Source organism: Pezoporus occidentalis, unplaced genomic scaffold (assembly GCF_034315485.1).
Source record: "Pezoporus occidentalis ecotype Australia unplaced genomic scaffold, CSIRO_AGI_Poc_V1 ctg229, whole genome shotgun sequence".
Taxonomy (NCBI): domain Eukaryota; kingdom Metazoa; phylum Chordata; class Aves; order Psittaciformes; family Psittacidae; genus Pezoporus; species Pezoporus occidentalis.
This window is the reverse complement of record NW_026914169.1, coordinates 1087095-1200929: the sequence shown is the minus strand read 5'-3', so window position 1 is coordinate 1200929 and position 113835 is coordinate 1087095. Positions and strand designations below refer to the sequence as shown.

Below are 113835 nucleotides of genomic sequence, written 5' to 3'. Positions count from 1 at the left end.
TGGTCCCCGCCCTGCTGCGCTGTTTGCGTCCGGAGTTGAGATGTGAACGGCCTCAGGTACCCGCAGGGCACTCACGGCCACTGACCTGCCCAGCGGCTGCCACAGCCTCATCCAGGCAAGTGGCCCAGGACAGCCTGCCTGCTGCAACAGTCAATGAACAAGGACATTTGACAAGGGCCTGTAGGGACAGGACAAGGGGGAATGGCTTTAACCTGACAGAGGGGAGACTGAGATGAGATCTTAGGCAAAAGTTCTTCCCTGTGAGGGTGGTGAGGCCCTGGCACAGGGTGCCCAGAGAAGCTGTGGCTGCCCCATCCCTGGCAGTGTTCAAGGCCAGGTTGGACACAGGGGCTTGGAGTGACCTGGTCTAGTGGAAGGTGTCCCTGCCCATGGCAGAGGGTTGGAACCAGGATGGGATTTCTATGATAACTTAGTATTTGGAAGCATGGATAAAGGTAGCAGGTGCCTGACCAGCAGAGCCTCTGCGTGGCAGCCCAGTGCTATCACTTCAGCTACTGTGGCATCCTCACAGCCCTTGCTAAGAGGCCACTTTTCAGGGAAACTGCAAAGGCAGACCTCGTAAAAAATACTGCAATTCAAGAGGCTTTAACCTTGTAACAATTCTAGCTTCTGCTCTTCTTCAGCTGAAGCCTCACACATGCCCAGCCCTCCCCACAGATCACAGTTTAAGTGATGTGCAGTGGCCAAGAGCTGGGGTCACAGTAGGAGTGGGTGCCACCAGCACTGAGCCAGTGAATCACTTAAGCTGGCAGAGAGAGGGTTCTGCTGGGTGTCACACAAGCACATCTGCCAGCATCATTAGCACCAGTGATGGTGATACAAACTCAGGTGTGCTGCGAAGTTTTGAGTTTTATTGGAATAGATCCAGAGGAGACACTGCATCAGGGAAGTAGCCCCACCAAGGCTGGTCTCAGTCACTGTAAAGGAAAGCAGAGCAGGACCCAGGAAGACACAGCCACCCCCTTGCCCAGAGCAGCAATTCATACCAGCATGAAAGAAAGCGAGAACCAGAGCAGTCTGGTACAGGGGTGTTTGTCACTGGCATCACAGAGTAGATACAGGCAGAAAGCCTGAGAACCCAGACCCAGTGTGCTGGTCCTGATAGATCTAGTGCATTGGCAGCCCCTTACAGGCCAGCTTCCCTGCCCCATCACCACTTGAGAAGCTGCTGCTGGGATGACCTGAGGTGAGAGCAAGGGAGGACAGGGGACTGCAGGGTATTGACCTCCAGGGGGAAAAGGAAGGGTGGAAACTTCCTGCCTACAATAACAAAAGCATGTGAAATATGGAGGTGCTACAAGAACCCCTGCCCTGGAGTAACCAGGCAGAGGCAAGAGCAGTAGGGCCACAGCAGCCTCCTCCTCCCAGTGCAAGGTCAGGCCAGCAGGAGACAGGTCAGATTTAAAAGCCCTATAGAATGGTTAAATTCAGCTAGCAGGAAGCAGGGTAGACTTGAAATGCCAGAGAAAGGTAAAATGCCCAAGTTGGTGCATAGTGCTTGCAAAGGGGACACTGGAAGATGTTTTGATAAGTACTTGCTGTGTAAGGCGTTATCTGAAGGCCATACACGCACACCATGTGCTCACCCTCTTGCTGGGGATCGTCCTGTAACTGGGGTTGTTTTTCCCCACACTATCCAGAGCAGAGGTACATCACAGCACCATTAATCTTCATGCTGCACTGACCCCAAACACTCAGTGTTACCCTGCAGCTGCTTCCTGCGATAGCCTCCAGGTACCACACTGCTTTCTGCTCCATCAGCAGGATGGGCCCAGCACCACGCCAGGCTAAGGCAGCAGCTCAGCCCTGGGTGGCAGGAGGGCAAGGCCAAAGCTCTCATCTCACCCCTGAATCCAGTGCTCACAAGGCCCTGGTCAGTCCCATGGAGACCACAGCCACGCGCCCTGCGTTGTCCTTGCCAAAACCCAGCAGCGGGGATCTTGAGTTGAAGAGTCTCAACTTTGAGGAGAGCTTATTTCTCACAGTTAAAAAATACAGCTGTGACAGCTTGGATGGTCAACAGCAAATAAATTCAAACTCCTATTTGTGAATGGTGAGATTTTAACAGGCTCTCACCTGGGAAGTAAACCACCCATGAGGCTTTTGTGAACAATGAAGTCTCACATGGTTTTCTACAGAATTCTCCTGAAACCAACCCCATTTCTTCTCTTCCCTGCCAGTATTACCCATAACAACCTCCAAAACCTGTAAAACTAAACTAGCAGGCACAGGCCAGCTCAGGCTTTTCACCTCTGAAACTGGCCAGGGCAGCAGAGTTAGAGCCTGGAAGAGCAGCGGCTGTTTCTGCACTGCCAAACCCAGACTGGAACAGCAACAAACACAATTTTCAGTGCTAATACAGGAAAACTGGGAGGTCCTTCTGCAGCACAGGCCACCAAGCGGACACAAGACACAGGCCTAGGAGCAGCACATCCCAGCATTTCCCAACCCTCCTGGGCAGGCAGCTGAGCATTAACTGACTTCTAGCCCCTCACTGCAGGTTTGTGACCCTGACTGAGCACCAGGTCTGGGTTACCTCTATGGTATCACTCAATTTGATATTCAAGCAACATAAATACGAGCAGACATTTCAAGAGCTATTCTTAGGAAGCACAGGCTGGGATGCAGTGCTGGAGGTGCAGTTGGCATGTTTGGCAACTTGACTGATGAAAAGGTGCAGACAGACACCTTCCCCCAGACAGACACATTCCCCCTTCACATCCCCCCTCCCCATTTTATCTGCTCAGCAGCAATCTCATTCTCATGAGATTTATGTTTCACAAGTTGAGGACAGGAACATGCCTTTGGTGACAAACAGGACTTCAGTGACTCCTTAAGTAGGAAGTCTGTTAGAAGTTTCTGCAGAGAAGAAATATGCCTGAGAAGACAAACTAGACTGTACATTTCTCCTTTGGCTCTTCCAGGACAGATATCTGCTCTCAGCAGGAAGAACCACAGCAGCAGAATCACACAGCTTGAAGTGTGGCCAAAACAAACCCAGCTTCCTAAACCCATAGTCTTGAGGCCCTTTCCCTTCTTCACAATTTGTGTCACAGCACAAGGTCATGTTATTCCCAGAAAATCTCTCTGGGATTCCTATGCTCTTTCAGCAGCCTTGCTCTGGAAGTTTCAAGGCTCAAATCACTGGCACAGGTTGCCCAGAGAAGCTGTGGCTGCCCCATCCCTGGCAGTGTTCAGGGCCAGGTTGGACAGGGCTTGGAGCAACCTGGTCTAGTGGAAGGTGTCCCTGCCTGTGGAAGTGAGTTGGAACTGGGTGAGATTTAAGGTCCCTTCCAACCCAAACCATTCTATGATTCTATGATACAATTCTAGTGTCTTACCTAAATTCAATCAACTAACTCAAGGCCCATGCTCCTGTCTCACCCCAGCAGGCATGCAGGCCATCTCCCCTTCCTCACTCACCATCACTATTTACATACCTCACTGTTCCTACTGCCCTTCACCTAGGCTGAGCTGCCTCCATCTCCCTTCACCACTCCCACACCTCAGCCATCCCCACTTGCTCCCAGGCTGTCTCAGGCAAAGCCAAGGGATCCCTGGTGAGGGATTAGCAGCAATTAGGATCACACCACACTCACAGCTCCACATACCATCAGGCTAGCCCAGTCACTGGTACCCAGTGCCCTCAGCCTCTCATTCCCAGTGCTCCTGCCAGGATGCAGCAGAATTACACACCAGTTACTCACATGATCCACCCAGTGCCCCCTGATGTACTTCCTTCCACCCCACAGATGAATTTCACTAAGCCATCCAAGAAATGCTCTCCAAGGGCCAGGAACCTTGCCACATGCCTCCAGCAGGATTAGCTATGCTTAATTAGTTTTCCAGCTAATTTTAAACCAATCTGCCTACATGTGGGAGCAGCAAAAGCCTCAAGACAACAAGAGATGTTTTGCTGTCTCTGATAAAGCTCACAAGTAATCCAGCACTTGGTGCTTGTTGCCTAAACCACACCGAACCCATTCAGCTCTGTCTGCCAAGAAACTGGCAGATTTCCTCCAGGCCCACGCACATCTCAGTTGATTTAGGCACTTTGAGACACCTGAGTAATTAGATACACCCTGAAGAAAAAATATCCTGAACACAAGTAGGCTTACCACTAGCAAGAGAAAGAGGGAACACTGCTTGTGCAAACATACTCAAAGGCTTATGCAGAATATATCCTAAGTAACAAGTCATCTCCTCTCAATTTACTTCAAAGCATTTAAATCCTTCATTGCTAAACTCTGCCTATCCCTCCCAAACCTGCAGCAAACTGAAGCTGTGGCAGAAAAATAACTAACTGGTAAGAGGCTGAGAAAGAAGACTTGTTCAAAGCCAAAAATAACATCACCAAGGTTAAACCTGGTACTGCAGGTGAACACCACATCTCTAGCATCAGTGTAATCTGAAATAGCAAGATCAAGTGCTGCCAGCTGGGCTGTTACAACCACTGGCTTAACTCCTGTGTGTCAGCCCTGATGAGACACTCCTTGGCAAACAGTTTTGCCAACTGCAGGTAGCACAGAGGAAAAGCACTACAATTCTCATGAGTAGCTGCTGTTCCTGGGCAGCACATTTCAAGCCAAGGTAATGCACTTCAGCATCACTAGTCACACACAGGACTCAAGGGGTGAAACTTCAGACTTCCCAGATCCCTGCAGAATTACCTGCTTCAGGGTGTATACGGCCTTTGTGCCAGCAGCCTTCAGTAAGCAAACACAAACTGCAAGCTATCCCAGCCAGTTTAAATGCTGAAGCTTGCTTCATGTAGAATACAGTTCAGCGAGGAGCTGAGTTTAAGGCACTGTGAGCATTTTTTCCCTTCACATCTGTCCTGGGTTCAGCAGTAGCAGTCATGTTTCTCCTTCGTGTTAGCTGGTGCAGTGCTGTGTTTTGACTTCCAGTCTGGGAACAGTGTTGGTGATACCAATGTTTTCAGTTGTTGCTAAGAGATGTTTACCCTGACCAAGGACTTTGTGAGCCTCATGCTCTGCCACGGAGGAGGGGAAGCCATGGGGAAGCAGACGGGGTGCCTGCCCCAGGCTAGTCAAGGAGGTATTCCATGCCACAGCACGTCATGCCCGGCGTGGGGGGTAACTGGGAGTTACCTGGAAGGACACGGGCTTCCGGGTGGGACTCGTTTCTTGGCCAGTGGTATCGTATTCTCTTCCCTTGTTGTTTTCTCTTATCATTGTTGTCGTTGGTGGTAGCAGTAGTGATTTGTGTTGTACATTGGTTGCTGGACTGTTCTTGTCTCAACCCGTAGGAGTTGCACTCTTTCGGTCCTCCTCCCAGTTCCTTCGGGAGCGGGGAAGGGGAGAGCCCCGGGGGGGGGGGGGGTGGCCTCGACTGCTGTCAGCCCGGCACCACTCAGTGGGAGTGAGTGAATAAGCTGTCTGGCTAGTGTTTAAACGACGACAGTTCTTCTTGGTGCCCAACATGGGGCACGAGCGGTTGAGATAACGACAGATCTGACCGGATTAATAGTCACTCGTCACAATGCTGATTACTGGCTCTCAAGGTTGTTCCTCTTGATCTCACAGTTTCAGTATATCCTATCTTACTTCCATCCGGTATTTGCTGTATTAGTGTTTTTCAAGTGTGGGGCTTGGGCTAAGGTTTTTGTCCCATTGTACTTTATGGTACTGACTTGCAATACAATAGAATCATTGATCATGAAACTGATCTGGCTTATGTTCCCAGTGTGGTCACCACCTTTATACTTTGGGAGGTATATAGTAGAAGTGCTCAGCAATTACACATCTTTTTTCTCCTTCTCAGGTGCTCAACCTGTGAAGGAGACATCCTTTTACCCTCCCAGTCGTCCCCCCAGACCATTTACATTTGAGAGTTTTGGAGTTTTTGAATGGCCTTTTAATGCTGTTGAGACTTGCTTGCTGATCGTGATGGGAATCACCGTGCTAGCATGCATACAGGGTGTGTTTTGCCCACGACTGATTTCAAGAGTTAAGTAGAGTCAGATTTGGGTCTTGTCTGGGGTCAAACGACGATGTAGGAGGACCAAGAGATTTTCCCTGAGGCTGGACAGCCATGAGTGGCAGGGTGTGTGGGACAGTATGGGCAAGTATCTAGGTCAGTGGGCCCCTCCAGTGCTTTGGAATTTCACTACCGAACAACTGCAAAATCCAGAAGAATCAGTAAAACACTTAAATGAGGTGTGTGGTCATTCTGGCCATACCAGAGATGGACAAATCATGGCAACATGCTGGGGCTTGGCCTATGCTTACAGGGCCTTGTTCAACACTATCCAGCACCTTCAAAAGGAAAAGAATGTCGGCAGATCTGAGGGCAAAGCAACAGTCAGCGCAGCTACTCGAGCTCCAGGCACAGCAGCTACTGCTGAACCCAGGACAACATCCCAGTTCATTTATCAGGATTTTACAATAAAATCAAGGTGACAGCACACAATCATAGAATATTTAGGGTTGGAAAGGACCTTAAGATCTTCTAGTTCCAACCCCCCTGCCATGGGCAGGGACACCTCACACTAAAAACATGCCACCCAAGGCTTCATCCAACTTGGCCTTGAACACCACCAGGGATGGAGCATTCACAACATCCCTGGTCAACCAATTCCAGTGCCTCAGAACCCACAAAGAACTTTTTCCTTATATCCAATCTAAACTTCCCCTGTTTAAGTTTTAACCCATTACCCCCTGTCCTACCACTACAGTCCCTAATGAACAGTCCCTCCCCGGCATCCTTATAGGCCCCTTTCAGATACTGGAAGGCTGCTATGAGGTCTCCACGCAGCCTTCTCTTCTCCAGGCTGAACAGCCCCAACTTCCTCAGCCTGTCTTCATACAGGAGCTGCTCCAGTCCCCTGATCATCCTCATGACCCTCCTCTGGACTTGTTCCAAGAGTTCCATGTCCTTTTTATGTTGAGGACACCAGAACTGCACACAATGCTCCAAGTGAGGTCTCATGAGAGCGGAGCAGAGGGGCAGGATCACCTCCTTCGACCTGCTGGTCACGCTCCTTTTGATGCGGCCCAGGATACGGTTGGCTTTCTGGGCTGTGAGTGCACACAGAAGCGGGCTGATGCTCAGTTTCTCATCAGCCAACACCCCCAAGTCCTTCTCCACAGGGCTGCTCTGAATCTCTTCTCTGCCCAACCTGTAGCTGTGCCTGGGGTTGCTCCAACCCAGGTGTAGGACCTTGCACTTGGCATGGTTAAATTTCATGAGGTTGGCATCAGCCCACCTCACAAGCATGTCAAGGTCCCTCTGGATGGCATTCCTTCCCTCCAGCCTGAACCACACTTCACTCAACTGAACCACACAGCTTGCTGTCATCAGCAAACTTGCTGAGGGCACACTCAATCCCACTGTCCATATCACCAATAAAGATGTTGAACAAGATCTGTCCCAACAACGATCCCTGAGGGACACCACTTGTTACTGGTCTCCAGCTTGGCACGGAGCTGTTGACCACAACTCTGTGTGTGGCCATGCAGCCAGTTCTTTATCCACCGAGTGGTCCGCCTATCAAACTGATGTCTCTCCAATTTAGAGACAAGGATGTCGTGTGGCACCACATCACACGCTTTGCACAAGTCCAGGTAGATGACGTCAACTGCTCTACCCCTGTCCATCAGTTCCGTAGCCCCATCATAGAAAGCCACCAAATTGGTCAGGCAGGATTTCCCCTTAGTGAAGCCATGCTGGCTGTCACCAAGCACCTTGTTGATTTTCATGTGCCTTAGCATGCCTTCCAGGAGAATCTGCTCCAAGATTTTGCCAGGCACAGAGGTGAGACTGACTGGTCTGTAATTCCCTGCGTCATCCATTTTCCCCTTCTTGACAATGGGGGTGATATTTACCTTTTTCCAGTGGTCGGGAACTTCACCTGACTGCCATGTTTTTTCAAATATGATAGACAGTGGCTTAGCAGCTTCATTTGCCAGCTCCTTCAGGACCCACGGATGGATTTCATCAGGTCTCATGGACTTGTGTACATTCAGGTTTTTAAGATGGTCTCGAACCAGATCCTCTCCTACGGTGGGCCTAGGGTCTTCATTCTCACTGTGCTTTGCACAGGTGGTCTTCTGACTGCTGTATAAGTGTGGATATGAATGCCTGCAAAGTTTTATTGGAATCAATGCCCTTGACAGTATCAGAAACTAAAGGGAACAAAATGAAGTAACACAAGGGGGTTGCTATGCAGTAAGAATGCATCAAAACTGAATACAGGCATTAGACTGCTTTAACTTTGCATCCAAAAGCACTGAAGTTTACATCTTGCATAAATTCCTGTTAGAGCTGGACATACTCTTCTCTCATGATCTGCCAGGGGAAAATTAAGCCTCAAGTTTAAGCTGTCTGAATTTAGCAACATGAAGTTTAGCCTACAACTCCAATAAGGTAATTGCTTTAAGAAGTCACTGTAAGAGTCCTCCACTTCCAACCAGCAAGGGAATTGCATCATGCATCATACATCCTTCATAGGAAAATATTTACAAAAATTTTAAACTATTGAAGCAATTTAACAATAGACCTAAAATCTGCAATCTGCTAATGCTTATCTAGCAATTTTTTTTTTTTGAGATCCTACACTCAGTGTAATTTAAATAGCATTTGAGACATTCCAACAGGAATCACATTGCACAGAAGCAGCAATTTGCTTCTCTCACATTCTTGCACACCTGCTTAGAGCCTGTGCATTTAGTGCACAAGTTCACAATGCCAAGCCTCAACACAGGCAACTAATAAATGCTTCAGGACAAAATTCTTTTGACTAAGGGCAAGCATCTCAGTCTCTAGGCTGCAATGACTTAAGTCTTCTTGCAGTTTTATTTGCTTGGTCAGTGAAAGCCAGAATTGTCATCTACTTTCCCTCCTGTTTTGCAGTGTCAGACAAGCAGACTGGTGACAGGTCAGTTGTGGGTCACTCCGAGCCCTTCTGGAAGGAGGGATGCAAAGAAAGTCTTGAAGAAAACCCACACTGTGCCCATCAGTGAAGGGTTTGTCTGCTGCAGCTCTTGTAAGCCTTGTCCATCATCAGGAGATGTCTCAGATTCATCTGCTCCACCTGCATTCTCCCCCTGCCAAAACAAAGGGTATTTGGTGAATAAGGTCATTTCAGAAATGCATTAGAAGTATCAGGTATCAAACAGCATTTTGTTACCCAAGTATCACTGTCATAATATAAAAATCTTGCAAGTATCCCAGACAGCCACCACCAAGTCAAAAACCCAAGCTGCACACTGGTGTTACTGGTGAACTCTCACAGCATGTCCGGGAACACTGCTTAGGACAGACACAAAGCACCAGGCTCAGGTGAACTGTGGATGAATTCACAACTTTCCTGGACATCAGACAGAAGCATCAGCTTGAAATGCATGACTGATTGCTTACCAACTCAAATCCTGCCACCAAGGTACCACTCTAAACCCTGCCTTCAGCTACAGAACCTGGGACAAACCACTCTCCATACAACATCCTGAAGGACAGAAGCAACTAAGTGACAACATTCAGCCTGAAATACTTCGTAGAACAGGGGAATTAGCAAAGAAGGACTCAGGCTGGCAGTTCTGCCCCCATGAAAGATAGCTTCTGAATAAAGTTCAAAGAAAAGTTGCTGCTACAACATGTCATTAGTAAACTGAAAGTAGGACTCCACAGGTTTTCATGCTCATGGTTTAAAAACAAAATAAAAAGACAGTACCTGTAAGTTATTGTTCTGGTCCTGGTTTACAGCTGCTTGAGGAGGAGCATTGCCTGGGAAGGGATGAACTGGTCTTCGTCTAAATGGAAACCATCCAACACGGTGCCTGGGGAAGGCAACAGATTCATATTACTACTACTTAAACATTACTCCTTCCTGTTACACCAATACAGCTCAGAGCTGCAGACAGCAACGTTAGCATATTAAGGTCTCTTTCTGCCCTAACCCAGCAAGCACTTTCAAAGCTTCCTGTTCACAGCAAGCCATGGGGTAAGAGTGGAAGGCTGACCATCATCTTGCACTCAGAATAAGCAGCACTACATCCAGGTGTGTATCCAGCATGATGCCAGAGGGCCTGCTTGGTCACCATGCTCTGTGCACCCCAGCGTAACTTCCCTGTACTCACCCTAAGAAAAGGGGCACAAGGAATATATGAAATGCAGCACTCTGACCAAAACATAGGCCATGTAGACCTTCTTAAAAGGTCTGCATCTCTACAGCACAGATGTATAACCCACAAAGCAAGTTGTTCACATTATGCTTTAGAATTACCAACAGCAATTAATATTCACTCTCCTAAGACTGCATAGAGGTTGGCAGAACTGATCATTTGAGCTGCTCCAGCTTTAACTCTTAGACCTGCTGGCAGGAATTCAGAGGCTTATATCACTTGTTTCACAGGTGATCAAGGAATTTGAGAGGAGAGATTATCTTTCTCAGGCAAGACATCCCAAAGCACATCAGCTGAGGACCCATTATCTTTATTGTGCTTCTAAGATTTATCCCAACCTTTCTAATACAACAATAAATAGTAACACCATACGCTTACAGGTACATCAGGATACCGCCACCCATAACCAGGAGGAATCTGCTGACACTGGAGTAGAAATAAATCATGTTGACAAATACATAGAACAACGTTGCTGAGTAGAGCCAGTCCAACCAATCTCGATGGCCACCCTCCTCCTCTTCCTCCATGAGGTGACCCCCTTGTGCATTCATTTGCAAGTTATGGTTGGCCACTGCGTTAACCTGGGCAGCAGCATTCTGGTTTCCAGGCTGATTTCGTGCAGGAAATGCATCTGGGAGAGGAGCTGGTGTTGTCACTGGTGCCACTGGAATCTCTTGAGAATGTTGTGCATGGGATGGGTCAGCAGGTGTAGCAGTAGAAGCCAAGCTGAAATCAGAGAACACAAAAGTAGAGAATAATGCTTAGTCAAACAATTTTACACTTAACACAGGCACTGAAAGTTCATGCATCTTTAAACAAGAGTCAGATTACATGCAAGTAGAAAGCATCAAGCTTAGAGGATACAGAACCCCCAGTTTCAGTTCTATCCGTGACAATGGTTACACAGAAGTGACTTCAGGAAGTCAAACCAGGAACCCTCGACTTTATGAACAACTTCAATACTTCGCAAAAAAACTCTTCAGCAATCCACAAATAGTCTGGAAGGCTCCTGCCAGTCTCAGCTTTACCTCTACTACCTATTTTTAGTCAGTGCCCCTCTGTACTACTTTAAGCAGTCAAAAATATGGTGAAGAGCTAAGGTTTATCATCAGGATTACACTTACTCTACAGACACATGCCCTCCCAAAAGAATCAGAGCTGCAGATTGCAAGATTCAAAACCACTGGCCTAAACCAGAAGCCATACACCACATGATAGATAGAGGAACATTCCCACACCATTCAGTGTGACGTTACAATACCAACTACCATCAAAAGAAGAACTGCCAGCAGCTCTCTATTTCCTTGTGTTACAGTTCTACTTCCTACTGGTAGCTTTGGACAGAAAACTTACTATTGCAAGTAGTACTGTCTTGCATAGATCTGCTGAAACCAAGACATCTGAAGCATGTTGTAGGTTGTATACACAGAGAAGCCAGGAGCCACACTTTGGAAGGGACGTTGAGTTGTTTCCAGCCTTGGTTAAAATTTAAACACATTCATTAGCAAATACTGGACAAACTGCACAAGTCATTTATTACAGGCCAATGTAAACAGTTTCTGCCATTTTGCAAACCCTAACGCAAAATCAGGGTTTCCTTCCAGAGCATTAACGACATCTCTTTACCAACATGAATAAAGGGATGATTTCTTTCAATTACCAGAGCAGCGCATTTTTTCTTCAGCTTCTTACATGTCCACTGAAGCTTTTATATATAATTTAATCATCTTTGACCCATATTCTGCGGGCTTAAGCCAATATATGTGGCATAAGAAGCTGATATCCAACACAAAGCCAGTGTTTTGAAAGTCATATTTACCCATTACTGATTTCTGCTGAAGACTGGCCACCAGAAGAACATCTTGGTCTTTCACCATCTGAGGAAGATACAGCTGGTTCTTGACTAGCTTCTGATGGTAACTTTGGCTGATCAGCTTTAACCTAGGGACAGCAATGCAGCGAGTGAGGTTTATTCAGGACAGCACATGAGCACACTCTTACAACTGCTACAGACTTGATGCACTTTGGCCTGCACAGTAGCTCCAGCACTGCCTCACCACTGACACTGCTCTTGGGCTCCATGCCACAAGCACCTAATCAGCATTTTAAAGCTCCTTAAAAAGTGACTGGCACATAAACCTGATTTACTGTTTACCAGATCTACACCTGTGTTTGTTACCTTTCATGCATGCAGTCAGGTCCCATTGGGTTATAAAAACTGGAAGAAACAGAGGGAACTGTACTCAAGACAGTCTGACTTTTAGCTCTGGTAAGCCTGTACTTGCATACATAAACCACCACACACAGAATTCAAGAGCTGTTCTATGGCAAACCATCCATGTAATATCCATATCAAAACTGGCTCACATCTAGCAACCATCAGACAAGGACATGATAAGCTCAGATTGCCTATAAGGGGCAAAACAAACACAACTCTAGACACACCAGCACACCTGCTTGAGAGTAAAAACTGGGTTTGGCCATTTGCACTGGAGAGTGGCGACTATTCAGCTCAAGCACTGAGGTTCAGCTTCGGCTTCTCCACGGGCTGAGTCATTAATGAGAGCCGCTACAGTGTCCTCAGCTAAAAGCCTTCTTCCTCCCCCACACCCTGAGGGGAACCCACTTCCACTTTAATACCCTGCCCTCTACCCACCAGCACAGCCTCTGTCCCAAAGAGCCTCAGATATGGTAAGTCATACTCTGCTTAAAAATTAACTTGCCAGAAAGCACTTGTACTCTGAGCAGTGGGTTGCTACGAGATGAGTTTCAATATTTCTTAACAGATGCCATAAAAGCCTTTACTGATGAACTGTACAGTCAATTTTTCTAACTTTGCTTAATCCAAATACATTCTCACATTCCTTATCAAATTATCACAAAGTAATACTGCCATTACAGAGACTGCAGCACCAGTGAACTTTAGAATAGCTGTTCAGCACTTTCCTTTTTTTAATCAAAAGCCCAAGATTCGGAGTAGTAGATTCACTTAGTTTAAGTACCTCTACACTGGATTCTTGCACATGTGCAGGAGTCCTGAATTTGTATACCAGATGAAGAGCATGCAACGCCCCGTGCTAAAAATGAAAGGGGGGACATGTTCAAAAAACAATCACTTTTCTTGATTTGTTTCAGCACATAAAAGTTTTATATATATATATTTTATATATATATATATATATATATACACACACCTTTGGCAGCAATTCTCCCAGATAATGATGATCCAGCAGTAGTTTACCAGAATAAATCAGGTTTTGGTCCTCTTCAGGCTTTGAAGAGAGAGAAAACAAGAACAGAATGATTTGCTCTGCCAAGCACATGCCAGCATTAACTGACAACTTGCAGCCAGATGGACAGAAGGACACAGCTGGAAGCACCCTATATACTAAGGTACATCGTGCACATGGAAATTCAGCTGATGGAAACAAGTCAACACTGAAGTGCAAGATTTACCAACAATGAAGTTTATGTCAGTAGGAGGCTATAAAGTACTCTTTTAGCAAAGAACTTGGTTACATGCGACCTCCTTTAGAATGCCAAAAACATCTGTGCTGCTTAAAAGAGAGGTCTGAAACACAATCTAATCTGACCAGCACTGGAAGTGGTGGTATCAAGTCAACGCGTTACACCCCACGAGATGAATCCCGGCGGATGAAGATAAAACCCCGTGTCCTTTCCACTGCAGCCCAGCAGTGGGCGAAAGCACAACGATCCTAGCTCCCGGGAAACCTCCTCAGGAAAGCAAGGCAAAAAGCGCGTCCTCCTGCCGAGACAGCGATTGCGGGGCACCGCGAAGTTCGGCTCCTATTGTGCCGGCCCAGAAGGAACTCAAGCTTCTGCATTCTCAGTCTAGAATCCCAGCTGAGCAGTGACCGGGCCGCCTGCCCTTGGAGGAGTCAAGAGCTTGCGAAGGAAGACGCCAAGGCAGCAGGTGCCACCCGCACACTGCTCCCCAGCCCACAGCCCGGGGAAAGCCGTTAACGCATAACAGCGGCCGAATCGGAACCTGAGTTCAGCCCCCAGCATCCCCCGCGCAGGAGGGCTGCTGGGTGCGAGACACTTCGGAGGGTGGGGGGTGGAAACGGTCAGGGCTCGGCCGGGTGAGGGGAAGGCCCCGGAAGCGCACCCCGGGGACGCGGCTCTGCTCCCCACAGCTCCCGTGCGACGGGAAGCGGCGTCGCGAACTCACCGGTGCACCGGGAACGAGGCGGCGCAGCTCGGCCTTGAGGCGCCGCACAGTCCAGGCGGGCTTGGCGCTCAGACGCAGGTCCGGGTGCCGCTGCGTGGGGCTGCGGACGAGCAGCAGCAAAGACTCCCGCATGGCGGTCGGGCAGCCTTGAACCCGCACTAGTCACCGGCAGAGCCTTTTATAGACCGGCTGCGCGCCCCGCCCTGCCGCAGGGCTGCGGTGGCTGCAGCTGATTGGCAGCGGCGAGAGAGGTAGAGGGACTACGACGTGGACCAATGGGACGGAGGGCTGCGGGAGAGGGCGGTGGCGGGAGAGGTAGGAGCTGATTGGGGGCCTACCGGTGATGGGCGGGGACTCCAAGGTCTACGCGGCGTCACCACGACAACCGCGATCCCCGCCCAGGGCCTCGCTGGGCCAGGGGGAGCCGAGGCTGACCCGGCCCGCAACAGAGGGCCCGGCCTCGGCTCCGAGGGGGGCCGGAACCGCCTCCGGGTGCGTCTAATCCTTCAGACACCCACCCCGCAGGCCTGCCAAAACCTGCGTCCATCGCTGGCAGCCCAGGAACGTTACCCCAAGTCCCTACAGCCCGTGAGGCTCCGCGCCGGGCTCCTTCGCTCAGGGAAGAGCTCCAAAGTGCCGGGTCCTGACTTGGGTCCCCACAGCCCCATACAAAGCTCCAGGCTTGGGGAAGAGCAGCTGGAAAGCTGATCGGTGGAAAAGAACCTGGGGATGCTGAGAGAGCTGAACATGAGCCAGCTTGTGCCCAGGCAGACAAGAAGGCCAACAGCATCCTGGCCCCTGTCAGCGCCAGTGTGACCAGCAGGGTCAGGGCAGTGATGATCCCCCTGTACTGGGCACTGGTGAGGCCGCACCTTGAATCCTGAGCTTAGTTCTGGGCCCCTCCCTACAAGAGAGACTTTGAGGTGCTGGAGCAGATCCAGAGAAGGGCAACAGAGCTGGTGAAGGTCCTGAATTACAGGTGTGATGGGGAATGGCTGAGGGACCTGGGGGGTTTAGTCTGGAGAAGTCTCAGGGGGGATCTTATCACTCTCTACAACTGCCTGACAGGCGGTGGCTGGTCTCTTCTCCCAAGGAGCAAGGGGTAGGACAAGAGGAAATGGCCTCAAACTGCACCAGGGGTGGTTTAGACTGGAGATTAGGAACAATTTTTTCCCCAAGGGGTGTTCAGGCATTGGAACAAGCTGCTCAGGGCAGTGGTGGAGCCACTGTCCCTGGAAGTGTTCACAAAAGATGTAGACAGGGCCGTTCATGACATGGTTCAGTGGTGGCCTTGACAGTGCTGGGAACAGTTGGACTTGATGATCTTGAATGTGTTTTCCAACCTGGGTGATTCTGTGATTCCACCACACATCAACTTTGACAGCAGCACCAGTTTTAGGGATCCCTGGCCCTGCTCTTCCCTCTCCCCTTCTCCTGCAGCTCCCTGTGGGGTGCTGTGCAAGCCAGATCCACAGCCTGGCCCTGGTGAAACATCACTTTTCTGATGGTTGTTTTACCAGATCTGTGTAGTTAGCTCAACAGGTTTGTTGCTGACTTTGTGGGACAGAACACACCATGCTTCTGAGTGGTGCAAAAGGAGCGTGCAGGGGGGTTAGAGAAAGGTGGCAATTCAAGAACTTATCACTATTAAAAAAAAAAGACACCAAATGAAACATAAAAATGTACAACAGCAGCTTCTGAGCCCTCCTCCTTCCTTTGAGATGTGATCCAGCACCGGGAAAAACAGCGGTAATGATACTGATGCACCAGGAGGGGGTTTTAGCGTACTTTAAGACAGTATCATAGGAATGTGAGATATCAGTTTTATCTGCCAGCGCCATGTATTTACTCTGCGTGTTGATCAGCTGCTCAGTATTCCTTGGCAGCCAGACCTGTTGCCCAGGGGCATGGATGAGTTTACAGCCAGGACCAGATTTTGCAACCAGAAAAGACACTGCACCATGGGGATGCATCACCTCACTGCTTCCTGGGGAAGAGCTGCAAAGACATGAGCTGAGACAACATCTGCTCCACAAACCCTCCACAGCTGCCAGGGTACATCCTTGCTGGGCTGGAGATCCTGTGCAGCATCCCTCCCCAGAGCAAGCACTGCAGCTGGCCTCAATCCCCATTCAGCTCTGTGGCCCCACCACACCAAGGAGACACTGTGTCAAAGACCCTGATCCGTGTCCTGCAGCTCCTGATGGCAGTGGAAGAGGGAAAGAACAATGCAGTGTCCAAGCCTGCCTGTGCAAATACACCCCCTAAGGTCAAGGTGACTTTGCTGCTGGCTCAGGTGCAGCCTTTACTTGGAGTGCCCAGAGGGAGGCAGCTGCAATGCAAAGCTGTGCAGAGGCTAGTGTCAATCAAGATGCTCCAGCTCCAAGTGTGTGTTTTGCTGGGACTCTTTGTGCCTGTGGACCGGTGTGCAGCTGTAGTTGCAGCACTGATCCTGCCTCCAACTCCAGCTCCTCTACTTCTCCCTGCCATGGTCAAGAGGGACAGAGCTCACCCAGGCTGCCCACTGCATTGCTCAGAAAAACACTGGGAAAAGCACTTGCTGATGGGAACATGCTAGACAGCACCAGCATTGACCCAGCTTTGAGCAGGTGGTGGAGAAGAGACCTCCTGAAGTGCCCACCAACCTGAGCGCCAGACCTTAGCACATCCCCTCCAAGCTGGGATACTGAGCCCTGCCAAGAGCCCACAGCAGCCTAGAGCTGGTGGACCTGGAATTGTTGGACATGTCTGGACGTTTGGTAGCACATACTCCCATCCCAGAGGCTGATTCACAGCTCCAGGTACTAAGACAAAACAAATAACTGCCCCAATAACATCTGCTTAGTTTAGGTCTCAATTCAGGTTCACGGTGCAAAATGGAATGTGTGACCAGCAAGTCACCCCAGTGGCCTGCCGGACAATTAACTCCCACTTACCAAAACTGGAGATGAAGGGCTGCAAGCTCCTTTTGTCACTGGTGCCTGTGCAAATATTAACTCTGGTCTAAATCAGTGTTATCTCTGACCTCAAAATGAAAAGAAAGCAAAACCCCAGCAGGTGGGAAGGATTGCTGATGAGTTCACAGCGCTGTGTGTGCCAGGCTTGCTGTCACTGCAGGAGGCCAGTGGGGGATATGGGGGTATGTGAGAGGGTGTCCCGTGGCCTCACAGCCTGCTGGGCTCCCTCTCTCCCCTGTAGTATAGGGGAAGAGCTTGTGGGACCCACAGCCTGGCCCCGTGGGACCAGAGCACTGGTGGTGCCACGGCTGATGCAGTTTTGTGCTGGACAAAGGTTGCTCCACAGGCCGAGATGGGGCAAGGATCGGAGAACTGTGTGATCCAGAGAAGCCAGGCTGGTTTTCAGGGTTTGGATCAGTGTGTTTGTTCAGCAGGAAGCACTGCCCTTTGTAGCTTCATGATAGGTTTCATGGTGCTGCTGTCACGCCCCAGCAGCCGCCATGGTAGCTGCCTCAGAGCCTGTGAGCAGGACTTCAGCCTTGGTTGGTGACCCTGGTGCTGGCGGCACACTCCAGCATTGCGCAGCCAGAGGTGCACCATGGGGGGGTTGCCTGTGTATCCCAGAGCACTGCTGTGCCTCCACAGATCCGGTCCCACCAGAGACACATCCTTAGGGCATCACCCATGGGTGCACAGGCAATACTAGGAGATGAGCATGTCCCAGCCCTGCAATGGTACAGTGAGATGAGCACTTTGCTGTACACCCAGTAAATTCCTTGCACACAGATGCCATAAAATCAGTCAGGTTGGAAAAGACCTTCAAGATCATCAAGTCCAACCATTACCCCAGCACTGCAAGGCCACCATTGGACCATGTCACAAAGGGCCTATCTGCACAGTTTGTGAACTCTTCCGGGGATGGTGACTCTACCACTGCTCTCGACAGCCTGTTCCAATGCCTGAGCACCCTCTCAGGGAAGAAATTGTCCCTGATCTCTAGTCTAAACCTCCCCTGGTGCAGCTTAAAGCTGTTTCCTCTTGTCCTATCCCTTGGGGGAAGAGACCAGCCACCTCTGGCTGGACCAGCTCCAGCACCTCAATGTCTCCCTTGTGGTGAGGAGCCCAGAACTGAGCATAGGATTCAAGGTGCAGCCTCGCCAGTGCCAGTACAGGGGGATCATCACTGCCCTGGCCCTGCTGGTCACACTGGTGCTGACAGAGGCCAGGATGCTGCTGGCCTTCTTGTCTGCCTGGGCACAAGCTGGCTCATGTTCAGCTCCGTCACTCAGTACCCCCAGGTTCTTTTCCACCGATCAGCTTTCCAGCTGCTCTTCCCCAAGCCTGGAGCATTGCACGGGGTTGTGGGGACACAAGTGCAAGACCCGCCATTTAGCCTTGTTGAACCTAATCTCATTGGCCTTGGCCCATCGATCCAGCCAGTCCAAATACCTCTGCAGATTCTCCGTCAGATCTCTCCCACCCAACCACTCAGTAAAGCAGCTCTTCCCAAAATGATAAATGCCGCCAGACAGGTAACGCATCCTTCCGAATTGCAGGGAGTGAATCCAGCAAGAACGTGGAGCCCGGGGCTGGAAACCTCGTACCACTAGCCCTCAGCACCACGCCCATGGCTCGGGTTGCACAGAGCTCCGCCGGTAACCTCCTGCTGCCGGGACCGGCCAAGTCGGGGCTCCAGCCGGTGACACCCGCGGGACTCACCGGGGACGCTGCTGCGTGTCGGACCTTAGGGGCTCCGGAGCGGGGCGGGTGCCTCCACGGTGGGTTTAATTGTCCCGCTAATGAGGGTCCCGGGAGCAGGGCGGGGGGGGGGAAGCCGGGGAGAGGTGGGGGCGCAGCTGCCCTACGGCCCCGCCCCCGTTGCCACGGCGACGTTGTCAGCAACCCTCCGGCCACGCCCCCCGCCTCGCCTGGCCAATGACGCGGCGCGCCCGACCTGCTGCCCGGTGACGTCATGGCCTGTGAAAATCCCCGGTGGCCGCTGGAGCGGCGCTGGCGGCGGCGTGGGGCCCGGCCCGCAGCATGGCCAAGCACCACCGCACACCGGCGCGCTCCGCAGAGTCCGTCATCGAGGTCAAGAGCAAGGTAAGGACCTCTGGGTCGGAGCCGCGCAAAGGCAGGAGCCACACAGTCACGACCGGCCGCGCCTTCTCCGCGCCGGTCAGCACACGTGGGGCGGCACTGCACACCGGGGAGCGGCGCGGGAGCCGAGCCGTACGGGCGCTCCGTTCCGCTCCGCTCCCCCGCGCTGCGGCAGCGCTACCCGGGGCCTCCCCGAGCCTTGCACAGCGCGGCGGCCGCAGCGTCCCACACCGCGGGCTCGGGCCCGCTTGGCGCAGTCGGTACCGGCCGTGTAAGCGCCGCCGGCGAGCGCTCGGCAGATGTTCACCCGCGCCGGTGTGCGGTGCCGGCAGCATTGATGTGTACGGGTGTCCCCCCGGTGCGGGAGTGCTGTGCTTATGCCTAGCCCAGATGTGCTCTCACCCAGCTGCCTGTGCTGTTCCAGCACCCAGATGTACACCCCAAGCACGGGGTAACCCCCATGCTGTGCGCATGTTCGCCCAGGTGTGCACCCCCAAGGTGTGCCTGCATATTCAGATGTGTGGTCACCTGGCCCATTCTTGCCCAGATGTGCTCCTTTGCCCACTTGTGCCCACCCACCCAGTTCTGTGCTCACCCAGATGTGTGCATCCCCCTTGTGCACCCTCGTCCAGCTGTGCCTGGGGTGCTCTGCCTGCAGAGCTGGGACCCACCTCGAGCAGCGGGAGCCTCGCAGCACTCCTCAGCCTCTTCTTAATTGGCTTCTCTTTCGTCGTGACTGAGGGAGGCAATAATTAACGCTGTTGCTCACCAGGTGCTGCAGCAGTGCCTGTGTCGCAGGGAAGGGCCTTCTGGCAGGTCTGTGGCTGGTGGCACGGCCGGAGGGTCCTTCCTTTGCTACCCGGGCAGCTCTCCATGCTGTCACTTGGCTGTTCCGCTCCTTTTATCTTGCTTCTGGGACAGGCTCTGGCTGATGGATGCACTGCATTGGTACTGCTGGGGCTCTGGAGCCACCCATGCCTGGCTCTGCCTGTGCTGGGGCAGCTCTGCTCTGTACCCTGCCTGCATAGGTCCTGCTGGTTGGAGCCAGCCTGGCCAGCCTCACCCTCTTTCTCCTTCTCATCTGCAGTTCGATGCTGAGTTTCGCCGTTTCGCCATGAAGCGCTCTGGCATGGGCAGCTTCCAGGACTTCTACCGCCTGCTACAGACAGTGCACCAGATCCCACGGGTGGATGTGCTCCTGGGCTACACGGACATCCACGGCGACCTTTTGCCCATCAACAACGATGACAACTACCACAAAGCCCTGTCCTCTGCCAACCCCCTCCTCAGGATCATCATCCAGAAGAAGGGTAAGAAGGACTGGGAGACAGGCAACAGATCCGTCCTCCCCATCAAGAGACCTGAGCCACACTATCACTGCTTCCACATTTGGGCTGCAGCAGAGGTGGTGGATCACACACCCTCCAGCCACCACTGTGGCACCAGGAGGTGGTGGCACAAGGAGGCCCCCGGAACACCTGGAAAACACTGTGTTGCTCCCGTGAGTGCCACACCAGGAGCCCCATGCGGCTCCCTGCCCCAAGGCAACAGCAGCTATCACTTCAGCAGAGTTCTCGGGTGCTGGTTGCTGATGAGGTTTTGGAGTGGGAGGAGGCTCGTCTCCTCCCTGGCAGCCCAGGGGCTCACCCTGACCTTAGTGGTGTGTTCCCAGAGAGCAGCTTCCTTGCACAGGAGCCTGAAATCACTGTGATAGCAGGGTGAAAATCTCCCAGTGACAAACACCCTGGCTGCATCTCCCCTTCACTAGGGAGACAAGCCTGTCCCCTTACACTTGTTTTAGTAGCACAGAGGTTTTCCCGTGAGTAGCACCATCAAGCAACAGTGCACAGAGCCAGAGCCTGATCTCAAAGCCCCTGTTTTCCCAGCATGGTGTCCAGAATGACTCCATGTTTCCAGCTGCTGTTAGTGAGCTGTGTTACAAAGGCCCTGGGTAAGGGATAATGCTGGTGGCTGGACCCAGCTGCTGTGCCAGGGTTCCTGGGCTCTTGCACAAGGGTGGTGCCGGATGCCCTGGACACATTTCCTCTGGGGACACACACTACTGGGCTGGCAGCAGCCATCCAGGCACTGAACCATGGCCTGTTCCTGGACCCAGGCTGCAGCACAGGGAGCTACTACAGTGCTGCATGTGCCAGAGGTGCCGTGGGAGCATTGCTCCTGCTCCCAGAGCCACCTAATCTGCTGTTGGGAAAGCATGTGGGGCCTGTGAGTGACAGTGCCGAAGTGGCTTTCTGTGTCCAGTGGACAGCCACAGCCCTGGCACCATGCACAATGTGATCAGGAAGCAGCACCGGCACAACCCAGCACTGGCTGTGCCTGTGGGACAGCTGCCACAGGGCTGGCAGCACCAGGGGAGGTGTGTGGAGAGGCTGGGAGCAAGCCCTGGGTGAGTCACAGATGATTTAAAATGGATCCAGGTCATCCCGAGGCTGGGCTGTCGTTGAACCAGCTCAGGTTGGTGAGGAATGTGGCTGTGGAGCTGCTCTCACAGCCATGCACATGTGTGTGCATGTAGGTGTGCACCCACCAGTGGGCTCTGGGCAGCCAGGACTGCCTCAGGGAGGTAAAAAACAGAGGCTGCAGCTTGGTTCCTCTCTGCACTGTCACTCTACTGGGTACCTGGGGGGCAGCCTGGCTGGGGACACGGTGCTGGCCCACCTCGGCTGGGCTGGGCCCATTGGAAAGGCAGGGGAAAGCCTGGCACTTCACCAGAGCTGCCGAAAGACTCATCCCTGGGGTGCTGGCCCTACCTGGCCCAGCCACCCTGCGCATCGCAGAGAGGAACTGTGTGCTGGAATAGCTGTGGGAAAGCCTCCACCGCCCTTCCCCATGCTAAAAATATGCCGGTTTGTGTGTGCAGGGAGATATTTATAACCCAGGAGCCCTGGAAGGCTGCTTGGCTCAGGAGAAACCCCACATCACCTGGGCTTAGGAGCATCCCCAGCTCCCTGCCGCTGGAGCAGGGTCTCCGTGCTACTGGGGGGCATCATGGGGGACTTGCCAGCAATGAAACATCCAGATCAGAGCTCCCACATGGAAAGGGATGTGGAGAAACCAGAGAGGGCTCAGGGGATGCTCCCCAGCACCTGCTGAATGTGGCTGAGGAGGCAGTATGTGAAGCTAGGCTCCACAGAAGAACCCCAGGAGGGATGGAGTCAAACCCTGTGTGGTGGTGCCAGATGGTGGAGTAAGATGCAGTGGCACACATCTTAGTTTAGGATGTTCCTGGATCCCTGGGATGAGTCTCCAGGAGCATGGGAGTCTCCATCCTTGGGGATGACAGGGCTCTGCAGGATGCAGCTGTGGCCACCCCCATCCCATGCCAATGATGGCCTTGCTCCAGAGAGGACAAGGAACTCTGGTGCTGTTTCAGGGACTAGACTTCTCCCCAGGGAGCTGCCATCACAGCAGCCCCTCGTGCAGGGGTCTTCCCTCTCCCCAAACCCAAAGTGGGACATGACCACGGGACCTGAGCAATCAGGGCTGGCAGCTCTAGTGTTAAACTACAGAGTTTGGCTTAAAGTGTGATTAAGGCTGAATCACCATTTAGATCCCTCTAATCCTGACCTTGTGTGTGCTGGGTAATCCCAGGAGATGGGCCCAGCAGAGACAGGCTGTGGGGAAAGCCAGGGTGATGCTCTGGGGAGGAAAAGCCAGTGAGACCCGTGAGCAGGGAGTTTCTCCTGCTGGCTTCCCCAACACATGGGGCATGTGGCTGCATCCACAGGCAGCTGTGGTGCCTGACCCTTGTCCTCTTTGCTCCCTACAGCAGAGTCGGATGCCAGTGTCTTTGCCTCAAACTCCTTGCAGCGAAAGAAGAAGGGGCTGCTGCGCCCTGTACACTATCGGACCAAGACCCACCTCCTCATTGGCATGCCCCAGGACTTCCGACAGATCTCCTCCATCATCGACGTGGACATCCTGCCTGAGACTCACCGCCGCGTGAGGCTCCACAAGCATGGCTCTGACAAACCGCTGGGCTTTTACATCCGTGATGGTGTCAGTGTGCGTGTGGCCCCACACGGTGTCGAGAAGGTGCCTGGGATCTTCATCTCCCGCCTGGTGAAGGGTGGCTTGGCCGAAAGCACAGGGCTACTGGCCGTGAGCGACGAGATCCTGGAGGTCAATGGCATCGATGTGGCTGGCAAGTCCCTGGACCAGGTGACGGACATGATGGTGGCCAACAGCCACAACCTCATCATCACTGTCAAGCCAGCCAACCAGCGCAACAACGTCATCCGCAGCAGCAAGGCCTCAGGCAGCTCAGGCATGTCCACAGACAGCACCCCCAGCCAGCAGACCCCCAGCCCGGCCTCACAGTACCTGAGCAACTATAGCACGGCCGAGAGCGATGAGGAGGGTGACCTGGTCATTGAAAGTGACAGCGCACCCCACTATATCCCCAGGGGCTGCCCCAACGGGGGCCCCACAGACCAGCCCCTTCAGCAGAGCCCATCACCACACAGCTCCCAGGGCTCCCTCCAGTCCCTTGGCAGCCACGACGGCAGCCCTGGCCGGGGCAGCAGTCAGGAGGATGGCACCCTCCTCACCCTATAGCCACAGGGTCCCGTGCCACCCTCAGCAGCCAACACAGGGTCCTGTGCCACTCTTGGTGACAGCCACACAGCCAGGCTGGTCGTGGGCCCTGCAGCAATGATGGGGCCAGTGAGCAGGGGTGGAGGAGGGCTGCCCACTGTCTGTGTCCCTGGGAGCCCTGCTGCCCTCTGAGACCCCCGGCCTCCCACCCCCTGCATCCAAGCAAGTGGGGGTTTTTAAAGTGTTTTATCAAAATATGGATCATCAATTAATATATTGCAATGGACAGTAAAACCTTTTCTAGAAAGCACCTTGCTGGTCCCTGGTTCATGTCACCACAGGGGCTGGACCCCAGCAGCCCAATAAGGCACAGCCATCTCCAGGACAGCAAACAGCCCCAATGCCAGGGGATGGGGTAGGCGCGTGCACCACCAGCCCTATCACCCCATCCCATGCTGTGGCCCATCCCATTATGGACCAGCATGAACCTCTCACGATTAGCTCCACAGGTCCCTCGGGAGGACAGTGGTTGTGGAACCCCAGCCCTGCGGTTGTGGCTTTGCTGCTGAGCCAGGTGGACCAGTGAGGTCCACCGTGGAAAACGTGGACGGATGCTGGAGCACATCCTCCACCTGCACATCCCTGTCCCACGGCACGTGTCCAGGCTGTTCTGGGCAGTGAGCTTCACGTGCCTCCCCTCAGTTCCCACCTTGTCTCCACTGCAGGGCTTTCACCACACAGGAGACACCCTGATCACATCCACAGGAGCTGGGTGGCACTTGGGCTGGCAGCAGCACCATGGCTGACACTCAGCCCCAGCAAATGCTGGATGGCACAGCTCCATTCTCCTCCAGTCCCAAGCCCAGGAGGCTCCCAGCGCCTTCCATTCCTCTCCCAGCACCGAAGTGCTAAGCTGATGGTGGCTTTCACCTTTGCTTTCCTGCTGGCCTGGCCCAGCCTCAGACGAGCACCTACCTGCTCAGGGGAAGGGATGGAGCAACACCCCAGCAGAGAGATGCTGCTGAGTCCCCACGGACCCAAGGGGTTGACAGGTCCTACTTCTCCTGTCCTGGTGGGAACAGGCCTGGCCATATGGCTGGCCACCATCTGTGGTGACCATCTTAACCCCGTCACCACACCTCCTGCAGCATTGTCCTTCAGCACCAGCACTAAGTGCCCTAGCCTTGCTCTGGAGGCAATGCTAGGCACAGGCATGAGTGTGCCCCCTGGCTGGTCCCCTCCGCAGGGAAGTGGGACTGTGTCCTGTTGCTTTCGCTGACCCCTGAGAACCAAGCCCCAAACCCCATGCAGCTCCTGTCCCGAGGCCCTGGCTTAGCCAAAACTTTGCAAGGCTGATTTAGTGCCAAGGGCCTGCACAAGCTCCCCCAGGCCTATAAACAGCATCCCCTCATCAGCGCTGCTGCCAAGGGCACGCAGTGGGGCTGGGTGAGAAGGACCCACAGCTCTCAGGGTCTGAGGACACAGTGCCAAATGTTCAGGTTTTGACTACCCATCAAAGCCACAGCCCTGCCTGGGGCAAGCAGGGATTGCAGCTCCAGGGCTCCTGAGCCAAGTGACACTCTGGGTGGGCAGCAGAGCAGTGGCAGAGCAGCAAAGCAGGCAGCAGGGCTGGTTAGTCCAGACTTGCTACAGGGAGGGAGGTGCCATGCAGCTGGTGTCCACAGCCCCCAGCACTACTCTCATCCAGTCAGCTCAGCCTGGCTGCAGCATTTGCTCCGAGAGCAGCCCCATTGGTCAGTGGCTGATTTTCAGGTTGGCATCTTCACCTCCTCCAGCACTAAAAGTTTCTTCATCCATTGGCAGCAGCGTCAGCCCCTGATGTCCCAGGACACTGCAGTATCTCCCAGGGTGCTGTAGGCAGGGCTGGACCCTGCTCCACAACACCCCTACCCCAAAAACCCTCCCCACGTTGGAGAAAACCCCTGGTTGGGGCAGTCATCTCAGCGAAGGAAATGGGGCAACAGGCACAAGCTGCAATGAGGGACATTCTGATGGGGCTTCAGAGGTTTTCCCTGAGGATGGCACTGCCTGGAAACAGCCCCAGTGAGGTGGTGGTGGCAGCCCTGTCCTTGGAGATGTTAACTCAGATGGAGAAGGCCCCCCAGCTGTGGATCTGTCCCTCTGCTGAGCAGGACATAGACCAAGCCCTCCAGAGATCCCTTTTAGGTCAAGTCTGTCTACATTTCACTCAGCAGGATCCCTGCAAAGGTCTCCACAGGTCCCTGTGTGGCATCTGAAGCTAAGGAGGCCATGAGCTCACCTCCACAATGGCATCTACCCACTCTTGTCCTGTCAGGCTGCAGACTGAGATCTACCAGGACTTTGCTCATCCTCCACTCAAGTCTGCCACGACATCCCAGCACCCCAGCCCTGTGAAACCTGACTTCCCTGGCCACCTTGGACCTCTGCGGGTAGTGGGACCAGGACCCATGGCTCTCCCCCTGCCTGTGCAACATCAGTACTGCTGGTTTCTGCCACACACCAGTGCTCCTCAGGCCCTGCTGAGCCCACCCGGAGCTGCACACACACTGAAGAGGGAAACGATGCATAATGGAAGCACATCCTGCCCCACACACAACAAAGGCTTCTCCTGACATCCTACCAGACCCCCCTGCAGCCATTCCAGCTCTTCCCTGGGCACAGGACTGAAGCTCTGTGCCTCTCTGTGGTCCCTGAGCTGCATGAGAAGGATGGGGCAGTGCTCAGGACTGGGGCACATGTGGCAGACCAACAGCACAAGGGTTTTGTGCAGACAAGTCTGCAGGTGCCCAGAATGAGCCATGACCATGGGCCAGCTCAGGAGAGAGAGGGGGACAAAACACCACAGGCAGCTGCATGAGAGACCTACCAGTTCCTAGAAGTGGGAAAAAATGGGAAAAAAAGAGGTGATGCCATGGATCCGGAACAGAGAGCTGATCTCTGAGAAGTCAAGCAACACAGAGACAACTGTTCTCCAGACCACAGAGAGTATATTAGGGATACTCCCTCCCTTTTCTGTGGACAGGCACATCACTGAAGCATGAGCAAGAGACACTGGCTGCACACTGGGACACTGCATTGGCACCTGCATGGGCCCTAACCGCAACCTAGCTCACGCATCCAGCTTGATGAAGACCTTGGGCCTTGAGAAAATTTTGATGGCCTCTTCTATTTGGGAGAGCTTCCTCTCCAGCTCCACCCGCCTCTTCTGCATGCTGAGAGTGTCTGCCCTCACTGGCAGCATCACCAGGTCCTTTACCAGCTGCTCCTGGCCTGCAAAACACAAAGCCAAACCAAACAAGTTGTGCAAGTGGAAGAGCAAAGAAATCTGTCCTTTTCCCATGACCTCAACCTCAGCCATAAAAATGATGGCAGCACTGGAAGAAGGACTTATAATACCCCTCTTTCCATTGAAAGCTCTGCTGGATGAAGACCTGAGTGACCTGCGCCATCTTTGAAAAACCAAAGGCTGGAATACAAGACCTCTGAAGGTCCCTTCCAATCAAATTCTTTCTATCATATTAAGGCAATAGTAACCCTAACATCAGGTCTATTGGACAAGCCTGCTTACCAACCTGAAGGAAATTGCCCTTTCCACACATGCATCTCACATCCCAACTACACGCCTTTGTCCAGATAACTCCACACAACAGAAACCTGTGTCCCAGAACTCATCTCCCAAATCCTGGCTAGAATCACCCATTTTTCTGAGCTGGAATCCCTGTTTCTTTTCCTCTTACTCTGCTTCAGACTGCCGAGGGTCTCCAGCCGCTGGTCCTCTTGCATCTTGGTATGACCAGGTGGTATGTTGGGATCTGGCAGGTTTCGCAGCCGCTCCTCCATCTCTCTGCGCCACAGCTCCTTCCTCTCCAGCAGGCTGGCAAGGCAGAGGGAAGGCAAAGGAAGCACGTGTCATTACATCTGGCAGAAGGAGGTGCCCAGGGAGGCAGGCAGATGCCAGGAACTGAGCCCTTCAAACCTCCCCCAGCATTCCTGCCTGAGGACCACAGAGACCCATGCTGATAGCACACACTCCTGCCATGGAGGGGTATACTGGGCTTAGCCGACATGCATGGACCAGCAAACATGCTCCATGTGCATTGAATCACTGCTGCAAGAGATGCACTGAGGCCGACACAAGCTCTTTGGAGACAAGGGATTCTGCTTCTTGCTTCTGGCCCAGGCTACTGATTCCTCTCAAAACCACCTGCAGGCCAGTGACAGAATGAAGCTGGACAAAGTTGCTCACAGCCAGGGATGCTGGCAGAGAACAGCATGCACAGTATGGAGCCAAAGGACTGACACCACGGTCAGTCCTAGGACAGGGTCACCAGGAGGTTTTCCACTCAGAACCCCAACAGGCAAGTTACAGGTTGAATGTTCCTCAGACCCTGGGTCCAGGGCTGAATACTGCAAGGAAGAGCAAAGCATTTGCCTCTCCAAAAGCAGACCTTGCAATATTGAAGCTACGTCATGTAGAGCAAGGCTTACAGGGGATAGGAACATGCTTCTCATAGCACAGAGCGTCCCCATGTCAGCACCGTCAGACAACAACAACCCAGGGAGGAAGGAGACAAAATTCTTTCTGAGCTCAGCCACACTGGCCATGGGATGCTTGTGACGAAAGCAGAAGGAATTGCTTTTATTCCCCAGGCTACTGTAAATCTCACTGCTTGCACATGCCAGGAGCACCTCTGTCCTCAGCCCCCCTTCTATGCAGAAGCTGAGGGACATGGTGAACGAAAGCAGGAAAGACTCATGGACCACAGAGGGCATACGTACTACTGGGGGACATGGCCCTTTTGCTTAGTGTTGTAGTCCTCCTGTTCCCGGTGCTTCTGCTGCAGCAGCTCGGCCAGCGCCTGCTCGGACAGGGACCGTCGCAGCGGGGCCCGCTTGGCACTGCGGGCGTTGTGCTTAACAAAGTTGATGCTCCTGCCCTCCACCTGCATCTGCAAGAAGAGAGAGGGAGGCAGCAGGGCCCAGCTCACACATACACACACAGAAACCCTGTCCCCACAGGGACAAAGCAAAGAGGCACCTGCACAAGACACCAAATTGGGGGTGTAGGGCAGTAGGACAGGCGCACCCTCAGCCCACCCCATCTCAGGTATGGAGCCATAGTCAGGCACGAGCTATTGACTGTGGTGTGAGAAGGCAAGCACCAAAAGCCAAGCCTAAAACTGGCTTTTTTGAGGTCCTCAGGCTGACCCCATGCCCTCAAATTCAGAAGGACAGAAAGAACTAGGCTTGGCGTAGTCCACACAGCTCCTACTGGAGTATTCTGAGCCCATCAGGGCAGCTGGAAGGTCAGAGTTAAAACTGTTCTAGCCTTCATCAGAAGCCTGGCAGAGCTTAGCTGGTCCTTGGGGGCATTTCCTCAGATGACAGCACTCGCTACCACAACTTGTCTGGTGGCCAAGACAGGGCAGAAGGTCACTGGATTTAAGTTTGTTTTCTTGGGTTTCCTCCTTAGGAGTTTATGCCCTGTTTAAATTAAGTCCCTCCATGGCCTTTGGGAACCAACAGACTGGCAACCCCATTCTTGCTAAAGAAAGAAGACACAAGTCACAGAACAGTTTAGGATCTCCCAGACAGACCACCGGAAAGGTTTAACTGCTAGTACTTATTTAACCTTCCTTTCTAAAAAGCTCACCCATTTTCCCATTTTTTAATCTAACATCCAGAAGCCACAGTTCCTTTGATTAAGGTGGGGACAGCCTCCAAATCCCCAAGATCTCCTGCAAAGCCCTACAAACAGCAGACTGGAGATCACTGGCCCTTGTACAGTGAAGAGGTGGGATTTTCAAAGGGAACTTCACAATCTCTTTAACTGTGAGTAGGGGTGAAGCCAGAGCTAGTATTAGCAATCCTTGAACACAGTGACCAAGACCCTGCTCCTTCCCTTCAGCCAGGAAGAGTATTTACAGATCTCCCTGTTCACACAGCATACCTGACTCAACACTTTAGAAGAACACAAGAAGAGTACAAAACAGGAGCAAAGTTAAGTGTCAGAAACGTCTGGGATGGATGCAGTCAGTGTGCAACTCACCTTGATTTCAACACCCAGTGCCTCTGGATCCTCTGTGTCTGCTCCTGTTTTCATTCTGGCAGGCCCTGGGGAGAGCGATCTGCATGGCTTGATCCCAGGACCACAGCGAGAATATGCCCTCAGGAATTTCAGAGCCTCTGGATTTGGAGGTGGGGAGCTCTCCTGGGAGAGACAAGAAAAGATCCAATAGTGGAGGAAGGCTGGAGAAAAGAGAAACCAACCCAACAAAGCTTGGGAGGTCAACCACAAGCTCAACCACAAGTTTCCAGCAGGCAGATGACAGCACCCTCTTTCTGCCATGACTTGGCAGGAGCTGGTGGGGGAAGACAATCTGGACTCAGCCAGCAGAGGCCAAACTGGCTGCCTACAGCAACAAATCCAGACCTGGCAACTGAACTTTGTAAAGAAACGCTAAAAAAGGGGGGGGGGAATCTGCTGAAACACACATTTGGATCAAATATGCACGTAGCATTGACTGGAGAGTCCTTTTACTCACTAAAATGGTAGGCATGAAAGGAAAGAAACACCAGATAACCCAACAGAGATACCTACCAGAGCTAGGGACGCTGTCCATACTGACATTGATCACGACTCCTTAAAAAGCAGAACTCTTCCTGAGGAAGGGGCACATGGCAATGTGGAGAAAGCATGCTGAAGGCAAGACACACGCCAGTCTCCCTTGTTGGCAACAGAAGAGAACTTGAGCTCCCTGAAGCCATCCCAGTGCCACAAATCCAGAGCCCATTCAAGCAAACTTGACTGAAAAAGCCCAGGTAGACACAAAGCTAAGTGCTGCTCTGCTCAGCACCCCAAATCTATGGTTATGCTACTCTAGACAGAAAGAGGAGTGGGGAGTGGAGGAGTCTGGTGTTTTGGGGAGGGTGGAATAGCATGAGAGGCATCTTCAAAGGTTGTGGTTACAAACGGCACAAAGTTACACTACCTGACATCTAACAAAAGGCCTGGGGACTATCTCAGACAGTGTTGTTGCAAAGAAACCCTAAAAATTGAAAGTTGACTGTGACAAGTGGGTGACCAGGGAACTGCTCTGCTGTTGGAAGCCACAGGAACTGTACAGGGCAGCCTCCACATCTTCACAGGTAGCCAAGCTCCCAGCTGCTCTCTCAGCTGAACTGCAGGCCCCTTGAGGCAGATTCCTTGTTGCCTGTTCCCTGTAGTTTAGCAGACATGGGACAGGATGCTCAAATGACTAGTTCTAGTGTTAACTAGGGTATGCAATGCCCTCAGCACTGCCTGGACAGATCAGGCTCCAAAGATGATCAGTCTTGTTGCAGCAGGAGCCAGGAGATCCAGATCTCTCCAGTAAATTAATGAGAAATGCCTTTACCCAGCATGGCTGGTTCAAAGTCAAACAAGTTATAGCAGGTACAACCACCCCAACAAAGCCCTGACAAAGCCCTGACAAATAGGAAGTTGGGTCCTGAGCCCATGGGAGCTACATGACCATATCTGACCACAGCTCAGGTGAGACAAGAGTATAAAAGGAGCCTGGCTGGAGAGCCCGTTGGAGCTGTTCCTCCTTGGAACAGCAGGTCTGCAGTCAGAGACTCTCCCCTTGGGTCACGTCGCCATCCAAGGGGATTCCTTGAGATTGACAGCCTTCCCTTTTCAGGTGAAGGATTGTATATTTTGGATCACTGGCCATAAAGTTTAAGAATCAGCAGTGTAGTGAGAAATCCATGTGACATCCCAAATCTGGAGGTGATGTTGGTGGAGCTTGAACTGAGTTTGAGCAGTAAATGTCATTTAGCCTCTATTTATTGGTTCTGTTACATTTAAACCAGCGTAGTCAGTGGGATGCCCATAGAGGAGAGGTGACAAGTGCATGGATGACCACTCCTCCCCTGGGTGTACAGTGGGTGAAGGAGAAGTGGTTTTACCCAGGAGAGAATGGAACAACACTGTGGAGATGGGGGAGGTGGTGAAGAGAGCACGTGTGCCATCCTGGGCATGGGCTTGGTACAGGCACAGGATTGTTTTGCAAGGAGCTATTTGGAAATGGACTGTTCAGAAGAGGAATTTAGAAGAGAAAGAGAGCAAAAGCATTTATTGGAACAAAGAATTGAAATTATGCTGGCACGAGCACAAAGACCCACCCGTGCTGTCCCAGTTTGGCAGTTATTATGGGCACAGACCCCACAGATATGTGGGGAGGTTCTGATGAGAGCTTTGAAGAGGTGGTGGAGCTGGAGAAAAGGAACATGCAAGCTCTCATTAAAACTGACAGGCAGATGGGTCTGCACAGCAGGACCCCAGCCCATGTTGTGCACTGCTCCTGGTTGGGACCTGAGCTCAGGGAGTTGCACAGGAAGGTTTTGAGCAAAAATGGAGACAGAGTATTTGTGGAGAGCCTGTGCCACAGATATGGTGTTGTGCGGTGATGAAGAAAAGAGCAGGTTTGGAGGTCCAGGAGTGGTTCTGAACCACGGACTGATGGGCAATCACTCAATAACCTACTAAGGGGGTACTTGGGTGGGGTTGTAGAGCCCAGGCAAGAGGAGAGCCTGTCCCTGCCCCAGGAAAAGCACTGTCCAAGCTGCCACAGGGAGTGCCAAAGGCTGATTGCACCCAAGAGAGGTATGGGACCTCCAGGAGGTCCCAGTCACATCAGAGCCCTCCTCAGAGGATCACCAGACACCCTGGAAACAGTCAGTCTCTGAGAAAGAGAACTTGGGCAGCCATGGAGCACAATGAGGAGGACCCCACCGGGACCTTGAACCTTCCTGAGATAGACCATTTAGGGCTCAGAAAGAAATGCCCTTTGGTGAGGAGTGTTACTGCGTTGTACCTGAGTGCAGCTGCACTGATAGCCCCCCAAACAGAGGAAGGGTCAAGAGCCCAGCAGACACAAAGATGACACAACCCCAAACAGCAGTGGTGCCCTTAACCCTTTGGTACGCCACTGAGAGAACCTGAAGGGGTTAAAATCCACAACTTTGGGATTTGGGTTCAGCTGCCCACTCATCTAGTGGTAACTGCTAATGGCTACTGCTAAGAGCCCATAGACATACCCTAAGTCTGGGATTTTCAATTGATACAGGGACCATATTAGTGTTTTAACGAAGCAGCAAGTGGAGAAGTGAGGAATTAACCAGGCAAGGAAAGTTGTAAGTACAGTGGGGGTAACTGGTGTAAGCAGAAAAATTCCCCTGAGCTCAAACTCAACTCTGGCTGCCTGGTGAGAAAAGGATGGCAGCTGTGGAAGTGGCTCTGAGCCCTCACAAGAAAAATAGATGAGGGTTTGGCATACCAGCAGGCAAGGGATGTGACCTACCTTATGGCAGGATGTGGAGTTTGGAAGCAGAGAAGCAGAAGCTTCTTTTGTGAGGCTTTCACAGGCTGCAGCTGCACTACCACAGCCTAAAGCAACCTGTGCTGCTCAGTATCTGCTGCCAAATGGGGCATCTACAAAGTGATTAAAGATCTAGAGAAGACATTTTCCAGATCGTACACATACCCTTTGGAACTCTCCAGTCTGGCCAGTCCATAAGGCTGATGGCCAGTGGTGTTTATCAACTGATACCAGGAAACTTAACAGCAATACTCCACTGCTGACTGCTGCTGTCCCAAGCCTAACCTCAGCAGTGACAGAAGGACAGGCTGCTGTCCACCCCTGGATGGCCACACCAGATGTTAAGGATATGGTTTTTATGGTTTCCCTAAGGGGAGAAGACAAACCCCAGCTGGGTTTCACATGGGAGGAGATGCAGTATACTTTTAACCAACTCCCACAGGGGTATAAATATTCCCCCATTATTCCCCACAGTGCCTTGGCCAAGCTCCTCAGTCCTGTGGAGGTGCCAGCAGATGTCCACATATATGAATGTATAGATGATATCTTAATGGATGGAGACAATAAAGTACAGGAGGGGCAAGGGGCTGCAGCCATCTGGAATCTATTGAATAAAAATGGCCTCAAACATTCCACCCTTCAACTGCCAAGTTTCCAGACAAGAAGTTAAATTCTTAGGGGCCTGGTGGATGGCAGGAGCTGTTGCAGTACCTGATGAACCCTCTCAAGCATCAAGAAGGACAAACCCTAGGCAATAAAACAGAATAACAATAGTTGTTAGGCAAATGAGGTTATTGGTGAAAACATGCATCAAGGTTTTTGGTAATTGCTTTCCCACTATACAACTTGCTTTGGAAAAATAAGGAATGTGACTAGACTCCACAGCTTAGAGAAACCCTTAATCCTCTGAAAGATGAACTCAAAGCCTATCAGGAACCAGGCCCACTGCACCACAGGATCCATTAACAGTGGAGTGGGGATTTGCCCCCATGCTTCTTATGTGGTGTGTTCCAAAAGGGACCACAAGGACCAGCCAGGCCTCTACTGTTTTCTTCTACCTCATTTAAAGAAACTGAAGAGTGGTACTCTGATTGAGGACAAGGGGTCCTGTGCCTTACTAAAGCCACTAAGGAAGCTGAGAAACTACACACATCTCAAGCTGTTATAGTACAGGGTCCTCTTCACCTTCTGAATCCAATCCTTAATGGATCACCTCCTCCTCAGGGAGTAGCTCAAAAGGCCACAGTTCAAAAATGGGATGCATAATTAGTCAATTACTGTTGTTAAGAGAGGGTCTGATCAAGGTCCCAAACTGCAGCAGCCCATAAATCCAGACCCAGGCTTGCTAAGTCAAGCCTGTAAGCCTTCTTCTATTAAAGAAGCACTCTAACAGATTGAATTTAAACTCTGATCATCACCAGCTCCATGGAAGACAGAGATCCTTCAAAGGGAACACCCCAGCTCCAGGAGAGCCACAGTAATAGTTAAAGCAACATGAGTCAGCACCAGGGCTTCCCGCCACCTCTCTCTGGAGCACAAGGAACACACCACGCAGAAACTGCCTGCACAGAGATCACCCTCTTCCCCAGAACAAAAGAAGAAATTATCTCAATCTTCCTCTAACCCAGAGGATTTGTCAAACAAGAGCGTAGGCTTGTGTTCCTAAGGCACATGTGGGTTTGTTACCATGTGTGGAAAGGTCACAGAGCTCAAGGAGGTTGGTGTCACCAGGAAGAAGGGACACAGCACTCAGAACCAGTGGCTTGGCTTGGAAGTCATCTTGCCAATTTTTGCAGTTGTTCACAGTACACATAATTTTTAGTGTCAAAAGTTGGATGGAGGGCTGCTTTGGACCAGGGTGAAGCAATGCAGAGATGAGGAGGAACTTGGAGGCTCCAACTCAGCAAGGGAGTACCAAGGGAAGGCTTGTGTAAGTGGCAGTGCTTGAGGTGTCACCCAGCTTGCACCCACTGTCTGCACGAGCAGCAGCTCCCTGTGTCATTCCTGTCCACACAGCCTGGTGGGCTGCAAAAAGAAGAGAGATGGAGACCATGAAGGCTACCAGGGACTTGCAGGACAAAGCCCTCTCCTGAGGCTGATGGGAATGCAGGCTCTAACAGTTCAAGGTTACACTGGTGAAGGCAGGAGCCCTGCACTGCCACTTGCTCAAGGAGCTTCTCCCATATGAGGCTGAGCTGGAAGGGAGCCCTGGGGCCTGATCTCCAGGAGGTCACTAGCACCCCTCTGCTTCCTGCTGTGCAGCCGGAGCCAACCCCATCCGTAAGAGCTACCGTGCCTATTTCTGGATGAAAGAAGAGGCTAATGGAATACAAGAGGTCACCTGGACCACAGAGGCTTCCAGACTGATGACAACAGATTCACCCAAACATAGTGATGGAGCTTTCCTTCCCTCCCCCATGGCCTTCACTTTCATTTCTGTACAAACAGGTACAATTCTACCAAGGCAGTGTCTTTGGCACTTTTAGCAAAGCCTTCTGACAGAGGCACCATTTAAACACCAGGAACCCACCAGGGGAGGAAAAATGACCCAGATAAAGAAAGAGAAAGAAGCAAACACCAACCCAAAACCTTCACAAGGCCACACATCTGCTCGTTTCAGCAGCTGAGAAAGCCCGAGGAAACAAGGCACAGCTCCACAGCCCTTTTCGTCACAAGCACAGGAGGTACATACACCCTTGCAATTGTGCTCATGTATAAGACCTCCACCTTGATTGCCTGGAGATGCTGTGTGCCCCCATGGGGGTCCATGGGGGCACACAGCCCCCCCATGGGGGCACACAGGTTATTCACCACAACAATCACTCAGAGAAGAATTTGGAGACATACAGCCCACTGTGGGTCCACAGGGTGGTAAGAGTTGGACTGACGTTTGATGCAGCCTGAAGACAAACCTCGGAGGACCATGATCCATGGAATAGAATACCACAGCCCTTTGGCACTAACCCCAGACAAGTGTTGGCCCAAACACCAGGAAGCTGAAAAGACAGCTGGGTGCACCCCTATATTGGGAATACAGCTGTCAGTGGAAGCCTGTATATCCCCAAGAGTCCAAGCAGGAGCCTGCAGGCAGAGGGTGTGATGAGATTTTCCCCCTCTCAGCTTCTCCTGCATGAGAGATCTTCTGGGCTCAACAGGACACAGATTATTACAGCAATCGCTCTCTGGAGCCAGACGCCACATTCTTGCTCAGCACACAGCCCCACTGTCACATCTGTCCTCCATGCTTCATCACTGAGCTGCCCCAGATCCAGAGATTCTGGGGCTCCCCTGTGTCCACTTTCCCACAGAGCCTCAGGGCTGAACTGCATCCCAGGCCCAGATAGCTCAAGAGCTGAGTGGGTACTGACCTGGAGTTTGGCCTTCACCTTTGACTCCACGTTTTCATATTTCTGAGATTTCCAGAGAGCTTTCACAGGCTTGGGCTTGCTGTGCTCTTGGGCTCGCTCCTTCTCTTTGTACTTCTTCTGAATCTCTTTTATTCTCCTTACATTTTCTTTCTCATGATCCTTGGACTCTTTCCCTGCACAGCAAGGGCAGACATAGCCTTCACCCCTCAGACACTGCCCAGGGATTCAGGCTTTTGGAGCGCTGGCACCAGAGCCCACAGCTCTGTCTCCAAAGCTGATCCAACCACCCATACAATAGCAAGCTCTCCTCTTCTCTGCAGACTAGACAAGCTGTGCATTCTTCCCCATGTTAGATGCACACTCCAGGATTGACCCTCTTCTGCCAGAGGATCCCACAGTGCCCAGCTGAGCACTGTCAGAAGTCTGTGAACATTACTGGTGTTCACAGACTCCTTTGTTCTGAGAGACTGTGGCCTCACTTGTCCCATTTGGGACTATGGACTATGGACTATGTCCCATTTGGACAAGCCATACCAGCATCCTCTTGAGAGCAAGGTCAATTCCCAGTTCAGCACCCATAGTGTTTCTGAATGGTTAATGGCAGCTGCAGAGCCTTAAACCAGCACTTTTCCTGGTTTCAAGGTCAGCTGTTGTCCCACATCCAAGGGGACATAATCAAGACTACGGATTTGTTGGTTTTGAATCAAAAACGATCCTTTAGGCTCTCCAAGATGGGGAAGATCTCAGCTGACACAACCAGACCCTCTTCATTCCTCTCCTACTCTGCCACAGCAGTTCAGCTGGCAGCCACCACACTGGCACCAGGCAGGGGAAATTCCAACACATGAAGTAAATCAGACATCCAGTGCTCAGCCTTATCTCCTTCCTGGACTTCTGAATGTACTCTGGGTGAGCTCCCTGGAGAAGGGAACATCTTTTGCAGAGATATTCTCAGTATCCACACACACAGTCTTCCCAAATCCTGCCTGGATTTGTTCACTAACAAGGAATTCCCCAGATTAAACACCCTCTATACATTAAGATTTCACCCGATCCATTTTTAAGTTTGACTGTAAAGATACTGGTTGTATTCAGAAACAGCAAACTAGAAGGGCTTTATTTGTTTCCAGCACCTCTCAATAGCCTCTCATCCATGACTAGTTCCTCAAATACAAATTAAACAGCTTCTTTTTTACAGTCTCCTTTCCCATCCCAGACCTGGGCCAGACTGGAATCAGGAAGGTCACAGGAGCACTGACTCCCACACGGGCGATGGCCCAGGGACACCACTACCAGGCCAAATGCAGGAGAGGGTGACTGGCCCTGCAAATCTCAAGCTCTCCTCAGGAAGCAGAGCTGAGGAATCCAGCCAAAACCCTGATGCTTCATCCCTGGCACCAAACGCAGCTCAGGCCAGCAGCAGCTCAGCTATACTTACTCTCAACTGGCAGCCTCCTGTCAAGGGAGAGCCCTTCAAGCTGCAATAAGAGACTGAGCATCCCCTTCTGTCCCTTCTCCAGGAAGTCCTTTCCACTGGGGCGAATGCGAGGGGCTGGTTGGACCTGGCAGGCACTGTATGGGTTAGAAACTGGATGCAGAGGGTCAGAGCTAAAACCCACCTTCAGAGCACTCCCTTCCAGCCTCCCTCGAGCTACAGAGAAAGAAAGAGAAAGAAATTACTGGGAAACTATCTTACCTCATGGTCTTCTTCACCCACAGCCTACAAACAATGCTGAAAACCCCTTATCCACCTCTACCTTATGCTTTCCAATCTTTTGACCAGCTGTACACACCACCTTTAGGATCACTATCCATGAGGCAGCACCTGCATCAGTGTGAGTGGAGACTGCTGAGGATGTCAAAGAGTAAGGACATCAAACGGGCAAGCTGCGCCAAGCCACAGTACAAAAGCATACATCCCTAACAAGCAGTAAGGACTCACCTGAGAAGGGGAGTTTGTAATAGTCTGGAGAGAGTGTAGGGTCTGGAGGAATGGGTCCACAAATCCTGGATGGCCCTTCACACATCCTGCCACCGTTCTGCCTCCTCCACAGGAACCAGCCACCACTGAGAACAGCAATGAACAGGGCTCACTGAGTCACTGAAAATCCACATTTTTATATATATGTACATGTGAACTTCTGACCTTCATTAGAGAGCTTGCACTCACCTACAGAGATAAACTGCAAGCAGGAAACCACAAATCACCCCAAATTGGACTCTATGCAGGTGAAGCAAGGGATCCAGCAGTACTGTCCCTGTTGTGGGCCTAATCAGCATTTTTACCAGCATCAGACCTAAAATGTCCACAGTTACTGTAGTATCAATATTTTCAGTACAGAAAATCCTTCCTGGCTCTGCTCTCCCATAGAGGAACATCTACTGCAGACATGCAAGCAAGACCTGAGCTGCTATAACTGCCCTTTGTGCCTTTAGTGAATGGAAACACAGGGTAGCTGGATATCATCTGAGACATTTTAGCCTTAGGTTTGAATTATCTTGTTCTTAGGCTCTTTCTAAATAGCTCCTGTGGTTCAAACACAACATACACAAAGTGAGCTGAAGTTCATACCCCACACAGGTAAACTCTCTGCTCTATCCTCCACAAGACACACACCAGCACTGCCACCACCCTTGAGCAGGCTGGGGCTGAATCTCAAAAGGACATGAGTAAAAACATTTCACTGCAGGACCATGTAGGGGCAGATGTTGAATTTCTGGGCAAGAGCCCCAAGTCTAAAAGAGTCCACCTGGTCTTAGGGAGACCAGAGTTACCTGTTTAGAAAACATCTTTTTCATTACTAAAGAACTTTTCAACATTAACTGCTGGACCAGCACAGATCCACAAATCCCTGCCCTGGTTCCTGCTGTCTCTCTCCTCCCCACAGCCAGGGAAGCACAGATCCTCTCAGCACAGCAGCAGCTAGCATCACTCACGAAGATCTCATGGACAGCATTCTATTGCCTATGTGAAGCTTGAAGGACTTGCTCCCTGCTCAGAAAACGAGGATGCAAGATGACACAGGAACAGGCACAGACCACTGGTGAGCTTTTGGCAGATGCTGTAAAAGCCTCAATCCCTCCTCAGAGTCATGCCATGATTTTGACAGGCACCAGGGCAGCTTGGCTGGAGTCACTGCTGTAAACCTGCAAGCCCTGACTCCTCAGGTAGTAACTTAAAGATTTCTGAGGGACATCGACAGAAAGAACCCTCTTCAGGATCTCAGCATGCCAGCACCATCAGGATGCAGCTTCTGCGATTTCATTTATAAACCAATAAACCACCAGTACAAGGCTGGGTGAGTCTGAGTCATGGCAACTAATGCACTGCAGTCTTCCTTGCTAAATCACCACTGTTGACATGAGACCCATTAGTGAAAATCTGTTATTCATCTCTCAGATACAATTGCAGAGGTAACGTAAGCAATGCTGACTACTGCAAGCCAGCATGCAGGTACAGCCTGTACCCAGCTCCTCTGGAAAAGCTGTTTCTGAAGAGCAAACACAGACCCTCAGCCTAAGGTAAAATGACACTGGGTTTGGTACTATTTAATCTCCTTGATAATGGATCCCACTAAGCTCAGGCTTACTGATTCTTGTCAGTACTGAGTAAGTACTTGTAAGTAGAGGCTCTTGTACTCTAGAAAAAAAAAAAAAAAAGCATGTAACATGAGGTCCCTCCAGAACAGCTACTGGCCTTGAAGTTCATGCTGATATCGGTCTGAACTCACATTCAAACCCAGCAATTTACACACAAAATGACAGGCTGAAATCATGACCTGTTACCAGAGCAGGCAATTGTTGTGGGGGATTGAAGGAGGAAAGGCAAGCTGATGGGCGGCGGGGGATGGAAAGCTCATTCTATACCTTCACACAAGTCATATAATCACATTGCACACCCCAACAGCATCCTGCCCTGCTGCAGGGAATTTGCAAATGACACCCACTCCCTGATTTGCAAGTCACATCAACTCTGGATTGGGATCTTGCAAGATCAGAGAACCTTACTACAATGATAAGCATCTTGCCTATCTAGCTACCAGCAGCGCACTCACCTGCGTGGGACACAAGCCCCTTGTATCAGTCTCCTAGCCCTGAGGAGCAGCCAAGGCTCAGCTACCAATGATGAGAACAGCCTTCCCAAGCTGCTGCTTTGCTCCTACCAGTCATGGGAGTATTTGAGGATACTTCTCATAGCTCACTTCTGCCAAAGGTGATGTGTGGACACTCTCTGCTGCTATTCCCATCCTTCTGCTTCATCTCTTGTGATAGCCTTGTAGTGCAAATGGTCCTGTGCTCAGTTGATTCAACACTTTTTTTTCTGGGTTAGTTTTCTCTCCATTTAACCTTCTGTCCAAAAGTAACCTGCCTGTAACCTCCACAGAGGGATCAGAGGGGCAATGGAGCAAGCGCAAGAGGAATGCGGTAGGAGCATGTGCTTATGAACTCAGAGGAGAGAGGAAGAGGGACCAGGGTCAGCCCTTTCCAGCAGTGATCTGATCACTGTCTCAGCCACATTCAAATTTGCACCGAGGAAGGGATCTTCTCTATCACCACCTTAGAAACTTAAGCATTAAGAATACAGTATCCAGTCTGTTGCCACCAGAAAGAAACTACTTAGAGCACTGGTAGGCCATGAGATGCAGACAGACGGGTTAAATCCTGGCAAAGACACGTGTATGTATTTGACTCCTCTCTCTTCTTATCCCTCTGCCACACTGCAGAACTCACAAGCAGAGCAGCCTCCTAGCAACACGGCTGCACCAACCCTGCTCTCTGCCTCACACAGCCTCAAGAGGTGCAGGGCAGTTGCCAGAGTAACCTAACGACTTCAGCATTGCTTTACTCACCACCCTGAGCGCTGCTGGCTGCCCACTTCCCCACCACCGTTTAATCCTGGCCTAGGAGTCAAGCAAAGCAGGCTCCAGCCCTACCCCTCCCAGAGTGTCCCATTAATTCAACTCTTTGTGTCCTCTGCCCCAGCTTACCAAGTGTCAGAAATGGTACTTATCCCCCAAGAAAACTAAGATCTTCCAGAGCCTTTATGAACCACAGCTTCCTTTTGTGCCTTGCTTTTGGCACTCTAGTTAAGGAAACTACAAAACATGGAAAGGGATGAGGCTTTGGCATTTTTTTTTTCTCAGCCTGGAACCTGCTGCATCTGCCTTTGAAGCATTCCCTCTTCTTTACAGATCACATTTTCACTGTGTCTGCGTCCCTGGCCAGGAATTTGCTACCACTCACAGAGCTGAATCAAGCCCCACTTCACGTCTTTATGAGCCAATCTCTGCAAAAGCATGGGGGAAAAAAATCCCACAGCTGTGATAAACTGTGATAAGCAGAGCAAGTCGTCTGCAGAATATCAAAGAGCTATCTCCATGCAGCTGGTCTTGTCTGCTCTCTCCGTCAGTAGTTTTAGCTGAAATGAGAAGTAGCACCAGGAGAACTCTGTGCTTGAGGACTGCACCAAAACAGGTGGGCACACGTATAGGGGACCATAGTTCCTGCAGAATCAGGGACCAGGAAATTAGGTCAATGTGCTGTGAACCTACCCTGTGATGTTAGTCCATGCTTATGCTTTCCCCTTGCAGACTACAATGGGAGAGATTAATATTCTCCTTTTAATAGAATTCATCATACAGGTTCCCTCAGGAACTTCCCCACCTGCACCTTTTTCTCTTCTGTCTCTCTAAAGACAAAGAGGGACAGGTACGGCCAAGTGTGATACTGGCATCTGCATGTGGAACATGGTCCTTGGGAGCTAGGCACATGTCAACCAGCAGTCCTTTAGGAACAGAGCCAGCTTGCACTGTCTGCTCAAGGAGTCAGACTGTCCTGCAGCAGCCTGGACGGCCACACTCTGCACTGGACAGTGGGCAAAGGCATTGCAGAACTGCAACAAAGTCAGAGAATCTTAGAATCCCAGACTGGCTTGCATTAGAAGGGACCTTAAAGCTCACCCAGTTCCAAACCCTGCCACAAGCAGAGACACCTTCCACTAGAGCAGGTTGCTCCAAGCCCCATCCAACCTGGCCTTGAACAGTGCCAGTCGTCTCCCAGAACTAGAAAGGATGATGATGCAGGAAAGGCCCCACCTTAACCCATGGGGTTCTTTGATGCAAGGACAAGCCACGTGCTGAGATTATAGGAGCTCATGTGCAACACTGCATCCAGCAATGGAAAGTGGACCTCGTGGTGCAGTCTACAGCCTGCTCTGGCTGTGCTGTCATGGGGAATCAATACAATCCCTGTTTTGGGGCCCATACCAAGATCCAAGACCCCACTGAACACCACCACATACTCCTGGAAAACCCTGCCTGGGTTTCAACCCCTGGTAGGGGTTGCTCTGGGAAGCGCTGCCAGAAACGCGACACAGGGGGCCAGAACCAGCCAGGAGCCCCCAGCGTTTCACCCAAGCGGGTGCAGTGGCACTGTACCGGGGCTGCAAGCTCCAGCCCGGCTGCCCTTGGAAGGGGCACGGCGGCCCCGGCCCCAGCCCCTCCCCCGCGCCGCTCCCCGCCTCTGCCGGCCCGAGGTCCCGCTGCCACCCCGGGGGCAGCGCCGGCGGGGATACTGGGGCTCGCGAGGGATTTCTGCGGCCCCCCTCCCGAGCACTCACCGAGGGGGGGCAAAGAGAAGCTCTCCCGGCCGCGGGACGGGCCGCGGGTACGGGGCCGGGCCCTACGCCAGGCCGGGGAGGCCGCGGCCTGCGGCGGGGCCTGGAGTGGGTCCGCTAGCCGAAGGCCCGGCCCGGCGCCGCCGCGCTGCCCGGCAACCGTCGCTTCCGACGGGAGGGGCCGGGCCCGCCGGAGCCTCCGGCGAGCAGCGTGTCCGCTGCGCTTCCGAGGCTCAGCGCCCGCCTCTGCTCTCGCCTTCGGCGATCCCCCGCGGGCGGGTCCCCTTCCCCGGCCCGGCGCGAGCGGGGGCTGGTGCAGGCTCGCTCTGCTGCAGCATCTCCTTCCCCGGGGCTTTGGGGAGGATCCGAATCGCGCCCTCCTCCAGGGCCTGAGGAAGGAGCCAAAGGGCTCCTGTCGGCGACATGGGCGGTGGGATCGAGCACGCCCAGCGTGTCTGTGGTGATACTAAGCTGTGTATTGTGGTTGATACGCTGGAGGGAAGGGATGAGATCCAGAGGGACCTGGAACGGCTGAAGAGGTGGGACCATGAGAGCCTCAACAAGTGTGAGGTCCTACACCTGGGTCGGGGCAATCCCCATCAGAAATCCCCAGGCTGAGCAGAGGATGGATGGAGCAGCCCTGAGGAGAAGCACTTGGGCGTGCAGGGTGATGAGAAGCTCCCCATGACGCAGCTTCAGTGTGTGCTTGAACCCAGATCCCCCCGATGTGCTGGGCTGCATTCCCAGAGCATGAGCAGCAGGTTAGGAAGGGGATTCTGTCCCTCTACTGTGCTCTAGGGAGAACCCCCCTGCAGTCCTGTGTCCACCTGTGGGGCAGCAACACAAGAGGGATGTGGAGCTGTTGGAGTGAGTTCAGAGGAGGCCACAGAGATGCTGTGAGGGCTGGAGCAGCTCTGCTCTGGAGAGGTTGAGAGAGCTGGGCTGGTTCAAGATGGGGAAGAGAAGGCTCCGGGAGACCTTAGAGCAGCCTTCCAGTACCTGAAGGGGGCTTACAGTGATAGTGGAGAGGGACTTTTCATCAGGGACTGTAGTGATAGGACAGGGGGCGATGGGTTCAGACTTAAACAGGAGAGATTTAGGATGGATATAAGGAATGAATTTTTCCCTGTGAGAGACATCATGCCCTGGCACAGGTTGCCTAGAGAAGCCATGGCTGCCCCACAGCCTGTCAGTGTTCAAGGCCAGGTTGGACAGGGCTTGGAGCAACCTGATCTAGTGGAAGGTGTCCCTGCCCATGGTGGGGGCTGGAACTGGGTGAGCTTTAAGGTCCCTTCCAACTCAAACCAGTCTGGGATTCTACATATCCCAACCTTCCACAGCACCAAGGAAGTCAGTCTCTAGAGCTAGCTTCTACTCATGTGCCTACCCTACAGCTCAGAGCAAGGTGGTGCAGTGCATCAAAGCATCCATACCAGGCAAAAAGCTCCTGCTGCTGTGGGACTGGATTCCCTGGTATCCAAACTTCAGTGTGTAACTTGGTGTATGTCCTGAAAGAAAACCATGGGGGGCAGGTACAGAACAAGGCTTGAGATATATGCATACTGTGGTGAAATACTTTTTTCTTTCTCCTTTCTGTGATTTTCTGTGAGGGGTGGAATGTATCAAAGCTGTCAGAGACCATGGGAAGGAGGAACTACAGCTGGCAATTAAGAGTGACCCGTCCCTGACTGGTACTTGGAAGATGCTGGAACTGGCAAGGCACAAGGACGTTGGAACTGGAAAGAGGATAGGAAAATCAGATAGACCTTTCACCTGATGTAACTGCAAGGCAAGCACAGATGTACTTGGCTAATTGCTTGGAAGCATTTAAATATCGTGTAATCTTTGCAATGAATGATCCAGCTTGCACTCTACCTCTGGGTCCGTGCCTCCATCCTCACAATTTTCTTTCCAATTCAAGCAGCTGAACTTTTCCGAAATAAAGCCATGTTAGAGTGTGCTCTCCATCAAGCTGTTGTTTGCTGGGTGACAGCAGAAGACTCCCTGGGCTGGGTCACATCAGGAGGTTCAGCCATGCGAGAGCAGCAGAATGTGCACCCCAGCCAGGTTTGCTGCACCAGGAGACCGCCATGTGCCTGAATGTGTTTGCTCATAACCATACTTTTCCCTCAAAATGGTACATCTCAGTGTTGTTGCTCTGGACCCAGGTGGTTAAATTTCGGGGTTTTTATTGCTGAGGAGAGGCGATGCAGCTCTTGGGGTCAGCCTTCACCTGTTGAAGCAGCCCTTTGATTGCCACATCACTCTCTTCAGGCTATAAAATGCCATTGTGTTTACAAAGGAGCTGTGCAAGAGCCTGTTGCTCCCACCATGGCATGATGAGGACATAGCCCACTTCTCTACTTAAGTCAGCCTCTCCTGAGCACTCTACATGCAGAAGTCAAACAAAATCCCAGCATTTTCTGGGCTGCTGGCTTGAGGGCTGGGACTTGGGGGCTGGTCTTCACAGACTCCACAATAGCGTTCATGAGGAGGTGACCTCTGGGACCCCTGGTTCCCATCACAGCAGTGTCACTGTGGCTGCAGCCATGTCCCACAGAGCCCTGCCATCCCTGAGATGGAGACTCCCCACCTCCCGAGGGCACCTCCCAGACCCATGGCATCCCCAGCACCCCTGAGCCTCCATCACCACCACAGTCAGTCCCACTGGGCCCAGCTCCACTGTGTCCTGAAGGTGCCAGGGAGCATCCCCTGGGCCCCCCCTGGTTCTTCCACCTCCCTTCTCACACAGGAGCCCAGATCTGGAGACCTATTGCCATGTGTCCTCCACAGGAGCTAATGTTCTTCTGGAATCTTCTGCCAAACCTTTAAACCTTCAAACCCACCCCCACAGCTGAGAATGGGGAGGCTTGTAAGGGAAAAGTGGGGAGGACAGGCTCAAAGTGATACCACTCAACCCATTACTGGGGCTTAAAACACTCACAAATGGCTTTGCAGCTCTCAGAAGCCTGTGCCATCCTCCCCATCCTGTATTCCTGGTGCAGGACTGCCTTGCCACAGATTTGGTGGCTGGAAAGAGAAGCCAGTGCATGTTGGGACCAGCAGTGAGATGCTCAGGGCGACAGACAGTGCTGCAGCCACTCAGGATGGCGGTTGGCCAGTGGCGGATGTCCGTTTAACAGGCAAAACGTCGCTTCACCTCCCCAGTGAAGGGGAGGCAACACCAAGGCCAGGGGCTGGGTGCTGATAGTTGGCTTGAAGAAGGTACAAGGCAGAGGTGCAAGGTGTGTTGGGGTGGTTAGGGGCTTCTAGCAGCTCAGGAAGGGGTGGGGGGCTCCAGCAGTTCCCTGCATTCATCCCCAGGTGTTCTGGGAGAGCTCTGAAGGCCCATGATTTGGAGCACCTCATGCAGGCTTTGTACTGGGCAGAGCTCAGCCGCTTCCAAGCTGCTGCCTGGACCGAGGGCTGGGAGGGGGAACCACCATCAGCAGCTCAGCCCATGTCATGTCCCTGCAGCTGGGGCTGGCCCTGGCCGTGCATTGGGGTGAGCCCCCACACAGACTTCAGAGCTGTTTCCCTGCATGCAGCACACGCTGGTGGCTGGGAGCTGCTGCCATGTCTGCCCCGGTGGCAGATCCTCCTGCCCTGGAGAGGAACCCCGAGGAGGAGCAGCGCAGCCTCCAGGACCTGGGGCACATCCTTGCTCAGCTGTCTGCAGCCCTGGAGAGCCCAGACATCAAAGTTTTGAAGGTGCAGGGTGACACTGTGCTGGGGTTGCAATGGGCATGCGTTTTGATCCCAGAGCCATGTGTGAGAACAGGGGGTCCCAATGCGTGCCATGAGCTGGGGAGGCAAGGAACAACAAAAGCTCCTATCTGCAAAGGATGAATGTCCCTGAGCCAGATCCACTCCCTAGAAACAACAGGCATGATGTTACTCCCAGGTCTTTCTCATCGGAGTGTAAATGGCCCCAAATAATTACCTGCGAGTTTTGAGTTAGGCTGCGTGAAATGGCAACTGAATCATGTCCATCTCCTTGCAGAGCAGTTTTCTGCCCTGGTGACATGCTCAAGGGTGGCCATAGCTGCTGCCTGGGACCTGGTGGTGCCACTGTATGTGATGAGGGGACAGGGTGGCAACCAGAGCCTCAGTAGGCTCTATCCACCATAAAGCCCCTACAGCAGTGTGGGCTGGTCCCACTCACCAGCCAGCCAGGCTCACCCTCAGGCCCTGGGTGTAAAACCCTAAATCCAGGAGGTCATTACCACCCAGCAAAGGGTCTGAGACACAACGATCCATGCCAGGGCAGGGGGGAAGCAGATACAGGGGCCAGCAGGACAGGAGCATCACTTACCAGTGCTGTCCCACATGTCCACTGCAGTGGTCTGAGGATGGGCGGAATGTTCTTGTCCATGCTGAGCTGTACAAGGAGGAGATGGAAAAGAACAAGCAGCTCTTCCCAAAGCTGGCAGATCTCAGCGATGTGGCAGAGCTGAAGGCCTGGCTGCTAGCCTATGGCTTCAAACTCAAGAGGGCAAAGTAAGTCCCAGCATCTCCTTCATGAGACAACATCCCCCTGCTGACACCGAGGTCTGGATCTGCCCTGGGCAGGCTGTGCGGCACGGGAGTGAAACAAGGGATGGAAGGGATGAGCATGGGATGGAAGACACTAGTATTCAGGGTTTGTGGCTGGACATCATTCTGATTTGGCTTGTATTTTGCTGAGAACCAAGGAGCAAAGCTGGTAGTGATTTTGAGAGTTGCTTAGGGTTTAGAAGATCAAATAAACCAAAGCGTGGAAAGTGAGAAGCCCAAAGAGCTGTGGGGCTCACAGTGGGAAGGGAAACAGCACCTTTGGCAATGCAGGAGCTCAGAGGCATCTGTCAGCCAGAGCCAGTGATGTCCAAGTGCTGCCAGCGAGCTGATCCAGCCCAGGCAGGGCAGGAGCAGCCCCAGGCAGCACTATGCCACAGTGCAGGCACAGACCAAGGGTTGTGCTGGGACATGGCTCCTGTGCCAAAGCCACGGAGCTGACTGTGCCCCACAGCTGCTTTCTGCCCCACAGGCTTAACTCGCAAGTGCTCCTGTTGCAGCACCCTGATTTCCAGAGGGCACATTCCACTGTCAAAGAGACAGGTGCCCTCTCTGCTGACCTCTCTGCCAAACACCAGAAGAAAAAGAGGCAAGAGAGCCACCTGCTCCCACTCGGTGGTGCCACATCTGATGACAAGCTGGGTGAGCAAAGCTGGTGGCTGCAGCCCCACAAGCTGAGCTAGACTGGGACAGCATGTGCTTGAGCTAACTCATCTCAGGAATGGCGCTGGTATGAGACTGGATCCATAGTCCAACCCTTCCACTTCTCCCAGACTTGGCAGCATCCCTGTGGGTTGGGTGATGGTGGGGGCTCTGCCACTGAAGAGTTTTCAGATGGGCACTGTGAATCCCAGACAGGCTTGTCATGTCTCTTCCCTCCAGCTGCTGCTTTGTCTTTGGGATGTGTCTCACCAGGTAGCCTTAGCTCAAGGGCCAGGTTCTCCTCCTTCTCTTCCTGGCAGGGCTGCTGCAGCCTGTGAGCTACAGCACAGCTGTGGGAAAGGAAGGGGTGGTCAGCACTGGGCTCTTCTTGGACCTCTCCAGGAAAAAGGCCGCGCCTGCGCAACTTGTACCAGTACATCGACCAGGGCATGCCAGAGCTGAGTGACTTGTCAGCAGCAGAGGAAGCTCCAGCACTGCCACAGCAGAGCCAGGACCCTGCAGCCCCTGGGAGCGCAGCAGCTCAGCAGATGGAGGGTGAGCTCCAACAAGGTTTTCCCAGCTCTAGCATTCCCCAGGGAGCTGGCCTTCTCCTGCTGGTCCCAACAGCTTGTACCCACCCCCTCCTCCCCAATTTTGCCCTTGCTTATGCAGCTTGTGTCACCTCATCCTGCTTCTTCCACCCTTGTCTCCAGCTTGTAGAGAAGTGGATTGGATGTCTCTGGGTCATTTTGGCCCTTTGCAGCAGCTCTGCTCTGCCCTTGGGTTTTCTCTTGAAGCTTTTAGGTGGCCCAGCCAAATGAAGCCAGATCTTTCCCCCTAGGAGTTGACTCCACAGTCTCCATGTTCCAGAACTGTTTTCCAAGACTTGGTGGGACAAGGCCAAGGCCAGCCTGAGCTGGGGCTGGTGACAGGCCTGCTCCAAGCAGGAGATCAGGCTGGACACCCAGAGCAGCTATTCCCCCTGCAGTGCTGGGGCCTGGTGTCCTGCTGCTGCAAACAGCGCTCCTTGGAGGAGGTGGCTGGCAGGTGATGCACTCACTCTCTCCTCTTGCAGATACTGGGGCCAGCAGTGCTCCAGAGATCCCAGTGCTGGGAAGCAGGTGACAATTCCATGGAGCTGGATGTTGACAGGGTGTTCAGATGTCCAGCTCAGCTTTCTGCCTCCTGTTTGGTAACTACAGCCTGATCTGCATTGGGGGTTTTTTGGATTTTGGTTTGCTGGCTTGTAGCTGTTTTTTGTTGTTTTTTTTTTTCTCCTGGTTGCAGGGAACCTGATTTCCCTGAAAAAAAAAAGCAGTTTTGCATTAGAAAATAAACCAGCATGTCACCTGTCCTTCGGATGTATGTGCTGTCATTTGTTCTTCACATGTGAAAAGCAGTTGCCTGGGACCAGCTGCTGGACCCTACCTGGCACAGCGGCCCTGGGACGGGACAGTGTGGCAGAGACTTACCCATGGAGCAAAGGAAGTGATACCATCAGTAGCACGAGTTTGCTGCTTAGCTGGTGTCTTCCAACAATGCCTGCAGTGAGTCAGGCTGAAGAATAAAGATCCTGTTGATCACAAAAGTTGACATGGTAAGTCCAAGATAGGTAAGAGGATCTCCAAAACCATCTACTCAACAGCTATCTTGTGAGGGAAGCAGCAAGGAGGTGGGAAGTGGATCTTCTGGTGGGACTTACTTTCCCTCGGCAATAAATGAGTGACGTTTGCTGGTTTAGCAAAGAGCTGTACAGGACAGCACAGAGCTATGGATAGACTAGAGTTCTATTGCTAGATATGATCTTACTGGCATCATGGGGCTGTGATGGTGGTATTCCAAAATTAGGGCTCTTCACCTGGTGTGCAGAGAGTGCAGTAACATACAGAGTCAAGATGGCTGTTTACCCATGTCTGGGCAGAGATGATGCCCTGCCCACTCTCCCCTTCCTACAGTTCAGACAGTGAAATCTGGGTTTTACACACACACAGCAGTATGTGTCTGCCATCGTGGCTCTTACACACTCTCATCTCTGTTTCAAGACATATAGATTGATTTCACTGCATGTGTTCCATGAGGAAGGGTCTCTGTGGGCAAGGGTCTCTTATGGCAGAAGGTGTTTTAGTATTAGAATGAACCAGGTTCCCTTAAGAACACTGATGTCTTTGGTTTGCTGGGCTTTTCAAAATTACACCTGCCTTCCTAATCTTTATGAAGTGAGCTACTGGTCTTCTGGTCCAGATGGTTTCTGTATCAGTCTTCTACCTCCTCTCGAGGTGTGAGAGCTTTAAGGAAACACTGGACTTCCTTGTGACATGCAAAATTCAAACCTCTGCATTTTCAGGCTTTCACACACATAGTGCAAAATTTTACCTTCTTTATTGCCAAGTAACAATTCTCCCTTCGAGACTTAGACATATTTCATACTTAAAATAAGTCTCATTTAGATCCCTTTAATCTCAAATCTCTGTCCTTGGGAGGCTTCAAGACTTTCTAAAACCACCTCCTTATATTCTTCCCACTGACATACATCTAATTGGAATTTCTTCCTACTTGTTAGGGGGGGGCCTCCTCAAATCTTTCCTGAGTTGTGGATGCCATTATAGGTGAGGATCCTGCTACTACTACTCATATAATTATGTTCTTGATACATCCAAAAATCATACGAGCTACTGCATTCAGTGTTATGAGCATACTCAGTTTGAAGTAGGCTCTGTAACCTCCCTGGTAAGGGGAATCCCATCCTGTGGGGCATTTTACTCAACCACCCACTTTCCATGCTGTTCTCAGACCACAGCTAGTTTTTGCTGCTCCCTTCAGCTGGTCTAGTTGCTTGTCCAGATTTTCAGTGCCATTTGGAATATGACATTTTTCCAGTCCAAATAGCCACAGACTCCATGTTTGTGCAATAAAAGTAAGTTGAAGTCCAGGTGATTCTGTGAAGCTATTTTGGAAGTAGCTTGCAGCTGGATGTTCAGTTCTTCCATTCCCAAGGCTTCCATCTGTAAACCTGAATGATATAAAGAGAGCCTGGTTTTGAAAGAGGCTGCCTAAGATAGACTCTAGAAACCACTCTATAATAGTTCCAGTACTGCGGTGTGCCATGAATGTGTCTCGTCTTATCCTTCCCCACAGGATAGTTCCTAGAGGTGCCTTTCTCCACAGACAACACACTGTTAGTAATCCTTGTATCCAGTATTGATTCTGACCTGCAACAGGGAGGTGAGCTGCCCATTTTCTTTCTCTGCTATTCCATATTGTGGGTCCGAAAGCTGGAATCCCCAACTGAGTGCAAGTGATTCCTAAGGATCATTATCTGCTTGGTGAGTGGAGTTGACATGTGGTGACCAAGAGTCATTTAAAGGGGTGGTATTGTTTCTACATATACACCCTGGCCTTAAAGTTTGAGCAACTGGGGATATTCTTAAGATTTTGGGATCTGGGCTAGTACAATTACAAATCATAGAATCATAGAATAGTTAGGGTTGGAAAGGACCTTAAGATCATCGAGTTCCAACCTCCCTACCATGGGCAGGGACACCTCACACTAAACCATGCCACCCAAGGCTCTGTCCAACCTGGCCTTGAACACTGCCAGGGATGGAGCATTCACAGCTTCCCTGGGCAACCCATTCCAGTGCCTCACCACCCTAACAGTAAAGAATTTCTTCCTTATATCCAATCTAAACTTCCCCTCTTTAAGTTTTAACCCATTACCCCTTGTCCTATCACTACAGTCCCTAGCAAAGGTCCCTCTCCAGCATCCTTGTAGGCCCCCTTCAGATAATGGAAGGCTGCTATGAGGTATCCACGCAGCCTATGAGGTGTCCACACAGCCATAAACTGTTATCATCTAGCCTACATGTTCTTAGACCCTGAGAATATCAGAGTAACTTCTTATTTATACTAGGTGTTTTTATTTACTCTCTCCTCACCAGGTCTATACGTTAAACTATATGTCATAGCAAGCCTTTCTTTTTTCCACAGTGTTGAACAGTATCATGTACTCTTCTTTGGAGCTAACAGAAACATATACAGCTACAGTAATTTGTAACCCTATACTATGAAGTATAATGGAATACTGCAAATAAATCAGCCATTTTAAACAAGTCTCAGCTACAGCATGGAGCAACAGCTTTGATCCAGTATCACATTTGGTTTTATGTCCTTGAAGTGGTTCAGGGTGTAGAGAGGTTAGAATACATTAGTGTTAGTTGTAAGGGATTGTCCTGGGTTCAGCAGTAGCAGTCATGTTTCTCCTTCTTGGTAGCTGGTGCAGTGCAGTGTTTTGACTTTCGGCCTGGGAACAGAGCTGATAACAATGATGTTTTGGTTTGGCCAAGGACTTTGTGAGCCTCATGCTCTGCCAGGGAGGAGGGGAAGCCAGGAGGAAGCAGAGACAGGACACCTGACCCAAACTGACCAAAGAGGTATTCCATACCACAGCACGTCATGCCCAGGAGGTAACTGGGAGTTACCCGGAAGGGCTGAGAGACTGCGGGGTTGGAGGAGGTGTCAGTCAGAGCTTGGTCGGGCTTGGGGGGCGAGTTATCGGTTGGCTGGTGCTGAGGTGTTGTATTCTCTTCCCTTGTTATTTCCTTTATCATTGTTATTATTAGTGGTAGCAGTAGTGATCTGTGTTATACCTTAGTTACTAAACTGTTCTTATCTCAACCCGTGGGAGTTGCATTCTTTTCGATTCTCCTCTCCATCCCTCTGGGAGTAGGGGGAGGGAAAGAAGGGGGGAAGTGAGTGAACGAATTACCTGACTGGGTTTAAGCCACGACAGGGATCCTCTGGCCTTTCTTCCTCTCCTTCCCAAGTGATGCACCATATTGCTGTTTGGGAATATTCCTATACTCCTGCTCATGGCAGCTTCCAGACTGGAGGGATTTGACAATCCCATAGGATATTAGTACACTGATCTCCCGATGGTCTAGATATAATTTTTGTTCCTCCTGGGACTTGGGGTTTATGTTACAGCTGTTAGTCGTGTCTTTCCCTGTGCCCTTTCTTTGTTGGCCACTAGTGGTGTCCCCCAGGGCTTGGTACCAGGGGCCAGTGTTAATATCTTCACTGATCATCTGGAGAGGCAACTGATCTGCTGGAGGACAGGACGTCTCTGCAGAAGGATCTGGACAGGCTGGATCAATGGGCCAAGGCCCATGGGGTGAGGTTCAACAAGGCAAAGTGCCGGGTCCTGCACTTGAGCCACAATAACCCCATGCAATGCTACAGGCTTGGAGAAGCGGCTGGAAAGCCCCTCAAGGTAAAGGACCTGGGGGTGCTGACCAGCAGGTCAAAGGAGGTGATCCTGCCCTCTATCCTGCTCTCATGAGACCCCACTTGAAGCTCTGTGCACAGTTCTGGTTTCCTCAGCATAAGAAAGACATGGAGCTGTTGGAAAGTCCAGAGGGGGCCACGAGAATAAGGGGACACCTCCTGTATGAAGACAGGCAGAGAAAGTTGGGGCTGTTCAAAAGAGAAGACTGCGTGGAGACCTCATAGCAGCCTTCAAGTATCAAGAGGGCCTACAAGGATGCTGGAGAGGCACTCTTCATTAGGGACTATAGTGATAGGACAAGTGGGAATGGGTTTAAACATAAACAGGGGAAGTTCAGGTTATATATAAAGTTCCTTACTGTGAGGGTGCTGAGGCCCTGGCGCAGGTTGCTCAGAGAAGCTGTGCCTGCCCCATCCCTGGCAGTGTTCAAGGCCAGGTTGGATGGGGCTTGGAGCAACCTGCTCTAGTGGAAGGTGTCCCTGCCTGTGGCAGGTAAACGGTTCATCCCTGGCAGTGTTCAAGGACAGGCTGGACAGCGCTTTGTGTGACATGATCTAGTGTGTGGTGTCCCTGCCCACAACAGGGGGTTAGGTCTAGATGATCTTAAGGTCCCTTCTAACCCAAACCATTCTGTGACTCTGTGGTACCACTGAGCTTTTTCCACACCCAAGCCACCCAGTCAGCAGCAAAACAGCACAGAAGCAGGGAAGAACCCAACTGAGGAGTTCTGAGGAGCTGTGAGGAACTGATCCCCAGCTGTAAGTCTTCTGTTCACACTTACTAGGATGGCTTTAGCTTGACCAAATCAAACCCAAGCACACAGCTGCATACAGAATGTTTTCAACAAACACAACTTTTTATTTCTGTAGAAAACAAGACACTTTTCAGGAAGGACCAGTTTATCAAACAGCAGTTTGCCTGTTAATATACTTAAATACACTGAGTTACAATTTAGTGGGAAATACATTAAAAAAAGCTTTCAAGTAGACAAAATAAATTTAGTAAAATTGGACTATCCTTAGCACATGTCTCCCTCAGAGAGAAACATTTCTGCAATGGAATGAACCTCCACCCATCATCTGCCAACAAATCTACTGGACACAAGCTGCAGGAGCAAGTGAGGGTGGGCAGGGACAGAGGGTTAATATCCAGTGTTGGAGATTAAGAGCAGTCTGAATCATGACAGGCCAGTCCCCATCCCCTCAACTATCAGGACGCGTATAGGGTAAGAGTAACCCAGCCAGCACGCAAAGAGAGCTGCAAAAGGTAGGAAATGCCTCCCTACTTCTCAGTCAGGTCCCTGGAAGGTTAATGATGCCCAACTTCATTTTCCACAGCACTATGGAACTCCTGTGACTCTGAGAGGCATTTATGAACAGTCACAGGAATGGGGACATAGCCCCACAGTCCCCAGTGCTGCTGGGCAGTAAAGAACCAACAGACACAGAGCTTATGGAACAAAGCTGCTGGATGCAGGTGACCTCTTGAGTAGAAGGAATAATGTCTAGAGATATGGGAAAACAGCACAAATCAGCACAGGTACATGTACCTGCCAGGACACAGGCAACAGAAAATTCATAGCATCATTTAAATAAAATACCAGTCTAAATGAATTTGAAAGTCATCTGCCATGTGCAGGAAGCCAAAAAGCTGATTGTGTTGCAAACTGGAATCCAATCTTCCTTCTACTTTTTGTCCTTTTACTTTTTGTCCTATTTCTACCTTTTGTCCTTTTTATTCAGAGACATGATCCATCACTAAATTCTTTTACCAGATTTTGCAAACTGAGGAGTAGAACTTACCCAAGAGAGAAGGAAAAGGCATCTGAACAAAAGATACTCCCTGATCTTGCCCTATGTGCCGTCACATAAAAAACATGAAAAAAGGCACCGTGTGCAACAGGGGCTGTGTCCTGTGTCCCATTCCAGAGCCACACAGTGGCAGAGCTCCCAGGCTTCACTTCAGCAAGTGCAAAGGGCAATTCAAGTTTTCCTACCGGTCACCAAGACTAAAATTAAATGTTTGTAAAAACAGAAACATTTAAAACTCTTTAAACAATTTAAATCAGAACAGTTTCTCTCAGAGCATGACACATTTTATGTTTAAAAAACCAAGGGAGGTGGGTTATTAAATAAGAATCTACATATCTTAAAAACAGAGGTTCTTTACATTACAGCCAGCAGTGTTGACTGTCCTAAACTATCCTATCCCCCAAGGAAGAATGTTCATAAGTTATTTCTTTGAAGTGCCTCGCAGAGGTTTTGATTGGCATCTGGTTCCTCAGTCATCACCTCCACAGACTCCCACTCCCCTGACCTGCTGGACTTCTTGATGGCCTCTACTACACTTTGCATGTACAGACCATCTTCAAAGGAGGCTGCCATGGAGACAGGTTTGTGATCCCATGTCCGACGGTCTTCCTGGTCCTGGAAAGACTGCCGCAGTGCTTGCACCATGTACACCATTCCTTTTAGGTAAAGCAGCGGGATGTCTTTAAACCCCTGATCCAGAAGGCCCTTGTTGACAGTCAGAGAGTCTGTAAACAGTAGTTCTTCCTGGAGAGCAGTGTTTTTCTGCCCATACAAGTCCGTCCCGCGAGCTACAAGGCGACCGGCAGACCCCACAACCATGACTTCATGGATGAATGATCCAGGCATGTTGAAGTTGAGAGTCACAGTGCAACAGATGCCATCGCTCATCAGCATCTGGAAGAAGCAGAAGTCATCGCTAGTAACATGGCGGATACCACTTATGGCTGTGTTCTGCTTCACAAAAGTCTTGAGCAAACCATGGACCTTCTCTGCTCTCTTGCTGATGAGGTGAGTCAGAAGGTCAATAATATAGGTTCCCATCGTATGCAGGCCACCTCCTCCCATCAGCTCATCACAGATCCAGTTGTACTTGTGGCTGAGCAGGCTTCCCCCATACACTCGCACGTCACATATCATCACGGTGCCCACATAGTGTTCCTCTATCAATTGCTTCATCTTCACAAAGGTGGGCAAGAAACGGAGAACATTGCCAACAATGCTCATCAGCTTAGGGTAGTACCTGGCAGCTGTCACCATTCTGAAGGCATCCACAGAGGTAGCAGCTTTCTCACAGATCACGTTCTTCCCTATTCCTGTAGCACAAATGAGGGGGAAAAAAAAATAAAATATAGCACACACGAGAGGAATACGTTGAGATGCTCCAAAGGCTGCCAAGAAGTGGTGTTGGAGTCAAGCTTTCCTCATGCAATTTCAGAGGTACAGGTCTGGGAACTGAAATAAGAATGCCAAGAGCACCAAGAGTCAAAGCTGCTTCCAGGATGCTCCATTTGTAGAGCTCACTAGCTCCCCCACAGAGACTCCAACTAAAGATAGGGCTTTTACATCCTGAAAGACAAATGGCATCACATGGCATCCATCAAGACACGAGTTGCGTGTGATAGCTAAAAAATTATCTGAATGCCTGTACAGCCAGAGGAAGCAAAACAACATGTCCCCTGTAGGGAAGAGGTGAGTGAAAGGGAGATTTGATTTTCACTTTGTATTTCACCATCAATATGAATTTAGTATTTCAAATAGATGAATAGAAATGGGTCATAGAACATACTTAGTGGCCTGTGTACAGAGCATCAGAATTAGAAAGAATGCTTTGGAAGGTGGATTGTTTAAAAAGCATTGCTAAATGGGAAGCAACACATATCGGTCTGCACATACAGCCTTCCTACTAATGCACTTTAGCTTGTGCTCAGCCTCAATCAACCTGGGCAGTCAGCAATTCATTTTTATTTAACTTTAAAGCAAAAATAAAGCAATACAAGAGCATTCCAGGTCAAGCTCCAACCAAATTCCTACATTCAACGGTCCTCCTCCCCCATCTTCACCCATGGCATGGCTTTAATCTTCCAGACTTCCACTCTGAAAAATACATTACATTTTTCACGGTAACAAACAGGGTGCACCTACAAGTCTTTGACACTGCCTGGTGCTGTCAGACCTGAAGGTCAGTCACACCATACGAGTTTCTACCCCAAGAACTGCAGGGATTGCTGCACATGGTGGTGGGCACCTCTCCAAAAGCCTTGCCTTACACAGAAGCAGACTGTGCTCCCTGCTCAGAACAGCTTTTAATGGTCTCCCTGATGAGTAGAAACCAGCACCAGTACTTACATGGGGCTCTGACAAGCGAGGGGAAGCCAAATCCCCCAGTGCAGCTCCTGGCTGCAGTGCCTAGCTCAGCTATGGGACAATACAGGACTCCTACAGCCAGAGGAAACTCAGAACCTGTATTTCTAATACAACAAGCAAAACTCAGTCAGACAAGAAGACTACAAATTTTAGTGGTCTCTTCCAAAGAAATACCCTAAATTGACATGAGTCTAGAGAAGGGCAAGGTCAAAGTCCCTGGGCACACTCTGGCTTCCCACTGGTAACCTCCTGATTGAGGGACCATTTTTGACTCCCCCATCCCCAGTCCTGCTGCTGAGATGACGCACAACACTGTTGGTCTCCTCTCCGCCTCAGCCCAGGTGCAGACCAGCACTCCACAAGGAGTCTGAGACAACCTCCATTATGGATGTCCTTCATGGCCAAGGGGGGCCCACCAAGTAGCCTGCATGGTTAGAGGTCCTGCTGCCCTGTGTCTTGGTTGGATGTGCAGGTGAGTGGACACCACAGGGTAGCCATGCACAGAGGTGTCCCTGCAGCACAGTCTGGAGGGGACGAGCTGTGTGAGAGGAGTGGGATGGGCAGGGACAGTCACCGCTTCCCCTCTTCAGCTGTTGCTTTGCCTGGCTATCATAGCCACAGCTGTCCATCCAGCACTGTCCATAAACACCTGAAGTCCCTAGCCTCACCTCTCTCAGCACAAGCTCTGATGTCGACTCCAGCTACTAAAGCTATTTATTTATCCCATGCAAACACGCCCATTGAACTGCAGCCCCAGTTCTTTACTCCCCTGAATAACACCAGGTACCCAAGGTTGCACCTAGGAAGATGGACAACTGGCTGCTGCTGAACCACACCAGACCTTTGACCGTTGCTTTGTCCATCCTAAGATGCCAGGAGCATCTGAGGAGTCTTCCCAGATAACTGGCTGCTTCAGACGGACTTGCTTAGGGAGCCTCCTGATGGATGAATGCTCATTCCAGAACACACTCCTCCACCCCAGTTTCTGTTCGCTTGCAGTATGAAAGACTTGTCACAGAAACGGGAAGCACAATATGCAAAAAGCACTCACAGCATGCTTGTTCATCCTGTTTCAAGAACAGGAAATCTGTATTTGACCACCCAAAACAGTGATAGAGCCCTTTCTCACTCCTTCCTTCAGAATTAACATGTATGCACTGTAATCTGTAGGGACTCCACAAAACCAGGGGGTCAAACAATCTGCTGCAAAGATATCATAAATGATACAGTCAACCAGTATAAACCAAGAGGGATGAGAATTCTCTGCAGCCATTCCAGAAGCCACTCCTTGGTGGCTGGGCTCAGTACAGGCAGCAGCATTACCTTTAGTATTCTGAAGAAATTTTACTCTGAGGACTTCTCATGTTCTGCCTCACACACAAACATCCCATATTTTACACTCCACTCCAGCCGGGAACTCCACTCTGTGCTCCCTTAATGCAAAGGTGGATGCATTTTAACTGTGGGACATGAACCACAACACAGACATTCTGTGAAATTGATTTAGTTCCTCTGAGATCAAAAGAAACAGATTTTAGGATAGCTTCTTGCTTTGCCTATTGTGGAGATAAACGATGAGATTACACTGATATGAATTTGAATTATCCTCTTAGCTTTGACCTGTTTTGTCTGGTTCATGAACTCAATTCAGTGGTAGCGCTTTGTGCCCATCATGCTGGAGCTGTACCCAGGCTTGTTTATGGGTGCCTCTCAGTAAGAAACTTAATGTAAGCAAGTTGTAACGCATGGAAAAATTTGGTCTTTCTCTCATCTCTGCCAGAAGTAAAAATGTAAGCACATTTTAAAACAGGCAAAGAAAAGAAGTATATGAATAAAAGTGTAAGAACTTTAAAACAAACAACCCCCAAGAAAACAAAACAAAACACACAAGACCTGTACTTTGTCCAGCTCTGAGGCCTCCAACAACAGCTCTGGAAATGCTGGAGTGAGTCCAGAGGAAGCCACAGAGATGCTGTGAGGGCTAAAGCAACTCTGCCTGGAGACAGGCTGAGAGAGCTGGGCTGGTTCAGCCAGAAGAACAGAAGGCTCCTTAAGGGGAGACCTTAGAGCAGCTCCAGTGCCTGAAGGGTCTACAGGAAACCTGGAGAGGGGCTTTGGACAAGGACCTGTAGGGACAGGACAATGGGGAATGGCTTTAACCTGACAGAGGGGAGACTGAGATGAGATCTTAGGCAGAAGTTCCTCCCTATGAGGGTGGTGAGGCCCTGGCACAGGTTGCCCAGAGAAGCTGTGGCTGCCCCATCCCTGGCAGTGTTCAAGGTCAGGTTGGAGGGGGCGTGGAGCAACCTAGTCTAGTGGGAAGTGTCCCTGCCCGTGGCAGGGGGTTGGAACTGGATGAGCTTTGAGGTCCTTTCCAACCCAAAACATTCTGTGATTCTATTTAGACATCGCTGTATCAATCTGAACTTTTAAAGAAAATGTACTTGCTGTCTCTAGCCCTACCCTGATTTTGTGTTACTTCAGAACATTCAATCACAGCAAGCCATCCAACACTGGCTTAAAATATGTCATGACATATTTGGTAGCAGATCTATAAATACTATTGTGATAGACCTAGGAAGCTGACAGACAACGTCATCATCACACTGGGTCTGAGACACCTGCACCAGTTTGCAGATCAGAACATTCCACAACATCCCTCCAGTTCCCTAGCTTTTCCATCTTCCCACTTATCTGTGCTGCAGTCAAGTATACATTATCACCTCTGTACTACTGCACCAGCTTTGCCCCCATTTACCTCTCTGGATAATGTCATCTTAGAGGTTCCCAGCCATTGAAGAAAAAATTTCAATCCATTTTAGTTAATAATTCACTAGACAAGAGTCAATCTTCCCCTTTTAGCCCACTTGATCAACAACAGCTGTGAGAACTAGTGAAATACTGATTACCTTACTAGTGCTTGAAAGAACTTCTAGCACATTTAAAGAGACAAACTCCAACTTACAGGTCAAATATTCAAAATCAGAATACCTAAAATGTGAAGGACAGTACTCTAACAAGGTAAACAAACTAATCTAATAATGTAAAACAGAAAAAGAGGAAAAAAAACCCTGCTTGAAATCCCTTGCTGCATATCTAAGTGGCATTCAAATGTTTGTGCAGCAAGTTTTTTACTTCAAAAATTAACTGCTATAGAGCAAAGAGGTGAAGAACACCACAGCAACCTGGATCACATGGTTTGAGATAATAGCCCTCCTAAAATTAACTCGTGTGGACCTCCTGTAAACAAAGTAAAAATATCACACTTGTTATTTACAGCTTACGCACAAACCCATACCCACACTGCACCAGGTGAGAGGATATTAACACTACAAAGTCCAATGCTGGAAAATTAAGGAATGTCAGGGTGCCCATGCAGTTGGCTCCCACTTCCCTGCTCAACCAGTCTGGGTTGTCATCTCTTGTTTCCCAGACACTTTAACCCGCCCATCTTGCTGCATTGCTCCTGCTGTCCCCACCTTCTCCTTCCTCCTGCATCAGGTGGTGAAAGGATTCCTTCAGCAAGTCTGCACCCAGGACCAAACAAGCCTGCCATGGGCATGGATGTCCAAAAAGAGCTCCAGGTGGTGGCCAGGGTCACAGCACACTGGCTGAACCCCTCTGCCCCAGGCACAGCCTGGTTTTCTATTGCAGAACATGGAAAGGTTTGAAATTAATGAAGCAGCTTAAGTTGCCAGGGGGTGGTTTGGAGTTTTGTTTGATTTTTTTGTTGTTTTTGTTTTTTTTTTCAAATGGGCATAAAATCATTTTACACACTCCCCCCCCACCATCAACATCATCTCTGAAACAGCTCATTTTTATTAAAACCTGCCTATTATAACCCATCATAAGTTTAGTCTGAGGAAGACATGAGGTATTTTAGCCCAACTGGTTCAAGACTTGCAAACCTATAAGCAATTATAAATAGCATATTTACAAAAAACTTCTAGGTGACCTTTCTCACAGATGGAGCTACCAATTCCACACAACACCTTCACACTGCTTTTGCACATTGGTGCAACGAGAACTGTGCTGAGCTAACAGCTGGAAATTTCAATCTGCCAAGGAGCAAGGTATTTGTGGTCCAACTCCAAAGATAAAAAGGTACCTAGAGCCTTCACAGCAATTTGCCGAGTTAGTGGTGGAGGGATATTGATGCAAACCAAATCTACATCCTGGTGCAGCAAGACATCATCAGTTCGACTCGTGTAGAAGGAGATGTTCATTTCCTCTGCCAGCTGCTTGGCTTCCTCTTCAGTCTTCCCCCAGAGAGCTTCAATGGAGAAGCCTTCTGCTCTCAGCAAGGGCACCAGTACCCGGGCGGTGCTGCCAGTTCCAAACACACCCACTCCAGGGAGCATTTTCATGCCGCAGTCATTCACGCAGCAGGGTCTACACGCAAGCCTTCAATAAAAAGTTCAGCTGCTCAGATGTCTGTTCCATCCACGGTTCCTGAAACAGGGAAAGTTATAAGTCAGTATCAACAAAAGGCGAATTTTGGTATCAAACACATCCAGCATCAACACTACCTTCGGGCAGCATTCAAAATTGTCAAGAACCTAATGAAAAAAAACCCAACCCAAAATACCCCAAGCTTGCAATCCAGAGAGAAACAGCAGTAAGGAACAAGTCCGATAATCCTACTGCAGAAGAAAGCAACTTGACAAAGCCCTGACCATCTCCTGCGCTTCAGAACTCAGGACACATGTACAGAAACACACAAAAGTACACCACGACAAACTAGAGATGGTGTGGGACAAATTGGGAGCAACAGCATCAAGAGGACAGGACATCTAGTCTATCACACCAGTGGTAAAAGCAGCACTGCTGTAGCTGGGATGATGTCAGTCTCTAAATGAGATAAAGTTTTGTGAGGTGAAGTAATATCTTTTAATAGACCAACTGTGACAGTTGGAGTGTTTTGGGCTGCATCCCCAGAGCGTGAGCAGCAGGTCAAGGGAGGGGATTCTCCCCCTCTACAGCACTCTAGGGAGACACCCCCCCCACCCCCCACTGGCCTTCCTCCAGCTCTGGGGAAACAACACAAGAGGGACCTGGACCTGCTCAAGCCAGTCCAGAGGAAGCCACGAAGATGTTTTGAGGGCTAAAGCAACTCTGCCTGGAGACAGGCTGAGAGACCTGGGCTGGTTCAGCCTGGAGAACAGAAGACTCCTTAAGGGGAGACCTTAGAGCAGCTCCAGTGCCTGAAGGGTCTACAAGAAATCTGGAACGGGGCTTTGGACAAGGGCCTGTAGGGACAGGACAAGGGGGAATGGCTTTAACCTGACAGAGGGGAGACTGAGATGAGATCTTAGGCAGAAGTTCTTCCCTGTGAGAGTGGTGAGGCCCTGGCACAGGCTGCCCAGAGAAGCTGTGGCTGCCCCATCCCTGGCAGTGTTCAAGGCCAGCTTGGACAGGGCTCGGAGCAATCTGGTCTAGTGGAAGGTGTCCCTGCCCATGGCAGGGGGTTGGAACTGGATGAGCTTTAAGGTCCTTTCCAACCCAAACCATTCTGTGATTTGGGCATATAAATTTTTCTTCCAAACTAAATACACAAACTGAAAACAATTACTTGGAGCTTAACTATTTCATTGCAAACAGTTAAGCCCCTCCAGGGAACATCTAGAAAATAGGTCCTTGGGAAAGCCTGGATTCACTGAGCTTGTTTAGCATGGGGAGGTGAATGCTCCAAGAAAAACTCTAATACCAGTTTGTTTAAATACAGAGAAAACATTTTTAGAAAGAAAAAGGGCACTCCTCTGCAGCAATGTGGTCAGTGAAAAGTTTTACTTAACTCGGGACAGTTATAAATACCTCCTTCTGCCCATGCCGCCTAAGCACCAGGAGTGCAGGGGTTTCCACACAGTTCTTATACTCATTCCTTCCACACAAACATTTGGTGAAGTCACAATTCTTTTGTTCTTTTAAGTATTTCCTGGTACATTAATCCCTTCAGACCCCAACTTGCCAGTAGTCTCAGAACTGCTTTTGGCCACAAATGGCTGAACTGCCTTTAGCACTCGCTTTAGCGCTGACTTCAAGGAGAGATGTCGGGAGTCTCCTTGATCCATGACACCACAACAACCTACGATCTGGCTTTTGTTCTGTGCCTTTCTGAATTCTTACCTACTACACTCACTCTGACCTTTTCTGAATGATTTGGGGATTGTTTTAGAAAGAAAATGTTTTCTTACTGTTATGAACATGACACATTCAGGTATTTTTAAATGTTTATAACAAAAAAGCAAAGTCCATGTTTAAAAAGAGAAGTGGTACTAACACCAGATCAACACCTTTAGGAAAAAAAAAAACAAAAAGCAACAAGAGTCACGATCCGTTTAAGAAAGGGATGGTTACTCATCTCCCTATCCTAAAATACACACCCTAAGTTACACCATGTGAAAGCAAACCCTGACATAGCACCAAGAAGTACCAGCCTCAAGTCCCACTACTCACAGTGCCAATGCTCCATGTGCAATCAGTATTAGCCTAGGGGAGTCTACACTGACCAGCACAACAGAACTGCAACCCTGACTGAACTTTGGGAAGTTTTGTAGTGTAGTCAACTAAACCAGAACACAAACTGCAACACGTGTGAATATATGTTTTGCAATACACACATAAATGTTGGGAGATGCTATAAACACCTTATAAAATATTTACTAATTTAAATATTTACTGAACTAATTCAGCAGGGCTTTTTCCCTTATTCTGTGTAATGTTAGGTTTGTAGTGATCCCATCATTGTCTTTATAAAGATTAAAAAGTTCATTTGAATTAACTCCCTTTTATCCCGCATCTGGCAGAACACTCAAAGACATCTTAAAAGGAACCTGAAAATATTTACTATTCTACGTTACAGTGCAATTTACTGCCAGGAAGGATAGCCTGTATTTGAGCTTGTTTTCTGTAAATGTTGCAAGCAAAAATAAAACTGTCTGGGCAGTCAGTATAGCTGCTCAAGTCCCCACACTGCTGTGTGTGGCAGTTTACAGGCTGGAAGAAAAAAAACGCTTTCAGTGAAAAGAGCATTATCATCTTAGGCACAAGAACAATGAGGTGGTTGGTGACAGCCAGCATGGCTTCATCAAGGGCAAATCCTGCTTGATGAGTTTGGTGGCCTTCTGTGATGGGGCTACAGAACCAATGAACAGGGGTAGAGCAGTTGATGTCATCTACCTGGACTTGTGCTAAGTGTTTGTCCCACACAACATCCTTGTCTCTGAACTGGAGAGACATCAATTTGATGGATGGACCACTAGGTGGATAAAGAACTGGCTGGATGGCCCCTGTCGTGGTTTAAACCCAGTCAGGTAACTTGTTCACTCACTCCCAGTGAGTGGTGCCCAGCTGAGAACAATCGAGGTCCGTCCGTCCCGACCCCCCCCCCCAACCCCGCACTGGGGCTCTCCCCCGCTCCCGGAGGAACAGGGAGGAGGATCAAGAGAGTGCAACTCCTACGGGTTGAGACAAGAACGGTCCAGCAACAAATCACCACCGCTACTAACAGCTACAACAATGATAAGGGAAAATAACAAGGGAAGAGAATACGATAGCACTGGCCAAGAAAACAAGTTCCACCCGGAAGCCCGTGTCCTTCCGGGTAACTCCCAGTTACCCCTCACCCCGGGCATGACGTGCTGTGGTATGGAATACCTCCCCGGCTAGCCCGGGTCAGGCGCCCCGTCCCTGCTTCCTCACAGCTTCCCCTCCTCTCTGGCAGAGCATGAGCCTCACAAAGTCCTTGGTCAGGGTAAACATCACTTAGCAACAACTGAAAACATCGGCTTCACCAACACTGTTCTCAGGCTGGAAGTCAAAACACAGCACTGCACCAGCTAACACAAAGGAAAAAACATGACTGCTACTGCTGAACCCAGGACAGCCCCACGCAAAGAGTTGTGGTCAACGGCTCAATGTCCAGCTGGAGACCAGTAACGAGTGGTGTCCCTCAGGGATCGGTGCTGGGACAGATCTTGTTCAACATCTTCATCACTGACATGGACAGTGGGATTGAGTGCACCCTCAGCAAGTTTGCCGATGACAGCAAGCTGTGTGGTTCGGTTGATATGCTGGAGGGAAGGAATGCCATCCAGAGGGACCTTGACACGCTTGTGAGGTGGGCTGATACCAACCTCATGAAGTTTAACCATGCCAAGTGCAAGGTCCTACACCTGGGTTGGAGCAACTGAGGGCACAGCTACAGGTTGGGCAGAGAAGAGATTCAGAGCAGCCCTGTGGAGAAGGACTTGTGGGTGTTGGCTGATGAGAAACTGAGTATCAGCCTGCTTCTGTGTGCACTTGCAGCCCAGAAAGCCAACCACATCCTGGGCTGCATCAAAAGAAGCGTGACCAGCAGGTCGAAGGAGGTGATCCTGCCCCTCTACTCTGCTCTTGTGAGACCTCACTTGGAGTATTGTGTTATAGTTCTGGTTTCCTCAACATAAAAAGGACATGGAACTGTTGGAGCAAGTCCAGAGGAGGGCCACAAGGATGATCAGGGGACTGGAGCACCTCCCATATAAGACAGGCTGGAAAAGTTGGGTCTGTTCAGCCTGGAGAAGAGAAGGCTGCGTGGAGACCTCATAGCAGCCTTCCAGTATCTGAAAGGGGCCTATAAGGATGCTGGGGAGGGACTCTTCATTAGGGACTGTAGTGATAGGACAAGGGGTAACAGGTTAAAATTTAAACAGGGGAAGTTTCGATTGGACATAAGGAAGAAGTTCTTCACTGTAAGGGTGGTGAAGCACTGGAATGGGTTGCCCAGGGGAATTGTGAATGCTCCATCCCTGGTGGTGTTCAAGGCTGGGTTGGATAGAGCCTAGGATGACATAGTTTAGTGTGAGGCATTCCTGCCCATGTCAGGGCGGCTGGAACTAGATGATCTTAAGGTCCTTTCCAACCCTAACTATTCTATGATTATATGACTCTATGATCTTTGAAAAAAATCAGGCTAAGCAAGGCAGAGCAGACAAGGTGAGTGAGTGCCTGCTGGCATGACTGCACAGACATGGAGTCACAGAACCTCAAACTGGTTTGGGTTGGAAGGGACCTTAAAACTCATCCAGTTCCAACCCCACAGGCAGGGACACCTTCCACTAGAGCAGGTTCCTCCAAGCCCCTGTGTCCAACTTGGCCTTGAACACTGCCAGGGATGGGGAAGTCACAGCTTCTCTGGGTAACCTGTGCCAGGGCCTCACCACCCTCATGCTCAACAATGTCAAAATTACAAAACACAACAAAAGCTTAGAAAAAGTGTATCTCTTTTAAAACACTATTAAGAGCACACTGTAGCAACAGGAGACTGCTGCTGCTCAGATCAGCTGATTTCTGTAATGCTCGCCCAGCATCAATTTTACATTTTTCTGTTTCCCATCCCAGTGCTTTTTCAAGTTCTCACTCAAGTGGAATTCATTTTAAACTCACTTATTCCCAAAACATAACAGGCTGCTGCATCAGTATCTCTAGCAGCTATTGGCACAACCCTACAAATGCTAGTGATTTACTACCATGGAGACCAACTCCTGATGATACCAGAACTTAAGGACACCAGCTCACCACCAGTACCACAACAAATCAAGAACTGGCCAAGCCAGCCTCAGCAGTGATTGCCATCAAGGCCATCGGGCTCCTGGGGGAGGAAGTAGTGGCTTGCACAGTCACAGGCTTGAGACCCCTCCCAAATGCTGCAGCCAGCAGGCTCTCCAGAGTGGCATGCTCCCTGGCCGCATCTGAGAGCCACCCATAGCCTCTTAATCCCTCTCCAGTCCTTCACCAACTGGGAAGTCCTGGTTTGTCAGGAATGGATGTAGACACTGAAGGGCAGCAAATCCACAGTCCTTGCACAGGGCGAGTCACAGAATGTATGGGGTGCCAGCAGAAATAGAGTAACTGCTGAATGAGCTGTAACTGGAAGATCAATGAGAGCCTTTGAAAAGGAGGTATATATTCATACCCCCCACATACGCACACTGCAGACACACTCAGGTGCTGGTAGATGAGATATTCCAGCCCAGGCCACCCTAAAGAAGCAATCTAAAACCCCACTGTATCAGAAGGTGGCCACAACTGAGAAGAGGCAGCTGTAACACAAAGTCTACAAAGAACCAAAAGATCAGCACTGTCCCACTGCAGAAGTCCCCAGAGCACAGTTCTCTGGAGGGCTACATGCATTTCTGATACTTCTATTCTAAGGGGAGATGAAAAAGCAGAAGTGGAAACAATTCAGACAAAGGTGATCAATAGCATACTACATCTTCTCCACAAGGAAGACCTAAGCAAGCAAAGATTCCTCGCTCTGGAATAGCCACCAAATTTGTTATGTAAATCATGAAAAGTCTTTTATAAGCCAGTCTTTCAGAAATTAAAATTCCTGTGCATTGATATCTCTGGGGATGGAACATTGAATGAACACACTTTTGAGGACACTCCCACAGAAACACCAAAAGACAGTGCTTTTATATGAAGTGAAAACAATACTCAAACAGGAATCTTGCACGTCAGGAGATAAAAATCAATCTCCTATTTAGAGAGATGAAATAATCATTGCCGGCAACTCCACTCTGAACCTAAATGTTCAAACAGAAGCACTTGGAGCTTTTTAACCTTTTATGTGCCCACAGAATGTTTCCATTCTGGCTGAATTGCATGGTGAGTTTAAAGTTCCATCCTACAGTGACAGAAAAGAGCTGTTTGACTCATATATATTCTTACACATAGCAGCAAGCATTTATATGAGCCAATGCAATAAAAAAAACTGATGATTCTTGCAGGATCCAATTCAATTCTATGTCAAAGCAGTCAGCGAATTCAGACAGCAAAAGTCTCAAGGGCTAGAGTGCCTTGAAACCATTGTGGACTATGAGAGATGGCGAAAGAATAACAGCCTATGTCCAGAAATCTGTTGGTCAGGGTAACGCTGGCTCTGCAGAAGGAGAAACAGTTCATGCTTCTCCAACTCACCCTAAAAAGTTCCACTTTGGCTCCAGTGAAGGTGAGGCACGTGGAGGAGGAGCACACCAGCAACAGGGGCACTGTTTTCATCCGGTTTGTCACTACTGTTCAGTTTGCAAAGAAAGCAAAGACATGCAACAAGGGCTGTACAAGTAATAAAGTTGTTAGTGGTGACATCCACATGGATCTTAAGGTTGCATAAGAACCTTTGACAAAATCTATACAGGAACCACTCAGACTTCACTCTGCAGCAGCAGTTGTGATGTAATGTTAATGCACTGCATACACCTCTGCAAAAACAGATGCTGCCTCAGTTCTGCAACGACCCCAGCAGAGGTGTCGCAAATGCTGGCAGAGTCTGCGAGCATCACCCTGGAAGCCAGCAAGGTCCCTGCAGGAATCCAGGTGGGGCACTTCATTACACTGCCCTGAGAAGCTGGAGGTCACCCCCATAACACGGGGTCATTATTTTCCTATGACACTGTCCATCCAGCCTCCTGGCATACGGACACCTGAAACTCCATGTGGAACAGTTCACACACTGATGTCAGAAAGACGTTTTCTTTACTAAACATGCTTTTAATTCACTGCAGACTGGTTGTGTGATAACCCACGAGTCCAAAGCCCGGGGCCACGCTCACCCCCCAGCCAAGGACGGCATAGCACTCGTCCTTCCTGCTCCAAATGTACAACAGCAAAGGCCCCGTTATTGTCACGCCGCTTCCCGCAGATAACGCCCGAGGTCAAAGGCGGTGGTGAGGGCAGTGCCAGAGACAGAAGGGCTGGCAAATCGCGAAAACCAAAGCAGTCCTCACGCTACCACCGTACTGCGGCGCTCGGGGCACGGCCACGACAGCCCCAGGAGTGCTCATGGCATGGCCCACCATGACCGGGGTTGAGGTGCTTGGGCGGATCCTTATGCGAGGGTTCCCTTACGCGGCTGGACCGGGCAGGCCTCCACCTGGGGAACCCCTCCCTTCACCCAGGGCACCGGCACACACGGAAGAAGTACCGCCGGGCTCCTCCTCGGCCGCGCCCGGCCCGCGACCGCCACAGCCAAGCAGCCCCCCAGCTGCCCTTACCTGCGGTCGGCCAGCACTGGGGGCTGCCGGCACCACCTGGCCTGGCCTCGGCTCACCTCGGCCCCGCGCATCCTCCCGCCGGGCGCGCTCCCCCGGCGGCAGCCCCTCGCTCCGGGCCCGCGCAGGCACCATGACCCCACCCCTTCGCAGGGCGGCGGCGCCGAAAATGGCGGCGCCCAGGGAGGCTTCGCCCGCCTCCTGTAGAGCTGCCTATCAGTGGGGCTTACAGGCGCAGGGGGCGGGCCTTTGCCGGACGGACAGCACCAGAAGCCAATAGAAGACCGGTATGGACTTTCCTCATCTCCTCGGGGAGCTTCCTCCGAGCAGCCTCTAGGAGGCGTGCACATCCGCTTTCCTGCCCTGAGCCGTCGGCTCCTAGGAGGCTGGCACAGCAGGCCGGGAGGAAGAGCTCCTGTCAGGGCAAGAGGCGGATGCTTCCCAGCACGTCTGTCATTTTCCTGGTTCACTGCAGAGGAGCAGAGGGCAGGGACTGCTGACAAGGGCCTGTAGAGGCAGGACAAGGGGGAATGGCTTTAACCTGGCAGAGGGGAGACTGAGATGAGCTCTTAGGCAGAAGTTCTTCCCTGTGAGGGTGGTGAGGCCCTGGCACAGGGTGCCCAGAGATGCTGTGGCTGCCCCATCTCTGGCAGTGTTTGAGGCCCGGCTCCCACAGCAACGTTCGATAATGTTCTCTGCAAAGGAGAAAGGAGAGCAGGAAATTACAGTGCTGTTAATGACACGGGATGACCCGTATTGGCAGGCAGGTGCAGCATGCATTATGCAATATGTGACAGAATCACAGCCTGGTTAGCGTTGGAAGGGACCTCAAAGCTCATCCAGTCCCCACCCCCTGCCACGGTCAGGGACACCTTCAATTAGACCAGGTTCCTCTAAGCCCCATCCAACCTGACCCTGGCCACTGCCAGGAATGAGGCAGCCACAGCTAGAAACAGATGCTTCTAAGTCTGATGACTGCAAAGGGGGCCAGCTTCACATGGAGGAAGTGGATATTCCTTAGCACAAACCCAGCCTTCCATATCTGAGGTGTTTTTTGACAGGACTTGCTTGCCAGCTTTCAGCCACAATCGATGTGTCCGTAGGGTTAGATCTCATCTTAGAGTGTCTGCCCCTGACAGGCTTGAGCAGCACTGCTGGGCCTTTATTACTTTAATAATAATACCACCTGAAACAATGGAGAAAAGCAGAACAAGAGTGTTGTGGAGATGCAAAAGGGTTCAACTCATCCTCACCAGCATGAACAGAGAACATATGCAGGATGGAGAACATGAGGAACATGTTCAAGAAGAGACATTCCAAATGGAACAAAAGTGGTAAGAGACATAAGCCCACCAAAACCCATGGGAGAGGAGAGAAAGGACTTAGGAATTGGGTGGAGGACTGCTGAGAAGGTGTGATATGACTTCAGCCGAGAGGTTCAGAAGTGATTTTGAAGTACCGCAAAGTGAGCATTAGAGAATGAGATGAAGCCAGAGAGACTGCAGGGGTCTATTACATTTTCTTTGCTTCTCTAGGGTTGACCATTTCCCCACAGCTAGCCCACCAGTCCACCTCATGCTCCATGAACTGGTAGAGTCTGAGGCCTTGGTGGCCCATCCTGCTCAGGTGCCAAAAGACCCTTCTGCCTAGATTGCTGGAGGAAGAGGAGGTGTCTTCCCCCAGTCCTCCCACTTTCAATCCTTTCTGAGACAGAGAAATGCTTGTGCACTGCACAGAGTTGGGTAGCACTAATGAATGTGTAGCATTTCGACATTCACTGTTGAATGTTTAGTAGCTGTATTTGGATAAGAGCATCATCTGGTGGAAAAAACAGTTACTTCATCGTGTCTTTCATGACTGGCACATGTCAGTGGGATATGACCCATGCAAGGTCATAAATATGATTTATATTTCACTTCTCACATACACTTTTGTTTCCTCTAGGGACTGTCAGCCAGCCAGAAGAGTTAGTCATCACCATGGAGTGCAGGTTCAAGATTGGAGCAGGTAATCTCATAGGACATATGAATTGGTACAAACCTGAAGGCTTGGAGGGGTGGAATCAAACCAACACCACTTTGGGAGGCATCTGTACCTATCTCACCAGCACTGGTGTGCATACCACCAGCATGGTGATCTGTGGTTGTAGGGTCTTCATCAGGAGAGTAAACTTGACAGACACTGGAAGTACCACACAAGGGACAGTGAGTAGCACTGCTTCCGTTTTCTTGGGGTTATGAGCAGGTAGAGGAGGGTGCTACAACAAGCACCATTTCCCGCAAAAGCATCCCAGACACTGGAGGAGCTGATCCAGCACAGGCCTTCTGGCAGATGCATCCCGCCAGGGAGCTGTGTGGCCATTGTGTACTTGGACCTTCCATGCTTTCCATCCGCAGCACATACAGCTGAATGCTGAGCTGCTGGAGCTGCAGTGGCAGGAGCAGGACAGTCGGGAATGTGGGTCCAGCATCCTGCCCCAGAGCAGAGTGGGAGCAGAGTATCCTCTGCCTCCAGGCAGTCTCTCACTTGTGTTTCTGTCTTCTAGGCTGTGGCCCTCAGGCACCTCAGACCAGTGTCACCGAGAAGATCTGGACAGGTGAGTCCCCACAGCCACATGACTGTAAGTTGGGGGACAGGAGAGGTCCTAAGGAGAAAGAGGAGCAGCAAGGGAGGGAAACGCATCCTGATGTTTTCCCATGAGTGGGTGGGAGCTGTTGGCAAACTTGGATAGGCACCAGTGAATCAGAGGCAGTGATGCTGGGAAGAGGCTCTGATGCTCTGACCACACCCCTGGCTAAGTTTGGATGAGTTCAGAAGAGTTTCTGGAGACCGTTTTCCAAGGTTTTGTCAGCACTCTGGGGCTGTCGGGGTTGTAAGTGGTTTGGAGTCTGGAAGCCCAAGTTTGGAAGAGAACTGCACTCCCGAAAGAGGCAATGGCAGCATGCAGAGGGCAGCATCCCTGTGTGGTGGGATAGGGGCTCACAGGGCCTCTGTGATGGTTGTGTGTGCAGCACTCAGCTCCCTCCTGTGAATCATCTTTGGTTTGTGGTCAGGTGCTTCTTTACATGCTTATAGTTGGCCTGCTGCTGTGGTGGTGCAGAAGGAATAGGAAAGGCAAGGCAGAGGCCACGGGGAGCCTCTGTCTCCAGTGGGAGCCAGTTGGCACCTTCTCCTCACTGGCTGTCCTGGACAACCAGCTTGAGAGATGTCCATCTTTGATATCCTACTGCTCCTGTTTACTTAGTGTTCCCTGCATGAGTTTGTCCTCCTGAAGAAGCTGTCCTGGCCTGGGGAGAAGGTTCACCCCCTTCCCTCTGGCCAGCTGCTGGTGAGAGCCTGGTTATGGCACAAGCCATGGTGCAAATGAAATCGGTCTTTCACATCACCCCGTCACATTTCCAGAAGTGTCTGTCTTGGAGCTCTTCTCCAGCCCCTCCAATGCCTTTATATCCTTGCCAACCCCTCCTGCCCCTTGGTCATCTCAGAGCCAGCCAGCTGCAGAGCCCTGTCCTCCCCTGCAACAACAGCCCCCATCCTCCCCTGCAACAACAGCAGGACCAGTGCATATATTTTCTTCATTTCAAATAGTGATCATTAGCATTATTTTAACTACTATTTAAACTATGTTTCCTTCTTCAGGAAAGCTCATAAGCAGGTAAGTGGTGGAGGGGAATCAGCTCAGCACAGTAAGCCAGGGAGGGCTTTGCATGTATCATTTCCTTCTCTGTGTAAAAAAATCCAAACCACTGGCTATTGAATACCTATGCAAAGGATTTCAGAGTAAAATCAGCTTTGGTTTCTGAAAACATGGTCCTAGACATTTTTTTAATTCCTGTTAAATGGGAGCTTACAAGCTTCAAAATAGATGGCAGCTCTGAGCAAGCTGGATAATGCTTGGGCAGTGCAAATAGTTGCGCTAGTGAAAAAATACTAGCAGGGGAGATGCAGAAGGGAAACCCAGGGCTCTGCTTAGTGCTCTGTCCCCTACAAGCAACCCTGGTGACAGCCATGATGACCCAACCTGCAGCAACCTGAAGTTTGAAAAGAAGGGGACAAAACCTGCCTCTTCTGACATCAACATCATTTACACTGAGGTCAAACCATCATAATAATAGCAGAGTGGTGGGGATGTCAGCACTGCCAGTGCAGGGCTGGATGTGTCCCACAAGGAAGATGGTATTTGAGGGAGCAGCTCATGACAAAGGGTGGGATGTGAGGGTCAAAGTGTTGAACTGAGGAGGCTCAAAGAGGCATCAAAGTTGTGCCCCAGGAATGCAGAGCAGAAGCAGGCTCCACTAAACTACAGGACATCCTCACCAGCCTCCTTCTAGGTACCTACAACCCTGGAGGAGGATGATCTCTAGGAGTGCCCCAGTTTAGAAAGGGAAAGCTTAAGTTAAATGGGCTGAAGGAGCTGAAGGAGGAACTGGGGCTGGAAGGAGATGTGCCACATCTCTTGGCTACAGCAAGAAAACAAGATGGACGATCTCCGTAACATCTCACAGCCCATCACTCCCTGGGGGCTGTTTCCAACCTGTGTGGCTGGAGGTCCATGGGATTTGGCTTAGAGCAGACAGCACTCAGCCGTGGCTCTCATTCCATCCTTGTGGCATGCAGACCCATTGGTTGCTCTTGGGTGGGACATGAGGGCAGCCATACTACACCCTCCTGACATGGTGACAGCAAAGCATCAGCAGTGGGGCTGCTGGCCATCTTCTAATCAACAACCAGCTGAACATGAGCAGCTTGTGCCCAGGCAGCCAAGAAAGCCAATGGCATTCTGGCCTGTATTTGCACCAGCGTGACCAGCAGTGCCAGGGCAGTGATCGTCCTCCTGTACTCAGCAATTGTGAGGCCACACATCAAATCCTGTGTTTAGTTCTGGGCCCCTCACTACAAGAGAGACATTGAGGTGTTGGAGCGGGTCCAGAGAAGGGCAGTGGAGCTCGTGAAGGGCCTGGAGCACAGGTGTGATGGGGAGTGGCTGAGGGAACTGGGGATTTTAGTCTGGAGAAGAGAAGGCTCAGGAGGGACCTTGTCGCTCTCTACAGCTGCCTGATAGGAGGATGGAGCCAGGAGGTGGCTGGTCTCTGCTCCCAAGGAACAAGGGATAGGACAAGAGGAAGCAGCCTCAAGCTGCACCAGGGCAAGTTTAGACTGGATATTAGAGACAATTTCTTCTCCAAAAATTTCTTCACCCAAAAGGGTGGTCAGGTATCGAAACAGGCTGCCCAGGACAGTGGTGGAGCCACCATTCCATAGCACTTAAGTGACATGGTTTAGTGGCAGACTTGGCAGTACTGGGTTAATGGTTGGACTTGATGATCTTACAAGTCTTTTCCAACATGTGATTCTATCTAGACAGGCTGGGGGCCCTTGGGCTGGACTAGCACAGCCCTTCTCATGTTCCTACAGCATGAAACAATCAATGTTGTTACTTTAATGAGAAAAGGTTTTATAAAAAGCCAACTTCAACGGAAGGGGACTGCTTGTGACTCCAAGAATACCTGAGACTTCTCAGACACCTGGGACTTCTATTAAAAGCTTTGGTAGCTGGTTATCCTTTGCAGAGGCAAGAGGGGAAGCTGCTGAGAAGGAAAATACAGCTGCAGAGAAGTTCTTCAGCACTGCCGTAGTCAAAAAAAGAAAGAAAAACCGCAAAGGACATGAGCAGAATGACAAGATCACTAAATTTCAGAGACAGAATCAGGAAGCTAGGGTACAAAGTGAGATAAGGTAAACAAGGGCTGCAAAAGGCTCTGTGTTTGCTCAGTTGCCTTTATAATAAGAGGAAGGAGAAGGGAAAGTTTGGCCCATTGCTTCACCAGGAGTCATTAACTGATGAGGCAGAGAAAACTGGGATGTTCATAGTGCTGCATTTGCATCCTCTCTTATGCCAAAGGTTAGTGAGGATCAGATCTGGGATGGTGTTTTTAACGAGGAACCAGGGAAGAAGCCATGAAAGTGAAGAAACGCAGCCAGGGCTGCTTAAGGAACTAGCTGAGATAACCTCTTGAGAGCTCAGGGACTCTGCAAGTGCAGGCAGGAAGGGTGGGAACAGCAGCTTTGTCCATCAGCTATTTTGAAACAGGTGAAGTGCTCAGTCAGAGCTGAGCCTCCAAAGTTCAGTCCTCAGAAAGATGCTATCAAAAGCAGTTGAGCAAGTGTGAGGAGATAAGGCCATAAGGAACACAATGCCCTCCTTGCCTCAGATGTGTATGTGCCACCTCCATTCAGAGGACAGAGGTCCCTGTTGTCCCCATGTGCACTCCAGGCAGGTGTGCAAGATGTCCATGATGGGTTTCCACGCCAGGAGCATGGAGAGTGCCCTCACTGCCCCACAAGCTTTGCTCACCACATGGAGGAAGCCTGATTCAAGAAGAGAAACTAAAGTGCTGCTTCTCCCAGCATGGTAGGGTTTTTAGGGCAGAATCATAGCAGCAGGCACCTGGCGAGGCTGTGGAGGAGCCATCCAGCCTGGAGGAGAGTGATACCAGGGAGTACAGCCAGGGAGGTCTCTGCAGCTCCCCAGGAGTTGCTGCCTGATGTGGTCCCCAAGCTTCACACCCACCGTGATGGTGGTTTTGGGTGCTGGTGGACAAGTCCTTAGTGTTGCAGTCACTGCCAGCCTGGTTCCTACATGGTCCTCAGCTAAACCTCCCAGTGTAAGGACAGGACAAGGGGGAATGGCTTTAAGCTGACTGAGGGGAGACTGAGATGAGATCTTAGGCAAAAGTTCTTCCCTGTGAGGGTGCTGAGGCCCTGGCACAGGTTGCCCAGAGAAGCTGTGGCTGCCCCATCCCTGGCAGTGTTCGAGGCCAGGCTGGATGGGGTTCGGAGGAACCTGCTCTAGTGGAAGGTGTCCCTGCCCATGGCAGGGGTTTGGAACTGAATGAGCTTTAAGGTCCCTTCCAATCCAAACCAGTCTGGGGTTCTCTGAATGGTTCAAAGCTGCACCAGGAGAGATTTATACTGGACATTAGGGGAGCATTTCTTTATCAAGTGGGCTGTCAAACCCTGGCACAGGCTTCCTGGAAAGGTGGTCGAAGCCCAGGCCTGTTAGTGTTGAAGACGCATTTGGACCATGCCCTTAATAACATGCTTTAACTTTTAGTCAGCCCTGAAGTGGTCAGGCAGTTGGATCAGATGATCATGGTGGGTCCCTTCCAACTGAAGTACTCAGTTCTAAACTAGGCACAGCCTCTGCTTGCTCACCTGCTAGGGACAAGTGCCACCTTCCTGGGTGCAGCATGGATGGCCAGACATAAGGACTAGGAGTGGAAGCAGGAGGAAGGGCTGGCAGGATTGTGGAGGCTGTATCAGATGAGAGAAGGGGCTAAAAGTATTCACCTGGGGCAAACTGTGTTTGACAAACCCAACTGCCTTCTATGGTGAAGTCACCTGCTCAGCTGATGTGGGGTGAGCAGTGGACATTGTCCAGCTGGATTCCTCCAAGGGTTTCAAAGCAGTTTTGCATGTCCTGCCCAGCTGGGAGTAGTGCTGAGGAAAGGGACTTGAAGTTCTGAGGGACACAAGCTCCATAGGAATGAAGAGTGAGTGGCTGCAGTAGAGAAGGGCAATAGGGTGCTGGGGAACATCAACAGGGGCATCACCAGCAGAGATAAAGATGTCATTGTCCCACTCTGCTCAGCATTTTTCAGGCCACACATGGAATGCTGTGCTCAGTTCCAGTCCCCACCATATAAAAAAGTTGTGGACAGGCTGGAGAGCATCTAGAGAAGAGCCACAAAGATGATCCAAGGACTGAGCAGTGTGTGAGGAAAGACTGGGAGAGTTGGGTTAGTTCAGCCTGGAGAAAAGAACGCTCAGGGGAGACCATAACCCCCTGTGCCAATATTTAAAGGGTGGCCACAGAGATGGAGACCCCTTTTTTAAAGGGAGTCCCATGGAAAAGACAAGGGGTGATGGGCGCAAGTTACTCCTGGGGTGATTCCAACTGGACACAAGAGGAAAATGTTTCACAATGAGAACAACCAGCCACTGGAATAATCTGCCCAGGGAAGAGGTGGATTCCCCAACACTGGACACTGTTGATTTGGCTGGACAGGGTGTGGGGACAAAGTCTAGGTCATGCTTTGCCTAGAAAGGTTGGACCAAATGATCCCTGAGGTCCCTTCCAACCTGGGATTCCATGATCCTATGAAATACTCCTCAAAACCAGCTGATAGAAGCATATTCCCCCCAGCTGATGCTCCACTACCCAACACTCACCCTTTGAAGGCCTCTTGCACAGTAACAGCAAGTAACACTGTTTAAAGAAAGCAAGATTAAACAGCCTTAACCTTCATCAGCTGAACTCTGGCAGTATCTGAAAGTGTTTCCAGCTTACTTAAATTCCAGCAGGGTGAATCACTGTATAACAAAAGCTTCTGCTGCTGCCTCCTCCCTCTTATTTACTCCTGAAAGTGGAGTTCAGGTTAAGGGCTGCCTTTATCAGGGACTTCTCACATGGAGACTTGCAGAGATCCAATCTTCTGCTGCCAGGGAGGCTGAAAAAAGGCAATAAACTCACAAAGGTCATAGGTGCACAGAGGCTTTTACCCATTTCTTTAGATCACAAGGTAGGAGCACTAACAGGTTTGTTGCACAGGTTTATCACAAAAATCATGTCTCCTTGGCAGTTGTTCTCACTGATGACAGAGGCAGGAGGGTGAGGAAGGGTCTGTTGCCTCCAGTCCCTTGTATTCCCCCCAGCTCCCAGATAAGTACACTACACAGCTCATACTGCAGCACTTGCCTCCAGAGCCACACTGGGCGCTTTGCACACCTCAAGGGCTTCCTCCCTTCTCTCCCTGCAAGCCTTCTCCTTACTCAACAAGGAGAAAGCCTCTTTCTGAAACCCTGACCAAGTAAGAAAGCTAACCCGGGCAGCTTCATTCTGTTCTTCCCAGTGGGCATCATGTACTGGAGTCATGTTTTCAGTGGAACAGTTTATGGAGAACTCCAAGAGTTAACCCAACATTTAAACAGCTCCAGAACTCACTGAGAGGCTGACTAAAAGGAGAGACACACTTGGAATGCCCCAGCCACTAGTCTGAAAACAAACATTTTACTATCAGTCACTTTTATTTCAAGAACAGCATAGCCTTTCATCCCAGGTCCCACTGGAGATCAGTGTGTAACTCAGGTAGCAGAAGAAGCATTCACATCCTGTAGAGCAAGAGCTCCTAACAAAGCAATCCCCCAGAGACAAAAGCATTGAGTTTTCCTCCTCTCCCGCTCTTGGTGAGCAGCCCAAACAGAGCAGTCCCTCACCCTGCACCTCGTGGGTGCTTCACTGATCACACAAATAAATAGTTCTCAGTATCTTGCTGTGTACAAGCAGATAGTCTAGAAGTTAATTACTGCTGTGTTCTTACCTACTGGACACTGTAGGTAACTGACTTGGTAGCCACAGAGAGAGGCAGCAGGCTCAGACTGCCTTTGCGTTATCAGTTTAACTGGACAGAAAGGTGTGAGAGAAGCAGGCAGATCTTTTTTTATCTGCTCCCTGCTTTAAGGGGAGGAGTTTTCTCAGTGGGACTTAGCCTTTGTCATTTTGATGGAAATAGATGGGGTCACGCTCCCCAAACACTTGGAAATTCATTGTGCCGGCCACACTTCAGACAGGTTGCTGAGCACATGCTGCTCAATGCACTCCCTGCTCCTGGCTTGTGACAGGAGCTGCTGAGCCACCTTCATATGGCAAGGAACTGCAGGTTCACATTTCAAAGAGAGCAGGAGCCCAGTGCCACCCTGAGAGTGAGCCAGAACTGCTGATTCATCAGGGAAAATCAGGACAAATTAAAGCTGTACAACATGGGCATGGGGAAGTACAGTCGTGTCACACACACACAACCTGACACTTGTCTCTACTTCTGTCTGCTGGTGGGACATGCTGTGATCGTCAGTGTCCCAGTATGAAATCAAGCCAGCTAAAACAAAGCATAACATGCTGAAGTCTAATACATATGAGGCCACTTGTCACCGAAGATTATTAAGGTATCCCAAGGCTGACTACAAGTGATGAGCTCACAGCAGTGTCAGTGCCCACAGTGCCCTTCCCACAGAAAGTACTGGCTGGAAAGCATGAGTTTGAGAGGATGAGAAGGACTGCAGGAAGAACCTCAGACTGATGAAAGAGCAGAGGAGTCATTCATGGGACATCCAGAGATGTCTTGGTTAGGCATCATGCAGCTGGTTCTCTTTCAGGAGGATCTTCTCCCCAGGCTTGAAGGCTGGCATCCCCCGGTAAGGGCAGCTGGCACAGCGAAATGCATCCCCCAGGTAGCACTTCCAAGAGAAACAAAGGCACCTTCTGTAACCAGCAGCAACTTTCAGTTCTCTTCCCCTGGAATATGGCTTTTCCAGCTCCTCAGCATGTCAGCACAGAAAACACCTCCCTTCTACCCTCTTCCCAAGGCATGCTGTATTAGCACAGCTGTGCAGGACATTAGGCAAGCTTCCCCCCAGCCAGTGTGCCCACACATGGCTGCATATTGGGCTGGGGCAGTCCCCAAATCCCCCCTGGCTCCCTCCCACAAGGTAACCTGCCCTGTGAGCATAGGAGCAGGGAGGTGAAGCTTCACTGTTCATTCTGACTCCCACAGGGACAGGTGCAGTGATGCAGAGTGTGTGCGCAATGGCAGAAGCAGCACAAGCAGCGTCTGGGAGCGGTACGCTAGCCTAGGGAGCACTCACTAGAGAGCACAGTTCTTAGAGATCATGCCCTGGCAAAGCATAGAAACAAAAATTACTATTTACATTTCCACAGGCAGATTTGGGCTGTACGCTCTTCTTCTCCTGTTCCAGTTCTTCAGCCAGGCCACATGTGCTGTAGAAAAATAAAGAAGTCACCTGCACATTTCTGTTTAAAGGTTGTGAATCACCAACACTCCTTCCACCCCTACTCACATGCAACAGCCCTCATTCTGTCACACAACACAGCTGACACTGGGACTCTCCTGCCCTTCACTTTGTTCCTCAACACCACAGTTTGTGTAACAAGTGTTGAAGCACACTCCTCACCTTTAAACTAGTAGGAAATGGCTGTATGGCATTTGCTATGTGTGCTCTTTCTTCTTCAGATCTGAGAAACCAGGGTTTTAGTCAAGGCACAAACTGCATAGCCACCCTCAGGAAGGCTGCTGATCACATCAGTGTGGTAATTTGTAACAGCTTTGGGGCAGCTAGTCAATTCTCACTGCATTTGGATTTACATTAAAATAATTAAGAAAAGTTATGAACCAAGAGAATTATGCTCTGAAGAACAGCAAATTGCCCACAATCTTTTTAAAACCCATCCAGCTCTGAGAGTTTAATGTTACAGTTGAAAGGTTCACCAATATGCTAATTCCAACACTGACCAGTTCTTGCAGGCTTTCTTCTTGCCCATTTCTTTGCAGGATGGAGCTCTGAGGGACAATGGATCTGGCTTTTTCAAATCCTCTGAATCCAACAGCTCATCAGGGTCCAAAAGATCCTCAAAACACAATGAAAGAGAACACTCAGGAAACTGATTTGTCAGCAGGGAATGCCATTGCTGTATTATGTCCAAAGAAATGGTGCTATCTGTAGCACTAACATTAGAGTGCTGTAGCTGTGCCCCCTTACCTGTGTCTTCCCTCCACCCTCACCACACCTCTGGGCTTTCAAGACCTCAAATATGAGGTATTTTGCCCTAGGGATGCTTTTATGCCTCGTAAGTTGTAAAGCTTCCCAAAAGGCATGACTGAAACTATTTAGAATACAAAAGGAGAGACAAGAAACAGCAGCAAAGTCTCACAAACTATACCAGATACCAACCATCTCTTCATCGTTCATATCATTGGCAGAGAGTGTCCACAGCTTGGCAGTGGCTGGGTCCACAGAGGGCTTTCCTGGAGCCAGAACAAAGGAAGAAATAGTAGTTACTCCTGCCTTTGCCCTGCCTACTCCCAGAAAATATCTGAAACAACTTCGGAAAGCCCCAGTTCACAGGTTTTTACTGTAGCTCTCCTGGGGTGAGCTGTCTCCCTCTTCCAAGGGGTGCTTGCAGGCAATCAGAAATGTAGCACACGCCACTCCTTACCTGAAGCACCAGGTTTCTTGGCAAAGAAAAGCCTGAGCTGACTTGAGGATCCCACTTCAAAATTAGGCTTCTTGCCTTCTATCTGAACAATGATTAGATCATTGCTTTGGTAACCCAAATGCTCTTGGACTGACTGAGCCTCCTCTGGGGTCAATGCTTCCTTTTGCAGCTGCAATGCAAGATTTTAGGTTATCACACTGCAGAAGCCCCAATCCAGCATCCAGTGAACACAATCATTATTTTCAGTCCTACAGAAAACCACTACCTTTGCCAAGCACATTTACAGTAAACCAGGGTAGCTAAACACCTTGTCACCCAGCAAGTCCCCAGGAATCACCACCTACATCACAAGGGACTTTCTGGAAGTGGTCAGTACACACATACCTCCTTCACTTCCACCAACCCAGAGAGAGTCAGAGCTGTGAGGAGTTTGTCTGCTGTCTTGATTCTGCTGTTGTTTCCTGGAAGACACAAAAGCAAGAAGTAGGAGAAGGGAAGAAAAAGAATAGAGGTCACTGAGAAACCTGGAAGAGCAAGAGCTTTAGAAGGAACTGCTCAAGCCAAACCTCTGCTTTAAAACTGGGCCTTTTCTGGCTGACAACAGGAGCAAACCAGGAGAATGCAAGCAGCTTGTTCATTAAAGTAGTAGCCTGTGTGACAAAGCTGTTCTAACTTCAGATCTGTTCTATATATGCCTGAACCTTCCTCAACCCAATTAACGCTCATCAAAAAAAGGATAAAAACCCACCCCAAGACCCAAACAACATTCCCCCAAAATATTTTTACATATTAAAGTGAACAACTCAAGAGGTTTTCAAAACTTGGACTCCTAAATGAACATTTCATTCAGAAGCAACAGTCAAGACCCTTGCTCTTGCAGGCAAAAGCTCTTACACATTCACTGTTTCAGAAACTCATTACAGGTTTATTTGCTGGGGCACAGGATTGTGCTGAACAGAATCCATTCACCCTCTCTCAGTAGTCCCACTTACTCTTTATTGCTAGTCCACCAAATTGCAGCCTGACTCTGGAAAAAAGAAACCTCATCTCCTCCAGATCTGCACGTTCTTAGTTGTGTCCCAGATGTCTTCCACCCTACCCCTAAGGTACCACTTGCACCACAGAGCCACTGCTAGCTCCAAAACATCGGCAAATCTTCCCAAGCTGAAGACGGTGTTTCCACTGCTACTCACACCACCCTTTTCAGCACTGCAGATTGTGCCAGTGCAAACGTCATCAGCACAGATGCTTCTCTTCTTACCACATGGTGTGTTAGTTCCCACTTCCACCCTGAACCAGCTCCTTGTGCCAGCAAAGTTGAAAGCATGTCAAGTACAAGACAGAGAAATAATCTTGTGTTCACCTCCTCTTGTGCTCCCCCAGCTGCCCCTTGGCACATGCTCTGGTTTTACTCTTAAAACTTAAGCCCAAACACTTGTACCTTTTCTGGATACCTATTTCTCAGCTGGCTTCTGGGGCAGCCTCTCCTGGCATTTGTCACCCGTTTTTAAAATCACTTCAGAAGCTCCTTGGAAACACAACATCTGCACCTATTTAACATCACATGCTTTTTTAAGGTAGTTTAGGATCAAGTGCTAAACTTGATCAGCACCCCATCCCTGACAGTATTCAAGGCCAGGTTAGATGGGCCTTGGAGCAACCTGGTCTAGCGGAAGGTGTCCCTGCCCGTGGCAGGGGGGTTGGACTGGATGAGCTTTAAGGTCCTTTCCGAACCACTTTAGGATTTTCACTGGGGAAGAATGACTGCAAATATCTTCAATGGCTACCAGGTTAAACACAGGATAAATGCCTTACTATTCAAGTTAGTGTGTCAAGAGAGTGAACATCGCTGAAGGTCAGTCAGGGTTCCTATCCTTCCATTTCAGCCTAATCCTCATGAGAATTGCTATGTTACCATGAAAACAAGGCTGATGTGGATTCTCTCACCTGATTCTGTAACCACCAGTTCTTTCAGGAGGACACAGCCCCCTGGCTTCAGTATCCGGGCTATTTCTGCCAGCACCTCGGCACTGTGCTGCGCTGTACTGCCTGGTACCATGCCAGAGAGAATCACGTCAAAAAATGAATCCTTGTGAGCAGCTGGAAAACAAGAAGGGGGAAGACGGTTCAATTTTATATATTTACACACAGACCTTTGCTTAACACATCAGTTTCACCTCCCTCCTCATCCCTCATGCTTGTGTACAACAGCAACAACTGATTAAAGACACCATAGGAAGCAAGACTAGGGTATATCACTTCCTTTGCTGTACTGCTGGTGGTAAGAGTTAGCAGTATTGTTCTGAGTGCTGACTTACAAATCACGGAAGAAAATAGAATCACAGACTAGTTTGGGTTGGAAGGGAGCTTACGGCACATCCAGTTCCAATGCCCCTGGCATGGACTAGCTCAGGTTGCTCCAAGCCCTGTCCAACCTGGCCTTGAACACTGCCACAGATGGGGCAGCCACAGCTTCTCTGGGCAACCTGTGCCAGGGCCTCACCACCCTCACAGGAAAGAACTTCTTCCCAAGATCTCATCTCAGTCTCCCCTCTGTCAGGTTAAAGCCATTCCCCATTGTCCTGTCCCTACAGGCCCTTGTCCAAAGCCCCTCTCCAGGTTTCCTGTAGCACCTTTAGGCACTGGAGCTGCTCTAAGGTCTCCCCTTAAGGAGTCTTCTGTTCTCCAGGCTGAACAAGCCCAGCTCTCTCAGCCTGTCTCCAGAACAGAGCTGCTGCAGCTGTTGCAGCATCTTCATGGCCTCCTCTGGACTCACTGCAACAGCTCCACGTCTCTCTTGCTTTGGGACCCCAGAGATGTCAGCTCACACAACAGAAGCACCCTCTCCCTTTAATGAAAGGATAAAAAATGAAGCTAATTCTTACACTGAGACAGCTGGTTGACATTTTCCACAGATACACGATTACCAGCTCCCACCAGTGCCTGAATTTTATCCACCAAATCCTTCAGGGCTTCAGCGGGCGAGGAGCTATCACAGATGATGGCCACGTGCTGGCCTGGCGCGACTCCGTACTCCCCCATGTCCACAGCAGAAGCAAACCTAACAGCAGCAACGGGTCGGGAGGGACACAGAGGAAGGGTTATTGTCAAGCTCAGCACGAACATCTGTGGACAGTCTTAATCACAGAACACTGACTTCTTTTAGTAAATGGAGATTATTTTCTGTAGACAGGCAGTAGAGTTCCCCCAAGCTGAGCATTAACATAACATTCAGAAATAGCTACACTCAAAGGCATAATTCAGTTTCTCTCCAGTTAAGGGGCTAGTTTGCTGGGTGACTGCAGGCCATGCCTAAAAAAAAAACCAAACCAAACCCCCCAAAATGCCCCCAAACCAAACTAAATAACAACAAAAAACTTACTTGCTTTCCTTAAAGATTTTAATAGAGACATACACAGGATTTAGAATCACAGAATAGTTAGGGTTGGAAATGACCTTAAGATCATGTAGTTCCAACCACCCTGCCATGGGCAGGAATGCCTCACTCTAAACCACATCACCCAAGGCTCTGTCCAACCTGGCCTTGAACACCACCAGGGATGGAGCATTCACAACCTCCCTGGTCAACCCCTTCCAGTGCCTCACCACCCTAACAGGGAAGAACTTCTTCCTTATATCCAATCTAAACTTCCCCTGTTTAAGTTTTAACCCATTACCCCCTGTCCTACCCCTACAGTCCCTAATGAACAGTCCCTCCCCAGCATCCTTATAGGCCCCTTTTAGATACTGGAAGGCTGCTATGGGGTCTCCAGACAGCCTTCTCTTCTCCAGGCTGAACAGTCCCAACTTTCTCAGCCTGTCTTCATATGGGAGGTGCTCCAGTCCCCTGATCATCCTTGTGGCCCTCCTCTGGACTTGTTCCAACAGTTCCATGTCCTTTTTCTGTTGAGGACACCAGAACTGCACACAATACTCCAAGCGAGGTCTCACAAGAGCAGACTAGAGTAGAGGGGCAGGATCACCTCCTTCCACCTGCTGGCCACGCTTCTATTGATGCAGCCCAGGATGCGGTTGGCTTTCTGGACTGTTGGCACACACTAAAGCCGGCTCATGTTAAGTTTCTCACTGACCAACACCCCATGTCCTGCTCCACAGGGCTGCTCTGAATCTCTTCTCTGCCCAACCTGTAGCTGTGCCTGGGATTGACCCGACCCAGGTGTAGGACCTTGCACTTGGCATGGTTAAACTTCATAAGGCTGGCATCAACCCACCTCACAAGTGTGTCAAGGTCCCTCTGGACGGCATTTCTGGATTTCCAGACTAGCAACAACTTTTTCAACACAGAATCCCAAACTGGTTTGGGCTGGAATGCACCTCAAAGCTCATCCAGTTCCAACCCCCTGCCACGGACAGGGACACCTTCCACTAGACCAGGTTGCTCCAAGCCCCATCCAACCTGGCCTTGAACACTGCCACAGATGGGGCAGCCACAGCTTCTCTGGGTAACCTGTGCCAGGGCCTCACCACCCTCACAGTAAAGAACTTCTGCCTAAGATCTCATCTCAGTCTCCCCTCTGTCAGGTTAAAGCCATTTCCCTTGTCCTGCCCCTACAGGCCCCTGTCCAAAGCCCCTCTCCAGCTTTCTTGTAGCCCCTTTAGGCACTGGAGCCGCTCTAAGGTCTCCCCTTATGGAGCCTTCTGTTCTCCAGGCTGAACCAGCCCAGCTCTCTCAGCCTTTCTCCAGAGCAGAGCTGCTCCAGCCCTTTCAGCATCTCTGTGGCCTCCTCTGGACTTGCTCCATGTCCCTCTTGTGTCACTGCCCCAGAGCTGTACACAGGAGTGCAAGGAGGTCTCCCCAGAGTACAGCAGAGGGGGAAGAATCCCCTCCCTAACCTGCTGCTCATGCTCTTGGGATGCAGCCCAGCACACTGGGGGGATCCGTGTTCAAGCACACAATGAAGCCGGGTCATGGGGAGCCGGGTCATCGCGAGCTTCTTATCACCCAGCACCCCCAAATCCTTCTCCTCAGGGCTGCTCCATCCAGTCTCCCCCAACCTGTAGCTGTGCTTGGGACTGCCCTGACCCAGGGGAGACTTTGCGCTTAGCTTTGCTGACCTACATGAGGTTCTCATGGTCCCACCTCTCCAACCTATCCAGGTCCCTCTGGATCTCATCCCTTTCTCCAGCGTGTCAGCCATACCACACAACTCGGTGTCACCACAAACTTGCTGACGGTGCTCGATCCCACTGTCCACATCAGCGATAAAGTTGTTGAACTACGACCCCCAAGGAACACCACTTGTCACTGATCTCCACTTGAGCCATTGACCACAATCCTCTGAGTACGACCACCCAGCCAATTCACCAGGTGGTCTATCCATCAATACCATGTCTCTCCAGTTTAGAGACAAGGATGTTGTGTGGGACAGTGTTGAACTGTACAAGTCCACAGAGATGATGTCAGTCACTCTTCCCTTATCCACCAGTGCTGTGGTCCATCACAGAGGGTCACCAAATTGGCCAGGCACAACTTGTCCTTAATAAAGCCACAGCAGCTGTCGCCAGTCACCCCCTTAGTGTCTATGTGCCTCAACACGGTTTCCATTTGACATTAAACACTGCCTTGTCTCTCCCACTCAGGAGGGACCTGACCTAGCAGAATCTGCCTCTGCAGCACATAAGGGGAAAAGAAGAAAAGCAATTTTCAGCCTTCCCAGCATTCCAGACTGAGACTCTCGACTCATGGGTGACACTGTGTGAGCAACTGCACAGAGGGGAACAGACAGTGACAGCTTTGAGAAACCTGTGTGCACCAGTATTTTATAAAAAATTGCATTCCTTACAGAGCCTGCTGAAAATCCACACTCTAGCAGTGTCATAATCACCTGTACTCACAGCAGCACCAGCTACAGGAACAATCACCGAGTCTCTTTCACTCTGCCCCTCCAATACAAACCTGTTTTCCTTCCCATTTAACACAAGCACACAGAATAGGGAGCACAAGTGAGCACACCAGCTGCCCAATATACCTTCAATCGGCTACAAGCCACATGCTTGCTTTGTAACAGCCTGTTGTAAGTAAAGTTGTCACCAGAAGTCATTACATTACACACTCTGGGTAGTGTCTTATTGCCACCATGTTGTCATGAAAGCATATCTTATGGGTACCTGTGCCAGATTCAACGCAGTTGCCTGCAGTCAGGTGTAGAGTGGATTTTGACCCACGGTTCCTCTGGTTCTATGTGCGGTGGACCCCTCTCTCCTGGAAACTGCAAACATGTTCAGAACAGGACAACTCTGCACCTTGTCTGACCCGCTCTAGTAGGAATTTGTACTAATGCAGCCCACAGCACCATTCAATTAAGGAATGGAAGATCTTGGTTATGAGCTCCTGGTTATAGTACCTCCCAGTTGGCCTTGCACACATATGCAACACAAGCTAAGCAAGTACAACAGCCAGTAACACTAGTAACCACACATATAAATCCTACTAAAATGCCATGTTTCCTAGGAAGATGGCAAAAAACCTCAAAAGATACAAAAGCTGTTAGGGTAACATGGCAAAGCTGAATTCAAAGATGCACCTTCCTCCCACAACAGCAAGTTGTGACCTTTCAATACCAGTCCAGGGCCCAAACTGCATCAACAGAACACCAGCCCACTTACCACACCGAAGAGGACTCCTGCCTTACACCACCTTGTGCCACGCAGGGAGGAGGCCCAAGGGCTGGGCCCAGCATAAAGAAGACTTTATCTGAATTCCACACACATTTACCAGCCCTTAAGGCACACCACTGCCCAAAACAGGGCAAGGAGAGGGCTGCAAATAATACTGGAGGTTGCGAGCTTCAACAGATTAAAAAACAAGATACGGGAGGGAATGCCACGAAGGAATGTCACACGGGAATTCCCTGACACACACCCCCTCCATCCCGCCCGCGCGCCCGCAGCGGCCGGCCCAGGCGCAGCCTCCGGAAATCCTTTTTAAAGGGGAAAACGGTAATCTCGGCCTCCAAGCAGGTGTCCCGGTCCTGGTCCCGGTCCCGGTCCCCGTCCCTAGTCCCCCAAGCCGCGCACGACTTACCTCAGCTCAGCTCAGCTCAGCTCGCCTCGCGTCATCCCGGTCTGACGCCGTCACCGCCGCGTCCCGGCGCCGTGACGTAATCCCGCTGCTGCCCGCTTCCAAGATGGCGGCGGCGAAAGGCCTACGGCTGGCGAGTCTTTGGCGGGGCCGCGCCGGTGAGGGGCGGGGGGAGCGCGGCTCGGTGGGTGGGGAGACTGCGTGGTCGTCCTCGTGCCACCGTGACTGGGCCGGGGCCGGGGCCGGGGCCGAGGCCCGGGCCAGGCGGCAGGGCGGGGCGGGGCCGGGCGGAGCGAGGAAGGTGATGTGAAGGGCAGAGGAGCGGCGCCGCTAGGGGGCGGTACGGGGTTGTGTAGTCGCGCCAGGCCTAGGCCTACTCCCAGGCGCAGCCTAAGGCCCAGCCTCAGGCCCAGCCTCAGCCCCAGCTCCAGGCTCAGGCTTAAGTCTGGTCCTTCCTGAGGCTGGTGTCTGTGGACCCTGGTCAGGCAGGCTGGAGATACATAGCCTGCCGCAGGGGTATGCTTGGGGAGCGAAGCCTCTTTCACCTTCCAGGCCCTGAAACTGCGCAAGGCGTTCGAGGGGACTGGGGGCGGGGTTGAGGAGAAGTTAGGTGGTGGTTAAGTGTGGGCTGTGCAACCCAAGCTTATTGCAGTTCAATTATAAATTCTCACAGAGCAGCCGTAATCAAGAGCTGTGTGACCTTTGAGTCACCTGAGAAGCACACGTCGTGATCTCAGTTGTGTCTGTTAACATTGCTGGGATATTACCAAGGGTCAGTGCCTTTCTCTTAACTTCTCTCATTCCTCCCCTTTGTCAGGGACCAAAAAAGAGAGTGGTCATGCTGCAGGGCAGTCAGGGAATGTTTGTGTGCCTGGTTTCCAGTTCAAGACTGGGAAACTCATTTCTGTTTGCTATATGTGCCGTCTGCACAGTTCTTTACCTCACAAAACATTTTCACTTTATTTTCACCAAGTAAATGTGAGCTCAGCTGAGAGGGATGCTTCTCAGAAGTGTAAAAAGACACTTTCTACATATTTCTGTTCTTTTCAGCTGGGTTTACTGCAGCTCTCTGCTTCATCTTAATTTTCTGTGCTTCCTTATATTGGAAAAAGACATTTGAACCTTGGCTTCCCTTTCAGCGCTCCAGTGCCAGCTCTACCCACCACAGCGTGCTCTCCAGGCCTCAGCTGTGCTGAGGAGTGTCTTTGATGAGCAGAAGAAGGAGCCACTGGCATCGTCTTCTCAGCATCAGTTCGATTCACATCCAGCTGATCACCAGCCTGAGCAGGAATGTCAAGGCCGTTGTCCCAGGTAACTCACTAGCTATTTCTAGTGCTGTCCTGCCAATAGACTTTGGTTTCCTGAAACTTGCATAGAAGCTTGAAGACAACGAGATCCAGAGTTAATGAAGCCTCAGACTGCAGCAACTGGAGAGCTGATTTGCTGAGACAGTGCAAATTCCACTGTCCGATGTGGAGACAGGATGGAACTTGCTTTCAAGAGGGAACCTCTCTGGTCTGCAAAACACAGGACTTCAGTCCTGGATTTTTTTGTAAATCCATACAAAATATTGTCCATATTCCTGTAACTGTAGAGTTCCTGCTGGAAAAGCTTATAGTTTAGCTTGTTTTTTTAAAGAAGGGGTAATCTGAGGCTGGTTGATCTTCATGTAGGCACCTAGATTGAGCCCTCCTGTATTTTTCTCTTCTCTTATGGCAAAGGTTCATTAAGAATCCTTTTCCTGGAAACGGAAGGATTTTACAGGAGGAGGTGAGAATTATACTAAGCAGACCTCAAAAGCATGCCAGCACACAGCAGTGGCAGCAAGTGAGTGGCAGAGTCCAGGTTGCTGGTGTTTGATGGTGACATTCCCTCACTGTAATAATACCTTCTCATAGTTACACTGGCCAGGGCGGCCAGGAGTCTGAGGACTATGAGAGCGAGGAGCAGCTGCAGCACCGAATCCTCACAGCAGCGCTGGAGTTTGTGCCTGAACATGGCTGGACTGCAGAAGCCATTGCAAAGGGAGCCAAGGTATGTGGGAGAGAAGCAACAAACCAGTTGAAAACTGGATGAAGCTTAAGTCCAGACAGCCAGGCCTGCATGCTTCCCCCACATACTCTTGGGTGATGCAACCCAGTCAGCAAATGGAATGTGGCCCAGCTACTACAGAATAACCTTGTCAGGATTACAGTAAGGCACAATGTAAAGTAGTGATCCTAAAGAAATGAAAACGTACGTGAAGTACTTTTTAATGCAGTGTTGCTTTGTTTAAATTCATATAACTTTGTTCACGAAAGAAATAAACACTTTTCGCAGCTGGATCCTGCTTAGCAGTATATGACCTGGTCTGTGCTTCTCCATTCTTCCCTGCAGAGCCTGGGTCTCTCTGTTGCTGCTGCAGGGATGTTTTACAGTGATGGCAGTGACCTGATCCTGCACTTTGTGTCTGAGTGCAACACGAAGCTGTCTGAGCTGCTGGAGCAGGAACAAAAGCTAGTGCAGTTGGGCGAAGCAGAGTGAGTATTGGCTATGAAAAGACATCTTCCTTGGCAAACTCTGCCAAAGGGACTGGATAGACAGAGAGGCCTCCTGGGACACAGATACTTTAAGTTAAAAATTAATTTAGCCAAATAAAATCATCCTCACAGAGTTGTACAAAAGGCGTGAAGGATCCATAATACTTCACATATCTACTGCTGAGGCAGACAAGCGATTGACCTTTCAAGTTCAGAATTGAGCTTAATTTGGATATTCTTCACATTTGGGGTTTTTTCTTACCCAGGAAGAAGCCTACAGATCAGTTCCTGAAGGATGCTGTGGAAGCCAGACTGAGGATGCTGATTCCATATATTGACAAATGGCCCCAGGTATAAAATGAATATCGAGATTGTCTCCTTTTTCATTCGTATTTTAAACACTCTGTGACCTTCAACGTAGTCTCTCCACCAGAGCAGTTCAGGGTTGTAAATGAAACCCTCACTGGCTTCACATGATTTGCAGCCTTCAAGAGGAGAGCAGACTTGGCAGGAAGCAGTTAGAGGTGTCCTTAGAACAACGATTTCTCGCAGTTCTGGAAAAGCAAACCACTCCATTACTCACCATCTGGGATCCCAGGGGATGAGCCATGTCTGCTCAGTCCTGTTGCAGTGTCACTGCAAGTCAGGCTCCTTGAAGCATTATTCTAGCTGCACCCATATCACCTGACACCTGGGAACACGGAACTCCTGCTTTGCTGCAGGAAGCTGCTTGCCCAGCATGCAAGTGACAAAACTTTGACAACCTGAGGGCAGATCTGTGAACTGAGAGGGCTCCATGCTTCAAATTTCAGATTTAAGTCTCAAGCTGTTCTTTCTGGGGTGGGAAGGGAATTGAATTTTAGCCACAGTAACAAGCAAGGAGTTCCCAACCATGGGCTGCAGAGACTGTTGCAAAGTCAGCCTCTTGTCCAGAATCACTGCTGGCTTCTGGGCAGCTGCATCCACCATTCCTTACAGAGAGAGAAGACAGAATTCATGGGTTTGTTCCAGATTAGCATAACTTGCCTTGTGAGGGATGTGAGTGGTTTATGACTCTCTTGGTCTTGTGTTACTATGTTCAAAGGCTGCAGGATCCCAGTAGGGCCATTATGAGTGGCTGTTCTGCTTTTGGTGGCTGCTTTGAGTTCAAAGTCAAATTCAGAGAAATGAGAAATTTGACTCCCTGCCCATAGGGGCACAGTGCAAGTGTGAGTCAGTTCAGGCTGTGCTGTTTCCATGCTTGGAGAGGCAGCTTGGGAGAGAAAACATAGTGGGGTTCTTGCTGAGCAGGGGGCATGGAGCTCCAGCACAGGCTAAGGTTTGAGCTCAGCTGCTGCAGCGTTCCAACATGTATTCCACACAAATCCTGCCACTTGGAAAGCTGAAAAGAGCAGGGAGGACTTGTCACTGGGAGCTGGAGGCAAGTCAACAGCAGCAGGGCAAAGATAACAGAGCATTGTTGGTCTGCCTTAATGTTATATCCTTCTCTCTTCATCTCTTCCATTTATCTGTGTTTCCTTTGCAGGCTCTGAGCATCCTGTTGCTCCCACGTAACATCCCGTCCAGCCTTAACCTCCTCACCAGCATGATTGATGATATCTGGCAGTATGCTGGAGACCAGTCCACAGATGTAAGTCCTGGTGCTTTACAGACTGGCTGGAGCTACCCCTCAGCACCTGAGCAAATTGATGGGTTGAAGCAGGCATTGGGGCATGTCTCTCTTGAAACTATCCTGTTGTTGAATGAGAAAGACATTTTCAGAAGCACCCAAGGATCTTTTCCAACGAGTTTTAAGAGCCAATAGGACTAAATGCAAATTAATACCCATGAGATTAGTGCAAATTAAAGGTCTTGCCTTCCTAGACAAAATTCTTGTGATTTTCAGCCTAAACCTTGATCTGTACTCAGTGCATGAGCAGTGTGTCTCTGTCACATGTCTGTTCCACCAGCAGTAGCATTTGCAGATTTGACTTGAAAACTTTTAAAGAACCTACCCAAAAATACCATCAGCTTATTAAAACTTTCATCTTTCTGTCAGGAAATGAAAGAAAATTATAACTTAATTAAAACAATAAATTACTTTAATTCATATAGATGTAGGGAGAAAGGGGAAAAGCTGAATGAACCATGTTAATAAAGTACTTTAATAAGCTGCTTTTATCTGTGTATAAAAGAGAAGCTACTGCAGTGAAAAATAAATAAGATGATACGAAAATTAAAGGAATAAACCAGAAGAGATGTGAAAGACTGTGGCTGCATCAGGAACTGCAAGTCCATTTTGGGTTATGAAAGTCCAATTGATGTGTCAGTTAGTGTCTGCACTGAGCTGTTCTAAAATCTCTTCACAGGCAGGGATTAGGAGAGGTTCTAAAGTTTGTCTTTTTGTTGGCACCTTTGTGCCAGTTACATGAGTTTCCTTTGGGAAGCTGTGGTGCTCAGCCCCCCCCTCCTTTCCCAGTAACAGGGTTTAGTGTCAATTGTGGTGGACCCCTCCTCACCACACCAGGAGCACAGTAGAGTATATGAGTGCCTCAGAGACCTCTTTGGGTGGGTTTTTCAGAGCAGAAGGAGAAATCAACAGAAAGCATTTGGTCTTGGGCACCTTAGAGATGAAGCTGGAAGTGGCAGCATTCTTCAAGTTTTTCCCCTCATCATGGTGCAGGCAGTGCAGAGCTTTCCATCCAGCTTGTTTTTGAAAACAAGGCCTTTGTAGTCATGAATGGAAGACCCAGTATTTTTTCGAGGCAATAGCAGCAAATGAAGAGGAAGCCTCATTTTAAAATGTATTTATATATGTTGTCTGCCAGAGGTTCCAAGTGCAACTGGAAAAACTGAAAAGTTGAAGTTATTTGTGCCTCTTTGCATTGTGTAACCTGTTGTAACACATCCAACCGCACTGCTGCTAGCAATGTGCTGATGCATTTAGTGAGTCAGCAGGCAGTACTGGCATTTCAATGACAGGATTTGGGAAAGGTGTATCTCTGTGTGATATCTTGCACATTTCTGTCCCCTGTTTGTTCCCTTTCTTCATGCATGTATCTGGTACAAACTGTAGCTCAGTGCTCAGTATAGCTGTTTCTCACCTCAGATCTTTGCATTGCCTACTAGGTATCTGTAAAGCAAAGATGGGCTCAGTGCACACAGGCTCACACACAGGGAAGAGAGGATTCCTTGCAGCCAGCAGCAGGTGCTGGAGATCTTGTTCAGCAGTTTTAGATGCCGTACTTGACCTCTGTCTGATGCTATAGGAGCAGCTGTGCTATCAGATGTTTGTGTTGGCTGATGGCCTACTGCATCAGAGAGACACACGTTAAGTGGGGAAGGGAATGTGCAGTTGGAATGCTGTTTTCCTTTGCCATTCTCCAGTCTGCTTTCGTGGGCTGTATCCTTGATCTGCATTCAGGTCACAACTTCCCCTCTCTCTCATTCCCTGCCCTTGTAGTTTAACTGGTACACCCGTCGAGCTGTACTCACTGGCATCTACAACACCACTGAACTGGTGATGCTGCAGGATTCATCCCCTGACTTTGAGGAGACTTGGCGCTTCCTGGAAAACAGAGTAGCTGATGCCATGAGCATGGGCAATGCAGCTGATCAGGTAACGTTACGGGCAGGGTACACATGCAGCGTCCCCCGTCTCCCCAGATACACCTGCAGACATACCTGTCTTCCCAGTTACACAGACCATTCAGCTGCAGAGAGACCACCTTGCACTGAGGGGTGGTTGCATAAATGCAATAAATCCTCTAGTAAAAAGGTATTTTCTATTAAAATGACATGTATTTTCTAGTAAAATTACATGCCTTCTTTGTGCACACTGGCCTTATGGTTTGGAGACATATATTCCCAGGAAATGTCTTCCATGTTTCTTATCTCTGGCTATCACTTGTCTGCAGTGCTTGGCTTCTGTCAAAACCTTTCCGTAGTAAATACATGTTTATTGTGCACTACGTCTCTGTACTTGTGTGTCTACAAGTGTAACTGCAAAAGGAAGCAAAAGGTGGTTGGCGTTATCCTTGTGTCTTCTAGGTACAGTCAACAGGAAAAGCAGTTGTCCAGGGCCTGATGGGAGCTGCAGTTACTGTAAGTAATGCACGGCTGTAAGGGCAGAATTATTTCTCTACCTTTCCTTGCTGAATTTCAGCATGTTTTTTCTCCCAAATCTAGAACACAGCATGAAAATGAATAATCTCTCGTAACTACATGTAAGGATGATTTTATGGGTAGTTTGGTGTTAGTTCACTGTTTTGGGGTGAAATAACTTGTAATAGAGCATAAAAATTTAAGTCTGAAGCTACAGAGTGAGCTTTAGGGATGAGAGACAAGTGATCAGAATAAATGCAAATGTTCTACATCACTTCTTGAGAGATCTCTTCCTCTGCCAGTGCCTGCCCTGGATATCTTGACGGAAGGCCCATGCCACCATGGACACTTGGGAGGTGGCACCTGTCTCCAGGCCACAGCAGGGTGATTTCCTCAAGCTGTTCCAGTTGACTGCAGTGTGCTTCCAAGAATCCTTTCATTTTTTGGTAGCATCTTGGACTGCTTTGTGTCCATGTAGAGGAAGCTGCTTTTCCTCTGGGATACAGAACAATCCTTCTTGTACCCAAGAATGGTTTTGAAGGGCTTCAGGGTCTCCCTGTGATTCTATTTTTAGACAACTTGCATTGCATTTAGCAGCAAAGTGATTTGCTTGTTATGAGAAATCCATTCTAATTTATCATTACAAGACAGGCTGGAACATAAACTAGAAATAATTTTTACTGTATGAAACAGTGCTCAAGAATTTCTCCCACCTCCTTCCCCCTGCGGTGGAATCATTTCACATCTTCAGTGTTTCTCAGCCTCTCCCTGCTTTCACATGTGCGTGTGGACCCTCCACTAAAGACATTCCCAAGGTCAATGTGTGCTCTTGTACATCAGCAGATCCACTGTGCAGACGAACAGGAGGAACTGGGCTGCTTCTGATGGGGGGTTACAGGCAGTTTGTTTTAGGGCAAAATCATCTCAGTATATTAACTGTTACGGACCACAAGTCCTTAGCAGAACATTCCATGTCCAAGAGTGCTGCACAGGAGTGAGTGCACAGCTGGACAGGTACACTGAGCTCTTCAGGTCTCTGCAAAATGGACAAGCAAGCTGAGTCTCTCAAAAGCTTAAATTCATTGTCAGAGTCTGTGTGGCCACAAAAATAGAGTCAGCAGAGTGGTTAGACTAGGTTGCTCCAAGCCCCCTCCCGCCTGGCTTTAAACACCGCCAGGGGTGGAGCAGCCACAGCTTCTCTGGGCAACCTGTGCCAGCGCCTCACCACCCCTCACAGTGAAATACAGCCAAGCTGAAACCTTGCCTGGGGAGCAAGTTCAGGTCATAGAATGCCCGTGGCTGGATCCATGGTGATCTTTCTCCCCCGCACTTTTACGTTCACCGCTGTTCACAGAAGGTGCCTTTCGTCCCAGGCACGCAGCAGTCTTCTTTCTCCTCCTCACCGAGCTCAGGCGGCTCTTCTGAGGCCAGACTTGCTGCCCAGCAGCGCTGAAACCTTCGGGGCCGGGCAGGACCCTTCGTGCCTTGGGAAGAGGGGCGTCGCCCCGGGGTAGCAGCACTGAACCCGCTTCTCCCTCTGCCCCGCAGATCAAGAACCTGGTGGGGCTGAACCAGCGCCGGTGAGGAGAGACGCGGCGGCGCGGGAGCGGGCCCGGCCCTTCCCCGGCACCAATAAAGTCACTCTGCAGGGTAGCACGGACTCTTTCTGGGGGCGCACCGGCGGGAGCGGGGCATGCCGGGCCTGGCGGCGGGCGGGAGCGGCCATGCCGTACGCCAACCAGCCCACGGTGCGCATCACCGAGCTCACGGACGAGAACGTCAAGTTCATCATCGAGAACACGGACCTGGCGTGAGCGCCGTGCGGGCGGGACAGGGGGAGAGCCGGGCCCCGGGGGAGGAACCGGGCCCCGGGGGAGGACTCGGGCCATGGGGGAGGAAAAGGCCGCGGGGCGGCAGGAACCTGTCCCTGGGGAGGCCCGCACAGGTCCTGCAGTGCCTACGGCGCGGGCCTCTCGGTGTTTCCGAGGTAAAGCCTAGTCCGGCGGCTGTGCAGGCGGGCCGGAGAGCTGCGAAGCTCCGCGTCCCCTCATTCCTGAACACGGGTGTTTCTTCCCCTCAGGGTGGCGAATTCCATTCGGAGAGTGTTCATCGCAGAAGTCCCCATCATAGGTACCGCGTACTGCAGTCAGGCCTGTGGGCTGCTGGCCCGTCATTCTTACTGCTTCCCTTCCTTTTCCTCTTGCAGTTCCAAGCTGCTTCTAGCTCACCTCGTCTGTGTTTAGCCTGTTCTGTGTGTAACCAGAGGCTGCCTTAGTTTTGCTGCAGTCTCCACAATGTTTTCTGTGCTCTCACAAAATCCTCAGCTTTTTCCCACAGAAATTTTCAGAGAATCCCAGAATGGTTTGGGTTAGAAGGGACCTTAAAGCTCATCCAGTTCCAACCCCTGCCATGGGCAGGGACACCTTCCACTGGAGCAGGTTGCTCCAAGCCCTGTCCAACCTGGCCTTGAACACTGCCAGAGGTGGGGCAGCCACAGCTTCTCTGGGCACCCTGTGCCAGGGCCTAAGTACCCTCACAGGGAAGAACTTCTTCCTAAGATCTTATTTCAGTGTCCCCTCTGTCAGGTTAAAGCCATTCCCCCTTGTCCTATCCCTACAGGCCTCTCTCAAAAAGACCTTTTTGAGATTTCTTGTAGCTTCATTAGGTGTTAGAAGACTGTTACAAGGTCTCCCCTAAGCTTTCCCTTACTCTGCTTGTGACTTTCTCCTCTCTGCAGCCATCGACTGGGTGCAGATAGATGCCAACTCCTCTGTGCTTCATGATGAATTCATTGCGCACAGGCTGGGTGAGTGCTGGGTGCAGGGTGGATGTGCAGCAAGGCAAAGGTCATGAGTGAAATCAGTCTAGGGACACTGAAGCACCTTTTGCGGGAGGCTGCTGTTCCTCCAGCCGTGTTGGCAGGAGGATTAGTGCTCCTGTGGCCTCACTTGGCCAGTCCCACAATTTTCTTTTTCTTACAGGTCTCATCCCACTCACTAGTGATGACATTGTGGATAAAATGCAATATTCCAGAGTGAGTCAAGCAAAATGGGGGTGCTTATTTTGATGGTGGTGGGTGTCTGATCTGATGGGAAGCGCTTTCTTGATGGGAGAGGTTTGTCATAAAGGTCTTGACCCATGTGTTCCAGGATTGCACGTGTGATGAGTTCTGCCCGGAGTGCTCTGTAGAGTTCACCCTGGACGTCCGGTGTAATGAAGACCAGACTCGTCACGTCACATCCCGTGATCTCATCTCCAACAACCCCCGGGTCATTCCAGTCAGTGCAATCCCTCTGCCTGCCATTGAGTGCCCTCTCTATGTTCCTGTTGAGGCAGACACTTGGGATGTGGACAAAGCACAGCCTTTGAGCATGTTTCATGTTGCCTAAAGCCCCACTTAAACTGCAGTGGGAGAGCAAAGCACTTACATCTGTAGAGATAGCAGTGTGTGCCAGTGCCCTCCTTTTCTTCTCCTCATTGTCCTCCACTTGCTGTCTTGTGGCTTGTCAAAACAGCATGGCCTTGCTAAAGTTTCATCCCATACCCCTCATCCCAAACTCTTTGGATGCTCTAGTGTTGTTCCTCAATCTTGTCTGAAGCACTTGGAGCATGTGTGCTTGTGTCCTTCTGCTGTGTCACTGCAGCTTCCTGCCTGCTTGTGCCAGAGCTCGGACAGGAGCAGCCTCTTCGAAGGCTTGGCAGCAATCCCAGTGCCTCTGGTTCTTGATTCTTGGCACAGCAAGGTGTGAGGAGCCTGTGCCAGGGCACAGCTGCCAGACTGCTTTTGCTCAGTTGCCTTGAGTAGAACTGGTGGAGCCAAAACAGAACAGGTGCAAAGAGGCATGTTTTAAGACGCTATTGATGCCAGAGTTGGATGTCACCTCAGCCTGGGGCTGGTGGCAGTGCCTGCCTGGTTAAAGCCTAGCTGTAGCCCACTGTGCCTTGCCCCCTTTGGCTGAGTGCAGTGAGTGCCATGTGTCACACCAGCAGTCTTGGGTGCTTGTCAGAACCAAGCAGCTAGGCTGGAGTACTCCATCTTGGCAGGGAAAGCAGGCAAGCTGGCTGCTGGAGATGGGTGTTACATATGTAGCTGCAGCTGCCTGAATTGTCCCAATTTCCATTAAATATGGGGGGCTGGATTTGGTCTTGTAAGTCATTCCAGAATGGGTCTCTGCAGTCTTCAACTTTTGCAGGCAACTGCTACTTGGTGTGGAGGGAATAGCTGATCTTGCCATAATTCACTTGCTTTTGTTGTTCTTCTGCAGGTAACATCTCGGAGCAGAGACAATGACCCCAATGACTATGTGGAGCAGGATGGTAAGTGATTTTCACAGGGAGGAGGAGCTGGAGGAGGGCATGAGTTTTTCTTTCAGGCTCTTTCATTCTTCCTTTAGTAGCTATGTAACCGCAGAGCAGTGGTAAGATTGGTGAAGAGAATCCAGCATCGCTGGGCTTAGCAGTTTGTCTTAATGACACTTCAAGGCTATCCCCAAAACCAAAGTCTGTGTCAGGGGGTGCTTCTGTCTCTTGTGAGAGCTCGGAGATGGCAAAGATGCAAAGTGGTTTCTGTCTGCTGTTGGCTGGGGACTGTGCATCTCTTATTTTACGTAGCAGAATGCGTCCTAGATACTCTAGGCACACAGATGAGCCCCTCTGAGAATCCAAGCGATTGGATTGGATAGTCGCATCTTCCTGGGGACTAAGAAGGAATTGTGATCCTTTGCCTAGTGTGATCCTGCACACTATTTTCTCTTCTGCAGCCTACTCCAACATGCTTGTGCTTTTCCGCAGACATCCTCATTGTGAAGCTGCGGAAGGGCCAGGAGCTGAGGCTGCGAGCCTATGCCAAGAAGGGCTTTGGCAAGGAGCATGCCAAGTGGAACCCCACAGCCGGTGTCGCCTTTGAGTATGACCCAGACAATGCGCTGAGGCACACCGTGTACCCCAAACCAGAAGAGTGGTATGTATGGAGGGACTGGGAAAGATAATTTGGGTCAGCAACTGACCATGAGCGTGCCTGTAACTTCCCCTTGCACAGACTATGCTCCAGTGTTAGGGTACCAAGGCCAGTCCCTTGATTGCAGCTGCATACATCTCCCCTCCTGTGCTGTCGCTGCTGTTTTACCTCACTTTCGTATTCTTTCCCACCACTTTTTTCTGCTTTTTCTTCCCTGCACAAGTGGCATGTAGGCTAGGGTAAAGTCTAAAGAAGAAATAAATCCACACAAGATGGAAGAGGTTGTTATGAGAGCAAAGAGCATAACATTAGGTTGCAAGCCTGATTTTGCAGCTCTGAGGAAGCCCAGTGTGTGGCTCTGATCTCTCACATGCATCTCCTAACTCCTGGAGCCTGAGCTCTGACAGCAGGGTTTTCCTCTCTGGCCCTTTCCTCTGCTCTGACATACCATCCTGCACAGGTACCATGCTGCAGCACATCTAAAAGTTACATGATTTTGCTCTTGGAAAGCTGCTGCCCTGGTTTGGCCAGGGCAAGGACTTTACCTAGCGGCACTTTTCCATGAGTGTGGAGCTCCACACATCAGCTTTTCTCCCCGCACCTGAGCTCTGCATCCCAGTGTTCACCAGGCAGGCATCCTGTCATTGAGCACTCTGCAGCCAGCAGCGGGGTGAGGACCTGGGTGCTTTAGCCAAGGCAGGCTGTGAGCAGGGACAAGGGGTGGTGGATATGCTGCTGTAACAGCAGGGCAACAGCCAGAGGTTAGGGAGACCTTGGTGCATGAGCAGGATTTGGTGCAGGGTCTGCAGAAGCAGAGCTGCAGCTGGAGAGGAGGTGAGTGCCAGAAGGGGTTCAGCGGGTCTTCCTCCTCTTGCTGCCAGATTTGCCTCTGCAAATGACTGCAGGCAGTGGCAGGCAAGTGGCAGGCTGTTGTTCTTCCATGTTGCCCATTTTAAACCTGGGTGCTTGGACCCAGAACATGGGATTACACAGAATATGGATTGCAGAACATGGCCTCGTGCTCAGCTGTCTGTGAATGCGCTTCCCAGAGGGGCAGTTAGCCTGGATTTCCAGCTCAGCCTGACTGCCAGGGGCTTTCTGCTTAGGAGCTGGCCTGGAGATCCTGTGTAGCTAGGTTTGCACTCTGGATACTTGAGAAGCCTTTTGGTGCTGAGGGTGGAGGTGAGGGTGAGTCCGTAACATGCATGAAGTGGGCTGGGACCTGCCTGCAGCCATCCCAGTCCTGTTTTTGGGATGGAAGGAGCAAATATTGCTTGGCTTTGATGGGGTCTGCAGGGCATGTTCGTGGGTCCGGTTAGGGCAGTTTGGGTGAGGATGAGATGTGACAGGTTTTGGGCTCCTTCAGCATTTGGTCAGGGTGGTACTCTGGATTCTGCAGTAGGAACCAGGCTGGCTGGTAGTGCTGGAAATCTAGGAGTGGGCATCTTCCTTAGTATTGATGGGCTGTACATGTGGACTGAAGCTGGATTTTGAGACCTGCCAGCTACAGACCAGGCTGTTGGGGAGATAACCCATAAGGACTGTGATGAGGTGGTGCAGTGTGGAGGAGGAGGATGCTGCTTTGCAGTTTTGTGGACAGGAGCATGTCACAAGAGTTTACATGCCAGCCTGTACTTTTTCACAAGCAGTTTTGGGGTGGAGCTGAATAATTTTGAAATTCCAAGATAGGCTTTTTTTTTTTTTTCCAAATGATTTGTAGCAGATAAATTGCCCCACAGTTTAGCTGGTGGTCTGATAGATGGATTGGATGCTTGAGAAGCAGAAATGTCTCTGTGATGTGGAATTTCAAGTTGGAATTTGAAATCCGTTTGGGCTTCATTTGGTGCTATAAAAATTCTGTAATTTCTACTGGAGAGGGTCCAGTGGGGGCCACAAGGATGATGGGGGGTCTGGAGCATCTCTCTTGCAAGAAGAGACTGCAGCAGCTGGGCCTGTTTAGTCTACAGAAGAGCAGACCTAGAGGGCATCTCATCAGTGTAGATCATATCTTGGGAGGATGGTGCCAGACTCTTTTCAGTGGTGCTCAGCAACAGGACAAGGAGCAATGGCCATAAACTGAAATACAGAAAGTTTCACCTCAGCAAGAGGAAGAACCTCTTTCTATTGAGGGTGGCAGAGCCCTGGAACAGGCTGCCCAGTGGATTATGGAGTATTCCTCTCTGGAGACATTCCAGACCCACCTGGGTCCTGTGTGACCTTCTCTAGGCAACCCTGCCTTAGCAGGGGGTTGAACTGGATGATATCCAGAGGTTCCTTCCATCCCATATGATTCTGTGATTCTGTGAAGCTTGACATTAGAGCTCTCTGTTCCTTGATGATATATCCATCTTTCCAAGTTCATCTGATTCCTGTGCGGACAATACAGAGACAAAGGCTTCTGCTGTCCAAGGCTAGCTGTTACTTTTGGTTTGTTTTTTCATGCTAGTTGCTTTTGGAGGCTGTTGGCATACAGCTGGACTCTCAAAACAGCTGTGGTGGAAACCTCTGTCCTGTTTTCAGTCATAGGTGGTTCTGCAAGTAACATGAACACCCAGCTGTATTGACACACTATCTCTCTCAGTTACAGAGACAGGATTTGTTACAGAGGCAGGATTTGTTGAAGAAGTGCAGTTTTGAGGCAGCTCATGGCAGGGTGCTCAGATCAGCCTTGCTTGCTATTGCTGGGGCAGAGGAAGGCCAGCAGGAGATCTTGGCGTGCACAGAATTTTCTGTGCTGGCTTTGCGGATAGCTCAGGGCTTTGGATTTTTAATTTTTTTTTATGTGGAGGAAATGCTTCCAAAAAGTCTCTCTGGTATGATGTCCTATAAGCCAAGGGATGCAATGGGGAAAAAGACGTGTTGGCCTAGCTGAGGCACAGGTAGTGCAGTGGTTTTGGTAGTGACATGTGTAGAAGGGTGGAGGTGGAGGTCATGGGATGGGGCTCACTAATGTAGCTGAGGTCAAATACAGGAGAATTTTTTTCCTGCTGGGCCCAAGCTGGCCAGACCTTCCCATCTCAGCTGTCCTGCCCAGGTTGAGTGTTGGAGTGGTCCCGTGTTTTCCTGGCCAAGTGAAAAGTAGAAAGAAAAGATGATTGCTCCAAAACCAGCATCCAGGCTTCTCCATAAAGAAAGTCCCTGCAGACATCACTGTCCCTTCACTTTAGGCACCTGCCAAATTGTGCCAGTGTAGGTGGATGGAGCCACAGTACCCTGCACAGGCTCACTAAACTGGGGCAGGGCAGGGCTGATCCTCCAGCACCACTAGGTGCCTATGTGGCACTAGTGAGGAGCCAGAAAGGGCAACATGAGACTGAGCTTTTCTCTGGGACATGGTGCTTCATTACTGCTGGATGTCAGCCCCTGTGTTCACTCTGGGGCTGAGCAGTGCTGCTGAGAGCCTGAGCTCCATGGGGCCAGGCTGGAGTGTGGGCTCTGTGGTAACTTGTCCTGCTCTTTGATTCCAGGCCCAAGAGTGAGTACTCGGAGATCGATGAGGAGGATGCTCAAGCTCCCTACGATCCCAATGGGAAGCCAGAGAGGTGGGAAGCTGAATATGCTACTGTAGCTGCAGAATGGGGTAACTAGCAGGGTCCATGTTGTCAGCTTTTGTCAGTGCAGGAGTACTCGCTCTGTGCTGAAGTTTGCCTGCCCAGGGACCTGGTGTTCCCGGAAAAGCAGGGTAAAAGATGGAGTTAAGTGGTGATATGCCCAAGCCTGGTAGGTTTTCCCCTCTGGGAGGTATTGGATGGCTGTCCCGAGTTTGTGTTCTCAAGCTGGGCAGTGCGGCACTAGGTGGAGTGTGAGGCCTGCAGCGGAAAATGGCTTCAGACATTTATTCACCCGTGTGAGTGTCTCATGCTGTGATTGCTGGTGATACCCCTCTCCTGGGTTATTTGCACTGCAGGGGTGCCTGCAGCCAGCCTTACTCCCTGGTGTGAGGCTCTGTGCTGGCTCACGGGTTATGGTCCTGAACAGAAATAAACTTAGAAGTGCTCCTGCAGCCTGTGAAGCCACAAGAGTTGGTGTGACAATGGCAGAGGGGCAGTGCTGGCTGTTGCTGCTGGGGAGGTGAATGATGCTGGTGGCTGGGATTCCAAGCAGATCTCCCTGCAGTGGGTCAGGACAGGCTGGAACAGCTCAGCAGGTGCTTTTTGGTTTTGCACCTCGTCACAGAGCAGATGGTGACTTAACCCACCAGCTTGTAACCTCAGGTTTTACTACAACGTGGAGTCCTGCGGTTCTCTGCGCCCGGAGACCATCGTTCTTTCTGCACTCTCTGGCCTGAAGAAGAAACTGAGTGACCTCCAAACCCAGCTGAGCCATGAGATTCAGAGTGATGTCCTCACTATAAACTGAGGTGACGCCTTTCAACAAAGTGCTGCAGGAGGTCTTTGCCTCTGCCCAGCAGTGCTCTGTATCCCTCATCTCCCTCTGCCTTTTCTGGCCCAGGTCTGCATGTCCGGTGACATCTCTTCCCTGGTCTTCCTTTCCAAGGAATGCCATCATGATGTCTAGGATAACGCAGAAAGGGAATTGGTGAGCATCTTGGCTGGGACAGGCTTTTTTTTTCAGTGTTTTAGAGTTTTAGGCCAGAGTTTGCCGATGCAGCAGTGTACCTCAGTTACTCAACCCTACCTTGTCCATTCTTACTATGCTTAATAAAGCCTTACCCCCTTCCCTGTGTTCTGTCATCTCTGAAAGCTCCTCGGGGGCTGGAGGAGGAGAAGTCACATCATCTACTTCTCTCCAATAGACATTAACTTAATGAGATCTCCTTTGGAGAGACCATTGCTCTCTGCTGCTGATTGCTGCTCTTGACATTATCTCCTAAGGAGACCAGACCCCTCCAGCAGGTAGCTCATCATTTACCGATCCAGAGCTGTGTTTAAATTAAGCAAATGTTTGATACTGGGCTGTGAAGGGAGATGCTGCAGAAAGCAGTGCTGCAGGGGAGCCCAGGTGGGCTGGGCAGGCTTAGCTGCATTTAAAAACTCTGAAGCAGACTCTACCCATGTTCTCTCCTAATCTTTATGTTAGGAGAAGGCATGGCAGGGAGCCTGTCACTAATAACCCCTGGCTGACAGCTTCCTGTCTGCCCACAGCCCCAAGGTGGGTTCCATGGCATGCTGGAGCTTGGTGTAAGTCCCAGACCGTGACCACTGAGGCAGCAGCTTAAGGGCTTCAGCAAATGTCTGGGTCAGCCCTTCTTGTTCCCTCCATCAGCACCCAGAAGGACTTGGGATGAGCTGCTTGGTGACATGCTCCTGGAGAGATCTGTCTCTTCCTTACTGCAGCGGCTGGGAGGGAGGGAAAATGCGTGTGTGCCACAGTGCTTATCCCAGCGTGGATGCAGGGCAGGGGGACAGCTTGGAGAGCAGGGGTGGGTGCTCATGCTGGGCTGGAGAGAGCAGCTGGAGTCAGTGCTGTTGTTGCTTCCATGTCCTTGCTGTGGCAGAGCCAGCTCCCTACAACCTGTCCCTATGCCTGGAGAGAGCACTGCCCTGACTAGCATGGCTCTAACCTTGGAGCCAGTCATGTCATGGGTCACTGAACTGGCAGAGTTCTGGAAGAGCTGGGAGACGGAGTGGCTCGGAACTCCTTTGCCTGGGGATGCAGAGCCACCACTGCTCTGGGCCATCCTCAGAGCCATGGGCTGCTGGAGGTGAGGGGTGGCAGTGGGGTGCTGGCATCCTGCTTTACTTGGGATTGTTTAATGGAGGGTAGCAGCTGCCTCCACCTTTCTCCCCTCCCCACCAGTTTTAGCCTTCACTTGGAATGTCCCGGCCATGGCTGGAGGCAGAACAAAGCCCTGAGCTGAGCACACTGCCAGCTGTGGTAGGAAATCTCCCCACATCAGCACTTTTCTCTCTGGCAGACACTTGGACTTCCGAGTGTGCTTGGATGGAACAGACACACAGGAAGGGTGGATAAGGGTTGTTTATTCATTGAGCAACTCCTTAAAAATGAAGAAAGGAAACCCAAGCATTTTTGGTAATAAATGTTAAATCCTTTCAAGATGAGGTGTGTAGCCAGGAGTGACACCTCTCCCCAAGGGAGGACGTGCGGCTGGGAGCAGCCCTTCTCCATCCCACCACCCCTCAGCCTCAGCCACAAGCTACACCAAGCCAACAGACAGTATTTACAGACCACAGGTTCCCACATCACAACACTCCCGCCCCTCAAGCACAGACATGGAGCTTTAAGGGTGGAAATAAACCCACCAACCACCCAACCCAGACTGAAAGAAGACTCCAAAGAAACACAAAGGTTTGCACAGCGATAAAAAGATAGCCCTTCTAAAGGAGGTCAATAAATAGAACTAGGAAAAAATCAATTGCTTTTGAGTTCAGCACATGATGCCCAGCTCCCCGCCAGGAAAGGGCTGTCACCCACCGGCGGGCAAGGAAGGAGCAAGGACGATGGGAATGCACAGAAACACAGCTCTCCCCTGCTCTGCCCAGGGAATAATTATAGCCACAAAGCTGCCCCTCAGGAACATATGCTGCTGGCCAAAATGGGTTCCTGGGTTGCCCACCAGCAGCTAAAGCAGGGACAAGGCCAAGGGGGGCAGCTGGGGGGTGCTGAGGTGAGGAGCTGGGCTCTGCCTGGCTGCTCACCCTACCAACCCCCGGAGGAAAAACAGGTTCTCCTGAGGCATCCCAGTTCTACAGCGAGTGCTTCAGTAGCTTTGAGAAGTGCAAAACTCAGCTTGGGGGTGGTGGGGTGTCTCCAGGAGCACCCCACTCTCATGGGGGGGGGTGAGATGCTGGGACCCCACACCTCAGCCTGGCACAGCCACAGCCTCCAGTGCTGCTGTGGTGCTCCAGCCCTCCCACCTAGCAGAAACACATGGAATTTCTTGACCCCCTGTTTCTTTGCCACCTCCCAGCCGGATCCCCAAAAGAGTCGAAAACCTATGAGCATCTCTGCCCAAGGGCTCTTCAGCGGCTGCGAAGTTTGCATTCATCTGAGAAGGAAAAACCACTTATAATACAAATATTCAAGATAAATTTCAAGTCAGGGGAGGCTGAGCCAGTGTCACCTCCAGTAACATCAGGCAATGAGCCAGTGGTGGCTCCCCAAGGACCTGGCACAGAGGGTGACCCTTGGGACCCACAGGGGTAGCTGCCTCTGTCCTTGCCACCCCTTGGGGAAGAAAAAGGGGGACCCCACCACCACATCCCCCCCTGCCAGCTCACGGGGACGATGTGGGCTCCCTGCTTTCAGGCTGGTCACTTTTGGAGGACTTTGGCTTCAGCAAGATGAACCTGTTGAGGAGGTCGGTGTCTGAGCTAGCCTGGGCGCCCGCGTACACCTCTCCTGGGGACAAAGCAGAGAGTGGGCTCCCCTGGGGGGTTGCTGCAAGGCTGCAGGGGCGGCAGCTCCCCAGGGAGGCCAGGAATACTCACCGGCATAGCTGGAGGACTCAGCCATGTTCTGGGAGCTGGTGATGTGGTGCCAGTACGCACTGCGGGGCAGCATGGTGGTGGGAGTGCAGGGGTAGGAGAAGTGCTCATTGCCCTTGTTCAGCAGCTGTGGTGGAGGAGACAAGGGTGAGGGTAACACCTGGCACCCCAAGTTGCCCCCCAGCTGCGTCCCCACGAAGCACTGGAGCTCACCCTGGCATTCTTCTCCATCTCCAGCAGGACCCTCTTGTGCTGCTCAGCGATGGCCAATGTGGCGCTGTGCACACGCTGGTAGATCTGCTCGCCCTCCTGTGTCTGGAAGGTGTAGAGACCTTCCCCTGCATCACACATCCTGCAGGGATTGGGCACAGGATGTCACTGGGGTTCACAAGCCCAAGGGATGATAAAACATACCACCCCTAATGGCAGCTGGCCCAGCTCCCCACACTTCCAGTGCTGTCCCTGCATTCCACCTATGATGCTGAGCTGGGACCGGCACCAGCTCCAAAATTCCCTGGCCATGGGGTACCTGATGCAGGCCATGGCCATCAACCCAGTGTCAGGCCTGCCCTGGCAGCAGTTGCCACCTCCTGTTGTGCCCAACAGGACCCTGTGGTGGTCCCTGTCCCAGCGCAGGTGACATCTCACCTTCCAGCCTCAAAGGTGAAGCGGGTGGTATCGCGCCCGTAGCGGCGCAGGGAGCAGAGGGGCCAGGAGAGCAGCTTCACCCGCGGGTTGTGTGCATCCCAGAGGTAGATGTTTTCATGGGTGATCTGCAGCTTGCACTCGCCATAAATGTCGAGGTTGGGGCAGGGGAGGAGGAACACGTTAAACCGGTCTGGAGAGGGGAATAAAAGATAGAAAATGGCTTGTGGGGGGTTGTAGCACGGCCGAGCCCCGCGACCGCCTGACGCTCCATGCTCACCCGTCTGCTCACTCTGTACACCGGGCGCCAGCAGGTCGGGCTCCCCCAGGCTGATGTCATTCAGGCGGGCACCCAGGCACTCCACTGACAGCGTCTTGTACCACTCCTCTGCCTCCAGCTCTGCAAGGCACCACAGAGCCCCTGGGCAACCCTGGCCAGCCTCGGGAGTCCCGCCAGCACCCCCAGACCGTTCCCCTGGGTGCTGCCCCTACCCGAATCACAGGTGAAGGTCCGGACTGAGTCATCAGTGAAAAAAATGGCCACAGCCTGTCTCTTGGTCTCCTTGGGCAGCCGAGTGATGCACTTGACATTGCTGATGTCAGTGACCTGTGGAGGAGGGGGGGGGCACCCCAGGCTGTACCCAGACTGTAGTTCCTGCTGCACACCCAGACCCTTGTTCCTGCACCCAGACCCTGCTTCCATTGCACCCAGACCCTGGTTCCTGCACCCAGCTCCAGCAGCATCCCACTGAAGTGCACGTGGTGACAGGCACCCAGCTCCAGCCCAGCAAGTCCAGGTCAGGACGGACTCACAGAGTCATGGGGTCCCCCCATTCCCCCAGGACCCCTCACCTTTGGGCACCCACACAGGCATGCTGACTTCTCATCCGGGTACTTCTCGAGGCGCTGGGGCCCTTTGCTGGAGGACTTGCGGAAGACCAGCCAGCACCGCCGATAGATCTGTGGCACAGCATGGTCTAGGGGTACTTGTCCCCAAGGCCCCATCCATCCCTGCCCCAGCACCCCTCCCACTCCTCCTGACCCTCGGGACAGGAGGGGATGCTGGCATTGGGGATATCCCAGAGCTGCCATCATCCCACCCCTGCCAACGCTAATTACAGTGCTTAACTAATGAGCATGGACAAGGCTCCCAAGGGGACATCCCATCCCAGCATCTCCCCTGCCCCTCTCCTGCAGCTGCTGACTGAGGATGGCAGGGCCATATCCCCAAGCTTATCTCCCCCTTAAGCCCGCTCCCTCTTTGTTCTCCCTAATTAGCGTGGAATTACCCAGCATGCTCGTTGCTGCCGGCTCCAAGCGATGGTGGGGCGAACAACCCCCCGACCCCCAACCTCTGGATGCTGCACTCCTTCACCCCCTAATTCACACTCAGCAATCCCCCCCCTTCCACTCCCCCCCCCCCATCCCCATCCCCCAGCATGGGGCATTCTCAGTGCTAAAACTGGGTCTGCAGGGAAACTGAGGCATGGGAGGGGGCTCAGGGACACTCCCTAGCTCCCATGGTGATTGTGTCCAGTGTCGGGGGGGTGCCACTGGGCAAGATCGGGGCCTCTGAGGCTCATGGATCATCTGGGAACCAAGAAGTGACACCCTCCCCCCACCCCCAAAATGCCACTGATTCAACCCAAACCCAGGGGCACAGGGTGCCGCGAGAGGTGATGATGTTGGTGGGTCACCTGTGTGACCGATGGCCCCTCCCCCCCCCCCCCCCCCCCCCGCATCCCCCAGACCCTCACTCACCCCCAGCTTCCTGCTCTTCATCCTCACATAGCCTTGCTTGATGATGTCGTTAAAATTCGTCGCCATGGCGATGGCCAGATGGGGTGAGGGGTATTTTGGGAGGGGGGGGCTGCCTTCACCTCCGCCCCCCCCTCTCCATCCTCTTCCTCTGTACCCCCCCTCCCCCTGCCTCACCGCTGGCCCAGCTTGGTGCTAGCGGCATTGCCCATCCTGCCTGGAAAAGAGAAATGACAGATCCATGGCTGACATCTTCCTCCTCCTCCTCCCACTCCTCCACCTCCTCTTCCTCCTCCCTTCACTGCCTGAACCATCTGAGTGGAACAGTCCAGTGTTAACCCCTGTCAGCACGGCAGAGCCAGGCACAAGCAGTCACCCACCACCAGCCCCAACCTGTGTCCCAAGGGACACCCATGCTGAGCCTCGCCCATGGGTCTCCATCACCACTCTCCCTGCTCCTCCTTCCTCCCAGCGGGCTCCCTTGGGCAGCAACATGGCCCCAGTCACTGGGCATCAGTAGGGTTCAGTGTAAACAATCTCGTGCCTGGCCAAGCCAGCTCTGCCACGGGATGTTTTGGCTCTGAGTGCCAAAGCGACCCTGGCTTCCGACCTCGCACCCATCGGCACAACCCAGCCTCCCTTCAGCCCTACTTCAAGCTGTGCCTGATTCCACTGCCCAAGGAGAGGGGACCCCAGCTCTGCAGCAGGACCAGGCAGGGACCATGTTCCTTTCCCAGCTGAAAAAATCCCCCCTGAAAGGATGACCACGGGCCATCCCCAAGGATGCTCTGTGCCGGTGATTCCAGGTCCCCAAAGCTCCAGCATCAGGGGGGATCCATTCCTATCCATCCTACCCCCAGCAGCCCAGAGGGACTACACCACAACATCCCCCTCCAGCCACTGCCACAGGCTGTTTAGTGCCACCGGGATGGCTTGCGTCATGTGTGTGTTCCCAGGAACCAGGCTGGCACCGCTGCTGGGATCACCCACCCTGGGCTCTGCTCCGGGGTGGCCCGCTGGGACCAGGCACAGGAGCGATGGGAGCACCCCAGGGTCCCCAGAGGGGTCGGAGCCTCTGAGGGGAACATCCCCCTGAGGGAATTCAGAGATGCAGGGGGGCAACTCCTACCCCAGCCCAGCCCAGCCCACCTCCCGATCTCTCACCTCGGTCGCCCGCGAACCCGGGCACCCCCGACCCCTCCATCACCGCCACGTCCCCGCCGCTCCCACCGGCACCGTCCTTCCTCGCGCTGTCACCCCCCGCAGTGTCGCCCGCGCCTCGGCCAAGCCCGCTCCTGTGTCAGTCCCCCCCCCCCCCGCCTCGCAGCCGCTCCCCGCCGGGTCCCTCCCGGCCTTACCCGCTCCCCTCGCTGCGGCGGCGGCCCCGCGAGACCCGGCTTCGCGCGGCCCCGCCCCAGCCCCGCCCCTCAAGGCTCCTCCCCCTACTCGGTATCCCCCCACCCCCCGGCCGCCTCCGCCGTCTCTCCGGGCCCGGCCCAGCCCAGCCCAGCCCAGCCGAAGCCGCCACCGGCCGCCCCGCACAGAGCTTTCCGTGCGCGCACATCATTAGGCTTCAGCGTGAACGCCCCGCAGAGACTGGCGGCAGCCTCTCCCCAAGCTGTTGTCCCGGACTGTCCCCACTTCCTCATCCCCGACCCCTCTGTGCTCCCCAAAACTCTGCTGACTCTGCCGCAGGCACCTCCGGCCCCACAGTCCCATTTGTGGGGCCATAAAGAAATGAATAATCCCTGGAAATAAAAGGGCATTAAAAAAAAACCAAGTAATAACATGCACAGCAAAGAGGCGTGCTTTTAGCTAATCAGTTAAAAGGCAGAGGAGGGATTACCTCATTGAAATATTAATTTTTAATAAGGTTGTGTCTGAGCTCTTCCAAAGCCATGCAAGGCCCTGCATTGTTGGGGCTGGGCTGCGCTGGTCAGCACCCGTGGGTGAGTATCCCTACATCCACGGTGACCACTCCACACCCATGGTGAGCACCCCTACACCCATAGTGAGCACCTCTGCACCCATGGGTGAGCACCGTTACCTGCCCACTGCAGCCCTGCATGTCCCTTTGTGATCACAAGCCTCCTTGCTTCTTGCTTTGCAGGCACAGCAATAGGTTTTTACCCATGTGCTGGGCTCGTCCCCAGGTGTGGGGGCAGCAGTGGCAGTTGGGTGACACCAGCAGCCAGACGTTCAACCCCAATGTTGTCTCTTCCCACTCCCTATCCCTGCTCCAGTGTGGGGACAGACCAGCAACTCCAGACACCACCAGAGCCTGGACCCCTCTGGGCTCTGTATTTTTGGTAAAAAAAAATCATATACAAATACATACATACGTATAATACACATAGAAAATGTGGGCAGGAGAGCGTGGCTTGCAACGGGGCTAGGTGCCCCTCTCTGCCCTGCAGTTTCTCTTTCTGGGCTGCTCAGGGATGCTGCCTTTGGTGGCCACATTTGTGTCCCATGAAATGCTGGTGGCCAAGGGGCAATGGATACTTCTTAAGAGGCAGCAGGCTTGTAGCATCCCTGGGCAAAGCCTTCCCCACGCCTCTGTTTCCCCATATATATGAGGGTCACCACCCAATGACAGGTGGTTGTGGGCAAAGGCCCACCATGGGACATCCCTGTGGTGGTGACTCAGGGCTCTAGGGCACCTGGATCTGCAGATCCTCATCCTCATCGGGGTCGCTGGTGCCGTCTCCGGTGTCGTCAGGGCCAAAGCGGGTGCTGCGCATCTTGCCAAAGAGTGGGGTGCTCTGCTGCCGCCGGAGCCTGCCAAGGGGGAGCTGCTGGGGTGGGGGACAGTGCGCACAGACCGGCCCCCCCTGCCCCTTCAGCACCCTGCACCCTGGCAGGATCCATCCCTGCAGCACCAGCACTTCCAGTGTGGGGCCAGGGAGCTCTGGATGATGCTTGACACAAGCCAGGCAGCAGCTACAACCCTCCAGGTCCAAACATCACCACGCTGGGCACTGCAGACCCACAGAGGGTACAGAGCAGGGAGAGATGGCCCCTAAAATTGGACTCCATAATCCGCAGGACCCTGTGGCAGTTTTAGCCTCTTGCTCAGCTTTGCATGAAAATTTATGAATCAAATTTGAAATCCAAAAGCCCAGGAACTGGTCAGATCTGACCAGTTTGCTGCATTTTACTGGAAAGCATGAATTATTTAAGGTGGAGTGCAGGGGGAGGAAGATGGAGTCTCCATTATTTCTCTATGATTTAATGACGATGAGCAAATAAAATAAAGGAAGATGACAAACACACTCTCCAGCACCTCTTGGAGATGCAGCATCGATCTCCCACGGCCATTTCAGCTCTTTGCTGCTGGGGAGGCA

At 51.1% G+C, this 113835-nt stretch overlaps 10 protein-coding genes across 18 annotated transcripts in view; 4 read left to right on the top strand and 6 right to left on the bottom strand.

Annotated features, from left to right (window-relative positions):
• Nucleotides 1–8117: 8117 nt before the first annotated feature.
• Nucleotides 8118–14496, bottom strand: HERPUD1 (homocysteine inducible ER protein with ubiquitin like domain 1). Its single transcript, XM_062621286.1, has 8 exons — nt 14356–14496; nt 13358–13435; nt 13166–13240; nt 11983–12104; nt 11517–11639; nt 10542–10889; nt 9713–9818; nt 8118–9089 (listed from the first exon to the last, which is right to left on the bottom strand). Exons 1-8 carry the CDS (start codon nt 14485–14487, stop codon nt 8922–8924), a joined length of 1152 nt encoding a protein of 383 aa, XP_062477270.1. The 5' UTR covers nt 14488–14496; the 3' UTR covers nt 8118–8921.
• A 4724-nt stretch (nt 14497–19220) lies between these two features.
• Nucleotides 19221–24044, top strand: PARD6A (par-6 family cell polarity regulator alpha). Of its 2 annotated transcripts, none has more exons than XM_062621285.1 (3): nt 19221–19415; nt 20500–20722; nt 23206–24044. In XM_062621285.1, exons 1-3 carry the CDS (start codon nt 19353–19355, stop codon nt 23988–23990), a joined length of 1071 nt encoding a protein of 356 aa, XP_062477269.1. In that variant the 5' UTR covers nt 19221–19352; the 3' UTR covers nt 23991–24044. The 2 variants fall into 2 exon arrangements, with proteins under 2 accessions (XP_062477269.1, XP_062477266.1); XM_062621282.1 differs by having other exon boundaries at nt 19225–19415; nt 23203–24044.
• Nucleotides 24045–26939: 2895 nt separating this feature from the next.
• Nucleotides 26940–39416, bottom strand: ENKD1 (enkurin domain containing 1). 2 transcript variants are annotated; one of them, XM_062621280.1, is made up of 8 exons: nt 38873–39408; nt 38645–38769; nt 38141–38353; nt 36703–36875; nt 30022–30183; nt 28752–28921; nt 27710–27846; nt 26940–27242 (listed from the first exon to the last, which is right to left on the bottom strand). In XM_062621280.1, exons 1-8 carry the CDS (start codon nt 39079–39081, stop codon nt 27082–27084), a joined length of 1350 nt encoding a protein of 449 aa, XP_062477264.1. In that variant the 5' UTR covers nt 39082–39408; the 3' UTR covers nt 26940–27081. The 2 variants fall into 2 exon arrangements, with proteins under 2 accessions (XP_062477264.1, XP_062477265.1); XM_062621281.1 differs by lacking the exon at nt 28752–28921 and having other exon boundaries at nt 38873–39416.
• Nucleotides 39417–46479: 7063 nt separating this feature from the next.
• LOC134165004 (uncharacterized) lies at nt 46480–49789 on the top strand. The gene is made up of 6 exons (XM_062621323.1): nt 46480–46567; nt 46867–47029; nt 47661–47818; nt 48345–48514; nt 48917–49069; nt 49590–49789. The coding sequence occupies exons 2-6, from the start codon at nt 46895–46897 to the stop codon at nt 49637–49639; spliced, it is 666 nt and encodes a 221-aa protein (XP_062477307.1). The 5' UTR covers nt 46480–46567; nt 46867–46894; the 3' UTR covers nt 49640–49789.
• A 4844-nt stretch (nt 49790–54633) lies between these two features.
• GFOD2 (Gfo/Idh/MocA-like oxidoreductase domain containing 2) lies at nt 54634–70204 on the bottom strand. 3 transcript variants are annotated; one of them, XM_062621277.1, is made up of 3 exons: nt 70009–70204; nt 62082–62425; nt 54634–56922 (listed from the first exon to the last, which is right to left on the bottom strand). In XM_062621277.1, exons 2-3 carry the CDS (start codon nt 62338–62340, stop codon nt 56024–56026), a joined length of 1158 nt encoding a protein of 385 aa, XP_062477261.1. In that variant the 5' UTR covers nt 62341–62425; nt 70009–70204; the 3' UTR covers nt 54634–56023. The 3 variants fall into 3 exon arrangements, with proteins under 3 accessions (XP_062477261.1, XP_062477263.1, XP_062477262.1); XM_062621279.1 differs by having other exon boundaries at nt 70065–70172; XM_062621278.1 differs by lacking the exon at nt 70009–70204 and adding an exon at nt 68936–69030.
• An 8869-nt stretch (nt 70205–79073) lies between these two features.
• On the bottom strand, nt 79074–89225 carry CIAPIN1 (cytokine induced apoptosis inhibitor 1). 2 transcript variants are annotated; one of them, XM_062621273.1, is made up of 9 exons: nt 89121–89225; nt 84961–85136; nt 84023–84175; nt 82460–82536; nt 82076–82244; nt 81811–81884; nt 81372–81487; nt 80770–80839; nt 79074–80298 (listed from the first exon to the last, which is right to left on the bottom strand). In XM_062621273.1, exons 2-9 carry the CDS (start codon nt 85115–85117, stop codon nt 80188–80190), a joined length of 927 nt encoding a protein of 308 aa, XP_062477257.1. In that variant the 5' UTR covers nt 85118–85136; nt 89121–89225; the 3' UTR covers nt 79074–80187. The 2 variants fall into 2 exon arrangements, with proteins under 2 accessions (XP_062477257.1, XP_062477256.1); XM_062621272.1 differs by lacking the exon at nt 89121–89225 and having other exon boundaries at nt 84961–85145.
• On the top strand, nt 89209–97372 carry COQ9 (coenzyme Q9). 2 transcript variants are annotated; one of them, XM_062621270.1, is made up of 9 exons: nt 89209–89275; nt 90257–90428; nt 91016–91151; nt 91494–91636; nt 91903–91987; nt 93162–93266; nt 95079–95234; nt 95666–95719; nt 97268–97372. In XM_062621270.1, exons 1-9 carry the CDS (start codon nt 89224–89226, stop codon nt 97301–97303), a joined length of 939 nt encoding a protein of 312 aa, XP_062477254.1. In that variant the 5' UTR covers nt 89209–89223; the 3' UTR covers nt 97304–97372. The 2 variants fall into 2 exon arrangements, with proteins under 2 accessions (XP_062477254.1, XP_062477255.1); XM_062621271.1 differs by lacking the exon at nt 97268–97372 and adding an exon at nt 97127–97255.
• A 22-nt stretch (nt 97373–97394) lies between these two features.
• Nucleotides 97395–105334, top strand: POLR2C (RNA polymerase II subunit C). 2 transcript variants are annotated; one of them, XM_062621275.1, is made up of 9 exons: nt 97395–97529; nt 97800–97849; nt 98457–98525; nt 98701–98753; nt 98869–98997; nt 99985–100036; nt 100511–100679; nt 104144–104218; nt 104891–105334. In XM_062621275.1, the coding sequence occupies exons 1-9, from the start codon at nt 97444–97446 to the stop codon at nt 105033–105035; spliced, it is 828 nt and encodes a 275-aa protein (XP_062477259.1). In that variant the 5' UTR covers nt 97395–97443; the 3' UTR covers nt 105036–105334. The 2 variants fall into 2 exon arrangements, with proteins under 2 accessions (XP_062477259.1, XP_062477260.1); XM_062621276.1 differs by lacking the exon at nt 98457–98525.
• A 1264-nt stretch (nt 105335–106598) lies between these two features.
• Nucleotides 106599–110733, bottom strand: DOK4 (docking protein 4). Its single transcript, XM_062621269.1, has 8 exons — nt 110492–110733; nt 109583–109690; nt 109223–109337; nt 109011–109130; nt 108734–108923; nt 108299–108437; nt 108089–108212; nt 106599–107999 (listed from the first exon to the last, which is right to left on the bottom strand). The coding sequence occupies exons 1-8, from the start codon at nt 110555–110557 to the stop codon at nt 107875–107877; spliced, it is 987 nt and encodes a 328-aa protein (XP_062477253.1). The 5' UTR covers nt 110558–110733; the 3' UTR covers nt 106599–107874.
• Nucleotides 110734–112764: 2031 nt separating this feature from the next.
• Nucleotides 112765–113835, bottom strand: part of CCDC102A (coiled-coil domain containing 102A) — a 5551-nt gene continuing 4480 nt past the window's right edge. The window contains exon 8 of one of the 2 annotated variants that reach the window (XM_062621267.1): nt 112765–113283. In XM_062621267.1, coding sequence (XP_062477251.1) covers nt 112881–113283 — 403 coding nt within the window. In that variant the 3' untranslated portion in view covers nt 112765–112880. The remainder of the gene's footprint in view (nt 113284–113835) is intronic. The other variant, XM_062621268.1, reaches the window with a different exon arrangement.

Excerpts from the sequence above, each read along its gene's own strand:
- LOC134165004 (XM_062621323.1), top strand. The coding sequence starts at position 46,895 with ATGTCTGCCCCGGTGGCAGATCCTCCTGCCCTGGAGAGGAACCCCGAG. Across the intron at positions 47,819-48,344 it reads TTCAAACTCAAGAGGGCAAA|GCTTAACTCGCAAGTGCTCC; the intron begins GTAAGTCCCAGC and ends TCTGCCCCACAG. Across the intron at positions 48,515-48,916 it reads CACATCTGATGACAAGCTGG|GAAAAAGGCCGCGCCTGCGC; the intron begins GTGAGCAAAGCT and ends GGACCTCTCCAG.
- COQ9 (XM_062621270.1), top strand. The coding sequence starts at position 89,224 with ATGGCGGCGGCGAAAGGCCTACGGCTGGCGAGTCTTTGGCGGGGCCGC. Across the intron at positions 89,276-90,256 it reads TCTTTGGCGGGGCCGCGCCG|CGCTCCAGTGCCAGCTCTAC; the intron begins GTGAGGGGCGGG and ends CTTCCCTTTCAG. Across the intron at positions 95,235-95,665 it reads TGGGCAATGCAGCTGATCAG|GTACAGTCAACAGGAAAAGC; the intron begins GTAACGTTACGG and ends TGTGTCTTCTAG.
- POLR2C (XM_062621275.1), top strand. The coding sequence starts at position 97,444 with ATGCCGTACGCCAACCAGCCCACGGTGCGCATCACCGAGCTCACGGAC. Across the intron at positions 97,850-98,456 it reads CGCAGAAGTCCCCATCATAG|CCATCGACTGGGTGCAGATA; the intron begins GTACCGCGTACT and ends TCCTCTCTGCAG. Across the intron at positions 104,219-104,890 it reads CCCAATGGGAAGCCAGAGAG|GTTTTACTACAACGTGGAGT; the intron begins GTGGGAAGCTGA and ends TTGTAACCTCAG.
- HERPUD1 (XM_062621286.1), bottom strand. The coding sequence starts at position 14,487 with ATGCGGGAGTCTTTGCTGCTGCTCGTCCGCAGCCCCACGCAGCGGCAC. Across the intron at positions 13,436-14,355 it reads GCCTCGTTCCCGGTGCACCG|CCTGAAGAGGACCAAAACCT; the intron begins GTGAGTTCGCGA and ends CTCTCTTCAAAG. Across the intron at positions 13,241-13,357 it reads TGGGAGAATTGCTGCCAAAG|CACGGGGCGTTGCATGCTCT; the intron begins GTGTGTGTATAT and ends TTTCATTTTTAG.
- ENKD1 (XM_062621280.1), bottom strand. The coding sequence starts at position 39,081 with ATGTTCCTCTATGGGAGAGCAGAGCCAGGAAGGATTTTCTGTACTGAA. Across the intron at positions 38,770-38,872 it reads CTTGCAGTTTATCTCTGTAG|TGGTGGCTGGTTCCTGTGGA; the intron begins GTGAGTGCAAGC and ends TGCTGTTCTCAG. Across the intron at positions 27,243-27,709 it reads CCTCGGCAGTCTGAAGCAGA|GCCAGGAGCAGCTGGTAAAG; the intron begins GTAAGAGGAAAA and ends TGTGTTTTGCAG.
- DOK4 (XM_062621269.1), bottom strand. The coding sequence starts at position 110,557 with ATGGCGACGAATTTTAACGACATCATCAAGCAAGGCTATGTGAGGATG. Across the intron at positions 109,691-110,491 it reads TGAAGAGCAGGAAGCTGGGG|ATCTATCGGCGGTGCTGGCT; the intron begins GTGAGTGAGGGT and ends GCTGTGCCACAG. Across the intron at positions 108,000-108,088 it reads TGAGTCCTCCAGCTATGCCG|GAGAGGTGTACGCGGGCGCC; the intron begins GTGAGTATTCCT and ends CTTTGTCCCCAG.
- CIAPIN1 (XM_062621273.1), bottom strand. The coding sequence starts at position 85,117 with ATGGGGGAGTACGGAGTCGCGCCAGGCCAGCACGTGGCCATCATCTGT. Across the intron at positions 81,488-81,810 it reads ATATGAACGATGAAGAGATG|GATCTTTTGGACCCTGATGA; the intron begins GTTGGTATCTGG and ends TTGTGTTTTGAG. Across the intron at positions 80,840-81,371 it reads AAGAAAGCCTGCAAGAACTG|CACATGTGGCCTGGCTGAAG; the intron begins GTCAGTGTTGGA and ends ATTTTTCTACAG.
- PARD6A (XM_062621282.1), top strand. The coding sequence starts at position 19,353 with ATGGCCAAGCACCACCGCACACCGGCGCGCTCCGCAGAGTCCGTCATC. Across the intron at positions 19,416-20,499 it reads TCATCGAGGTCAAGAGCAAG|TTCGATGCTGAGTTTCGCCG; the intron begins GTAAGGACCTCT and ends TCTCATCTGCAG. Across the intron at positions 20,723-23,202 it reads GATCATCATCCAGAAGAAGG|CAGAGTCGGATGCCAGTGTC; the intron begins GTAAGAAGGACT and ends TGCTCCCTACAG.
- GFOD2 (XM_062621277.1), bottom strand. The coding sequence starts at position 62,340 with ATGAAAATGCTCCCTGGAGTGGGTGTGTTTGGAACTGGCAGCACCGCC. Across the intron at positions 56,923-62,081 it reads AATTGCTGTGAAGGCTCTAG|GAATAGGGAAGAACGTGATC; the intron begins GTACCTTTTTAT and ends TTTGTGCTACAG.